This window comes from Scyliorhinus torazame, chromosome 9, assembly GCF_047496885.1.
Source record: "Scyliorhinus torazame isolate Kashiwa2021f chromosome 9, sScyTor2.1, whole genome shotgun sequence".
NCBI lineage: Eukaryota > Metazoa > Chordata > Chondrichthyes > Carcharhiniformes > Scyliorhinidae > Scyliorhinus > Scyliorhinus torazame.
Genome location: NC_092715.1, coordinates 19,911,162 through 20,052,830, shown reverse-complemented (window position 1 = coordinate 20,052,830; position 141,669 = coordinate 19,911,162). Strand labels below are relative to the sequence as shown.

At 52.1% G+C, this 141,669-nt stretch overlaps 1 protein-coding gene across 1 annotated transcript; it reads left to right on the top strand.

Annotated features, from left to right (window-relative positions):
* Positions 1 to 48,527: 48,527 nt before the first annotated feature.
* slc5a6a (solute carrier family 5 member 6a) lies at positions 48,528 to 141,381 on the top strand. Its single transcript, XM_072515658.1, has 16 exons — positions 48,528 to 48,674; positions 61,452 to 62,286; positions 88,880 to 88,945; positions 94,573 to 94,624; positions 99,886 to 99,953; positions 101,113 to 101,267; positions 101,547 to 101,687; positions 105,463 to 105,592; positions 110,759 to 110,847; positions 114,545 to 114,657; positions 120,084 to 120,151; positions 120,240 to 120,326; positions 121,930 to 122,111; positions 125,513 to 125,616; positions 130,109 to 130,230; positions 131,121 to 141,381. The coding sequence occupies exons 2-16, from the start codon at positions 61,939 to 61,941 to the stop codon at positions 131,322 to 131,324; spliced, it is 1,929 nt and encodes a 642-aa protein (XP_072371759.1). The 5' UTR covers positions 48,528 to 48,674; positions 61,452 to 61,938; the 3' UTR covers positions 131,325 to 141,381.
* Positions 141,382 to 141,669: the final 288 nt, after the last annotated feature.

Below are 141,669 nucleotides of genomic sequence, written 5' to 3'. Positions count from 1 at the left end.
GATCCCTATAGAAAGCTTCAAATGCTGCATTGACTTCCTTCGGTGTGGTCACCAGCCTGCCGCTCGAATCCCTGATCTGTGCAATCTCCCGGGAAGCCGCCTGCTGCCTCAGCTGCTGCGCCAGTAGACGGCCTGCATTCTCCCCGTGTCCGAGGGCCGTAGCTGGCCCACCACCTTCCCCGTGGATAATAATAATAATAATCACTTATTGTCACAAGTAGGCTTCAATGAAGTTACTGTGAAAAGCCCCCACTCGCCACGTTCCGGCGCCTGTTCGGGGAGGCCGGTACGGGGATTGAACCCGTGCTGTTGGCCTTGTTCTGCATTACAAGCCAGCTATTTATCCCACTGTGCTAAACCAGTCCCAGTGTGTCGTGAAAACATATTAGGGAAATCCAATGTTAATGGGCCTCGCAAGATTGCAAACAGCTGGAAACCTACAGCAATTTAGTAAGAATGGGTAAAGAACAAGAATAGATCTAGGGGCAGCATGGTGGCGCAGTGGTTAGCATTGCTGCCTCACTGCGCCGAGGTCCCAGGTTCGAATCCCGGTCCTGGGTCACTGTCCGTGTGGAGTTTGCACGTTCTCCCCATGTTTGCGTGGGTTTCACCCCTCACAACCCAAAGATGTGCAGGGTAGGTGGATTGGCCACGCTAAATTGCCCCTTAATTGGAAAAAAGAACAAGAATAGATCTGAGTCCGTCATTAGGATTCAAGGGTTAAGATGTGCAACGTGTGAAAGGAAGGTGTCATAGGGAGAGGGATGAAATGTATGTTGGGACTCTTGTTTGATCTTCTAATGAGAGTATCATAGAATTTACAATGCAGAAGGAGGCCATTCAGCCCATCGAGTCTGCACCGGCTCTTTTGAAAGAACACCCGACCCGATCTCACACCTCCACCCTATCCCCATAACCCAGTAACCCGACCCAACACTAGCCAATTTTGGCCACTAAGGGCAATTTTAGCATGACCAATCCACCTTACCTGCACATCTTTGGGCTGTGGGAGGAAACCGGAGCACCCGGAGGAAACCCACGCACACACGGGGAGAACGTGCAGACTCCGCACAGACAGTGAACCAAGCCGGGAATCGAACCTGGGACCCTGGAGCTGTGAAGCAATTGTGCTAACCACCATGCTACCGTGCTGCCTTTGTAGATAGTCCGGTTGGTTGGAGGTGTCAGAAATATGAATTTATTGCTTATTATTCACTTGAATACACTTGGATAAGAACTGAATCAAAACTTAGAAACTAAATATCAAACAATACAGAAAAGGGGTCAAACACATGACAAAAAAGGGGCTGTTTAGCACAGGGCTAAATCGCTGGCTTTGAAAGCAGACCAAGGCAGGCCAGCAGCACGGTTCAATTCCTGTACCAGCCTCCCCAAACAGGCGCCAGAATGTGGCGACCAGGGGCTTTTCACAGTAACTTCATTTGAAGCCTATTTGTGACAATAAGCAATTTTATTTCATTTTCATTTCAGCCACATAGAAGATAAGAACATAAGAACTCGGAGCAGGAGTAGGCCATCTGGCCCCTCGGGCCTGCTCCACCATTCAATGAGATCATGGCTGATCTTTTGTGGACTGAGCTCCACTTTCCGGCCCGAACACCATAACCCTTAATCCCTTTATTCTTCAAAAAACTATCTATCTTTATCTTAAAAACATTTAATGAAGGAGCCTCTACTGCCTCACTGGGTAAGGAATCCCATAGATTCACAACCCTTTGGGTGAAGATGTTCCTCCTAAACTTAGTCCTAATTCTACTTCCCCTTATTTTGAGGCTATGCCCCCTAGTTCTGCTTTCACCCGCCAGTGGAAACAACCTGCCCGCATCTATCCTATCTATTCCCTTCATAATCTTATATGTTTCTATAAGATCCCCCTCATCCTTCTAAATTCCAATGAGTACAGTCCCAGTCTACTCAACCTCTCCTCATAATCCAACCCCTTCAGCTCTGGGATTAACCTAGTGAATCTCCTCTGCGCACCCTCCAGTTCCAGTATGTCCTTTCTCGAGTAAGGAGACAAAAACTGAACACAATACTCCAGGTGTGGCCTCACTAACACCTTGTACAATTGCAGCATAACCTCCCTAGTCTTAAACTCCATCCCTCTAGCAATGAAGGACAAAATTCCATTTGCCTTCTTAATCACCTGTTGCACCTGTAAACCAACTTTTTGTGACTCATGCACTAGCACACCCAAGTCTCTCTGCACAGCAGCATGTTTTAATATTTTATCATTTAAATAATAATCCCTTTGGCTGTTATTCCTACCAAAATGGATAACCTCAAATTTGTCAACATTGTATTCCATCTGCCAGACCCTAGCCCATTCACGTAGCCTATCCAAATCCCTCTGCAGACTTCCAGTATCCTCTGCACTTTTTGCTTTCCCACTTATCTAAGTGTTGTCTGCAAACTTGGACACATTGCCCTTGGTCCCCAACTCCAAATCATCTATGTAAATTATGAACAGTTGTGGGCCCAACACTGATCCCTGAGGGACACCACTAGCTACTGATTGCCAATCAGAGAAACACCCATTAATCCTCACTCTTTGCTTTCTATTAATTAACCAATCCTCTATCCATGCTACTACTGTCCCCTTAATGCCATGCATCTTTATCTTATGCAGCAACCTTTTGTGTGGCACCTTGTCAAAAGCTTTCTGGAAATCCAGATATACCACATCCATTGGCTCCCCGTTATCTATCGCACTGTTAATGTCCTCATAAATTTCCACTAAATTAGTTGGGCACGACCTGCGCTTTATGAACCCATGCTGCGTCTGCCCAATGGGACAATTTCCATCCAGATAGAACCTTAATTCGGCCACACTTGGAATATAGTGTTCAATTCTGATCACCACACTTGTGGGCGGAAACTGGAGCACCCGGAGAAAAGCAACACACACACGTGTGTAGTGATCTGTATATCTGTGCATATGTAAAGGGTTAACATCCATAAGCAAGTGCTAGATAACCACTAGTTGGCAGCACCAGATGTAGGTATAAAAGTTAAACTCAAAGTTCCCACCTCTTGGTGTTAGGAGTGACTAGTGAAGAGTGAGAGAGAGATAGTTTAGTGTGCAAGTGTAGTTAATCATCATTATAGGGGCTGGTTTAGCACACTGGGCTAAATCACTGGCTTTTAAAGCAGACCAAGCAGGCCAGCAGCACGGTTCAATTCCCGTACCAGCCTCCCCGAACAGGCGCCAGAATGTGGTGACTAGGGGCTTTTCACAGTAACTTCATTGAAGCCTACTTGTGACAATAAGCGATTTTCATTTTTTTTCTTCAAAAGCATTAAACATAAAAGCGGGAAGAAATCACTTTAAAAACAAACAAACGGATAGATGATTCAGGAATTCAAGATTGAAACCTTGACCACGAGGTCTTACTTTTAAGGGAATCGTTTATTGATGGTCTAATCCCTCATTTACTCTCATTGGTTTCTAATTATCAGCCGCGACCTCCTGATTTGTTCAGATGGATATCTGTTATTTAGAGGATGATTTATGAATCAAACATTGGCCGTTACTTAAGCTTGACTGATGTCCATCAAAGTTAATTCAGTGTTGACGTGCACAGCCTCAAGAGAATAGGCTTCTCACGCCACTGCTAGCCATAGCCCTTGCTGTAACTAACTAGTTATTACATTTTTATTGCGAAATGCACTGAAATACAATAGTCTATTCATTATATGAAACATTCATGGAAACAGTGTCTAAATTTCCACACACAAGATAGCAGAGTTCAATAGTTGATTCATTATCTAAAACAATGACTTTATTTTCACAGTCAAGGCACCTTTAATAATTTCACTCTTTAGCTATGCATTCAATTAGCATTTAAAACCATGAATAAATTAATGAATCAATAAATAAATAATTTATCAGTGAGTTTACTTTTCTTTTAAACTCTAAAAATTAAAATAAAGAGATGAAGGACTTCCTGTGACGGCAATGAGTGAGTGAGCCGCACATTCGGTGGCTCCCACTCCGGCGGGATTTGAGGACCTGGTTCCCCGGTTTTGCGGGACTGCGGAGCGCTGGAAAGACGGCCACGGAGGTGCTGAGGAACGGGCAGAGCTGCATGGAACCGCGGAGAGCAGAAAGCAGCGCAAACGGGAGAGGAAGGGACAAAGGCAAGGTGCAGGGGAAGCTGACCCGGGAGCAAAGATGGCGGACCTACGGGTCTTGGACCCGGCGATCCAGCAGGCACTGGAAAACATGGTGCAGGTAATAAAAAGCAGTTTTGAATCGTTGAAGCGGGATAACTTGGACCCACTTCAGAAGGCAGTGGATCAGCTGAACCAGAGACTGGATGCCCAGGACAAAAAAGTTAAGGAGCTGGGGGAGGCAATGGAGGAGCAGGCGGACGCGCAGACGATTGCTGCGCTAGAAGTCGACGGGTTGAAGGAGAGACAGAGAAGACTGCTGGACAGAGTAGAGGAGCAGGAAAATAGAGCCCGCAGACAAAATCTGAGGATCATCGGCCTCCCGGAGGGGGCTGAGGGAGCAGATGCCACAGCGTTTGTGGCTGACCTGTTGATGCAACTGATGGGGGCTGATGCATTTCCGCGACCGCTGGAGCTGGAGGGATATACAGAGCACAGGCGAGACAGGTGTGTCCGGGGGGCCCCCCCCCCCCCGTCCGATGGTGATCAGGTTCCACAGGTTTGTGGAGAAGGAGCGGGTGCTGCAGTGGGCAAAGGGCGCTAAGAGCAGCACGGGGAATAACAGTGTCCTTCGCATTCATCAGGACCTAAGCCAGGAGGTGGCCAGGCGGCGAGCAGCCTTTAAACAAGTTAAGGAGGTGTTGTTCAAAAAGCATGTGAAGTTTGGTCTGCTCTTCCCGGCCCGTCTTTGGGTCACGCTTCAGGGCCAACACCACTACTTCTCCGAGCCCGAAGAAGCAACGGACTTTGCGAGGGATCAGGGGCTGGTCCCTGAAAAAAGGACCCACGGACGCAAGCTAGGGTCTGAGAGTTACCGCTTGGGGGGATGCCTACTGTGCCTGGCCTGACGGTCGACTGTTTACTGCTTTAAAGGTGCCATGTGTTGTATTTTGGGGGCAGCTTTTGCCTACGGGGGGTGCGTGGGGGAGGGGTCCCCCTCTTGTATACTCTTTTGTTTTGTTTTCTCTTTTTTCTGCTGTTGTTGGTACCTTTCGTGGTGGTGCGCTGGAGCCTTCAGTGTAACATTAAGGTGGCCGGTCAGCAATGGGGATTAAAGATGTCGGTTGTTTTTTTTTAAAATGTCTATGGTTTTTGTGTTTGTTTCGGGTGGGTGATATACGGGTACTGTGTTACTGTGTTGCTATTTTGTTAATGCTCAGAAAGGGACGTGGGTTAACACTTACCTGTGTACACAGCTGGAACGGTATTGTACCCGGAGCAGCCTCGCGGTGCTGTTTGATGTTTCCATCCTGTTTGATCTTTCCCATTTTAGTGAGACTGCCCCAGTGGGTCGGAGTGGGGGATGGTGTGCTGGGGAGACGAGGTCGTGGAAACAATGGGAGTGAGACAAGTGGGCGCCGGAGCGATGAGTTACCAGGTTAGCAGATTGGCTAGTCAAGGGAGTCAGGTGGGGGGGGGGGGGGGGGTGAATGCAGCCTGTAGATGGCAGGGGTGGGTCTATCGGGGGATGTTGCTCGGGGGGGAAGGGGGGGGAGGGGGGGAAGTTATTCTTCTGACGTGGGAGAGGTCTGAGGTAGGTAATGGAGAGGGGGTTGGGGGTGGAGGCAGCCAAGAGGCGAGCCAAGAGGGGCCGGGGGGGGGGGGGGGGGGGGGTCCCAAGAAAGGTTATGGGGGGTGCATGTCCCAGAACAGGCAGACTCCCAGCAACGGCAAGGGAGCTGAAAGGGTTCATGGAGCAAATGGGGGAAGTGGACCCATGGAGAGGCAGACAGCCGACGGGAAGGGGCTACTCGTCCTACTCGCATGTTCATAAAGTATATTCTAGGATTGATTTCTTTATCTTGAGCAGGGACTGTGTAGGGGAGGTAAAGAATACGGAATACTCGGCAATCACTATCTCGGACCATGCCCCGCATTGGGTGGACCTGCAGGTCGGGGGGGGGGGGAATTACCCGCAATGGAGGTTAGACGTAGGACTGTTGTCGGAGGGAGGGGATATGTGAGAGACTGCGGAAGTGTCTGCAAAATTACTTGCAGGTGAACGATACGGGGGAGGTTTCAGCAGCGACCCTGTGGGAGACGCTTAAGGCAGTAGTGAGGGGGGAGCTGATCTCAATTCGGCTCACAGGGATAGGGCGGACAGAGCAGAAATGGATAGATTGGTTAAGGAGATTCACCGGATAGACGAAGAGCATGCGGGGTCCCTGGGGGAGGACCTACTCGGGGAGAGACGGAGATTGCAGGCGAAACTGGGGGTGCTATCCACGAGTAGGTCCGTGGTACAACTTAGGAAGGCGAGGGGAGTGGTGTATGAGCATGGGGAGAAGGCCAGCAGATTGCTAGCGCAGAAAACTCAGGAAGAGGGAGGCGGTCAGGGAAATAAGTAGAGTGGTTGATGGGGAGGGGAGCAGAGTGGAGGCCCCGTCAGGACTGAATAAGGTATTTCTGGACTTCTATCGTAAGCTGTACACTTCAGAACCCCCGGAGGAGCCGGAGGAGATGAAACAGTTCCTGGATGGACTAACCTTCCCAAAAGTAGGCAGGGGACTAGTGGACAGGCTGGGGCCCCGATTAGAGTGGAGGAGGTATTGGGGGGCCATGCAGTCGGGGAAAGCCCCGGGGCCGGATGGAGATAGTGGGACCGGTCCTGACAAGCGTTTATAATGAGGCGAGGGACAGAGGGACCCTGCCGCTGACGATGTCACAAGCCACTATCTCGCTGATATTGAAGCGGGACAAGGACCCGGAATCCTGCGGGTCATACAGGCCAATCTCCCTGATCAATGTGGACGCCAAGCTCCTGGCCAAGGTCCTGCCGATTAGAATTGAGGACTGCGTACCGGAGGTGACTGGGGACGATCAGACAGGGTTTGTGAAAGGCAGGCAGCTGACAGCCAACTTGAGAAAATTGCTTCATGTGATCATGAAGGGTGTAGCAGGTTACAGAGGGATATAGATAAGCTGCAGAGCTGGGCTGAGAGGTGGCAAATGGAGTTTAATGTAGAGAAGTGTGAGGTGATTCACTTTGGAAGGAATAACAGGAATGCGGAATATTTGGCTAATGGTAAAGTTCTTGAAAGTGTGGATGAGCAGAGAGATCTAGGTGTCCATGTACATAGATCCCTGAAAGTTGCCACCCAGGCTGATAGGGTTGTGAAGAAGGCCTATGGAGTGTTGGCCTTTATTGGTAGAGGGATTGAGTTCCGGAGTCAGGAGGTCATGTTGCAGCTGTACAGAACTCTGGTACGGCCGCATTTGGAGTATTGCGTACAGTTCTGGTCACCGCATTATAGGAAGGACGTGGAGGCTTTGGAGCGGGTGCAGAGGAGATTTACCAGGATGTTGCCTGGTATGGAGGGAAAATCTTATGAGGAAAGGCTGATGGACTTGAGGTTGTTTTCGTTGGAGAGAAGAAGGTTAAGAGGAGACTTAATAGAGGCATACAAAATGATCAGGGGGTTAGATAGGGTGGACAGTGAGAGCCTTCTCCCGCGGATGGAAATGGCTGGCACGAGGGGACATAACTTTAAACTGAGGGGTAATAGATATAGGACAGAGGTCAGAGGTAGGTTCTTTACGCAAAGAGTAGTGAGGCCGTGGAATGCCCTACCTGCTACAGTAGTGAACTCGCCAACATTGAGGGCATTTAAAAGTTTATTGGATAAACATATGGATGATAATGGCATAGTGTAGGTTAGATGGCTTTTGTTTCGGTGCAACATCGTGGGCCGAGGGGCCTGTACTGCGCTGTATTGTTCTATGTTCTATGTTCTATGATGCCCCCGACGGGCAAGGAGGTGGAGGTAGTAGTGGCAATGGACGCTGAGAAGGCCTTCAACCGGGTGGAGTGGGACTATTTGTGGGAGATACTTGGACGGTTTGGGTTCGGGGAGGGACTGGTTAATTGGATCAGACTATTGTACCAGGCCCCAAAGCTAGCGTAAGGATGAACAGGATAATGTCAGATTATTTCAGACTACACCGCGGGACCAGACAGGGGTGCCCACTCTCCCCGTTGCTGTTCGCGCTGGCCATAGAGCCGTTGGCGATTGCGTTAAGAGCTGCAAACGGGTGGAAGGGAATGACTAGTGGGGGGGGGGAGCACAGGGTCTCTCTCTATGCGGACGACCTGCTCCTGTACGTGTCGGACCCACTGGCCGGGATGGAAGATATACTGGAAACATTGAGGAAGTTCGGCCGGTTTTCAGGGTACAAATTAAATATGGCCAAGAGTGAGATGTTTGTGGTGCAGGCAAGGGGCCAGGAGAATAGACTGAAGGGGCTGCCATTTAGGCTGGTGGAGGAAAGTTTCCGGTACTTGGGGATACAGGTGGCACGAGACTGGGGCAGGTTGCAGAAGTTAACTTTGACTAGAGTGGTGGAACAAATGGAGAGGGAGTTTCGGAGATGGGATGCACTCCCGCTGTCACTTGCGGGGAGGGTGCAGACTGTAAAGATGACAATCCTCCCTAGATTCCTGTTCATCTTACAATGCCTCCTGATCTTTATCCCACGTCCTTCTTCAAAAGGACCGGCAAAATCATCATGAGCTTTGTCTGGGTGGGAAAATCCCCGCGGGTGAGGAAGGCGATGCATGAAAGGAGCCGCAGCGAGGGGGGACTGGCATTGCTGAATCTGATCAATTACTACTGGGCGGCTAACATAGCCATGATAAGGAAGTGGATTGTGGGTCTATCTAGGAGCGGGTGGAGGCGGCTTCGTGCAGGGGCATCAGTTTGGCAGCCCTGGTCACGGCTCCCCTACCGCTTGCGCCGGCCAGGTACTCCACCAGCCCGGTAGTGGGGGCGGCCCTGCGGATTTGGGGCCAGTGGAGAAAGCATGCAGGAGAGGTTGGTCTGGGCTCCAATTTGTGATAACCATCGATTCGCCCCCAGGAACATGGATGGAGGGTTTCGGAACATGGCGGCGGGCGGGGGTGAGGAGGGTGGGCGATATGTTCCTGGAGGGGAACTTTGCGAGTTTGAGGGGCTTGGAGGAGTATTTGGGCTGGAAAGGGGAAATGACTTTAGGTACTTCCAGATGCGGGATTTTGTACGCAGACAGGTCCCATCCTTCCCACGCCTCCCGCCAATAGAGGTCCAGGACAGAATAGTCTCTAGAGGAGAAGGAGGAGAGGGTAGAGTCTCGGCTATTTACAAGGTGCTCATGAAGGGGGAAGAGTCCCAGGCGGAGGAACTGAAACTCAAATGGGAGGAGGAGCTCGGCGGGGAGATGGAGGACGGGCTGTGGGTGGAAGCTCTGAGTAGGGTAAACTCAACCGCAACATGTGCCAGGCTCGGCCTGATTCAATTTAAGGTCGTTCACCGGGCCCACATGATGGTGGCTCGGATGAGCAAATTCTTTGGGGTGGAGGACAAGTGCGTTAAATGCGCGGGAGGAACAGCGAACCAGAGTAGAGTAGGAGGGATAAATAGGCGGGTAGTGTCTATGGGAGAGGAGCGGGTATGTGCAGTATGGTTTGGTTGAAGTGTTGATTTTCCGTTGATGTTTGCATATTTCTGTAATCTGTAACTGTTTACAATGCCAAAAATTAGCTCAAGAAAATTGTTTGTTAAAAAAAAAATAAAGAGATGAATTAGTTTACTTTTCTTTTGAACTCTAAAAGTTAAAATAAAGAGAGAAGTCTGGGAGAGAACTGTTCTAAAGGAATTGAGTAAGATGAGGAAGAGATCAAAGGGAAAAACATATAATAATAATCTTTATTGTCACAAGTAGGCTTACATTAACACTGCAATGAAGTTACTGTGAAAAGCCCCTAGTCGCCACACTCCGGCACCTGTTCGGGTACACAGAGGGAGAATTCAGAATGTCCAATTCACCTAACAGCACGTCTTTCGGGACTTGTGGGCGGAAACCGGAGCACCTGGAGGAAACCCACGCAGACACGGGGAGAACGTGCAGACTCCGCACAGACAGTGACCCAAGCTGTCCTGGACGTTATCGGTGTGGTTCGGTGTCAAATGTTTTGTCTGATAACCATCTTGCCTCAGGATTTAGTAATATGTTAAAGGCGTTATATAAATGCACATTCTTATTGTTGTCAGGCTCACGTTCCGGTTTATTTTTCCTGAGATTCTTCTCTCTGAGCACGGTGTTCTGACTGAATCGGTTCCCCGGGTTGGGAAGTCAGTATCTGACAGGGGGGCGAGGTGAAGCTGTGGGCTGTATATTCCTATTGACCTTCAGGTTCTCATTCAGCATCTGAGCTCGCAGCTACCTCACCTGGCATTTCTGCCAATAAAAAATCACCTTGCTTATTTTTAAATTGAGCCTGCCTGCAGAGAAGGAGCAGATATTAAGCCCCTTGAACTTTTTAAAAAACATTCGTTGGTGGAATGTGTGCGTCGCTGGTGAGGCCAGCAATTGTTTTCCATCCCAATTGCCCCCTTGAGAAGGTGATGGTAAGGCGCCTTCTTGAACCGCTGCAGTCCACGAGGTGTAGGTATACCCACTGTGCTGTTAGGGCAGGCGTGCCAGGATTTTGACCCAACGACAGTGAAACAAAAGAACGAAGAAAAGTACAGCACAGGAACAGGTCCTTCGCCCCTCAAACCTGCTCCACCATTCAATAAGATCATGGTTGATCAGATAGTGACCGAAACTCCACTTTCCTGGTGGTAACTGTGAAACTATCTCGACTGTTGTCAAAACCCATCTGGTTCGCAAATGTCCTTTAGGAAATCCACCATCCTTACCCGGTCTGGCCTACATGTGACTCCAGGCCCACAGCAATGGGGTTGACATTGAAATGGACGAACAAACTGCTCGGTTCAAGGACAATTAATGGTAAGAAATGAATGCTGGCCTCACCAGTGGTGCCTACATCTCATGAAGGAATGAAGAAACAAAACATTTTTAGCTCCAGGGATTGTGAGGAGGATGTCACTATTGGGTGCTGACTCTGTGCCAAGATACACTCCCATGGCATTGCTCCATGTTGAAAATCTCTCTCTGTCTCCCCACCTCTCCCAGTCCTATTTTAGACACTCGTTAAAACCACTCTCTTTGCCATATGTTTAATAAGCCCTGTTATAAACAATTTTAAGTCAAATGTGTATATAATGGGGGCGATTCTCCAATATGGAGCCCAAGTGTTCGCACCGTCGTGAACGCCGTCGCGTTTCACCGCGGCGCGACCCGGGCCCGAGTACGACCGAGCACGGCGCTGGAGTGGTTCACGCCGCCCCAGCCTCCTTTCGCGGCGCCCGTTTGGGCCGCGCCAACCTGCGCATGTGCGGGGGACTTCTATAGCGCACCAGCCCCGACTCAACATGGGGTCGGCGTTCAGGGGCCGGCCGCGCCAGAAAGCAGGCCCGAGGGGGGAGAGGCCGGCCCGCCGATCGGTGGGCCCCGATCGCGGGCCAGACCCCATCGGAGGCCCCCCCCCCCCCCCGGTGAAGGAGCCCCCCTCCCCCGCCCCCACAGGCCGCCCCCCGACCATTCCCGCAGAGTTCCCACCGGCAGCGACCAGGGGTGAACGGCGCAGGCGGGACTCTGTCGTATCGGCGCGGCCGCTCGGCCCATGCCGGCGCCAACGGAGGATCCACGGGTGACTCACGGCAGGAAAATCGGCACGAACCCCTCACCGATTCCGGTACCGGCGAGGGGCTAGCACCGCGTGAGCCGCCCATGGATCGTGCGGAAAACGGCCGGAGAATGGATGGGACCCGGGCTGCGCAAGCGCAGGGCTGACGGCCTGCACCAGTCGCGCAGGAAAACATGGCGTCGGCCGTGCTCGAACCCGAAACCACCCACCCCAACCCCACAGCCCACCCCTGGCACCCCCCCCCAGCCCGAGCAGAAGCCCCCCCCCGGCACGGATCCCAGACGGGTGTGCGACGCTCGGCGCCGTCCGCAGCCGGGGCGCCGGGGTTCCCGGCCGCTGAGACCACACGTGGCCCGCGCCGTAGGGAACACGGCCCATCGGGGAAGGAGCGTCGTGAGTGGGCCAGCCGATGGCCCACCAACGGCTTGCAGCTGCACGAGGCGCGCGCCCCGATGATGCAGGGGGGGCGGAGCATTGCAAACCGCCGTCAAACCGGCGGCCCACCCCAGATCCAGCGTCGGAGTCCAGTCTCCACCCGGTCGCCGATCCCCATTTCGGCATCGGGCTACGGAGAATCCCGCCCATGGGCTTTCAGCTCTCTGAGAAGCAACCATTACAAGGCTATTGGAACAGTAATTGACTGAATAGTCCGTTATGGAACTCAGTGAAGTGATCAGTTTAGCAGGAGGTGCTACAGAAAGACTGAGTTTAGAGAATGATTTTGGTTGTCTTGTGGAGAGGTACACGTTGGCTGAAAAGTGTTCAGGAATTCACTGTAAGAAAGCTGTTTGCAACTATGCCACTCACAAATAAGAAGTCTTTGTGTGTCAAGCTCGGGATAACTCTTCACAAGTTTGTGTGTCTGTAAATATATTGCTGGGGTAAAGGAATAGTGTGAATTTGAATCATCTTCTTGTGTTTGTATTGAAATCTTTCCAAACTTTTTGTCTGGTTTAGGATTGTTCATTTTGGCAAATGTTAGTTATGATTCTACAATTGGGCAGCACTTGCTGAACAATTCTGAGCGCACGAACAACGATCAGCCGGGCTCCTAATGTGGCTCATTTATGCCTGCGACAAGCGACATATATTCATAGAAGGAACCCATTCTCTGCAAACAAAAAGAATATGGCCAAGCCTTGTGCCTTTTCTTGAATTACCTGGGAACTTAGGGAACCTCTAGTTTCCTGTTGCTTTCTCCACAGCAACACTTGGGCCAATCAGGGTCGACTTGTCAACTAACCTTTTCTCCTTTACTGTTCTTAATTTTTTTTTGCCCTTTATATTCGATGCCCCGATCTTTTATAACTTAAGTTGCTGGGGGCCTGACAGCATGATTTCGTGAGTCCCGCCCGTTTTTCTTTCCAAGTCCCTAAAAATACGGGAGAGGAAGCCATCATCGGAGTCGGAAGGCTTCCATGCTGTTTTCCCTGCTCGCCGTCACACTCTCAAACATCCACCCATTGAAACATAGGAAATAGGAGCAGGAGTAGGCCTCTATCTCTATACCCCCTAATAGTACTCGGAGTGCCTTGGAATGTTTTCCACAGTAAAGGTTGCTATGTAAATGCAGGTTGTTGTTGAGTCAGGAGGCAGGTTCAGCAGTATAATTGGATGTAATTATTGCAGGTTGGGGGGGGGGGTGCTCACTGTTGCCAGTTTATATCATGCAAGAGGTCAGGTCTTTGTCTGCATTAGCTGCAAGTGGCAGGTAACAGGGGGAAGTCCGTCACATCTCCCCATGTATTGAGAAGACTTAGGCCGGTCGGTCCTCTTTGCTAAGACCATAAGACGCAGGAGCAGAATTACGCCACTCGGCCCATCGAGTCTGCTCGAAAGTGCTGGAAAAGCTCAGGCCAGGCAGCTTGTGCGAAGGGAGCAACAGAGTTAATGGCGAACGTTTTCCCAGCTCACGTGAGGTGAGAACAAGATGGAGTTGGGGGTAAATTCGTGGGGAGGCGCATCAGGTTGGCTCCCCGACCATGTTGGGCCATCGGGGAATTTTACTGATGACGGGAAAGGGTCCAGGCAGTCTTCCCCGATGCAAGGAAGCCAATTTAAGTATGCAAAGGCTATATTTAGCAGTTCAAACGGTACGACAAGGCTGGCACCATTTTACTGGAGGAAACACTGACTTGTACTGGAAAAACACATTGTTGTGAACATTTTAAAATGACCGGCTGCCTCCATTAAGCCCATCCCACGCAGTGATGGCCAATGCTTCATGATTAAACTGCCCTCTGATTCATTGCTCAGGACAGTACCTTGACCAATCAGAGACAAGCTGTCTGGTTTTAAAATTTCAAACAATGTTTGGCAGCTAACCGGTTCACCGTCAACTGGGGTTACTGGGTTGCGGGGATAGGGTGGAGGGGTGGGCTTAAATGGGTGGCTCTTCCATGGGCCGGAGCAGGCTTAATGGGCCGAATGGCCCCCCTCTGCACTGTAAGTTCTATCATAGAATTTACAGTGCAGAAGGAGGCCATTCGGCCCATCGAGTCTGCACCGGCTCTTGGAAAGAGCACCCTACCCAAGCCCACACCTCCACCGTATCCCCATAACCCAGTTACCCCACCCAACACTAAGGGCAATTTTGGACACTAAGGGCAATTTAGCATAGCCAATCCACCTAACCTGCACATCTTTGGACTGTGGGAAGAAACCGGAGCACCCGGAGGAAACCCACGCACACACGGGGAGAACGTGCAGACTCCGCACAGACAGTGACCCAAGCCGGGAATCGAACCTGGGACCCTTTAGCTGTGAAGCAATTGTGCTAACCACAAGGCTACCGTGCTGCCTTGATTCTATGATAACTGGTGCATTCTGCATGGCAATGCCTCTACCAATCTGAGGTCACTTGCCAACCAATCGGCACGTTCCTCTCATACAGTACAAAGTTGTAGTTTCCCCTGACGTTGTTATAGCAATTGTCCTGATGGGTGCAAGAGGAAAAGTTTTGACAAAATGTGTTTTTCAGCAATACTCAAGTTCTGTACTGTCCAATGACTATTCCAAATAAAAATAACAGAAAAGAAAGCCCTCCGAGGTGATCACATGGGCCCTTCCCATGGCCCCCTCTTTGGTTAGAAAACCAGTCCTTGCCCCCCGCTCCCCCCCCCCCCCCCCTCCCCACCCTCCCCAGGCTGTCGCTGGGAGGCCGCCTGCATTTGAGGCCTCCTAACTTGACAGCTCGTGGATTGCTAAACTATCTCATGGTAAACAGAAGGTTAATGTTCTGGCTTCCCCTGGGTTTAGCACATCCATTCCTCCGCAATTTTATCACTCCGTAAAATTCAATCATATTCCTTTTGCAGCCCAGATTGTAAAAGGTGCTGGATTTTGTTGGAGGAAAGAAGTGTAAGACCCACTCCAACATCATTAATGTGTTACAGGGACATTAGGCCGTTGGCCGTGGACTGTGGGAGCTGCAGTCTGACACCGAGAGGACTCTCATTTAAACTAACCCACCCATCAGAGGTCCGACTGCATTGGATTAACCCCAAAGTAAAATGCAAATGACGCCCCAGCCCCTGAGGACCACAGGCTGGTCGCCCCTTTGTGAGCTGATTCAACCTGAGGGTTGTAGCCACCTGGGTTGGCCAATTCCTGACGTAAAATGGAGAACAGCAAAGGCTGAAGGGAAATTCAGCCAACACAGGCAGAAACCAGCAGGCGCAAGTTTACTGTGTATTAGACTCTGCAAAAGCCCAGACAGCATCGATACCAGCAACCATCGGCATAATAATGTAGCAGCCATCTACACACTAATGAGCGATCCCCGGGAACAATCGAAACATTTAAGGTAAACAAGGCCAAGCCAGACTCCTCGGCGCCAGCAGGAGCCAACACAAAAGAGGTTAACGGACACTTAAAGACTGCCCAACGATCAGGGAACCGCTCCAGCATTGGAGAAATCAAACCAAGCGATTGGAACAAAGTCCAATCACTTGAAACCAGGTACGGGGTCCGCCCCGAAGGGCGGGAAGCCCCTGGGGACTATAAAGTAAAGCCCCCAAGTTCAAATCGTCCTTCTTGACAGAGTCACTCAGCAACACGAACCAACCCTTGACAGTGACCTGTCCAGCTGCCTCCAAAGAACGTAAGTCTCAAGTCAACGCTCGCTACGAGATAGGCGCTCCTAGCTACCAGTCCGTACCAGCTTTGAATCCCGCAGACTCAGAACCCGAACGAAAGGCCATTTGTTCCCCTGACCTGGTGGCCCAGTCCGAAGCTAAGTATAGGCCTGTTAGTGATAGAAATAGCCTAGAAAGTAGAGTTTATGCATGAGTAGCGATTTACTGTGTATACTAAATGTGCTTTGATTTGAATCTTACTAATTGGTGTATTGAGTTATTGATCATTACTTGAACTTGAACCTCGTGGCAGTATCATAAAGATACCTGGCGACTCGAGAGCAAAGGTTATAAAACAGAGCCAATTGAACCAACCAAAAGTTAGCAAAAGGGTCACCACACCTCAGGCCCAGGGGCAAGGTGGAGAAGGCGCGGCCTTCAGGAATGACCTCAGCCGATACGGGAATTGAACCAGCTGTCGAGCCAAACACCCCAATATTTCAGGAGTGAGTAAGTTGTCAATCGAGGGGCCGGGCTCCCTCGAGAGAATGTAAAGAGGTCATTCAGTCCATTGGGTCTCTTCAATATCCCTTCAAATACTTATCCAGTTCCCTTTAGATTTACCCCACCCGAGAGGCGGCACGGTGGCGTAGTTAGCACTGCTGCCTCACGGCACCGAGGTCCCAGGTTCGATCCCGGCCCCGGGTCACAGTCCGTGTGAAGTTTGCACATTCTTCCCGTGTTTGCATGGGTTTCGCCCCCACAACTTAAAGATGTGCAGGGTAGGAGGATTGGCCACGTTAAATTGCCCTTTAATTGGAAAAATAAATAATTGGATACTCTAAATTTATTTGAATAAAAAGAGTTACTCCACCCTTCAGGAGCATTTCAGATCACAACAACTCGCTATGTAAAAAAAATCCCTCTGGTTCTTTTGCCAATCAACTTAAATCCATGTCCTTCGGTTATCGACTCTCCTGTCAGTGGCTGTGACATACTTTGTAACATCCTGAGGTTATATAAGCTGCTACAGAAACGCAATTACCTTCCTTTCTAACCAGGCAATGAACCAAAAGGATCTTGGGTCTTTCTTCGTCAAGCAGTTCCTACCAGTCCCTGTGCTCGCTCCCTGAACCTGAGGGGCTAACAGAAGGACTCTGAAAAAAGTTAATGACTTTTCATTCTGCAAACTCAACCGGAACCTGCTCGACAGGAAGATCAGGTTTGGTTTTTTTGGAAGTGCGTTGCTAGGCCAACTGTCTGATTGGTCACCCGTCTGGTTTACTGTCAGGTACTGGCCAGCTGGGAGAGAATCAAGAATTGAGAGGGTCAGCCCATCGTGTGAAACATCCCTGGGTGAGTGGGCACACAGCGGAGGAAGTGAGGAACCCGAAATTTGCAAAATAGTACACAGTGCGTTTGGAGATTTAGCTTTTGAACAGCAGAACTCAGTCTCTTTGGCACCTGAGAGATTAGAGGGGTTCAGTTCGATTGGTTGGCTGGTGGCCAATGAATTGGTAAAGGCCGTATCCTGCTGGGTGACAAGCAGTGATTGGATCCTCCCCGAGCGGGATGGCTTTCACAGGATGCAGGAAGTGACAATCGGATCCCGGACACTCCCTCTCTCCCACTCACTCTCTCGCTCTTTTTCGCTCTCACTCTCTTACTCTCTCGCTTGCACTCTCTCACTCTCTTTCCATAAATGATGCCCACTGCTGATCTCTGAACCGGCGGAGGAGCTCTTGAGACCTGGATGAATCTACAGTACCATTACAGACAGAAAGTAAAAATCTCGAACTGAAGGCGTGGATTGAAGAAAGGGCTACTGAAAGATGTCCACCTGAAACAAAAACCCTTATCCTTTTACTTTCATCACTATTTTACACCCCTCTTTCCCCTCTGTGTTTGTCTGTCTTGTGTGTGTGTAGAGGGTGGGGTAAGTTAAAGAGTGGGAGTGTTAGGAAGTAGATAATAGCGAACCAATTGTATTTGCTGCATATTTACACTTTTTGATATTGATAATTAATTGTGTTTACATTTACAAACCTATTGACTGTACTTATTGGGCAGTCATAGACCAAAGACTTTGGGTATTTTCTAAGAATTAATTTGTTAACTTCAGTTGTGTTGTGACTCTAGGTCAAGTGGGGCTTGAATTGACCGCGCGCCAGCCCAGGGTGTTGTGACATAATTTGGGGGCTTGGTTTCACAATCTTTGGAATGATAAGACAGCAATTTCTGTGTTACAGTATCATTTAAAAGAGGCACCAGGTTTGGAGTAATATAACAGGATGGCTGTGGAGGCTGCTAAGCTTTTTCTTCAGGTGGACGACTTGTCTTTGGTTTATTTAAACGGGCTCCGAGGGAACGGCACGGTGGCACAGTGCCTCACAGCGCCGAGGACCTGGCTTCGATCCTGGCCCCGGGTCACTGTCCGTGTGGAGTTTGCACCTTCTCCCCGTGTTTGCATGGGTCTCACCCCCACAACTTAAAGATATGCAATGTAGGTGAATTGGCCACGTTAAATTGCCCCTTGAGTGGAAAAAAGAATTGGGGGCACTACATTTAAAAAAAAAATTAAATAAAGGGACATTGAAAAGACAAACTAATCGCACTGGAAAGTGAATTAAAAATAGCGTTGCTGGCCAAAGTTTGGAAGCAGAGATAATTGAAGTGATCTCTCAGCATTTAAATTTGAAAGAAATGCCAGATACACAGCTTGGGTCATGGCAAGAATCAGTAGAATTAGCTAAAATCCAGTTACAAATGAAACAACTGGGGAGACAGCAAAAAGAAAAAGATTTTCAAATGGAAATTGAAATGCGGAGGTTGGAATTAGAGAGAAAGGAAAACGCATTAGAGAGAGAGAAAGTTTCAGCTTAAAGTACAGGAAATTAAAAGGGGAGTTCGAGGGGAGCTTAATCCTAAAACAGAACCCAGTGGCGATACGTTCACGTTTATATAGACCCTCCCAAAATTTGAAGAAAAGGAAGTAGGGCATTTGAGAAAATAGCAACCCAGATGGAGTGACTGAAAGAAAAGCGGACATTATCCCTGCAAAGTAAATTGACGGGGTTTATGGGCGGGATTCTTCGGCCCCCCACCGGGTCGGAGAATCGCCGGGGGGGGCGGCGTGAATCCCGCCCCCGCCGGCTGCCGAACTCTCCGGCGCCAGGGTTTTGGCGGGGGCGGGAATCGCGGCGCACCGGTCGGCGGTTGCTGGCAGCGCGCCCCCCCCCCCCCCCCCCCCCCCCGGCGATTCTCCGGCCCGCGATGAGCTGAGTGGCCACCCGTTTTCGGCGGCTCCCGCCGGCGTAAATCACAACAGGTCCTTATCGGTGGGACCGGGCTCCACGGGCGGCCTGCTGAGTCCTCGGGCCGGGGGGGATCTGGCCACGGGGGGGGTGCCGCCACGATGGCCTGGCCCGCGATCGGGGCCCACCGATCCGCGGGCGGGCCTGTGCCGTGGGGGCACTCTTTCCCTCCGTACCGGCCGCTGTCAACCTCCGCCATGGCCGGTGCGGAGAAGAACCCCCCTGCGCATGGGCTGGGATGACGCCAGCACATGCTGGCGCTCCCGCGTATCCGCCAACTCACGTCAGCTGGCGGACGCCCTTCGGCGCCGGTTGGCGTGGCACCAAGACCTTCCGTGCCAGCTGGCACAGCGCCAAACACTCTGGTGCCAGCCTAGCACCTGAAGGTGTGGAGGATTCCGCACCTTCGGGGCGGCCCGACGCCGGAGTGGTTCACGCCACTCCGCGGTGCTGGAGTTGCCCGCCCCGCCGGTTCGCCGAGCTCCCCGCCCTATGTTTCCCTGTAGAAGGGGGTGTCTGAGAATTACAATGAGGTAAAAATGGCCACTCTGGGTGCAGGTGAATTAGTTCTCGAGGCTCATCGGCAAAAATTTCTGAATTTAAGGAGACAGCAACGACAGACTTACGTTGAATTTGAAAGGGTTAAGCAGAACAATTGTAAACAGATGTGTACTAACATTGGGAGTTGAAACTACCTATTATGCTGCAAGAGAAGCCATTCTCTTGGAAGAATTTAAGAAGTCGCTATCTTCTGTGATAAGAACCCTTGTTGAAGTCCAAAGGGTGAGCGAGGGCCGCTGGACAAGCAGCAATAATGGCCGACGATCATAAGCTGATCCATAAATTAAAACTTTTGTTCCGTCATCCCCATAGTTTCGAAAAGGATAAGAAGCGGGAGAGTGAAAGGAAGGTGGGTAGCCAAGGTAAGGGATGGATAGCTGGGAATTTTCCGAGGTCTCCTTCTCAGACCAGGAAGGAAGGTACTGAGGGTGGAAGTGAGATTCGAAGGCCTAGGTGTTACCATGGTAATAAGATGGGACACGTTCCATCAGCGTGTTGGAAGTTGCGAGGAAAACCCATTGGATTTGTTGCAGTTCACAAGGAGGATTCTGAAAAAGGAACGCAGGTGGAGAAGACTACAGAGCCGACTAGCTCTAACTGGACTTAGGAGGACTGAGGTAAACACTGCTGTGGGAGCAGGTGTGACGAATGAGGTAGAGGAGTGAAATGCCGGGTTTCTGTCCAAGGGGAAGATTGCCTCATTATCATCAACTGGTGCGGCCAAACGCATAACTATTTTATTGGACACAGGTGCTATGCAAACTCTCTTACTGGAGAGAGGGGGATTTGGATTCCCCTCCAGAGAGATCAGTGAAAGTTAAGATATTAGTGAATGGGGCTGTTTAGCACACTGGGCTAAATCGCTGGCTTTAAAAGCAAACCAAGGCAGGCCAGCAGCACGGTTCGATTCCCGTAACAGCCTCCCCAAACAGGCGCCGGAATGTGGCGACTAGGGGCTTTTCACAGTAACTTCATTTCAAGCCTACTTGTGACAATAAGTGATTTTCATTTCATTACAATGGAATTGAACATAGAATATACAGTGCAGAAGGAAGTCATTTGGCCCATCGAGTCTGCACCAACCCACTTAAGCCCTCAATTCCACCCTATCCCTGTAACCCAATAACCCCTCCTAACCTTTTTGGTCACAAAGGGCAATTTATCATGGCCAATCCACCTGACCTACACGTCTTTGGACTGTGGGGGGAAACCGGAGCACCCGGAGGAAACCCCCGCAGACACGGGGAGGACGTGCAGACACCGCACAGACAGTGACCCAGCGCGGAATCGAACCTGGGACCCTGGCGCTGTGAAGCCACAGTGCTAACAACTGTGCTGCCCTTAGTGGAGATTATATCCCAGTTCCATTGACCGGTAACTCTTGAAGATTTATTTTGCTGTCCCTGACGGTGGAAATGGCTGATTCCAGAAGGAGACCTCCAATTTGGTTGGTCAGCTGGAACGTAAAGGGATTGGGCAGCCCAGTGAAGAGGTCGAGAGTTTTCTTTCTCACCTGATATGGTGTTTTTGAAGGAGATCCATTCGTGGGTGAGGGATCGGGACCAGACTCCGGAGGGGGGTGGGTGGGGCATGTGTTTCACACGGGTTTCGATGAAAGAACCCGAGATGCAGCAATTTTGGTGAATAAGCAGGTTGACCCTGTCAATAATCAGGATTGTGGCGGATCCTAATGGTAGGTACTGTAGCCACCTGGGGTGGCCACTTCCACAATACAAAATGGATGATTGCAAAGACTGCAGGGAAGTATGGACAATGCTAAGAAAGCAAGCAGGCACAGAGCCTGTATGCATATTGGAACCGCAGCTCCCAGACGAGACTGAAACTGTAGGGCCATTAACATATTGATGGCCCATCTCCGGGAACAAAGGAAAGACACTCAAGCAACCGATCTGGCCCCAGACCTCGCGGCGCCAGTTCCCCAAACCGAAAGCACAAACAAAGCAAGGCCAACGGCCACATAGGACCCGCCCAACCATCAGGGCACCCACGCTTTATTGGTCGAGATCAATACGAGTGCTCAAGAAACGGCCCAATTGATTGGGGCCAAGTTCAAGGCCCGCCCAAAAGAGCGCGAAACCCCTTCAGGTATAAGAAGGCGGCCCCAAGAGAGAATCGCTCTCTTGGACTCGGCTCTCAAAGCGGAGAGACCCTTCCACCAGCTACACCAGAAGCAAGTAAGTCCAAGGTCAACGCTCGCTACCAGACGGACGACTTAGCTGTTCCCCTCTACCACTTCAACCCCAGCAGCCTCAGATCCGAACAACGGCCATTGTTCCTCTGACTGAGTGGGCGCCCAAAGCTAAGTATAGGCGTTAGGTGCTAGTATTGACTGGGACTCACTTAGTGCCAGGGGCTTAGACGGGGCGGAGTTTGTAAGGAGCATCCAGGCGGGCTTCTTAAAACAATATGTGGACAGTCCAACTAGGGAAGGGGCGGTACTGGACCTGGTATTGGGGAATGAGCCCGGCCAGGTGGTAGATGTTTCAGTAGGGGAGCATTTCGGTAACAGTGACCACAATTCAGTAAGTTTTAAAGTACTGGTGGACAAGGATAAGAGTGGTCCGAGGATGAATGTGCTAAATTGGGGGAAGGCTAATTATAACAATATTAGGCGGGAACTGAAGAACCTAGATTGGGGGCGGATGTTTGAGGGCAAATCAACATCTGACATGTGGGAGGCTTTCAAGTGTCAGTTGAAAGGAATTCAGGACCGGCATGTTCCTGTGAGGAAGAAGGATAAATACGGCAATTTTCGGGAACCTTGGATAACGAGAGATAGTGTAGGCCTCGTCAAAAGTAAAAGGAGGCATTTGTCAGGGCTAAAAGGCTGGGAACAGACGAAGCCTGCGTGGAATATAAGGAAAGTAGGAAGGAACGTAAGCAAGGAGTCAGGAGGGCTAGAAGGGGTCACGAAAAGTCATTGGGAAATAGGGTTAAGGAAAATCCCAAGGCTTTTTACACATACATAAAAAGCAAGAGGGTAGCCAGGGAAAGGGTTGGCCCACTGAAGGATAGGCAAGGGAATCTATGTGTGGAGCCAGAGGAAATGGGCGAGGTACTAAATGAATACTTTGCATCAGTATTCACCAAAGAGAAGAAATTGGTAGATATTGAGTCTGGAGAAGGTCATTGACAAATACATGAATAGGATGGGAATAGAGGGATATGGACCCAGGAAGTGTAGAAGCTTGTAGTTTAGTCGGGCAGCATGGTCGGCACGGGCTTGGAGGGCCGAAGGGCCTGTTCCTGTGCTGTACATTTCTTTGTTGTTCTTTGTTAGCATTAGAGATAGTTTAGTTTGTAGTACTTTGTGCATGAGTAGATATTACTGTGTGTGTAAATAAATAGGATTGACTTTGAACTAACTAATTGGTGTATTGGCTCTTTGATCAGTATTCGGGTTTGAACCTTGTGGCGGTATTGAAAGATACAAAGAACAACAAAGAACAAAGAAATGTACGAAGTCTTACAACACCAGGTTAAAGTCCAACAGGTTTGTTTCTATGTCACTAGCTTTCGGAGCACTGCTCCTTCCTCAAGTGAATGAAGAGGTATGTTCCAGAAACACATAGATAGACAAATTCAAAGATGCCAAACAATGCTTGGAATGCGAGCATTAGCAGGTGATTAAATCTTTACAGATCCAGAGATGGGGTAACCCCAGGTTAAAGAGGTGTGAATTGTACCAAGCCAGGACAGTTGGTAGGATTTCGCAGGCCAGATGGCGGGGGATGAATGTAATGCGACATGAATCCCAGGTCCCGGTTGAGGCCGCACTCATGTGTGCGGAACTTGGCTAAAAGTTTCTGCTCGGCGATTCTGCGTTGTCGCGGGTCCTGAAGGCCGCCTTGGAGAACGCTTACCCAGAGATCAGAGGCTGAATGCCCTTGACTGCTGAAGTGTTCCCCGACTGGAAGGGAACATTCCTGCCTGGTGATTGTTGCGCGATGTCCGTTCATTCGTTGTCGCAGCGTCTGCATGGTCTCGCCAATGTACCACGCTTCGGGACATCCTTTCCTGCAGCGTATGAGGTAGACAACGTTGGCCGAGTCGCACGAGTATGTACCGCGTACCTGGTGGGTGGTGTTCTCACGTGTAATAGTGGTATCCAGGTCGATGATCTGGCACGTCTCCCAACTGTCCTGGCTTGGTACAATTCACCTCTTTAACTTGGGGTTACCCCATCTCTGGATCTGTAAAGATTTAATCACCTGCTAATGCTCGCATTCCAAGCATTGTTTGGCATCTTTGAATTTGTCTATATATGTGTTTCTGGAACAGACCTCTTCATTCACCTGAGGAAGGAGCAGCGCTCCGAAAGCTAGTGACATCGAAACAAACCTGTTGGACTTTAACCTGGTGTTGTAAGACTTCGTACTGTGCTCACCCCAGTCCAACGCCGGCATCTCCACATCAAAGAAATGTACAGCACAGGAACAGGCCCTTCGGCCCTCCAAGCCCGTGCCGACCATGTTGCCCGACTAAACTACAATCTTCTACACTTCCTGGGTCCGTATCTCTCTATTCCCATCCTATTCATGTATTTGTCAAGATGCCCCTAAAATGTCAATATCGTCCCTGCTTCCACCACCTCCTCCGGTAGCGAGTTCCAGGCACCCACTACCCTCTGCGTAAAAAACTTGCCTCGTACATCTACTCTAAACCTTGCCCCTTTCACCTTAAACCTATGCCCCCTAGTAATTGACCCCTCTACCCCGGGGAAAAGCCTCTGACTATCCACTCTGTCTATACCCCTCATAATTTTGTAGACCTCTATCAGGTCGCCCCTCAACCTCCTTCGTTCCAGTGAGAACAGACCAAGTTTATTCAACCGCTCCTCATAGCTAATGCCCTCCATACCAGGCAACATTCTGGTAAATCTCTTCTGCACCCTCTCTAAAGCCTCCACATCCTTCTGGTAGTGTGGCGACCAGAATTGAACACTATACTCCAAGTGTGGCCTAACTAAGGTTCTATACAGCTGCAACATGACTTGCCAATTCTATTACTCAATGCCCCAGCCAATGAAGGCAAGCATGCCGTATGCCTTCTTGACTACCTTCTCCACCTGTGTTGCCCCTTTCAGTGACCTGTGGACCTGTACTCCTAGATCTCTTTGACTTTCAATACTCTTGAGGGTTCTACCATTCACTGTATATTCCCTACCTGCATTAGACCTTCCAAAATGCATTACCTCACATTTGTCCGGATTAAACTCCATCTGCCATCTCTCCGCCCAAGTCTCCAAACAATCTAAATCCTGCTGTATCCTCTGACAGTCCTCATCGCTATCCGCAATTCCACCAACCTTTGTGTCGTCTGCAAACTTACTAATCAGACCAGTTACATTTTCCTCCAAATCATTTATATATACTACAAAGAGCAAAGGTCCCAGCACTGATCCCTGTGGAACACCACTGGTCACAGCCCTCCAATTAGAAAAGCATCCTTCCATTGCTACTCTCTACCTTCTATGACCTAGCCAGTTCTGTATCCACCTTGCCAGCTCACCCCTGATCCCGTGTGACTTCACCTTTTGTACTAGTCTACCATGAGGGACCTTGTCAAAGGCCTTACTGAAGTCCATATAGACAACATCCACTGCCCTACCTGCATCAATCATCTTAGTGACCTCCTCGAAAAACTCTTATCAAGTTAGTGAGACACGACCTCCCCTTCACAGAACCATGCTGCCTCTCACTAATACGTCCATTTGCTTCCAAATGGGAGTAGATCCTGTCTCGAAGAATTCTCTCCAGTAATTTCCCTACCACTGAAGTAAGGCTCACCGGCCTGTAGTTCCCGGGATTATCCTTGCTACCCTTCTTAAGCAGAGGAACAACATTGGCTATTCTCCAGTCCTCCGGGACATCCCCTGAAGACAGTGAGGATCCAAAGATTTCTGTCAAGGCCTCAGCAATTTCCTCTCCAGCCTCCTTCAGTATTCTGGGGTAGATCCCATCAGGCCCTGGGGACTTATCTACCGTAATATTTTTTAAGACACCCAACACCTCGTCTTTTTGGATCTCAATGTGACCCAGGCTATCTACACACCCTTCTCCAGACTCAACATCTACCAATTTCTTCTCTTTGGTGAATACTGATGCAAAGTATTCATTTAGTACCTCGCCCATTTCTTCTGGCTCCACACATAGATTCCCTTGCCTATCCTTCAGTGGGCCAACCCTTTCCCTGGCTACCCTCTTGCTTTTTATGTCCGTGTAAAAAGCCTTGGGATTTTCCTTAACCCTATTTGCCAATGACTTTTCGTGACCCCTTCTAGCCCTCCTGACTCCTTGCTTAAGTTCCTTCCTTCTTTCCTTATAATACTATATATACCTGGCGACTCTAAAGGAAACATAATTAGAATTAAGGAAGGCGACCATATTGACCGCCATATTTATAACCAAATGAAGAGAGCAACAGTACGTGATGGTTAGTCAGTCTCTGGGAGGCACCTTGGTAGTGATGGTAAATGTACGTGCTCCCAACTGGGATTTATTAGGAGTCTGCTGGCCTCTCTCACTGATATCAATGCACACCAGCTGGTGTTGGGAGGGGACTTCAATTGTGTGCTGGAACCTAATGCATCATTCTGGGCCTAAGTCTCTGGCTCTCTTGCGGATGGTGAAGGTTCTTTGGGCCCCCATGGAGCAGGTGGGGGGAGCGGACCAGAGGAGATTTCTCCATCCGCACAATAAGGAGTTTTCATTTTATTCACGTGTGCATGAGATCTATTCAAGGATAGACTTTTTGTCTTTGGGTATGTCCCTGCTTCCTGGGGCAAAAGGGCGGAATATTCGGTGATAGTAACCTCTGACCGTGCTCCACATTTTGTGGATCTGGAGCAGGAAACTGATCCCATCCAACGGGCACCATGGAGGTTAGATGTGGCAGTACTAGCGGCGAAGGGGTTCTGAGAGCGCAAGTCTGTGGCCAATGAGGAATATCTCTGGTTTAATAGGAATGGATTGGTCTCTCCCTCCGCACTATGGGAGGCAAGAGGAGAGGTAATCTCTGATCAAGCGCACTTAGACAGGTCACTGAGGGCAGATCGGTAGCGGCTGGTGGGGGTGATCTTGGAAATGGATCGTTGCTATTCGGAGGACCCTAACTTGGAGTTCCTGGCAATCAGGAAGCAGCTGCAAATGCAGTTCGACCTGGTAAACCAGGAGCTGGTTTAGCACGGGCCTGGTTTAGCATAGTGGGCTAAACAGCTGGCTTGTAATGCAGAACAAGGCCAGCAGCACGGTTCAATTCCCGTTCCGGCCTCCCCTGAACAGGCGCCGGAATGTGGCGACTAGGGGCTTTTCACAGTACCTTCATTGAAGCCTACTTGTGACAATAAGCGATTATTATTATTGTCTACGGGGAAGGTGGTGGGCCAGCTACGGCCCTCGGACACGGGGAGAATGCGGGCCGTCTACTGGCGCAGCAACTGAGGCAGCAGGCGGCTTCCCGGGAGATTGCACAGATCAGGGATTCGAGCGGCAGGCTGGTGACCACACCGAAGGAAGTCAATGCAGCATTTGAAGCTTTCTATAGGGATCTCTATAGGTCAGAGCCCCCGGAGAGGGCGTCGGACTTGGCGGAGTTCTTGGGGGCGGGGTTGCCTTTCCTGATGGTAGAGGGGGAGAGTAGGAAGGAGTTGGAGGCCCCGTTAAGCTCAGAGGAGGTGCTGAGGGTGATTGGGCTGATGCAAATGGGTAAGGCTCCTGGCCCAGATGTGTTTCCCATTGAGTTTTGTAAGGAGTTTGCGGACACGCTGATGCCATTGATGGTAGATATGTTTAATGACGCTTTTGCATGGAGAAGATGCTGGGTTGGTAAAGGGAGTCGGATACCATTTGGGAGAGGATGGACGCACGTTTGTGTAAGGGTTCGAGCTTATGGGCTCTGGTGACAGTGTCACTCTCGTTCTCCCCAACAAAATATACCTCAAACCCGGTGGTGAAGATATGGAGGCAGTTCTGGCAACATTAGCAGCTGAGTGCCATGTTATTGTATATGTGGTATACCCCGATATGTGGTAACCATGTGTTTGCACCATCGGGTCTGGATGCACCTTTAAGGTATGGGAAGGCACGGGGCCAGAATACTTTAGCAACCTGGAGGGATGGTTTTCCAGTTGGGAGGCGTTATCGGCGAATTCGCAATTATCAGAGGTACCCCTGTTCCGATACCTTCAGTTGCGTGACCTAGTTTGTGGAGTTTGTCCTATTTTTACAGTAGGACCACACCCCACGCTGCTGGTGGGGGGCATCTTACTGTTGCTGGGATCTGGAGGGGGGCAGGGGGGAATCTGTCAAATATTCTTGGATGGATCATCTCTTTTGGGAATTCCTGAAGTTGTGAAAGGCGCTATAGCAATGTCAGTCTTTCTTTTCCGTGAACTGTTGGGGGGGGGGGAGTGACAGGTTCGCTGAAGGACATTAGTGAACAAATTAGTTTTTATGAAAATCTAATAGCTTTTCATGACTATGTTAACAGCCAACACTTTATTACACTCCTTCATTTAATTAGCAACAATAAATACCAAATGCGATTACCACCAGTTTATAGCACCTTTCAGCAGACTGGCATCTTTTCACAACTGGGTTTGCAGTTTTAAAGAGGCTGTTAGCTCATTATGTGTAATTACAAACTCTGCTGTATAGTGCAAAGGAACATCAAATTTGGAGCACTTTACTGTAGCGATCAACCTTCAGTGAGATGTCAAGGACATCTTAGACGGCAACAAACTTTACCGAAGCCTCCTTCTAATCGACCTCTTATCCCCCAGGTAGAGGTTTTCTCTTTGAGTCGGGCTGCTAGACTGAGCTCAGTCCAAAGATGTGCAGGTTAGGTGGATTGGCCATGCTAAATTGCCCCTTAGTGTCCAAAAAAGGTTGGGTGGGGTTACTGGATTACAGGGATGGAGTGGAGGTGTGGTCTTGAGTATGGTGCTCTTTCGAAGGGCCGGTGCAGACTCGATGGGACGAATGGCCTCCTTCTACACTCTAAATTATCTAATTCTGTGATTCTATTTCAATGCTTCAGAAGGTAGAATGAAGGTACAATGATACCTGGACTTCAAGGGTTAAATTACGGTGCGAGATTACACAAATGATGGTGTATTCCCTGGAATCGAAAAGGTTAAGAAGTGATTTGATCAAAGTTTCCCAAGTTATTGGGGGAACCAGCAAGGGGAGATACTATAAAAGCTCAGAGTGATAAAGGACAAGATTATTTTGTAAATGTTTTTCACAATCAGTTACTTGTTAGGAAAGATCTTGAATATTGCTGGAAAGAGAGATCTATTGCTAAAGCTTTTTGTGTTGCACTCATCAGGACAAACACAGAATACCAAATTTCAAACAATCACAACAATTTATGCTACAGGAGAAATGGGTACTGATTGGTTGGCAAGTGAACTCTGACTGGATGAGCCGTTGCCACAGAGAAAGCCAGGGGGAGCTACAGGATCCTCAAATTCCTGGGTAATTCAGAAAAGGTGCAAGCAAGACTTGAATATATTTCTTTTGTTTTCTGAGAATGTGTCACTGTATGAATATACATTGCTTCAGCTTGGTCTGACAAGTGACAAGTTACATTTGTGCCACACAAGTGCCAGGCAATGACCATCTCCTACAAGAGAGGATCTAACCATCGCCCCTTGACATTCAATGGCATTACCATCGCTGAATCTCCCACAATCAACATCCGGGCAGTTGCCATTGATCAGAAACTGAACTGGACTAGCCACATTAGTACTGTGGCTACAAGAGAAGGTCAAAGGCTTGGAATCCTATGGGAGTAACTCATGTCCTGATCACCCCAAAGCCTGTCCACCATCTACAAGGCACAAGTCAGGAGTGTAATGGAATACCACACACGTGCCTGGGTGAGTGCAACATTCAAGAAGGTCGACACCATCCAGGACTAAGCAACCCGCTTGATTGTTACCCCCTTCCACAAACAATCCCTACACCACTGACGAACAGTGGCAGCCGTGTGTACCATCTACAAGACGCACTGCAGGAACTCGCCAAGGTTCCTTAGGCAGCCCCTTCCAAACCCACAGCCACTACCATCTAGAAGGACAAGAGCAGCAGATACCTGGGAACCCCATCACCTGGAGGTTCCCCTCCAATCACTCACCATCCTGACTTGGAAATACATCGGCCATTCCTTCACTGGCGCCGGGGCAAAATCCTGGAACTCCCTTCCTGACTGCACAGTGGGTGTACCTACGCCACAGGGACTGCAGCCATTCAAGAAGGCACCTCACCACCACCTTCTGAAGGGAAACTAGGGATGGGCAATAAATGCTGGGCCTAACCAACGACGTGCCCACATCCTGTAAATGAATTTTTGAAAAGCTTGGAAAAGCTCAAAGTAAAATTACCTGTTACAAGACTTCAGTTTGGAGATGAGTGAAGCTGGGGTTGTTCTCCGTGGACCAAAGATGTTTCAGCGGAGATTTGGTCAAGGTGCTCAAAACCATGAAAGGTTTCGATGGAGTAAATTGAGAAGAAATTGTTTCCAGTGGCAGAAGGTCTGGGAGCCAAAGGGCACAGATGGTAAATTGGTAAAAGATTAAGAAAATTATCGAGTGATTTAAATTTCCAGAAGAGAGAAATGTCAATCGACCCCCTGCGTCTGTGTTGGCTGAATAAGAGGTATCTAACCTAATCGAGCAGGCCGATGAGGAGAATATTTTTATGCAGTGAATTGCTGTGATCTGTAATGCGCTGTCTGTAAGGATAGTGGAAGTAGATCCAAGAACAACATTCAAAAGTGAATTGGATGAGGCAGCACGGTGGCACAGTGGTTAGCACTGCAGCTTCACGGCGCCGAGGTCCCAGGTTCGATCCTGGCTCTGGGTCACTGTCCGTGTGGAGTTTGCACATTCTCCCCGTGTTTGCATGGGTTTCACCCCTGTGGTAATGCCAGGTATTGCAGTACCTGAGAGGTGGATGCCCATTGGCTAGACCTAGGCGTCTACCATTGGCTAACTTACATAGCTCCGCCCTGAGAGGCGGGGTATAAGAACCTATGCCGTCCCAGCAGCCTTCACTTTCTGTATCGAAGCTGCTGGGTACAGTTCTAGCTGATTAAAGCCTCTTAGTTATGACTCACCTTGTCTCGAGAGTAATTGATTGTGCATCAACTCCCACAACCCAAAGATGTGCAGGATAGGTCAATTGGTCACGCTAAATTTCCCCTTAATTGGCAAAAAATTAATTGGGTACTCTAAATTTATAAAAAAGAAACAAAAAAAAAAAGTGATTGGATACACTTGAAAGGGGAAGAAGTTGCCGGGCTCTGGGGAACGAGCACGGAGAGTGGGACTATTGGATAGCTCTTTCAAATAGCTCGCATGGAATTGATTGGCTGAATGGCTTCCTACTCTGATATATCACTCTCTAATTCTATGAAGAAGAAGCCATTACAACTGGGCGGCACGGTAGCACGGTGGTTAGCACAGTTGCTCACAGCTCCAGGGTCCCAGGTTCGATTCCCGGCTCGGGTCACTGTCTGTGCGGAGTCTGCACGTTCTCCCCGTGTCTGCGTGGGTTTCCTCCGGGTGCTCCGGTTTCCTCCCACAGTCCAAAGATGTGCAGGTTAAGTGGATTGGCCATGCTAAATTGCCCTTAGTATCCAAAAAGGTTAGGTGGGGTAACTGGGTTACGGGGACAGGGTGGAGGCGTGGGCTGAAGTGGGGTTCTGTTTCCAAGGGCCGGTGCTGACTCGATGGGCCGAATGGCCTCCTCCTGCACTGTAAATTCTATGATTCTACAACCCTGATCATTCATTTGTTAAATTCATCCTACCTAGAAAAGGCTCATCTACTTAGTTTATAGATATAGCTGACCGTGATTTTAAAGTTAATTAGCAAGTCATTATCTGGAAAGGAAATATTTGCAGGGCGACAGAAAAAAGGCAAGGGGTTGGCACTCGGTGAATTGCTCCTCTGAATTGTGGGGCTGGTCTATTCAGTCAGAAAACAAGGTAAGTATCGGTACCATTCACCCCTCTGCATTGACCAGCTGACAAATCCCAGGAGCAGGTCCTGTGGTGCAGTGGGCATAATCCCCGTCTCTGAGTCAGAACCTGTGGATTTGAATCCCACTCCAGGACTCGATGGCCAAGAAAGGTTCATTCACAACACAGCCAAACTCACAAGACCTTCCAAGATGTATAGGGCAAGGCTACGAGCAAGAGGGTATCCTGGTTAGCCATGCTTGAAGTGGACTGGTGCCTCCAAAGCCTTTTCCAAGGTTAAAAACAAGTCATGGAAAGAGATTTAACCATGAGTTTTATTTATCTCAATTGCCTCTAGACAGGCAAACCTTTCTAAGGTCTATACCTGTCTTTGGTTCCTTGAAAATTATTTGCTGGGACATCAGCAGTGAGTTAGACGACACACCGTCTGACTCTGGGGCATGAACATTGACAAGTTTCATTTCAGAAAGAATCATGGTACAATGTTTCTTTGGAAGGACACTGATTCTTTGTCCTCATTCATTCCTGAGCTACGGGTGGCCCTGGATTTTGTTGTCCAGCCCATACATAGAATCTACACAGCGCAGACGGCGGCCATTCAGCCCATCGCGTCTGTGCCACCCCTCTGAAAGAGCACCCTACCTAGGCCCTCTCCCCCGCCCCATCCCTGGAGCCCCATTGAATCTTTATGACAATAAGGAGCAGCTTTAGCATGGCCAGTCAACCTAACCTGCACATCTTTGGACTATGGGAGGAAACCGGAGCACCCGGAGGAAACCCACGCAGACACGGGCAGAACGTGCAGGCTCCACACAGACAGTCACCCGAGGCCGAAATCGCACCGTGGTCCCTGCCGCTGTGAGGCAGCAGTGCTAATCACTGTACCACCGTTACTCTGGGTAGATGGTGATGGACAGAGTTAAGAGTAATTAGGAAATATAAGAATTCTTGTAATTTTATTACCTTGCCACTAGATTGCAGTATCACACTCACTCAACACACCAGGAGTGAAAGTGTCAAGGAGCTGGAATCTGTAGAGCATTCACGCGTCCCAAGTAGACTCTGAGTTATTAACCATTATGTCACTGCTTTTATCTATGAATGTTTGAAAATGTATTGTAAATTCTGGCCTTTCTAAGAAGGCCGGCTTCCTGAGAATTAATTACATAGCTGAGTGACGATTGACATGTTTTATCATTGATAGCACAGTGGTTAGCACTGTTGCTTCACAGCTCCAGGGTCCCAGGTTCAATTCCCGGCTTGGGTCACTGTCTGTGTGGAGTCTGCACGTTCTCCCCGTGTCTGCGTGGGTTTCCTCCGGTTTCCTCCTACAGTCCAAAGATGTGCAGGTTAGGTGGATTGGCCGTGCTAAATTGCCCTTAGTGTCCAAAAACGTTAGGTGGGATTACTGGGATAGGGTAGAGGTGTGGGCTTGGGTCGGGTGCTCTTTCCAAGGGCCGGTGCAGACTCGATGGGCCGAATGGCCTCCTTCTGCACTGTACATTCTATCATTCTATGAATGAAAGATACAAATTTATATTGTGCTTTTCACTCTCAATCGGACATTTCAAAGCATTTTCCACAGTGCAATTTAAGAAACACAGAAGGCAATTTGTGCACAGCAAGCTCCCATAAACAGCAATGTGGTAATGAGCGGATAATCTGTTTTTGTCATGTTGATGGAGGGATAAATATTGGATTGGACACTGGGGAAAACTCCCTGTTCCTCTTCAGAACAGTGCCATTGGAGCTCTCACATCAGGCAGATATAGCCTTAGAACATAGAATTTACAGTGCAGAAGGAGGCCATTCGGCCCATCGAGTCTGCACCGGCCCTTGGAAAGAGCACCGTACTTAAGCCCACACCTCCACCCTGTCCCCGTAACCCTATCTAACCTTTTGGACACTAAGGGGCAATTTAGCATGGCCAATCCACCTAACCTACACATCTTTGGACTGTGGGAGGAAACCGGAGCACCCGGAGGAAACCCACGCAGATACGGGGAGAACAAAGAACAAAGAAATGTACAGCACAGGAACAGGCCCTTCGGCCCTCCAAGCCCGTGCCGAACATGCTGCCTGGCTAAACTACAATCTTCTACACTTCCTGGGTCCGTATCCCTCTATTCCCATCCTATTCATATATTTGTCAAGATGCCCCTTAAATGTCACTATTGTCCCTGCTTCCACCACCTCCTCCGGTAGCGAGTTCCAGGCACCCACTACCCTCTGCGTAAAAAACTTGCCTCGTACATCTACTCTAAACCTTGCCCCTCTCACCTTAAACCTATGCCCCCTAGTAATTGACCCCTCTACCCCGGGAAAAAGCCTCTGACTATCCACTCTGTCTATGCCCCTCATAATTTTGTAGACCTCTATCAGGTCGCCCCTCAACCTCCTTCGTTCCAGTGAGAACAAACCGAGTTTACTCAACCGCTCCTCATAGCTAATGCCCTCCATACCAGGCAATATTCTGGTAAATCTCTTCTGCACCCTCTCTAAAGCCTCCACATCCTTCTGGTAGTGTGGCGACCAGAATTGAACACTATACTCCAAGTGTGGCCTAACTAAGATTCTATACAGCTGCAACATGACTTGCCAATTCTTATACTCAATGCCCCGGCCAATGAAGGCAAGCATGCCGTATGCCTTCTTGACTACCTTCTCCACCTGTGTTGCCCCTTTCAATGACCTATGGACCTGTACTCCTAAATCTCTTTGACTTTCAATACTCTTGAGGGTTCTACCATTCACTGTATATTCCCTACCTGCATTAGACCTTCCAAAATGCATTACCTCACATTTGTCCGGATTAAACTCCATCTGCCATCTCTCCGCCCAAGTCTCCAAACAATCTAAATCCTGCTGTATCCTCTGACAGTCCTCATCGCTATCCGCAATTCCACCAACCTTTGTGTCGTCTGCAAACTTACTAATCAGACCAGTTACATTTTCCTCCAAATCATTTATATATACTACAAAGAGCAAAGGTCCCAGCACTGATCCCTGTGGAACACCACTGGTCACAGCCCTCCAATTAGAAAAGCATCCTTCCATTGCTACTCTCTGCCTTCTATGACCTAGCCAGTTCTGTATCCACCTTGCCAGCTCACCCCTGATCCCGTGTGACTTCACCTTTTGTACTAGTCTACCATGAGGGACCTTGTCAAAGGCCTTACTGAAGTCCATATAGACAACATCCACTGCCCCACCTGCATCAATCATCTTAGTGACCTCATCGAAAAACTCTATCAAGTTAGTGAGACACGACCTTCCCTTCACAAAACCGTGCTGCCTCTCACTAATATGTCCATTTGCTTCCAAATGGGAGTAGATCCTGTCTCGAAGAATTCTCTCCAGTAATTTCCCTACCACTGAAGTAAGGCTCACCGGCCTGTAGTTCCCGGGATTATCCTTGCTACCCTTCTTAAACAGAGGAACAACATTGGCTATTCTCCAGTCCTCCGGGACATCCCCTGAAGACAGTGAGGATCCAAAGATTTCTGTCAAGGCCTCAGCAATTTCCTCTCCAGCCTCCTTCAGTATTCTGGGGTAGATCCCATCAAGCCCTGGGGACTTATCTACCTTAATATTTTTTAAGACACCCAACACCTCGTCTTTTTGGATCTCAATGTGACCCAGGCTATCTACACACCCTTCTCCAGACTCAATATCTACCAATTTCTTCTCTTTGGTGAATACTGATGCAAAGTATTCATTTAGTACCTCGCCCATTTCCTCTGGCTCCACACATAGATTCCCTTGCCTATTCTTCAGTGGGCCAACCCTTTCCCTGGCTACCCTCTTGCATTTTATGTACGTGTAAAAAGCCTTGGGATTTTCCTTAACCCTATTTGCCAATGACTTTTCGTGACCCCTTCTAGCCCTCTTGACTCCTTGCTTAAGTTCCTTCCCACTTTCCTTATATTCCACGCAGGCTTCGTCTGTTCCCAGCCTTTTAGCCCTGACAAATGCCTCCTTTTTCTTTTTGACGAGGGCTACAATATCTCTCGTTATCCAAGGTTCCCGAAACTTGCTGTATTTATCCTTCTTCCTCACAGGAACATGCCGGTCCTGAATTCCTTTTAACTGACACTTGAAAGCCTCCCACATGTCAGATGTTGATTTGCCCTCAAACATCTGCCCCAAATCTATGTTCTTCAGTTCCCGCCTAATATTGTTATAATTAGCCTCCCCCCAATTTAGCACAGTCATCCTAGGACCACTCTTATCCTTGTCCACCAGTACTTTAAAACTTACTGAATTGTGGTCACGGTTACCGAATTGCTCCCCTACTGAAACATCTACCACCTGGCCGGGCTCATTCCCCAATACCAGGTCCAGTACCGCCCCTTCCCTAGTTGGACTGTCTACATATTGTTTTAAGAAGCCCTCCTGGATGCTCCTTACAAACTCCGCCCCGTCTAAGCCCCTGGCACTAAGTGAGTCCCAGTCAATATTGGGGAAGTTGAAGTCTCCCATCACCACAACCCTGTTGTTTTTACTCTTTTCCAAAATCTGTCTACCTATCTGCTCCTCTATCTCCCGCTGGCTGTTGGGAGGCCTGTAGTAAACCCCCAACATTGTGACTGCACCCTTCTTATTCCTGATCTCTACACATATAGCCTCACTGCCCTCTGAGGTGTCCTCCCGCAGACCAGCTGTGATATTCTCCTGAACCAGTAGCGCAACTCCGCCTCCCCTTTTACATCCCCCTCTATCCCGCCTGAAACATCTAAATCCTGGAATGTTTAGCTGCCAATCCTGCCCTTCCCTCAACCAGGTCTCTGTAATGGCAACAACATCATAGTTCCAAGTATTAATCCAAGCTCTAAGTTCATCTGCCTTACCCGTAATGCTCCTTGCATTAAAACATATGCACTTCAGGCCACCAGACCCGCTGTGTTCAGCAACTTCTCCCCGTCTGCTCTGCCTCAGAGCCCCACTGTCCCTATTCCCTAGTTCTCCCTCAATGCTCTCACCTTCTGACCTATTGCTCCCGTGCCCACCCCCCTGCCATACTACTTTAAACCCTCCCGTGTGACACTAGCAAACCTCGCGGCCAGGATATTTATTCCTCTCCGGTTTAGATGCAACCCGTCCTTCTTATATAGGTCACACCTGCCCCGGAAGAGCTCCCAGTGGTCCAGATAACGGAAACCCTCCCTCCTACACCAGCTGTTTAGCCACGTGTTTAGCTGCTCTATCTTCCTATTTCTAACCTCACTGGCACGTGGCACAGGGAGTAATCCCGAGATTACAACCCTAGAGGTCCTGTCTTTTAACTTTCTGCCTAGCTCCCTGAACTCGTGCTGCAGGACCTCATGCCCCTTCCTGCCTATGTCGTTAGTACCAATATGTACAAAGACCTCTGCCTGTTTGCCCTCCCCCTTCAGGATGCCCTCTACCCGTTCGGAGACATCCTGGACCCTGGCACCAGGGAGGCAACATACCATCCTGGAGTCTTTTTCACGACCACAGAAGCGCCTATCTGTGCCCCTGACTATAGAGTCCCCTATTACTATTGCTCTTTGACCCTCCCTTCTGAACATCAGAGCCAGCCGTGGTGCCACTGCTCTGGCTGCAGCTGTTTTCCCCTGATAGGCTATCCCCCCCGACAGTATCCAAAGGGGTATACCTGTTCGAGAGGGGGACAACCACAGGGGATTCCTGCACTGACTGCCTGCCCTTTCTGGTGGTCACCCATTTCTCTGCCTGCACCTTGGGTGTGACCACATTTACATAACTGCGATATATGGCGCTTTCCGCCACCTGCATGCTCCTAAGTGCATCCAATTGCTGCTCCAACCGAACCATGCGGTCTGTGAGGAGCTCCAGTTGGGTGCACTTTCTGCAGATGAAGCCATCCGGGACGCTGGAAGCCTCCCGGACCTGCCACATCTCACAGTCAGAGCACTGCACCCCTCTAACTGACATTGCGTCAATTAATTAAAATTAAAATTAAATTATTAAAAAATATATATATTTTTAAAATGTTTTCAAAGTTACTGTCAACTATCTGTTTCCTAGCACTAGATTTCTAATAGAAATGCGAAAGCTAAATATAGTACTCTCCGATCTCTGGCTTAGATACCCCTCTAAATTATAATTAAGTAATTATGTTTAATTAGTGACCAATGCTTAATTTTTTAAATTTATTGTAGATTCCCAACCAGCCACTCAGGTCACAGCTTTTCTGTGATGTCACTTCAGTTTCCCCCCGACACACACAATTTGAAAAAGGTATAAAAGTAAAAATGAGTAAAAATCACTTCCTTACTGTCTTACCTTCTGAGTGTCTTAGATGTTCTCAGGTTCTCTCCCTGACAGAGACTGCTCCTCCACCTCCGAACGGCTCCCGAAACTAGGCCGCGATCTTTTAAAATCTCCGCTCCGACTCGCAGCTCCCGCGCTTTTTAAATCTCCCGCGCTGTTTTCACTGTCCCGGCTCACTCACCTCTCGCGCTGTTTTCAATGTCCCGGCTCACTCACCTCTTGCGCTGTTTTCACTGTCCCGGCTCACTCACCTCCCGCGCTGTTTTCACTGTTTCAACGTGCAGACTCCGCACAAACAGTGACCCAAGCCGGGAATCGAACTTGAGACCCTGGGGTGCGAAGAAACTGTACTAACCACTGTGCTAACGTGCTGCCCACTATTACCTTAGAGAGAAAGCCTGAGTGCTTATCCAGACTTTTACTGAGAAAGCTCAAATTCATATTGCATTCCGAGAATTGGGGTCATATGGATTTAATGCGATGGTGTAAAATGGTCAATCCACAGCTAGTTTTATCTCTTTCCCCATAATATAATCTTTATTGTCACAAGTAGGCCCACATCAACACTGCAACGAAGCCACTGTGAAATGCCCCCAGCCGCCACACCCTGCGCCTGCCCGGGCACCTTATAGTTTATCATCTCACCGAAAAAATACCCCACTTCAGACAGTGCAGTACTCCCTCAGTGCTGCCCTGGAGTGTCAGGTGTGATGTTTACTCAAGCCCTGGAGTGGGACTTGAATCGCAGAATAGCTCCAGCACTAAGGGAGGCTATTCAGCTGTACATGTGCAAGAACTCTCCGCTCTCTCACTGCCCCACCTTTTCCCCACAGCCCAGCAAATCTTTCCTCAGATAATAATCCCATTCTCTTGTCAAAGCCTCGATTGAATCTGCCTCCACCACACTAAACACTCACTGTGTAAAATAGTCTTTCCTCATGTCACCAGTCTCAATCCTTCCACCAATGGGAACAGTTTCTCAATCGATTCCATCCAGGCCCCTCATGATTGATGTGCCTCTATCAAATCTCCTCTCACACTTCTCTTCCTCCAAGAACAGCCACAGCTCATTCAACCTATCCAAGTCACTGAAATTCATCATCCCTCGAACCATTCCCGTGACTCTTTCCTGCACCCTCTTCAATGCCTTCACATTGTTCCAATCCAGACCACTGAGACTGAGATTTGATTGTGCTAACCACTGTACCACAGTAAAGTCGCCACAGTCCCAGATGACCATAGGCTGCTTTCCCCTTTGAGGGGGAGAGCTGGCTGGGCTGATTTAACCTGAGGATCACCACACCTCAGATGAGGGGCAGAGTTGAGAAGGCAGGGCCTTCATGGATAACCTCAGCTGGTACGGGAATTGAACCCGCGCTGCTGGCTTTGTTCTGCATCACGAAGCAGGATTTAGGGTGATACTGCCCCCCCCCCCCACCTGGTTCCATGCTATCCCCACTTCATGCTGAGGGGAGAGATGGCGGCAGAGTGGTGATATCTGGTGATATCTGATGCGACCACCAATTCACACGTGACGATGAGTAGAAGTGAACAGTGGTTTTAATCAGCTAGATCTGTGCCTGCCTGCGACTACTCTGTACTGAGTGCCGCCTACAGGCTGCAGATCCATATACCTCCCCTGAGGGGGCGGAGCCCTCAAGGGCATCAACATAATACAATACAATGTAATGCAATACAATGGTGAATGGTAGCAATAATACATTCACCACAATGTCACTGGGCCAGCAGTCCAGAGGCCCAAGGTAGTGCTCTGGGGACACGGAACATGTGTTCAAATCCCACTGCAGCAGCTGGTTGGATTTCGATTCAATTAATAAAATCCGGGATTGAGAGCTAATGAAAAATTAAATGAAATGAAAATCGCTTATTGTCACAAGTAGGCTTCAAATGAAGCTACTGTGAAAAGCCCCTAGTCGCCACATTCCGGCGCCTGTTCAGGGAGGCTGGTACGGTGCTAGTATGCTAATTACAGTGACCATGAAACAATTGTTGAAAGAATCCATCTGGTTCGCGAATGTCCTTTCGGGAAGGAAATCTGCCATCCTTACCTGGTCTGGCCTACATATGGCTCCAGACCCACAGCAATGTGGTTGACTTTTAACCGCCTCTCTGAAATGGCCTCACAAGCCCTCAGCTCAATGGCAATCAGAGATGGGCAACAAATGCCGGCCCAGCCCAGGGACATCCACGTCCCATCGAAGAATAAATAATCTATCCAGATTCAGCTGGAGGATCACCAGCGATGGCTTCTCTCACCCGACCACCTCGGTGTCCCCCGAGGATCTAACCTTGCCCCGCTCACACTTCTCATCGATATGTTGCCCCTCGGTGATATATCCAAAAACAGAACGCCTGGTTCCACGTGAACACTGAGTAAGTTGGTGTTTGTTGCTTCAGTTCTGAACGAACCTCACCAATTCAGAGTATCTATCATTAAGGAGGAAATAGCAGGGCACCTGGAAGGAAATTGTCCCATTGGGCAGACGCAGCATGGGTTCATAAAGGGTAGGTCGTGTCTGTCTAATTTGGTAGAATTGAGGACGTTACCAGTGCAGTAGATAACGGGGAGCCAATGGATGTGGTATATCTGGATTTCCAGAAAACTTTTGACAAGGTGCCACACAAAAGGTTGCTGCATAAACTAAAGATGCATGGCATTGAGGGTAAAGTAGTAGCATGGGTAGAGGATTGGTTAACTAACAGAAAGCAGAGAGTGGGGATAAATGGGTGTTTCTCTGGTTGGCAACCTGTAACTAGTGGGGTCCCTTAAGGATCAGTGTTGGGCCCGCAGTTGTTCACAATTTACATAGACGATTTGGAGTTGGGGACCAAGTGCAATGTGGCAAAGTTTGCAGACGACACTAAGATGAGTGGTAAAGCAAAAAGTGCAGAGGATACCGGAAGTCTGCAGAAGGAATTGGATAGGTTAGGTGAATGGGCTAGGGTCTGGCAGATGGAATACAATGTTGCCAAGTGTGAGGCTATCCACTTTGGGAGGAATAACAGCAGAATGGATTATTATTTAAACGGTAAGATGTTAAAACATGCTGCTGTGCAGAGGGACCTGGGTGTGCTGGTGCACGAGTCGTAAAAGGTTGGTGTGCAGGTGCAACAGGTGATTAAGAAGGCTAATCGAGTTTAGTCTTTCATTGCTAGAGGGATGGAGTTCAAGACTCGGGAGGTTATGCTGCAATTGTATAAGGTGTTGGTGAGGCCACATCTGGAGTATTGTGTTCAGTTTTGGTCTCCTTACCTGAGAAAGGACATATTGGCACTGGAGGGAGTGCAGAGGAGATTCACTAGGTTGATCCCAGAGTTGAGGGGATTAGATTATGATGAGAGGTTGAGTAGACTGGGACTGTACTCATTGGAGTTTAGAAGGATGCGGGGGGATCTTATTGAAACATATAAAATTATGAAGGCAATAGATAGGATAGATGCGGGCAGGTTGTTTCCACTGGTCGGGGAAAGCAGAACTAGGGGGCATAGCCTCAAAATAAGGGGGAAGTAGATTTAGGACCGGGTTTAGGAGGAACTTCTTCACCCAAAGGGTTGTGAATCTCTGGAATTCCTTGCCCAGTGAAGCAGTTGAGGCTCCTTCTTTAAACGTTTTTAAGAAAAGGATACCTTTCTGAAGAATAAAAGGATTCGGGGATATGGTGTACGGGCCGGAGAGTGGAGCTGAGTCCACAAAGATCAGCCATGATCTCATTGAATGGCGGAGCAGGCTCGAGGGGCCAGATGGCCGACTCCTGTTCCTAGTTCTTATGTAAAATGCTGATTGCAAGAATCGGTTGCGATTAAGCAAACCAGTTAATGAACTGTGGTGTATGAATTTCAGCGCCAGTGTGGTGTCAGGTACATGGGCTGTATGGCCCAATGACTGGCAGATCACATCAAACAGCATGCCCCTTCTGCTGCCCGCAGCTCTACTCAACTAGCATGTGCTTGCAAAAGTCAGAGCATAATGTCCAACATTAGGTGTGATTCTGCGGTTGGGCAGCACCTGCAGAACAATCCTGTTTGCGCCAATTCTGCTAACATCCAATTTAACATTATCAGTTAGGGGCGCAATGTGGCTCACCTATGTTGCTCGAAGCTACATATGATCACACATAGGGACCTGTCCACTGTAGGCGAAAGGAACATGCTCAGGCATTTCACCATCTTGAACTAAAAAGAGTGGGGGAGAATAATTCCCTGGTGCATTCTCTATGGCAACAACCGAACCAGAGTTGACTTGACAACCAATTGGCACCCTTTCCAAAGGCAGTATAAATTGTTGCTCACTTTGAAATTTGACATTATTGCATCCGTCCTGCTCAGTGCAAGTTGAAAAGCTTCAACAGCATGTCTCTTTGTTCAGCAATAACATTTGCTTCAGCCTCTGTCATCTATTTGTTAAATTAACTGTCTACTGATGATTTATATACTTTGTAAGTATTGTGATTTAAAGTTAATAATCAATTGCTGGGGCTCAATCTTGAAGATTTGACTCCGCACTCACGTGTCTTAAGGAGATGATCAAATGAACTGGAAGCGAGTGGTGTAACACAGTTGAGCAGGTCACTCCTGGGTTTACACTGGGTTATAAATCTCAGACTGTTCCTGTTGAAGTGAAGAGGTTCAGGATTTTTTGCGGTTCCTCAAACAACCTCTCTCTAAATGTCGGAAAGACCAAGGAACTGATCATCGACTTCAGGAAGTGCAGCACGACACACACTCCCGTCTGCATCAATGGCTCCGAAGTGGTCGATAGCTTTAAGTTCCTGGGGGGTGACCATCACCAACAGTCTGTCCTGGTCCACTCCACAACAGTCAAGAAAGCCCAACAACGTCTCTACTTCCTATGGAAGCTAAAGAAGTTTGGCATGTCTGCATCAAATCTCACAAACGTCTACAGATGTGCGATAGAGAGCATCTTATCCGGCTGCATCACAGCCTGGTATGGCAACTGCTCGGCCCAAGATCGTAAGAAACTGCAGAGTGTGGTGAACTCAGCCCAGCGCATCACACAAGCTTGTACCCCCACATTGATTCTGTCTACACCTCCCGCTGCCTCAGGAAGGCAGACAGCATTATCAGAGACCCCTCCCACCCTGGCATTGCCTTCTTCCAGACCCATCCATCAGGCAGAAGGTACAGAAGTCTGAAGACCTGTACATCCAGACATAGGAACAGCTTCTTCCCCACAGCTATAAGACTCCTCAACGACTCCCCCTCGGACTGATCTGTTTCCTGTAAGAACAATATTCACAGCGCCCTATGCTGCTCAGGCTCATGTATTTGCTTTGTTTGGCCCCTTGTTCCGCACTTTAACCAATCACTGTTTGTCGATGTACCATTTGTCAATGTTCTCTGTCGATTATTCTTGTGTCTACTGTGTACGTACTGTGTACGTTCCCTCAGCCGCAGAAAAATACTTTTCACTGTACTTCGGTACATGTGACAATAAATCAAATCAAATCAATAAGTATTTGTTTGGACACTGATTCCAGTGCTCTTACAAACTTTTGGCTTAAGCAGGAAGACTACCGACATTAATTTTAGACAGAAACAGACTAGAATGTTTCCTTTATTTCAAACACTGATTCCTTTCTTTCACTCTTTGGATCTTGGCATCGCTTGCAAAGTTAACAACTCAGGTTGAGAGCATTTTAATGCAAGAAGATGCACCAAGGATCCTGACAGACTAGAAACATAACAAAATTTGACACTGATCCACACAAACAGAAACAAGGCACACAAAAACACTCTCTCACTCCTGAAGTCACAACCCCCTCACCCCTTCCCTCCTGCAACCACACCCCCTCCCTCCTAAAGCCATAGATACACAGAAGATAGGAGCAGGAGGAGGCCATTCAGCCCTTCGAGCCCGCTCTGCCATTCATCACGATCATGGCGGATCATCCAACTCAATAGCCTAATCCTGCTTTCTCCCATAGCCTTTGATCCAATTCACCCCAAGTACTATATCCAGCCGCCTCTTGAGTATATTCAATGTTTTAGCATCAACTACTTCCTGTGGTAATGGATTCCACAGGCCCACCACTCTTTGGGTGAAGAAATGTCTCCTTATCTCTGTCCGAAATGGTTCACCCTGAATCCTCAGACTGTGACCACTGGCTCCGGACACACTCACCATTGGGAACATCTTCCCTGCATCTATCCTGTCTAGTCCTGTTAGAATTTTATAAGTCACTACGAGATCCCCCCTCATTCTTCTGAACTCCAGCGAGAACAATCCCAACCTAGTCAATCTCTCCTCATATGACAGTCCCGGCATCTCTGGAATCAGTCTGATAAACATTCGCTGCACTCCCTCGAGAGCAAGAACATCCTTCCTCAGAGAAGGAGACCAAAACTGCACACAATATTCAGTGACCTCCTGCACTGGAAAATTCTCGCAATCAAGGCCAACATACCATTAGCCTTCTTTACCGCCTGCTGTATCTGCATGCTTACCTTCAGCGAATGGTGCACAAGGACACCCAGGTCCCGCTGCGCACTCCCCTCTAATTTACAACCATTGAGGTAGTAGAACAAAGAACAAAGAAATGAACAGCACAAGAATAGGCCCTTCGGCCCTCCAAGACCGTGCCGACCATGCTGCCCGACTAAACTACAATCTTCTACACTTCCTGGGTCCGTATCCCTCTATTCCCATCCTATTCATGTATTTGTCAAGATGCCCCTTAAATGTCACTGTCGTCCCTGCTTCCACCACCCCCTCCGGCAGCGAGTTCCAGGCACCCACTACCCTCTGCGTAAAAAACTTGCCTCGTACATCTACTCTAAACATTGCCCCTCTCACCTTAAACCTATGCCCCCTAGTAATTGACCCCTCTACCCCGGGGAAAACCCTCTGACCATCCACTCTCTCTATGCCCCTCATAATTTTGTAGACCTCTATCAGGTCGCCCCTCAACCTCCTTCGTTCCAGTGAGAACAAACCGAGTTTATTCAACCGCTCCTCATAGCTTATGCCCTCCATACCAGGCAACATTCTGGTAAATCTCTTCTGCACCCTCTCTAAAGCCTCCACATCCTTCTGGTAGTGTGGCGACCAGAATTGAACACTATACTCCAAGTGTGGCCTAACTAAGGTTCTATACAGCTGCAACATGACTTGCCAATTCTTATACTCAATGCCCCGGCCAATGAAGGCAAGCATGCCATATGCCTTCTTGACTACCTTCTCCACCTGTGTTGCCCCTTTCAGTGACCTGTGGACCTGTACTCCTAGATCTCTTTGACTTTCAATACTCTTGAGGGTTCTACCATTCACTGTATATTCCCTACCTGCATTAGACCTTCCAAAATGCATTACCTCACATTTGTCCGGATTAAACTCCATCTGCCATCTCTCCGCCCAAGTCTCCAAACAATCTAAATCCTGCTGTATCCTCTGACAGTCCTCATCGCTATCCACAATTCCACCAACCTTTGTGTCATCTGCAAACTTACTAATCAGACCAGTTACATTTTCCTCCAAATCATTTATATATACTACAAACAGCAAAGGTCCCAGCAAAGATCCCTGTGGAACACCACTGGTCACAGCCCTCCAATTAGAAAAGCATCCTTCCATTGCTACTCTCTGCCTTCTATGACCTAGCCAGTTCTGTATCCACCTTGCCAGCTCACCCCTGATCCCGTGTGACTTCACCTTTTGTACTAGTCTACCATGAGGGACCTTGTCAAAGGCCTTACTGAAGTCCATATAGACAACATCCACTGCCCTACCTGCATCAATCATCTTAGTGACCTCCTCGAAAAACTCTATCAAGGTAGTGAGACACGACCTCCCCTTCACAAAACCATGCTGCCTCTCACTAATACGTCCATTTGCTTCCAAATGGGAGTAGATCCTGTCCCGAAGAATTCTCTCCAGTAATTTCCCTACCACTGAAGTAAGGCTCACCGGCCTGTAGTTCCCTGGATTATCCTTGCTACCTTTCTTAAACAGAGGAACAACATTGGTAATCTGCCTTCCTGTTTTTGCTTCCAAAGTGAATAACCTCACACTTATCCAAATTATACTGCATCTGCCATTGGTTTGCCCACTCGCCCAACCTGTCCAAATCATGCTATAGGATCTCTGCATCCTCATCACAATTCACCCTCCCACCTAATTTGGTATCATCAGCAAACTTTGAAATGTTACATTTTGTTCCTTCATCCAAATCATTAATATATATTGTGAATAGCTGGGGTCCCAGCACCGATCCCTGTGGTACCCCACGAGTTACTGCCTGCCAATTCGAAAAGGACCCATCCATTTATTCCTACTCTGCCAACCAGTTTTCTATCCACCTCAATACACTTCTCCCAATCCCATGTGCTTTAATTTTGCACAATAATCTCTTAAATCACACCCCTCCCTCCTGAAGCCACGCCCCCTCCCTCCTGAAGCCACACCCTCTCCCGAAGCTGCACCCCTCCCTCCTGAAGCCACACATCCTCCCTCCTGAAGCCACATCCCTCACTGCTGAAGTCACACACCCTCCCTCTTGAGGACACCCCCCCCTCCCTCCTGAAACCACACCCCCTTCCTCCTGAGGCCACGCCCCCTCCCCCTGATGCCATGCCCCTCCCTCCTGGGGCCACGCCCCTCCCCTCCCGAAGCCACGCCCCCTCACTCCCGAGGCCACACCCCCTCCCTCCCTTGGCCAGGCCCCCTCCCTCGGCCAGGCCCCCTCCCTCCCTCGGCCTCGCCCCTCCCTCCCGAGGCCACGCCCCCTCCCTCCCAGGGCCACGCCCCCTCCCTCCTGAGGCCACGCCACCTCCCTCCGAGGCCACGCCCCCTCCCTCAGGGGCCTGCAGCCACAATCACTCCCTCCCGCCTGAAGCCCCACCCCCTCCCTCCCGCCTGAAGCCCCACCCCCTCCCTCCCGCCTGAAGCCCCACCCCCTCCCTCCCGCCTGAAGCCCCACCCCCTCCCTCCCGCCTGAAGCCCCACCCCCTCCCTCCCGCCCGCCTGAAGCCACAACCCCTCCCTCCTGAAGCCACAACCACTACCTCCCTCCCTCCTGAAGCCACAACCCCTCCCTCCCTCCTGAAGCACCACCCCCTCCCTCCTGAAGCCACAACCCCTCCCGAAGCCACAACCCCTCCCTCCCTCCCGAAGCCACAACCCCTCCCGCCTGCCTGAAGCCACAACCCCTCCCTCCCACCTGAAGCCCCACCCCTCCCTCCTGCCTGAAGCCCCACCCCTCCTGCCTGAAGCCCCACACCCTCCCTCCCGAGGCCACGCCCCCTCCCTCCCTCCTGAGGCCACGCCCCCTCCCACCCTCCTGAGGCCACTCCCCCTCCCTCCTGAGGCCACGACCCCTCCCTCCCTCCTGAGGCCACGCCCCCTCCCTCCTGAAGCCACGCCCCCTCCCTCCTGAGGCCACGCCCCCTCCCTCCTGAGGCCACGCCCCCTCCCTCCTGAGGCCACGCCCCCTCCCTCCCTCCCTCCTGAAGCCACAACCCCTCCCTCCCGAAGCCACAACCCCTCCCTCCCTCCCTCCTGAAGCCACAACCCCTCCCTCTCCCTAAGCCACAACCCCTCCCTCCCTCCCGCCTGAAGGCCCACCCCCTCCCTCCAGCCCGCCTGAAGCCCCACCCCCTCCCTCCCGCCCGCCTGAAGCCCCACCCCCTCCCTCCCGCCCGCCTGAAGCCCCACCCCCTCCCTCCCGCCTGAAGCCCCTGCCCCCTCCCTCCCGTCCGCCTGAAGCCCCACCCCCTCCCTCCTGAAGCCCCACCCCCTCCCTCCTGAAAGCCCGCCCCTCCCTCCTGAAGCCCCGCCCCTCCCTCCTGAAGCCCCGCCCCTCCCTCCTGAAGCCCCGCCCCTCTGTCCTGAAGCCCCACCCCTCTGTCCTGAAGCTCCGCCCCCTCCCTACTGAAGCCCCGCCCCTCCCTCCTGAAGCCCCGCCCCCTCCCTCCTGAAGCCCCGCCCCCTCCCTCCTGAAGCCCCGCCCCCTCCCTCCTGAAGCCCCGCCCCCTCCCTCCTGAAGCCCCGCCCCCTCCCTCCTGAAGCCCCGCCCCCTCCCTCCTGAAGCCCCGCCCCCTCCCTCCTGAAGCCCCGCCCCCTCCCTCCTGAAGCCCCGCCCCCTCCCTCCTGAAGCCCCGCCCCCTCCCTCCTGAAGCCCTGCCCCCTCCCTCCTGAAGCCCTGCCCCCTCCCTCCTGAAGCCCTGCCCCCTCCCTCCTGAAGCCCTGCCCCCTCCCTCCTGAAGCCCTGCCCCCTCCCTCCTGAAGCCCTGCCCCCTCCCTCCTGAAGCCCTGCCCCCTCCCTCCTGAAGCCCTGCCCCCTCCCTCCTGAAGCCCTGCCCCCTCCCTCCTGAAGCCCTGCCCCCTCCCTCCTGAAGCCCTGCCCCCTCCCTCCTGAAGCCCTGCCTCTTTCCCCACTGATGGCCCGCCACGTTGCTGGATCTGGGACGAAGGGGTCCGTTTTCACACATTAATCAGCCCCGTCGCCGAGGGCGATGGAGCTCTCTGTCCTCCCAGCCGTTATGGATGTGCCGCCATGGTTGTGGGATGCAGTTGTACCGCCATGGCTGTGCGGGGCGGATGTGCCGCCATCTCATTGCAGGGCGGATATGACGAATTTGTCCATGCTGCGGGGCATCCACCCACTCCTGCCGGGCTTCCCAATTGGGGGAGCGGCAGAGTGTGTCCTTCATTGAGCTGGAAGACGGAGGGGAGAGAGGGTAAGAGACAGCGAGAGACCGGGGACTGGGGCGCGGGACCGGGGCGCGGGGGGGGGGGGGAACCGGGGTTGGGGAGGGGGGAGGGGACCGGGAGGGAGGGTCGGTACCGGTGCGCTGTCCAGATTCTGACACGTGACTGGGAGAACCGGCAGTCCCGGGGGCACAGTCCGATCCCACAGACCCGGGGGCACAGTCCGATCCCACAGTCCCGGGGGCACAGTCCGATCCCACAGACCCGGGGGCACAGTCCGATCCCACAGACTGGGCACAGTCCGATCCCACAGTCCCGGGGGCACAGTCCGATCCCACAGACCCGGGGGCACAGTCCGATCCCACAGTCCCGGGGGCACAGTCCGATCCCACAGACTGGGCACAGTCCGATCCCACAGACTGGGCACAGTCCGATCCCACAGACCCGGGGGCACAGTCCGATCCCACAGACCCGGGGGGCACAGTCCGATCCCACAGACCCGGGGGCACAGTCCGATCCCACAGACTGGGCACAGTCCGATCCCACAGACCCGGGGGCACAGTCCGATCCCACAGACTGGGCACAGTCCGATCCCACAGACCCGGGGGCACAGTCCGATCCCACAGACCCGGGGGCACAGTCCGATCCCACAGACCCGGGGGCACAGTCCGATCCCACAGACTGGGCTCAGTCCGATCCCACAGACTGGGCACAGTCCGATCCCACAGACCCGGGGGCACAGTCCGATCCCACAGTCCCGGGGGCACAGTCCGATCCCACAGACCCGGGGGCACAGTCCGATCCCACAGACTGGGCACAGTCCTATCCCACAGTCCCGGGGGCACAGTCCGATCCCACAGTCCCGGGGGCACAGTCCGATCCCACAGACTGGGCACAGTCCGATCCCACAGTCCCGGGGGCACAGTCCGATCCCACAGACTGGGCACAGTCCGATCCCACAGACTGGGCACAGTCCGATCCCACAGTCCCGGGGGCACAGTCCGATCCCGCAGACTGGGCACAGTCCGATCCCACAGACTGGGCACAGTCCGATCCCACAGTCCCGGGGGCACAGTCCGATCCCACAGACTGGGCACAGTCCGATCCCACAGACCCGGGGGGCACAGTCCGATCCCACAGACCCGGGGGGCACAGTCCGATCCCACAGTCCCGGGGGGCACAGTCCGATCCCACAGACTGGGCACAGTCCGATCCCACAGTCCCGGGGGCACAGTCCGATCCCACAGACTGGGCACAGTCCGATCCCACAGACCCGGGGGGCACAGTCCGATCCCACAGACCCGGGGGGCACAGTCCGATCCCACAGTCCCGGGGGCACAGTCCGATCCCACAGACTGGGCACAGTCCGATCCCACAGTCCCGGGGGCACAGTCCGATCCCACAGACCCGGGGGCACAGTCCGATCCCACAGACTGGGCACAGTCCGATCCCACAGTCCCGGGGGCACAGTCCGATCCCACAGTCCCGGGGGCACAGTCCGATCCCACAGACCCGGGGGCACAGTCCGATCCCACAGACTGGGCACAGTCCGATCCCACAGTCCCGGGGGCACAGTCCGATCCCACAGTCCCGGGGGCACAGTCCGATCCCACAGTCCCGGGGGCACAGTCCGATCCCACAGACCCGGGGGCACAGTCCGATCCCACAGACCCGGGGGCACAGTCCGATCCCACAGACCCGGGGGCACAGTCCGATCCCACAGACCCGGGGGCACAGTCCGATCCCACAGACCCGGGGGCACAGTCCGATCCCACAGACCCGGGGGCACAGTCCGATCCCACAGTCCCGGGGGCACAGTCCGATCCCACAGTTCCGGGGGCACAGTCCGATCCCACAGACTGGGCACAGTCCGATCCCACAGTCCCGGGGGCACAGTCCGATCCCACAGACTGGGCACAGTCCGATCCCACAGACCCGGGGGCACAGTCCGATCCCACAGACCCGGGGGCACAGTCCGATCCCACAGTCCCGGGGGCACAGTCCGATCCCACAGTCCCGGGGGCACAGTCCGATCCCACAGTCCCGGGGGCACAGTCCGATCCCACAGAATGGGCACAGTCCGATCCCACAGTCCCGGGGGCACAGTCCGATCCCACAGACTGGGCACAGTCCAATCCCACAGACCCGGGGGCACAGTCCGATCCCACAGACCCGGGGGCACAGTCCGATCCCACAGACCCGGGGGCACAGTCCGATCCCACAGACCCGGGGGCACAGTCCGATCCCACAGACTGGGCACAGTCCGATCCCACAGACCCGGGGGCACAGTCCGATCCCACAGTCCCGGGGGCACAGTCCGATCCCACAGTCCCGGGGGCACAGTCCGATCCCACAGTCCCGGGGGCACAGTCCGATCCCACAGACTGGGCACAGTCCGATCCCACAGTCCCGGGGGCACAGTCCGATCCCACAGACCCGGGGGCACAGTCCGATCCCACAGTCCCGGGGGCACAGTCCGATCCCACAGTCCCGGGGGCACAGTCCGATCCCACAGTCCCGGGGGCACAGTCCGATCCCACAGTCCCGGGGGCACAGTCCGATCCCACAGACTGGGCACAGTCCGATCCCACAGTCCCGGGGGCACAGTCCGATCCCACAGACTGGGCACAGTCCAATCCCACAGACCCGGGGGCACAGTCCGATCCCACAGACCCGGGGGCAGAGTCCAATCCCACAGACCCGGGGGCACAGTCCGATCCCACAGACTGGGCACAGTCCAATCCCACAGACCCGGGAGCACAGTCCGATCCCACAGACCCGGGGGCAGAGTCCAATCCCACAGACCCGGGGGCACAGTCCAATCCCACAGACCCGGGGGCACAGTCCGATCCCACAGACCCGGGAGCACAGTCCGAACCCACAGACTGGGCACTGTCCGATCCCACAGACTGGGCACAGTCCGACCCCACAGACCCGGGGGCACAGTCCGATCCCACAGACCCGGGGGCACAGTCCGATCCCACAGACCCGGGGGCACAGTCCGATCCCACAGACCCGGGGGCACAGTCCGATCCCACAGACTGGGCACAGTCCGATCCCACAGACCCGGGGGCACAGTCCGATCCCACAGACCCGGGGGCACAGTCCGATCCCACAGTCCCGGGGGCACAGTCCGATCCCACAGTCCCGGGGGCACAGTCCGATCCCACAGTCCCGGGGGCACAGTCCGATCCCACAGTCCCGGGGGCACAGTCCGATCCCACAGTCCCGGGGGCACAGTCCGATCCCACAGACTGGGCACAGTCCGATCCCACAGACTGGGCACAGTCCGATCCCACAGACCCGGGGGCACAGTCCGATCCCACAGACCCGGGGGCACAGTCCGATCCCACAGACTGGGCACAGTCCGATCCCACAAACCCGGGGGCACAGTCCGATCCCACAGACCCGGGGGCACAGTCCGATCCCACAGACCCGGGGGCACAGTCCGATCCCACAGACCCGGGGGCACAGTCCGTTCCCACAGACCCAGGGGCACAGTCCGATCCCACAGTCCCGGGGGCACAGTCCGATCCCACAGACTGGGCACAGTCCGATCCCACAGACCCGGGGGCACAGTCCGATCCCACAGACCCGGGGGCACAGTCCGATCCCACAGACCCGGGGGGCACAGTCCGATCCCACAGTCCCGGGGGCACAGTCCGATCCCACAGACTGGGCACAGTCCGATCCCACAGACCCGGGGGCACAGTCCGATCCCACAGTCCCGGGGGCACAGTCCGATCCCACAGTCCCGGGGGCACAGTCCGATCCCACAGACCCGGGGGCACAGTCCGATCCCACAGACCCGGGGGCACAGTCCGATCCCACAGACCCGGGGGCACAGTCCGATCCCACAGACCCGGGGGCACAGTCCGATCCCACAGACCCGGGGGCACAGTCCGATCCCACAGACCCGGGGGCACAGTCCGATCCCACAGACCCGGGGGCACAGTCCGATCCCACAGACTGGGCACAGTCCGATCCCACAGACCCGGGGGCACAGTCCGATCCCACAGTCCCGGGGGCACAGTCCGATCCCACAGACTGGGCACAGTCCGATCCCACAGACCCGGGGGCACAGTCCGATCCCACAGACCCGGGGGCACAGTCCGATCCCACAGACTGGGCACAGTCCGATCCCACAGACCCGAGGGCACAGTCCGATCCCACAGACTGGGCACAGTCCGATCCCACAGACCCGGGGGCACAGTCCGATCCCACAGTCCCGGGGGCACAGTCCGATCCCACAGACTGGGCACAGTCCGATCCCACAGACCCGGGGGCACAGTCCGATCCCACAGTCCCGGGGGCACAGTCCGATCCCACAGACTGGGCGCCGTCCGATCCCACAGTCCCGGGGGCACAGTCCGATCCCACAGACCCGGGGGCACAGTCCTATCCCACAGACCCGGGGGCACAGTCCGATCCCACAGACCCGGGTGCACAGTCCGATCCCACAGACCCGGGGGCACAGTATGATCCCACAGACCCGGGGGCACAGTCCGATCCCACAGACTGGGCACAGTCCGATCCCACAGACTGGGCACAGTCCGATCCCACAGACCCGGGGGCACAGTCCGATCCCACAGACCCAAGGGCACAGTCCGATCCCACAGCTTCGGGGGCACAGTCCGATCCCACAGACTGGGCACAGTCCGATCCCACAGACTGGGCACACTCCGATCCCACAGACCCGGGGGCACAGTCCGGTCCCACAGACCCGGGGGCACAGTCCGATCCCACAGTCCCGGGGGCACAGTCCGATCCCACAGTCCCGGGGGCACAGTCCGATCCCACAGACTGGGCACAGTTCCGATCCCACGGACCCGGGGGCACAGTCCGATCCCACAGACTGGGCACAGTCCGATCCCACAGACCCGGGGGCACAGTCCGATCCCACAGACTGGGCACAGTCCGATCCCACAGACCCGGGGGCACAGTCCGATCCCACAGACTGGGCACAGTCCGATCCCACAGACCCGGGGGCACAGTCCGATCCCACAGAATGAGCACAGTCCGATCCCACAGACTGGGCACAGTCCGATCCCACAGACCCGGGGGCACAGCCCGATCCCACAGACCCGGGGGCACAGCCCGATCCCACAGACCCGGGGGCACAGTCCGATCCCACAGACCCGGGGGCACAGTCCGATCCCACAGACTGGGCACAGTCCGATCCCACAGACCCGGGGGCACAGTCCGATCCCACAGACCCGGGGGCACAGTCCGATCCCACAGACCCGGGGGCACAGTCCGATCCCACAGACTGGGCACAGTCCGATCCCACAGACCCGGGGGCACAGTCCGATCCCACAGACCCGGGGGCACAGTCCGATCGCACAGACCCGGGGGCACAGTCCGATCGCACAGACCCGGGGGCACAGTCTGATCCCACAGACTGGGCACAGTCTGATCCCACAGACTGGGCACAGTCCGATCCCACAGACCCGGGGGCACAGTCCGATCCCACAGACCCGGGGGCTCAGTCCGGTCCCACAGACCCGGGGGCACAGTCCGATCCCACAGACTGGGCACAGTCCGATCCCACAGACTGGGCACTGTCCGATCCCACAGACTGGGCACCGTCCGATCCCACAGACCCGGGGGCATAGTCCGATCCCACAGACCCCGGGGCACAGTCCGATCCCACAGACTGGGCACAGTCCGATCCCACAGACTGGGCACAGTCCGATCCCACAGTCCCGGGGGCACAGTCCGATCCCACAGTCCCGGGGGCACAGTCCGATCCCACAGACTGGGCACTGTCCGATCCCACAGACTGGGCACAGTCCGATCCCACAGACCCGGGGGCACAGTCCGATCCCACATTCCCGGGGGCACAGACCGATCCCACAGTCCCGGGGGCACAGTCCGATCCCACAGACTGGGCACAGTCCGATCCCACAGACTGGGCACAGTCCGATCCCACAGACCCGGGGGCACAGTCCGATCCCACAGTCCCGGGGGCACAGTCCGATCCCACAGTCCCGGGGGCACAGTCCGATCCCACAGACTGGGCACAGTCCGATCCCACAGACTGAGCACAGTCCGATCCCACAGACTGGGCACAGTCCGATCCCACAGACCCGGGGGCACAGTCCGATCCCACAGACTGGGCACAGTCCGATCCCACAGACTGGGCACAGTCCGATCCCGCAGACTGGGCACAGTCCGATCCCACAGACTGGGCACAGTCCGATCCCACAGTCCCGGGGGCACAGTCCGATCCCACAGTCACGGGGGCACAGTCCGATCCAACAGACTGGGCACAGTCCGATCCCACAGTCCCGGGGGCACAGTCCGATCCCGCAGACTGGGCACAGTCCGATCCCGCAGACTGGGCACAGTCCGATCCCGCAGACTGGCACAGTCCAATCCTACAGTCCCGGGGGCACAGTGCGATCCCACAGACTGGGCACAGTCCGATCCCGCAGACTGGCACAGTCCAATCCTACAGTCCCGGGGGCACAGTGCGATCCCACAGACTGGGCACAGTGCGATCCCACAGACTGGGCGCAGTGCGATCCCACAGACTGGGCACAGTCCGATCCCACAGACTGGGCACAGTCCGATCCCACAGTCCCGGGGGCACAGTCCGATCCCACAGACCCGGGGGCACAGTGCGATTCCACAGACTGGGCACAGTCCGATCCCACAGTCCCGGGGGCACAGTCCGATCCCACAGACCCGGGGGCACAGTCCGATCCCACAGACTGGGCACAGTCCGATCCCACAGACTGGGCACAGTCCGATCCCACAGACTGGGCACAGTCCGAACCCACAGACTGGGCACAGTCCGATCCCACAGACTGGGCACAGTCCGATCCCACAGACTGGGCACAGTCCGATCCCACAGACTAGGCTCAGTCCGATCCCACAGACTGGGCACAGTCCGATCCCACAGACTGGGCTCAGTCCGATCCCACAGACTGGGCACAGTCCGATCCCACAGCTCCGCGGTCACAGTCCGATCCCACAGCTGCGGGGCACAGTTCGATCCCACAGACTGGGCACAGTCCGATCCCACAGACTGGGCACAGTCCGATCCCACAGACTGGTCACAGTCCGATCCCACAGACTGGGCACAGTCCGATCCCACAGACTGGGCACAGTCCGATCCCACAGACTGGGCACAGTCCGATCCCACAGACTGGGCACAGTCCGATCCCACAGACTGGGCACAGTCCGATCCCACAGTCCCGGGGGCACAGTCCGATCCCACAGTCCCGGGGGCACAGTCCGATCCCACAGTCCCGGGGGCACAGTCCGATCCCACAGACTGGGCACAGTCCGATCCCACAGACTGGGCACAGTCCGATCCCACAGACTGGGCACAGTCCGATCCCACAGACTGCGCACAGTCCGATCCCACAGCTGCGGGGTACAGTCCGATCCCACAGACTGAGCTCAGTCCGATCCCACAGACTGAGCTCAGTCCGATCCCACAGACTGAGCACAGTCCGATCCCACAGACTGGGCACAGTCCGATCCCACAGACTGGGCACAGTCTGATCCCACAGCTCCGGGGGCACAGTCCGATCCCACAGTCCCGGGGGCACAGTCCGATCCCACAGTCCCGGGGGCACAGTCCGATCCCACAGACTGGGCACAGTCCGATCCCACAGACTGGGCACAGTCCGATCCCACAGACTGGGCACAGTCCGATCCCACAGACTGCGCACAGTCCGATCCCACAGCTGCGGGGTACAGTCCGATCCCACAGACTGAGCTCAGTCCGATCCCACAGACTGAGCTCAGTCCGATCCCACAGACTGGGCACAGTCCGATCCCACAGACTGGGCACAGTCTGATCCCACAGCTCCGGGGGCACAGTCCGATCCCACAGCTCCGGGGGCACAGTCCGATCCCACAGACTGGGCACAGTCCGATCCCACAGACTGAGCACAGTCCGATCCCACAGACTGGGCACAGTCCGATCCCACAGACTGGGCTCAGTCCGATCCCACAGACTGGGCACAGTCCGATCCCACAGACTGGGCACAGTCCGATCCCACAGACTGGGCTCAGTCCGATCCCACAGACTGGGCACAGTCCGATCCCACAGACTGGGCACAGTCCGATCCCACAGACTGGGCACAGTCCGATCCCACAGACTGGGCACAGTCCGATCCCACAGACTGAGCACAGTCCGATCCCACAGACTGAGCACAGTCCGATCCCACAGACTGGGCACAGTCCGATCCCACAGACTGGGCACAGTCCGATCCCACAGACTGGGCACAGTCCGATCCCACAGACTGGGCACAGTCCGATCCCACAGACTGAGCACAGTCCGATCCCACAGACTGAGCACAGTCCGATCCCACAGACTGGGCACAGTCCGATCCCACAGACTGGGCACAGTCCGATCCCACAGACTGAGCACAGTCCGATCCCACAGACTGGGCACAGTCCGATCCCACAGACTGGGCACAGTCCGATCCCACAGACTGAGCACAGTCCGATCCCACAGACTGGGCACAGTCCGATCCCACAGACTGTGCACAGTCCGATCCCACAGACTGGGCACAGTCCGATCCCACAGACTGAGCACAGTCCGATCCCACAGACTGGGCACAGTCCGATCCCACAGACTGGGCTCAGTCCGATCCCACAGACTGGGCACAGTCCGATCCCACAGACTGGGCACAGTCCGATCCCACAGACTGGGCTCAGTCCGATCCCACAGACTGGGCACAGTCCGATCCCACAGACTGGGCACAGTCCGATCCCACAGACTGGGCACAGTCCGATCCCACAGACTGGGCACAGTCCGATCCCACAGACTGAGCACAGTCCGATCCCACAGACTGAGCACAGTCCCATCCCACAGACTGAGCACAGTCCAATCCCACAGACTGAGCACAGTCCGATCCCACAGACTGGGCACAGTCCGATCCCACAGACTGGGCACAGTCCGATCCCACAGACTGAGCACAGTCCGATCCCACAGACTGGGCACAGTCCGATCCCACAGACTGGGCACAGTCCGATCCCACAGACTGAGCACAGTCCGATCCCACAGACTGGGCACAGTCCGAATCCACAGCCCCGGGGACAGAGTTAACGGGTGCGATGTAAGCTAGTGAACGGGATTCACCGGGTGTTTCCCGACAGCTGACCCAGCGAGGCTGTCACCGGTATCTAACGTTAATTATGCCGCTTAATGGAGCCCCAGGCTTCACGCCCAAATGAATGCCCCACCGGCCGATTCGCCAGGACCATGCTCGGCAGCTCTCCGCTAGCTAGCAGAACCTACGCCGATCCTGCAGAGCAAACCCCAGACAGCTCACAGCCATGAACCGTGCAGACCAGCTCCACCATTGGGGGATGCCAGACTCATGGACCCTTTTCCCCCGAGGGAGTCGGAGGGTCAGCCAACAGGGCAGCCGGTGCTGCCTGGGAGGAAGTGGCAGGGGCCGTGAGCTCGGGGAGTTTGACCAGGAGGATCGCCACCCACTGCCGCAAGAAGCTCAACAACCTCCACCCCGCACGCTGGCACTGGTCCAAGCCCGCCAGAGGGCGCCCACCAAGGGCATCGAAGGCCACGGGGCACTGTAAGCAGCAGGCTGCCTGCAGCTGATGTGCATCCTGGGCAGACACCAAGTCAAACCAGTAGAGTTAGGAGCGCCAGGAAGATTGAGGATCACCGAGAGGGCACTTGGGGCAGAGACTTGGGCCATCCCCTGCCAACCCACAGGGTCTATCCAACCTGCCCTGTACACGCACCCAAGCTGCAGCAGGGTCTCCTCAGCTGGAGCTGCGCCCATTAGGGGTATACACAATCCGGGGAGTGGCATGCCAGACCCACAGGTGCACTGCCCTCCCCCCAGCGCAGGGGCCAACCTCCACCAACGATGCTGGGGGGGGGGGGAATGTGGGAGGGGAGTAAAGAGACGATGGGGAGGGATAGACGGGGCTGTGGGACGAGGCAGGCGGAGGGGGCAAATAGAGGATGTGTGGAGGGAGGAGAATGACTGGGGAGAGAGACAGTGGTGTGCGGAAAGAGAAGAGGGGAGGATGTGGAGGGAGCATGTGGGGATGAGCGGGTGTGTGTGTGGGGAGAGGGGGGGTTTGGGGGGTGGGTGGTAAGGGGCTGGGGAGAGAGATGGGGTGGGGAAGGTGGCGATGGGGTAGGGGAGGGTCAGAGCTGGGGTGGGAAAGGGGAGTGGAGTAGGTTGGGGGGTGGAGGGGAGCAAGGGGAGAGAGAAAGAGGTGGGGAGAGAGGGAGGGACTGAGTGGAGATGGATCAGGATTGGGTAGTGGGGTTAGAGAGACAGAGAGAGGTTAATGGAGGGTGAGAAAGGGAGGGAGAAATGTCCTGTCTGGCAGACAGACAAGGAAGCCAGACAGAGCCCCGAGGGAGCCAGACTGAGCCCCCAGGCAGCCGGACCGAGCCCCGAGGCAGCCGGACCGAGCCCCGAGGCAGCCGGACCGAGCCCCGAGGCAGCCAGACAGAGCCCCGAGGCAGCCAGACTGAGCCCCCAGGCAGCCGGACCGAGCCCCGAGGCAGCCGGACCGAGCCCCGAGGCAGCCGGACCGAGCCCCGAGGCAGCCGGACCGAGCCCCGAGGCAGCCGGACCGAGCCCCGAGGCAGCCAGACAGAGCCCCGAGGCAGCCAGACGGAGCCCCGAGGCAGCCAGACGGAGCCCCGAGGGAGCCAGACTGAGCCCCCAGGCAGCCGGACCGAGCCCCGAGGCAGCCGGACCGAGCCCCGAGGGAGCCAGACTGAGCCCCCAGGCAGCCGGACCGAGCCCCCAGGCAGCCGGACCGAGCCCCGAGGCAGCCGGACCGAGCCCCGAGGCAGCCAGACAGAGCCCCGAGGCAGCCAGACGGAGCCCCGAGGCAGCCAGACGGAGCCCCGAGGCAGGCAGACGGAGCCCCGAGGCAGGCAGACGGAGTACCGAGCCAGCCAGACAGAGCCCCGAGGGAGCCGGACCGAGCCCCGAGGCAGCCGGACCGAGCCCCGAGGCAGCCGGACCGAGCCCCGAGGCAGCCGGACCGAGCCCCGGGGCAGCCAGACAGAGCCCCCAGGCAGCCAGACAGAGCCCCGAGGCAGCCAGACAGAGCCCGAGGCAGCCAGACAGAGCCCCGAGGCAGCCAGACAGAGCCCGGGACAGCCAGACAGAGCCCGGGACAGCCAGACAGAGCCCGGGACAGCCAGACAGAGCCCCGAGGCAGCCAGACAGAGCCCGGGACAGCCAGACAGAGCCCGGGACAGCCAGACGGAGCCCCGAGCCAGCTAGACGGAGCCGCGAGCCAGCCAGACAGAGCCCCGAGGCAGCCAGACAGAGCCCCGAGGCAGCCAGACAGAGCCCGGGACAGCCAGACAGAGCTCCGAGCCAGCTAGACGGAGCCCCGAGGCAGCCGGACCGAGCCCCGAGGCAGCCGGACCGAGCCCGAGCCAGCCAGACAGAGCCCCGAGGCAGCCAGACAGAGCCCCGAGCCAGCCAGACAGAGCCCCGAGGCAGCCGGACCGAGCCCAATCTAATGCAGTTAACAAGAACACAACTGGAGACAGATGAACAGACTGAAGAAGATTGTGGAAACCACACGCTGAGTGGGAGTACACCACACCCTCTGGTTGACTCCCACAGGCTTCCATAATGTTCCAAGGCTCTGGGCAATGATCCACAGCGTTACTGTAACACCCAGAACTGAGGGCACAAAGACACGATTGTCACCAATCTTCCCCAGGAAGTGATGGGAATGTGAAACCTGTTACCACAGGGAGTGGTTGAGGGGGAAGAGATGCATTCAAGACGAAGCTCGATAACTGACAGGAGGGAGGAATGTTGAGAAGGGGAGAGGTTAGAGAAGGTTTGTGTGGAGCATAAACATGAGCATCGACCAGTTGGGACGAAGGGCCTGTTTTTTCCTGTGATGTTCCATCCAATGGGCCAGTGTGACAGACATGAGGGGAACTTGGCAATTGCCCAAGGGCCATCAGTTTCACTGCTGCCATCCCAGTAACACATCGGACAGCAGTGCTTTGTCAGAGCTATCAATCTCCTTTAGTTAGTCTCCAATCGAGCCAGAGGTGAGGGAAATACCCCAGAACTGGAGAGTTCAACGATCCGTAGTCAAAGTCACACCTGGACTGCGGCGGTTCAAGGAGGCAGCTCACCACCGCCAGTTCCTCGAGGGCAATTAGGGACTGGGCAATTAATGCTGGACACGCCAGCGAAGCCCACATCCCACAAAAGAATAAAAGCAAAACTTGTTCCCCCCTCAAATTCGTACGTCCCTATCTGGAAGGAGAATGTTTGTACCTCTGTCAGTTGTAATCAGTGTGTAGGGTTTACACTACCTGGTGTGCCTGAACATTTCTGCGATCTGTTGTGTGGGGACAGGGTTGGTTCTGTTCTGCTGTGTCGGATTCGATGGCCAGCAGGTGGACACACAGCTTGACCAGGATCAAGACTGTTGCTGTCTCTGGCAGCCACTTAGTGCATAGCAAGCTCCCACAAACAGCAATGCCCCCCCCCCGCCCCCAGCGCGAATGGAGTTAGGAGGAAGCTAAAGGGCATAAACATTAACAGAAATGTGCTAGAACTGGCTTTCACTCCAGGAAAGTCAAATTCCTGACAGGATTACAAACTGCTTCATTTTTGCTCCAACTCATTGAAGCTTTGCACTATCCCGCTGACTTATTTACACAGAATTTCAATCAGTTGCTGTACTGTTGTGGAGCGCAGTGGGTGATAGCCAAGATTGTAGACGGCGGGGGGGGGGGGGGTGGGGGGGGGGGGCGACGTTTTGTCTGTGAGAGATTAAATGATCCCTTCTCTTCTCTCCAATAGGCTGGACGGAAAGTGTGCTTCCCCTCCTCCTGGCTTATCTCACCAGCCTTGGACAGTGTGTTCCCTTCGACCGCCGGTCGTTCCACCTGTTTAAATCCCGATGCTCTCTGCCTCGACAGTCCGTGGAGTTGTGTGCGTGCACAGACACTGTGTTGGCGAGTTGATAGAAGAACCGTCCAGGGAGAGGCGGCGCTCAGATTAACGGACGGCGGCGCGCGCACACCCGGGGCAGTGGTGGGGGGGGGGGGGGGGGGGGCAGATTCTGGCTGTGCCACTTTGTCCCAGCCTCGTGTGGTGTGTGTCTGCGCACTAAAGACTTCTCGCTCTCTCAATGAGAATGAGTCAGACTATGCTGTGATGTGCTGAGCTCCTCTCTCTCCCCCCCCCCCCCCCACGTCTCTCTGAACAGAGTGGCGCTCACCCCCACCCCCCCGCCCCCCTTGGAGATTGCGACGAGGGGGGTCCGGGGCCCAGCCACCCGGTCGGGATGGCTACGTCGGCGCTGATGCGCTTCTCCGTGGCCGACTATGTCATCTTCGCTCTGCTGCTGGTCTTCTCCTCCGTCATCGGCCTCTTCTACGCCCTGAGCGGCGGGCGTCAGCGCACCACGCAGGAGTTCCTGTTGGCGGGACGCAGCATGACCTTCCTGCCGGTGGCACTCTCCCTCCTGGCCACCTTCCAGTCCGCCGTGGCTATCCTGGGGGTGCCGGCCGAGATCTACACCTCCGGCACCGAGTACTGGTTCCTGGGCTGCTCCTACTTCCTCGGGCTCCTCATTCCCGCCCACGTCTTTGTGCCCATGTTCTACCGGCTGGGACTCACCAGCACATATGAGGTAAGTGCACGACTCGACAGAGAGAGATCGGAGCAGGGATTTGAAACGAGAAATTGTTCCATTGACGCGGGGGTCGGGAGCCAGGGGACACAGATTGGTCAAACTTTCAGAGGTGAAGAGTCCGCCTTTTGCACAGAGTTGCGATCTGCAAAGGGCTGCCGGAAAGAGCGCTGGAAGCAGGTTCGGGAGGAATTTTCCGAATGGAATTGGAGCAATAGCGGAAGCGATACAGTTGTAGGTTTGAGTGGGAATGAGCACGGGCAGGGCGGGGCAGGTTAAATGGATTGAGCCACCAAAGAACTGGCACAGGAGGACGGGCCGAATGGCTTCCAGCACTATTCAGAAATGACTTAGCAGGAAAAATCTGACAAGCGGGGAACTCTGTCCCGAGGAAAGGAGGCTGAGAGGTGATCATTAGAAAATACTGAAATAGTCACAGAGAGGTTACTGAAAGGGTCACGGCGAGGATATCGAAAGGGTCACGGGGAGGATACCGAAAGGGTCACAGGGAGGATACTGAAAAGGTCACAGAGCGGATACTGAAAGGGTCACAGAGAGGTTACTGAAAGGGTCACAGAGCAGATACTGAAAGGGTCACAGAGAGGTTACTGAAAGGGTCACATAAGGGATAACGAAAGGGTCACAGGGAGGATACTGAAAGGGTCACAGGGAGGATACTGAAAGGGTCACAGAGAGGTTACTGAAAGGGTCACAGAGCGGATACTGAAAGGGTCACAGAGAGGTTACTGAAAGGGTCACAGAGCAGATTCTGAAAGGGTCACAGAGAGGATACTGAAAGGGTCACCGAGAGGTTACTGAAAGGGTCACCGAGAGGTTACTGAAAGGGTCACAGGGAGGATACTGAAAGGGTCACAGAGAGGATACCGAAAGGGTCACAGAGCAGATACTGAAAGGGTCACAGAGAGGATACTGAAAGGATCACAGGGAGGATACTGAAAGGGTCACCGAGAGGTTACTGAAAGGGTCACCGGGAGGTTACTGAAAGGGTCACAGGGAGGTTACTGAAAGGGTCACAGAGAGGTTACTGAAAGGGTCACAGAGAGGATACTGAAAGGGTCACAGGGAGGATACTGAAAGGGTCACAGAGAGGTTACTGAAAGGGTCACAGAGCAGATACCGAAAGAGTCAAAGAGCGGATACTGAAAGGGTCACAGAGAGGATACAGAAAGGTTCAAAGAGCGGATACTGAAAGGGTCACAGAGCAGATACTGAAAGGGTCACAGAGAGGGTACTGAAAGGGTCACAGAGCGGATACTGAAAGGGTCACAGGGAGGATACTGAAAGGGTCAAAGAGCGGATACTGAAAGGGTCACAGAGAGGATACTGAAAGGGTCACAGAGCGGATACTGAAAGGGTTACAGGGAGGATACTGAAAGGGTCACAGAGAGGTTACTGAAAGGGTCACAGGGAGGTTACTGAAAGGGTCACAGGGAGGTTACTGAAAGGGTCACAGAGCGGATACTGAAAGGGTCACAGAGAGGTTACTGAAAGGGTTACAGGGAGGATACTGAAAGGGTCACAGAGAGGTTACTGAAAGGGTCACAGAGCGGATACTGAAAGGGTCAAAGAGCGGATACTGAAAGGGTCACAGAGAGGTTACTGAAAGGGTTACAGGGAGGATACTGAAAGGGTCACAGAGAGGTTACTGAAAGGGTCACAGGGAGGTTACTGAAAGGGTCACAGGGAGGTTACTGAAAGGGTCACAGAGCGGATACTGAAAGGGTCACAGAGAGGTTACTGAAAGGGTTACAGGGAGGATACTGAAAGGGTCACAGAGAGGTTACTGAAAGGGTCACAGAGCGGATACTGAAAGGGTCAAAGAGCGGATACTGAAAGGGTCACAGAGAGGATACTGAAAGGGTCACAGAGAGGATACTGAAAGGGTCACAGAGAGGATACTGAAAGGGTCACGGAGGTTACTGAAAGGGTCACAGAGAGGATACTGAAAGGGTCAAAGAGAGGTTACTGAAAGGGTCACAGAGAGGATACTGAAAGGGTCACAGAGAGGATACTGAAAGGGTCACGGAGGTTACTGAAAGGGTCACAGGGAGGATACTGAAAGGGTCACAGAGAGGTTACTGAAAGGGTCACAGGGAGGATACTGAAAGGGTCACAGGGAGGATACTGAAAGGGTCACAGAGAGGTTACTGAAAGGGTCACAGAGAGGATACTGAAAGGGTCACAGGGAGGTTACTGAAAGGGTCACAGGGAGGATACTGAAAGGGTCACAGAGCAGATACTGAAAGGGTCACAGGGAGGATACCGAAAGAGTCAAAGAGCGGATACTGAAAGGGTCACAGAGAGGATACTGAAAGGGTCACAGAGCAGATACTGAAAGGGTCACAGGGAGGATACTGAAAGGGTCAAAGAGCGGATACTGAAAGGGTTACAGGGAGGATACTGAAAGGGTCACAGAGCGGATACTGAAAGGGTCACAGAGAGGATACTGAAAGGGTCACAGAGAGGTTACTGAAAGGGTTACAGGGAGGATACTGAAAGGGTCACAGAGAGGTTACTGAAAGGGTCACAGGGAGGTTACTGAAAGGGTCACAGGGAGGTTACTGAAAGGGTCACAGAGCGGATACTGAAAGGGTCACAGAGAGGTTACTGAAAGGGTCACAGGGAGGTTACTGAAAGGGTCACAGAGCGGATACTGAAAGGGTCACAGAGAGGTTACTGAAAGGGTTACAGGGAGGTTACTGAAAGGGTCACAGAGAGGTTACTGAAAGGGTCACAGAGCGGATACTGAAAGGGTCAAAGAGCGGATACTGAAAGGGTCACAGAGAGGATACTGAAAGGGTCACAGAGAGGATACTGAAAGGGTCAAAGAGAGGTTACTGAAAGGGTCACAGAGAGGATACTGAAAGGGTCACGGAGGTTACTGAAAGGGTCACAGGGAGGATACTGAAAGGGTCACAGAGAGGATACTGAAAGGGTCACAGAGAGGATACTGAAAGGGTCACAGGGAGGATACTGAAAGGGTCACAGGGAGGATACTGAAAGGGTCACAGAGAGGTTACTGAAAGGGTCACAGAGAGGTTACTGAAAGGGTCAAAGAGCGGATACTGAAAGGGTCACAGGGAGGATACTGAAAGGGTCACAGAGAGGTTACTGAAAGGGTCACAGAGAGATTACTGAAAGGGTTACAGGGAGGATACTGAAAGGGTCACAGAGAGGTTACTGAAAGGGTCACAGAGCGGATACTGAAAGGGTCACAGAGAGGTTACTGAAAGGGTTACAGGGAGGATACTGAAAGGGTCACAGAGAGGTTACTGAAAGGGTCACAGAGCGGATACTGAAAGGGTCAAAGAGCGGATACTGAAAGGGTCACAGAGAGGTTACTGAAAGGGTCACAGAGAGGATACTGAAAGGGTCACAGGGAGGTTACTGAAAGGGTCACAGAGCGGATACTGAAAGGGTCACAGGGAGGTTACTGAAAGGGTCACAGAGAGGATACTGAAAGGGTCACAGGGAGGTTACTGAAAGGGTCACAGGGAGGTTACTGAAAGGGTCACAGAGAGGTTACTGAAAGGGTCACAGAGCGGATACTGAAAGGGTCACAGGGAGGTTACTGAAAGGGTCACAGAGAGGATACTGAAAGGGTCACAGGGAGGTTACTGAAAGGGTCACAGGGAGGTTACTGAAAGGGTCACAGGGAGGATACTGAAAGGGTCACAGAGAGGATACTGAAAGGGTCAAAGAGCGGATACTGAAAGGGTCAGAGAGAGGTTACTGAAAGGGTCACAGGGAGGATATTGAAAGGTCACAGGGAGGATACCGAAAGGGTCACAGGGAGGATACTGAAAAGGTCACAGAGCGGATACTGAAAGGGTCACAGAGAGGTTACTGAAAGGGTCACAGAGCAGATACTGAAAGGGTCACAGAGAGGTTACTGAAAGGGTCACATAAGGGATAACGAAAGGGTCACAGGGAGGATACTGAAAGGGTCACAGGGAGGATACTGAAAGGGTCACAGAGAGGTTACTGAAAGGGTCACAGAGAGGATACTGAAAGGGTCACAGAGAGGTTACTGAAAGGGTCACAGAGAGGTTACTGAAAGTGTCAAAGAGCGGATACTGAAAGGGTCACAGGGAGGATACTGAAAGGGTCACAGGGAGGATACTGAAAGGGTCACAGAGAGGTTACTGAAAGGGTCACAGAGAGGTTACTGAAAGTGTCAAAGAGCGGATACTGAAAGGGTCACAGAGATGTTACTGAAAGGGTTACAGGGAGGATACTGAAAGGGTCACAGAGAGGTTACTGAAAGAGTCACAGAGAGGTTACTGAAAGGGTCACAGAGAGGTTACTGAAAGGGTCACAGAGCGGATACTGAAAGGGTCACAGAGCGGATACTGAAAGGGTCAAAGAGCGGATACTGAAAGGGTCACAGAGAGGATACTGAAAGGGTCAAAGAGAGGTTACTGAAAGGGTCACAGAGAGGATACTGAAAGGGTCACAGAGAGGTTACTGAAAGGGTTACAGGGAGGATACTGAAAGGGTCACAGAGAGGTTACTGAAAGGGTCACAGAGCGGATACTGAAAGGGTCACAGAGAGGATACTGAAAGGTCAAAGAGAGGTTACTGAAAGGGTCACAGAGAGGATACTGAAAGGGTCACAGAGAGGTTACTGAAAGGGTTACAGGGAGGATACTGAAAGGGTCACAGAGAGGTTACTGAAAGGGTCACAGAGCGGATACTGAAAGGGTCAAAGAGCGGATACTGAAAGGGTCACAGAGAGGATACTGAAAGGGTCAAAGAGAGGTTACTGAAAGGGTCACAGAGAGGATACTGAAAGGGTCACAGAGAGGTTACTGAAAGGGTCAAAGAGCGGATACCGAAAGGGTCACAGAGAGGTTACTGAAAGGGTCAAAGAGCGGATACCGAAAGGGTCACATAGAGGATACTGAAAGGGTCACAGAGAGGTGACTGAAAGGGTCAAAGAGCGGATACCGAAAGGGTCACATAGAGGATACTGAAAGGGTCACAGAGAGGATACCGAAAGGGTCACAGAGAGGTTACTGAAAGGGTCAAAGAGCGGATACCGAAAGGGTCACATAGAGGATACTGAAAGGGTCACAGAGAGGTTACTGAAAGGGTCAAAGAGCGGATACCGAAAGGGTCACATAGAGGATACTGAAAGGGTCACAGAGCGGATACTGAAAGGGTCACAGAGAGGATACCGAAAGGGTCACAGAGAGGTTACTGAAAGGGTCAAAGAGCGGATACCGAAAGGGTCACATAGAGGATACTGAAGCGGTCACAGAGAGGTTACTGAAAGGGTCACAGGGAGGATACTGAAAGGGTCACAGAGCGGTTACTGAAAGGGTCACAGGGAGGTTACTGAAAGGGTCACAGAGAGGATACTGAAAGGGTCACAGGGAGGTTACTGAAAGGGTCACAGGGAGGATACTGAAAGGGTCACAGGGAGGATACTGAAAGGGTCACAGAGAGGATACTGAAAGGGTCAAAGAGCGGATACTGAAAGGGTCACAGAGAGGTTACTGAAAGGGTCACAGGGAGGATACTGAAAGGGTCACAGAGAGGATACTGAAAGGGTCACAGGGAGGTTACTGAAAGGGTCACAGAGAGGATACTGAAAGGGTCACAGGGAGGTTACTGAAAGGGTCACAGGGAGGATACTGAAAGGGTCACAGGGAGGATACTGAAAGGGTCACAGAGAGGATACTGAAAGGGTCAAAGAGCGGATACTGAAAGGGTCACAGAGAGGTTACTGAAAGGGTCACAGGGAGGATACTGAAAGGGTCACAGGGAGGATACTGAAAGGGACACAGAGCGGATACTGAAAGGGTCACAGAGAGGTTACTGAAAGGGTCACAGAGAGGTTACTGAAAGGGTCAAAGAGCGGATACTGAAAGGGTCACAGAGCGGATACTGAAAGTTTCACAGATGTTACTGAAAGGGTTACAGGGAGGATACTGAAAGGGTCACAGAGAGGTTACTGAAAGGGTCACAGAGCGGATACTGAAAGGGTCACAGAGCAGATACTGAAAGGGTCAAAGAGCGGATACTGAAAGCGTCACAGAGAGGATACTGAAAGGGTCACAGAGCGGATACTGAAAGGGTCACAGAGAGGATACTGAAAGGGTCAAAGAGAGGTTACCGAAAGGGTCACAGAGAGGTTACCGAAAGGGTCACAGAGAGGATACCGAAAGGGTCAAAGAGCGGATACTGAAAGGGTCACAGGGAGGATACTGAAAGGGTCACAGAGAGGTTACTGAAAGGGTCACAGGGAGGATACTGAAAGGGTCAAAGAGCGGATACTGAAAGGGTCACAGAGCGGATACTGAAAGGGTCACAGAGCGGATACTGAAAGGGTCACAGAGAGGTTACTGAAAGGGTCAAAGAGTGGATACTGAAAGGGTCACAGGGAGGATACTGAAAGGGTCACAGAGAGGTTACTGAAAGGGTCAAAGAGCGGATACTGAAAGGGTCACAGAGCGGATACTGAAAGGGTCACAGAGCGGATACTGAAAGTTTCACAGATGTTACTGAAAGGGTTACAGGGAGGATACTGAAAGGGTCACAGAGAGGTTACTGAAAGGGTCACAGAGCGGATACTGAAAGGGTCACAGAGCAGATACTGAAAGGGTCAAAGAGCGGATACTGAAAGGGTCACAGAGAGGATACTGAAAGGGTCACAGAGCGGATACTGAAAGGGTCACAGAGAGGATACTGAAAGGGTCAAAGAGAGGTTACCGAAAGGGTCACAGAGAGGTTACCGAAAGGGTCACAGAGAGGATACCGAAAGGGTCAAAGAGCGGATACTGAAAGGGTCACAGGGAGGATACTGAAAGGGTCACAGAGAGGTTACTGAAAGGGTCACAGGGAGGATACTGAAAGGGTCACAGAGAGGTTGCTGAAAGGGTCACAGAGAGGATACTGAAAGGGTCACAGAGAGGTTACTGAAAGGGTCACAGGGAGGATACTGAAAGGGTCACAGAGAGGATACTGAAAGGGTCACAGAGAGGTTACTGAAAGGGTCACAGGGAGGTTACTGAAAGGGTCACAGAGAGGATACTGAAAGGGTCACAGAGAGGTTACTGAAAGGGTCACAGGGAGGATACTGAAAGGGTCACAGAGAGGATACTGAAAGGGTCACAGAGAGGTTACTGAAAGGGTCACAGGGAGGTTACTGAAAGGGTCACAGAGAGGATACTGAAAGGGTCACAGAGAGGTTACTAAAAGGGTCACAGAGAGGTTACTGAAAGGGTCACAGGGAGGATACTGAAAGGGTCACAGGGAGGTTACTGAAAGGGTCACAGAGAGGATACTGAAAGGGTCACAGAGAGGTTACTGAAAGGGTCACAGGGAGGTTACTGAAAGGGTCACAGAGAGGTTACTGCAAGGGTCACAGGGAGGTTACTGAAAGGGTCACAGAGAGGTTGCTGAAAGGGTCACAGGGAGGATACTGAAAGGGTCACAGAGAGGTTACTGAAAGGGTCACAGAGAGGATACTGAAAGGGTCACAGAGAGGTTACTGAAAGGGTCACAGGGAGGATACTGAAAGGGTCACAGAGAGGTTACTGAAAGGGTCACAGAGAGGTTACTGCAAGGGTCAAAGGGAGGTTACTGAAAGGGTCACAGAGAGGTTGCTGAAAGGGTCACAGGGAGGTTACTGAAAGGGTCACAGGGAGGTTACTGAAAGGGTCACAGGGAGGTTACTGAAAGGGTCACAGGGAGGATACTGAAAGGGTCACAGAGAGGTTACTGAAAGGGTCAAAGAGCGGATACTGAAAGGGTCACAGAGCGGATACTGAAAGGGTCACAGAGCGGATACTGAAAGTTTCACAGATGTTACTGAAAGGGTTACAGGGAGGATACTGAAAGGGTCACAGAGAGGTTACTGAAAGGGTCACAGAGCGGATACTGAAAGGGTCACAGAGAGGTTACTGAAAGGGTCACAGAGCGGATACTGAAAGGGTCACAGAGAGGATACTGAAAGGTCAAAGAGAGGTTACTGAAAGGGTCACAGAGAGGATACTGAAAGGGTCACAGAGAGGTTACTGAAAGGGTCACAGAGAGGATACTGAAAGGGTCAAAGAGAGGTTACTGAAAGGGTCACAGAGAGGATACTGAAAGGGTCACAGAGAGGTTACTGAAAGGGTTACAGGGAGGATACTGAAAGGGTCACAGAGAGGTTACTGAAAGGGTCACAGAGCGGATACTGAAAGGGTCACAGAGAGGATACTGAAAGGTCAAAGAGAGGTTACTGAAAGGGTCACAGAGAGGATACTGAAAGGGTCACAGAGAGGTTACTGAAAGGGTTACAGGGAGGATACTGAAAGGGTCACAGAGAGGTTACTGAAAGGGTCACAGAGCGGATACTGAAAGGGTCAATGAGCGGATACTGAAAGGGTCACAGAGAGGATACTGAAAGGGTCAAAGAGAGGTTACTGAAAGGGTCACAGAGAGGATACTGAAAGGGTCACAGAGAGGTTACTGAAAGGGTCAAAGAGCGGATACCGAAAGGGTCACAGAGAGGTTACTGAAAGGGTCAAAGAGCGGATACCGAAAGGGTCACATAGAGGATACTGAAAGGGTCACAGAGAGGTTACTGAAAGGGTCAAAGAGCGGATACCGAAAGGGTCACATAGAGGATACTGAAAGGGTCACAGAGAGGATACCGAAAGGGTCACAGAGAGGTTACTGAAAGGGTCAAAGCGCGGATACCGAAAGGGTCACATAGAGGATACTGAAAGGGTCACAGAGAGGTTACTGAAAGGGTCAAAGAGCGGATACCGAAAGGGTCACATAGAGGATACTGAAAGGGTCACAGAGCGGATACTGAAAGGGTCACAGAGAGGATACCGAAAGGGTCACAGAGAGGTTACTGAAAGGGTCAAAGAGCGGATACCGAAAGGGTCACATAGAGGATACTGAAGCGGTCACAGAGAGGTTACTGAAAGGGTCACAGGGAGGATACTGAAAGGGTCACAGAGCGGTTACTGAAAGGGTCACAGGGAGGTTACTGAAAGGGTCACAGAGAGGATACTGAAAGGGTCACAGGGAGGTTACTGAAAGGGTCACAGGGAGGATACTGAAAGGGTCACAGGGAGGATACTGAAAGGGTCACAGAGAGGATACTGAAAGGGTCAAAGAGCGGATACTGAAAGGGTCACAGAGAGGTTACTGAAAGGGTCACAGGGAGGATACTGAAAGGGTCACAGAGAGGATACTGAAAGGGTCACAGGGAGGTTACTGAAAGGGTCACAGAGAGGATACTGAAAGGGTCACAGGGAGGTTACTGAAAGGGTCACAGGGAGGATACTGAAAGGGTCACAGGGAGGATACTGAAAGGGTCACAGAGAGGATACTGAAAGGGTCAAAGAGCGGATACTGAAAGGGTCACAGAGAGGTTACTGAAAGGGTCACAGGGAGGATACTGAAAGGGTCACAGGGAGGATACTGAAAGGGACACAGAGCGGATACTGAAAGGGTCACAGAGAGGTTACTGAAAGGGTCACAGAGAGGTTACTGAAAGGGTCAAAGAGCGGATACTGAAAGGGTCACAGAGCGGATACTGAAAGTTTCACAGATGTTACTGAAAGGGTTACAGGGAGGATACTGAAAGGGTCACAGAGAGGTTACTGAAAGGGTCACAGAGCGGATACTGAAAGGGTCACAGAGCAGATACTGAAAGGGTCAAAGAGCGGATACTGAAAGGGTCACACAGAGGATACTGAAAGGGTCACAGAGCGGATACTGAAAGGGTCACAGAGAGGATACTGAAAGGGTCAAAGAGAGGTTACCGAAAGGGTCACAGAGAGGTTACCGAAAGGGTCACAGAGAGGATACCGAAAGGGTCAAAGAGCGGATACTGAAAGGGTCACAGGGAGGATACTGAAAGGGTCACAGAGAGGTTACTGAAAGGGTCACAGGGAGGATACTGAAAGGGTCAAAGAGCGGATACTGAAAGGGTCACAGAGCGGATACTGAAAGGGTCACAGAGCGGATACTGAAAGGGTCACAGAGAGGTTACTGAAAGGGTCAAAGAGTGGATACTGAAAGGGTCACAGGGAGGATACTGAAAGGGTCACAGAGAGGTTACTGAAAGGGTCAAAGAGCGGATACTGAAAGGGTCACAGAGCGGATACTGAAAGGGTCACAGAGCGGATACTGAAAGTTTCACAGATGTTACTGAAAGGGTTACAGGGAGGATACTGAAAGGGTCACAGAGAGGTTACTGGAAGGGTCACAGAGCGGATACTGAAAGGGTCACAGAGCAGATACTGAAAGGGTCAAAGAGCGGATACTGAAAGGGTCACAGAGAGGATTCTGAAAGGGTCACAGAGCGGATACTGAAAGGGTCACAGAGAGGATACTGAAAGGGTCAAAGAGAGGTTACCGAAAGGGTCACAGAGAGGTTACCGAAAGGGTCACAGAGAGGATACCGAAAGGGTCAAAGAGCGGATACTGAAAGGGTCACAGGGAGGATACTGAAAGGGTTACAGGGAGGATACTGAAAGGGTCACAGAGAGGTTACTGAAAGGGTCACAGAGCGGATACTGAAAGGGTCAAAGAGCGGATACTGAAAGGGTCACAGAGAGGTTACTGAAAGGGTCACAGAGAGGATACTGAAAGGGTCACAGGGAGGTTACTGAAAGGGTCACAGAGCGGATACTGAAAGGGTCACAGGGAGGTTACTGAAAGGGTCACAGAGAGGATACTGAAAGGGTCACAGAGAGGTTACTGAAAGGGTCACAGAGCGGATACTGAAAGGGTCAAAGAGCGGATACTGAAAGGGTCACAGAGAGGTTACTGAAAGGGTCACAGAGAGGATACTGAAAGGGTCACAGGGAGGTTACTGAAAGGGTCACAGAGCGGATACTGAAAGGGTCACAGGGAGGTTACTGAAAGGGTCACAGAGAGGATACTGAAAGGGTCACAGGGAGGTTACTGAAAGGGTCACAGGGAGGTTACTGAAAGGGTCACAGAGAGGTTACTGAAAGGGTCACAGAGCGGATACTGAAAGGGTCACAGGGAGGTTACTGAAAGGGTCACAGAGAGGATACTGAAAGGGTCACAGGGAGGTTACTGAAAGGGTCACAGGGAGGTTACTGAAAGGGTCACAGGGAGGATACTGAAAGGGTCACAGAGAGGATACTGAAAGGGTCAAAGAGCGGATACTGAAAGGGTCAGAGAGAGGTTACTGAAAGGGTCACAGGGAGGATATTGAAAGGTCACAGGGAGGATACCGAAAGGGTCACAGGGAGGATACTGAAAAGGTCACAGAGCGGATACTGAAAGGGTCACAGAGAGGTTACTGAAAGGGTCACAGAGCAGATACTGAAAGGGTCACAGAGAGGTTACTGAAAGGGTCACATAAGGGATAACGAAAGGGTCACAGGGAGGATACTGAAAGGGTCACAGGGAGGATACTGAAAGGGTCACAGAGAGGTTACTGAAAGGGTCACAGAGAGGATACTGAAAGGGTCACAGAGAGGTTACTGAAAGGGTCACAGAGAGGTTACTGAAAGTGTCAAAGAGCGGATACTGAAAGGGTCACAGGGAGGATACTGAAAGGGTCACAGGGAGGATACTGAAAGGGTCACAGAGAGGTTACTGAAAGGGTCACAGAGAGGTTACTGAAAGTGTCAAAGAGCGGATACTGAAAGGGTCACAGAGATGTTACTGAAAGGGTTACAGGGAGGATACTGAAAGGGTCACAGAGAGGTTACTGAAAGGGTCAAAGAGCGGATACCGAAAGGGTCACATAGAGGATACTGAAAGGGTCACAGAGAGGATACCGAAAGGGTCACAGAGAGGTTACTGAAAGGGTCAAAGCGCGGATACCGAAAGGGTCACATAGAGGATACTGAAAGGGTCACAGAGAGGTTACTGAAAGGGTCAAAGAGCGGATACCGAAAGGGTCACATAGAGGATACTGAAAGGGTCACAGAGCGGATACTGAAAGGGTCACAGAGAGGATACCGAAAGGGTCACAGAGAGGTTACTGAAAGGGTCAAAGAGCGGATACCGAAAGGGTCACATAGAGGATACTGAAGCGGTCACAGAGAGGTTACTGAAAGGGTCACAGGGAGGATACTGAAAGGGTCACAGAGCGGTTACTGAAAGGGTCACAGGGAGGTTACTGAAAGGGTCACAGAGAGGATACTGAAAGGGTCACAGGGAGGTTACTGAAAGGGTCACAGGGAGGATACTGAAAGGGTCACAGGGAGGATACTGAAAGGGTCACAGAGAGGATACTGAAAGGGTCAAAGAGCGGATACTGAAAGGGTCACAGAGAGGTTACTGAAAGGGTCACAGGGAGGATACTGAAAGGGTCACAGAGAGGATACTGAAAGGGTCACAGGGAGGTTACTGAAAGGGTCACAGAGAGGATACTGAAAGGGTCACAGGGAGGTTACTGAAAGGGTCACAGGGAGGATACTGAAAGGGTCACAGGGAGGATACTGAAAGGGTCACAGAGAGGATACTGAAAGGGTCAAAGAGCGGATACTGAAAGGGTCACAGAGAGGTTACTGAAAGGGTCACAGGGAGGATACTGAAAGGGTCACAGGGAGGATACTGAAAGGGACACAGAGCGGATACTGAAAGGGTCACAGAGAGGTTACTGAAAGGGTCACAGAGAGGTTACTGAAAGGGTCAAAGAGCGGATACTGAAAGGGTCACAGAGCGGATACTGAAAGTTTCACAGATGTTACTGAAAGGGTTACAGGGAGGATACTGAAAGGGTCACAGAGAGGTTACTGAAAGGGTCACAGAGCGGATACTGAAAGGGTCACAGAGCAGATACTGAAAGGGTCAAAGAGCGGATACTGAAAGGGTCACAGAGAGGATACTGAAAGGGTCACAGAGCGGATACTGAAAGGGTCACAGAGAGGATACTGAAAGGGTCAAAGAGAGGTTACCGAAAGGGTCACAGAGAGGTTACCGAAAGGGTCACAGAGAGGATACCGAAAGGGTCAAAGAGCGGATACTGAAAGGGTCACAGGGAGGATACTGAAAGGGTCACAGAGAGGTTACTGAAAGGGTCACAGGGAGGATACTGAAAGGGTCAAAGAGCGGATACTGAAAGGGTCACAGAGCGGATACTGAAAGGGTCACAGAGCGGATACTGAAAGGGTCACAGAGAGGTTACTGAAAGGGTCAAAGAGTGGATACTGAAAGGGTCACAGGGAGGATACTGAAAGGGTCACAGAGAGGTTACTGAAAGGGTCAAAGAGCGGATACTGAAAGGGTCACAGAGCGGATACTGAAAGGGTCACAGAGCGGATACTGAAAGTTTCACAGATGTTACTGAAAGGGTTACAGGGAGGATACTGAAAGGGTCACAGAGAGGTTACTGAAAGGGTCACAGAGCGGATACTGAAAGGGTCACAGAGCAGATACTGAAAGGGTCAAAGAGCGGATACTGAAAGGGTCACAGAGAGGATTCTGAAAGGGTCACAGAGCGGATACTGAAAGGGTCACAGAGAGGATACTGAAAGGGTCAAAGAGAGGTTATCAAAGGGTCACAGAGAGGTTACCGAAAGGGTCACAGAGAGGATACCGAAAGGGTCAAAGAGCGGATACTGAAAGGGTCACAGGGAGGATACTGAAAGGGTCACAGAGAGGTTACTGAAAGGGTCACAGGGAGGATACTGAAAGGGTCACAGAGAGGTTGCTGAAAGGGTCACAGAGAGGATACTGAAAGGGTCACAGAGAGGTTACTGAAAGGGTCACAGGGAGGATACTGAAAGGGTCACAGAGAGGATACTGAAAGGGTCACAGAGAGGTTACTGAAAGGGTCACAGGGAGGTTACTGAAAGGGTCACAGAGAGGATACTGAAAGGGTCACAGAGAGGTTACTGAAAGGGTCACAGGGAGGATACTGAAAGGGTCACAGAGAGGATACTGAAAGGGTCACAGAGAGGTTACTGAAAGGGTCACAGGGAGGTTACTGAAAGGGTCACAGAGAGGATACTGAAAGGGTCACAGAGAGGTTACTAAAAGGGTCACAGAGAGGTTACTGAAAGGGTCACAGGGAGGATACTGAAAGGGTCACAGGGAGGTTACTGAAAGGGTCACAGAGAGGATACTGAAAGGGTCACAGAGAGGTTACTGAAAGGGTCACAGGGAGGTTATTGAAAGGGTCACAGAGAGGTTACTGCAAGGGTCACAGGGAGGTTACTGAAAGGGTCACAGAGAGGTTGCTGAAAGGGTCACAGGGAGGATACTGAAAGGGTCACAGAGAGGTTACTGAAAGGGTCACAGAGAGGATACTGAAAGGGTCACAGAGAGGTTACTGAAAGGGTCACAGGGAGGATACTGAAAGGGTCACAGAGAGGTTACTGAAAGGGTCACAGATAGGTTACTGCAAGGGTCACAGGGAGGTTACTGAAAGGGTCACAGAGAGGTTGCTGAAAGGGTCACAGGGAGGTTACTGAAAGGGTCACAGGGAGGTTACTGAAAGGGTCACAGGGAGGTTACTGAAAGGGTCACAGGGAGGATACTGAAAGGGTCACAGAGAGGTTACTGAAAGGGTCACAGGGAGGATACTGAAAGGGTCACAGAGAGGTTACTGAAAGGGTCAAAGAGCGGATACTGAAAGGGTCACAGAGCGGATACTGAAAGGGTCACAGAGCGGATACTGAAAGTTTCACAGATGTTACTGAAAGGGTTACAGGGAGGATACTGAAAGGGTCACAGAGAGGTTACTGAAAGGGTCACAGAGCGGATACTGAAAGGGTCACAGAGCAGATACTGAAAGGGTCAAAGAGCGGATACTGAAAGGGTCACAGAGAGGATACTGAAAGGGTCACAGAGCGGATACTGAAAGGGTCACAGAGAGGATACTGAAAGGGTCAAAGAGAGGTTACCGAAAGGGTCACAGAGAGGTTACCGAAAGGGTCACAGAGAGGATACCGAAAGGGTCAAAGAGCGGATACTGAAAGGGTCACAGGGAGGATACTGAAAGGGTCACAGAGAGGTTACTGAAAGGGTCACAGGGAGGATACTGAAAGGGTCACAGAGAGGTTACTGAAAGGGTCACAGAGAGGATACTGAAAGGGTCACAGAGAGGTTACTGAAAGGGTCACAGGGAGGATACTGAAAGGGTCACAGAGAGGATACTGAAAGGGTCACAGAGAGGTTACTGAAAGGGTCACAGGGAGGTTACTGAAAGGGTCACAGAGAGGATACTGAAAGGGTCACAGAGAGGTTACTGAAAGGGTCACAGGGAGGATACTGAAAGGGTCACAGAGAGGATACTGAAAGGGTCACAGAGAGGTTACTGAAAGGGTCACAGGGAGGTTACTGAAAGGGTCACAGAGAGGATACTGAAAGGGTCACAGAGAGGTTACTAAAAGGGTCACAGAGAGGTTACTGAAAGGGTCACAGGGAGGATACTGAAAGGGTCACAGGGAGGTTACTGAAAGGGTCACAGAGAGGATACTGAAAGGGTCACAGAGAGGTTACTGAAAGGGTCACAGGGAGGTTACTGAAAGGGTCACAGAGAGGTTACTGCAAGGGTCACAGGGAGGTTACTGAAAGGGTCACAGAGAGGTTGCTGAAAGGGTCACAGGGAGGATACTGAAAGGGTCACAGAGAGGTTACTGAAAGGGTCACAGAGAGGATACTGAAAGGGTCACAGAGAGGTTACTGAAAGGGTCACAGGGAGGATACTGAAAGGGTCACAGAGAGGTTACTGAAAGGGTCACAGAGAGGTTACTGCAAGGGTCACAGAGAGGATACCGAAAGGGTCAAAGAGCGGATACTGAAAGGGTCACAGGGAGGATACTGAAAGGGTCACAGAGAGGTTACTGAAAGGGTCACAGGGAGGATACTGAAAGGGTCAAAGAGCGGATACTGAAAGGGTCACAGAGCGGATACTGAAAGGGTCACAGAGCGGATACTGAAAGGGTCACAGAGAGGTTACTGAAAGGGTCAAAGAGTGGATACTGAAAGGGTCACAGGGAGGATACTGAAAGGGTCACAGAGAGGTTACTGAAAGGGTCAAAGAGCGGATACTGAAAGGGTCACAGAGCGGATACTGAAAGGGTCACAGAGCGGATACTGAAAGTTTCACAGATGTTACTGAAAGGGTTACAGGGAGGATACTGAAAGGGTCACAGAGAGGTTACTGAAAGGGTCACAGAGCGGATACTGAAAGGGTCACAGAGCAGATACTGAAAGGGTCAAAGAGCGGATACTGAAAGGGTCACAGAGAGGATACTGAAAGGGTCACAGAGCGGATACTGAAAGGGTCACAGAGAGGATACTGAAAGGGTCAAAGAGAGGTTACCGAAAGGGTCACAGAGAGGTTACCGAAAGGGTCACAGAGAGGATACCGAAAGGGTCAAAGAGCGGATACTGAAAGGGTCACAGGGAGGATACTGAAAGGGTCACAGAGAGGTTACTGAAAGGGTCACAGGGAGGATACTGAAAGGGTCACAGAGAGGTTGCTGAAAGGGTCACAGAGAGGATACTGAAAGGGTCACAGAGAGGTTACTGAAAGGGTCACAGGGAGGATACTGAAAGGGTCACAGAGAGGATACTGAAAGGGTCACAGAGAGGTTACTGAAAGGGTCACAGGGAGGTTACTGAAAGGGTCACAGAGAGGATACTGAAAGGGTCACAGAGAGGTTACTGAAAGGGTCACAGAGAGGATACTGAAAGGGTCACAGAGAGGTTACTGAAAGGGTCACAGGGAGGTTACTGAAAGGGTCACAGAGAGGATACTGAAAGGGTCACAGAGAGGTTACTGAAAGGGTCACAGAGAGGATACTGAAAGGGTCACAGAGAGGTTACTGAAAGGGTCACAGGGAGGTTACTGAAAGGGTCACAGAGAGGATACTGAAAGGGTCACAGAGAGGTTACTAAAAGGGTCACAGAGAGGTTACTGAAAGGGTCACAGGGAGGATACTGAAAGGGTCACAGGGAGGTTACTGAAAGGGTCACAGAGAGGATACTGAAAGGGTCACAGAGAGGTTACTGAAAGGGTCACAGGGAGGTTACTGAAAGGGTCACAGAGAGGTTACTGCAAGGGTCACAGGGAGGTTACTGAAAGGGTCACAGAGAGGTTGCTGAAAGGGTCACAGGGAGGATACTGAAAGGGTCACAGAGAGGTTACTGAAAGGGTCACAGAGAGGATACTGAAAGGGTCACAGAGAGGTTACTGAAAGGGTCACAGGGAGGATACTGAAAGGGTCACAGAGAGGTTACTGAAAGGGTCACAGAGAGGTTACTGCAAGGGTCACAGGGAGGTTACTGAAAGGGTCACAGAGAGGTTGCTGAAAGGGTCACAGGGAGGTTACTGAAAGGGTCACAGGGAGGTTACTGAAAGGGTCACAGGGAGGTTACTGAAAGGGTCACAGGGAGGATACTGAAAGGGTCACAGAGAGGTTACTGAAAGGGTCACAGGGAGGATACTGAAAGGGTCACAGAGAGGTTACTGAAAGGGTCAAAGAGCGGATACTGAAAGGGTCACAGAGCGGATACTGAAAGGGTCACAGAGCGGATACTGAAAGTTTCACAGATGTTACTGAAAGGGTTACAGGGAGGATACTGAAAGGGTCACAGAGAGGTTACTGAAAGGGTCACAGAGCGGATACTGAAAGGGTCACAGAGCAGATACTGAAAGGGTCAAAGAGCGGATACTGAAAGGGTCACAGAGAGGATACTGAAAGGGTCACAGAGCGGATACTGAAAGGGTCACAGAGAGGATACTGAAAGGGTCAAAGAGAGGTTACCGAAAGGGTCACAGAGAGGTTACCGAAAGGGTCACAGAGAGGATACCGAAAGGGTCAAAGAGCGGATACTGAAAGGGTCACAGGGAGGATACTGAAAGGGTCACAGAGAGGTTACTGAAAGGGTCACAGGGAGGATACTGAAAGGGTCACAGAGAGGTTACTGAAAGGGTCACAGAGAGGATACTGAAAGGGTCACAGAGAGGTTACTGAAAGGGTCACAGGGAGGATACTGAAAGGGTCACAGAGAGGATACTGAAAGGGTCACAGAGAGGTTACTGAAAGGGTCACAGGGAGGTTACTGAAAGGGTCACAGAGAGGATACTGAAAGGGTCACAGAGAGGTTACTGAAAGGGTCACAGGGAGGATACTGAAAGGGTCACAGAGAGGATACTGAAAGGGTCACAGAGAGGTTACTGAAAGGGTCACAGGGAGGTTACTGAAAGGGTCACAGAGAGGATACTGAAAGGGTCACAGAGAGGTTACTAAAAGGGTCACAGAGAGGTTACTGAAAGGGTCACAGGGAGGATACTGAAAGGGTCACAGGGAGGTTACTGAAAGGGTCACAGAGAGGATACTGAAAGGGTCACAGAGAGGTTACTGAAAGGGTCACAGGGAGGTTACTGAAAGGGTCACAGAGAGGTTACTGCAAGGGTCACAGGGAGGTTACTGAAAGGGTCACAGAGAGGTTGCTGAAAGGGTCACAGGGAGGATACTGAAAGGGTCACAGAGAGGTTACTGAAAGGGTCACAGAGAGGATACTGAAAGGGTCACAGAGAGGTTACTGAAAGGGTCACAGGGAGGATACTGAAAGGGTCACAGAGAGGTTACTGAAAGGGTCACAGAGAGGTTACTGCAAGGGTCACAGGGAGGTTACTGAAAGGGTCACAGAGAGGTTGCTGAAAGGGTCACAGGGAGGTTACTGAAAGGGTCACAGGGAGGTTACTGAAAGGGTCACAGGGAGGTTACTGAAAGGGTCACAGGGAGGATACTGAAAGGGTCACAGAGAGGTTACTGAAAGGGTCACAGGGAGGATACTGAAAGGGTCACAGAGAGGTTACTGAAAGGGTCAAAGAGCGGATACTGAAAGGGTCACAGAGCGGATACTGAAAGGGTCACAGAGCGGATACTGAAAGTTTCACAGATGTTACTGAAAGGGTTACAGGGAGGATACTGAAAGGGTCACAGAGAGGTTACTGAAAGGGTCACAGAGCGGATACTGAAAGGGTCACAGAGCAGATACTGAAAGGGTCAAAGAGCGGATACTGAAAGGGTCACAGAGAGGATACTGAAAGGGTCACAGAGCGGATACTGAAAGGGTCACAGAGAGGATACTGAAAGGGTCAAAGAGAGGTTACCGAAAGGGTCACAGAGAGGTTACCGAAAGGGTCACAGAGAGGATACCGAAAGGGTCAAAGAGCGGATACTGAAAGGGTCACAGGGAGGATACTGAAAGGGTCACAGAGAGGTTACTGAAAGGGTCACAGGGAGGATACTGAAAGGGTCACAGAGAGGTTACTGAAAGGGTCACAGAGAGGATACTGAAAGGGTCACAGAGAGGTTACTGAAAGGGTCACAGGGAGGATACTGAAAGGGTCACAGAGAGGATACTGAAAGGGTCACAGAGAGGTTACTGAAAGGGTCACAGGGAGGTTACTGAAAGGGTCACAGAGAGGATACTGAAAGGGTCACAGAGAGGTTACTGAAAGGGTCACAGGGAGGATACTGAAAGGGTCACAGAGAGGATACTGAAAGGGTCACAGGGAGGTTACTGAAAGGGTCACAGAGAGGTTGCTGAAAGGGTCACAGGGAGGATACTGAAAGGGTCACAGAGAGGTTACTGAAAGGGTCACAGAGAGGATACTGAAAGGGTCACAGAGAGGTTACTGAAAGGGTCACAGGGAGGATACTGAAAGGGTCACAGAGAGGTTACTGAAAGGGTCACAGAGAGGTTACTGCAAGGGTCACAGGGAGGTTACTGAAAGGGTCACAGAGAGGTTGCTGAAAGGGTCACAGGGAGGTTACTGAAAGGGTCACAGGGAGGTTACTGAAAGGGTCACAGGGAGGTTACTGAAAGGGTCACAGGGAGGATACTGAAAGGGTCACAGAGAGGTTACTGAAAGGGTCACAGGGAGGATATTGAAAGGGTCACAGCGAGGATACTGAAAGGGTCACAGGGAGGATACTGAAAGGGTCACAGAGAGGTTACTGAAAGGGTCACAGAGAGGATACTGAAAGGGTCACAGAGAGGTTACTGAAAGGGTCACAGAGAGGTTACTGAAAGGGTCACAGAGAGGTTACTGCAAGGGTCACAGGGAGGTTACTGAAAGGGTCACAGAGAGGTTGCTGAAAGGGTCACAGGGAGGATACTGAAAGGGTCACAGAGAGGTTACTGAAAGGGTCACAGAGAGGATACTGAAAGGGTCACAGAGAGGTTACTGAAAGGGTCACAGGGAGGATACTGAAAGGGTCACAGAGAGGTTACTGAAAGGGTCACAGAGAGGTTACTGCAAGGGTCACAGGGAGGTTACTGAAAGGGTCACAGAGAGGTTGCTGAAAGGGTCACAGGGAGGTTACTGAAAGGGTCACAGGGAGGTTACTGAAAGGGTCACAGGGAGGTTACTGAAAGGGTCACAGGGAGGTTACTGAAAGGGTCACAGGGAGGATACTGAAAGGGTCACAGAGAGGTTACTGAAAGGGTCACAGGGAGGATATTGAAAGGGTCACAGGGAGGATACTGAAAGGGTCACAGGGAGGATACTGAAAGGGTCACAGAGAGGTTACTGAAAGGGTCACAGAGGGGATACTGAAAGGGTCACAGGGAGGATACTGAAAGGGTCACAGAGAGGTTACTGAAAGGGTCAGAGAGAGGTTACTGAAAGGGTCACAGAGCGGATACTGAAAGGGTCACAGGGAGGATACTGAAAGGGTCACAGAGAGGTTACTGAAAGGGTCACAGGGACGATACTGAAAGGTTCACAGGGAGGATACTGAAAGGGTCACAGGGAGGTTACTGAAAGGGTCACAGGGAGGATATTAGGGTCACAGAGCGGATACTGAAAGGGTCAAAGAGCGGATACTGAAAGGGTCACAGAGAGGATACTGAAAGGGTTACAGAGAGGATACTGAAAGGGTCACAGAGAGGATACTGAAAGGGTCACAGGGAGGATACTGAAAGGGTCACAGAGAGGTTACTGAAAGGGTCAGAGAGAGGTTACTGAAAGGGTCACAGAGAGGATACTGAAAGGGTCACAGAGAGGTTACTGAAAGGGTCACAGAGAGGATACTGAAAGGGTCACAGGGAGGATACTGAAAGGGTCACAGGGAGGATACTGAAAGGGTCACAGAGAGGTTACTGAAAGGGTCAGAGAGAGGTTACTGAAAGGGTCACAGAGCGGATACTGAAAGGGTCACAGGGAGGATACTGAAAGGGTCACAGAGAGGTTACTGAAAGGGTCAGAGAGAGGTTACTGAAAGGGTCACAGAGCGGATACTGAAAGGGTCACAGAGAGGATACTGAAAGGGTCACAGGGAGGATATTAGGGTCACAGAGCGGATACTGAAAGGGTCAAAGAGCGGATACTGAAAGGGTCACAGAGAGGATACTGAAAGGGTCACAGAGAGGATACTGAAAGGGTCACAGAGAGGATATTGAAAGGGTCACAGAGAGGATATTGAAAGGTCACAGGGAGGATACTGAAAGGGTCACAGGGAGGATATTGAAAGGGTCACAGAGAGGATATTGAAAGGTCACAGGGAGGATATTGAAAGGTCACAGGGAGGATACTGAAAGGGTCACAGGGAGGATATTAGGGTCACAAAGCGGATACTGAAAGGGTCACAGAGAGGATATTGAAAGGTCACAGGGAGGATATTGAAAGGTCACAGAGAGGATACTGAAAGGGTCACAGGGAGGATATTAGGGTCACAGAGCGGATACTGAAAGGGTCACAGAGAGGATATTAGGGTCACAAAGCGGATACTGAAAGGGTCACAGGGAGGATATTGAAAGGGTCACAGGGAGGATATTAGGGTCACAGAGCGGATACTGAAAGGGTCACAGAGAGGATATTAGGGTCACAAAGCGGATACTGAAAGGGTCACAGGGAGGATATTAGGGTCACAGAGCGGATACTGAAAGGGTCACAGGGAAGATACTGAAAGGGTCACAGTGAGGTTGCTGAAAGGGTCAAAGAGAGGTTACTGAAAGGGTCACAGGGAGGATACTGAAAGGGTCACAGGGAAGATACTGAAAGGGTCACAGAGAGGTTGCTGAAAGGGTCAAAGAGCGGATACTGAAAGGGTCACAGGGTCGATACTGAAAGGGTCACAGGGTCGATACTGAAAGGGTCACAGGGAGGAAATTGAAAGGGTCACAGGGAGGATATTGAAAGGGTCACAGAGAGGATACTGAAAGGGTCACAGGGAGGATACTGAAAGGGTCACAGAGAGGATACTGAAAGGGTCACAGGGAGGATATTAGGGTCACAGAGAGGATACTGAAAGGGTCACAGGGAGGATACTGAAAGGGTCACAGGGAGGATATTAGGGTCACAGATCGGATACTGAAAGGGTCACAGGGAGGGTATTGAAAGGGTCACAGGGAGGATATTAGGGTCACAGAGCGGATACTGAAAGGGTCACAGGGAGGATATTAGGGTCACAGAGCGGATACTGAAAGGGTCACAGGGAGGATATTAGGGTCACAGAGCGGATACTGAAAGGGTCACAGGGAGGATATTAGGGTCACAGAGCGGATACTGAAAGGGTCACAGGGAGGATATTAGGGTCACAGAGCGGATACTGAAAGGGTCGTCTCAGATAGGATATTGGGCTCAGATAGATGATATTTTCGCCACTGGGGAAAGTCCAAAGCTGGAGCCAAAAGTATAATTCAACCGCAAAAAAGGAACTTTACCCAGAAAATGGAGAGATTGTGAAACTCCCTGTCATAGAGAATGACTGAGGTTAGAAGCAGAGATTTATTGAAAGGGAAGTTGGTTGTGGATATGAGGCAGAAAGGGTGAAATTTAGAGCAGCAGATTGAGGTACGTCTGGAGTACAGACGTGTAGGGCCCTTGGGTTGTTTGTGTGTTGCGAATACTCTGCACGCGGGCACCTATTTCCTCAATGATCACTTGTTGGTGAAAAGCTGCAACTTTTGTTTAAGCACACTGAGACCCAGTGGAATTTACTGACCAATCACAGGAATGGTTCTGCAGGGGCCACGTGCCCTGACTTTAGTGGAAATATGATGTGGAGATGCCGGCGTTGGACTGGGGTGAGATCAGTAAGAAGTCTTACAACACCAGGTTAAAGTCCAACAGGTTTGTTTCGAATCACTAGCTTTCGGAGCGCTGCTCCTTCCTCAGGTGAATGAAGAGGTATGCTCCAGAAACATACATATAGACAAATTCAAAGATGCCAGACAATGCTAGGAATGCGAGAATTAGCAGGTGATTAAATCTTTACAGATCCAGAGATGGGGTGGAAATAGCTTACGCACACTACAGGCAAGCCCAGCTTATCGTCTGTGTGTGTCTGTCTGTATGTGTGTACCTGTATGTCTCTTCTGTGTTTGTGTGTGTCTGCGTGTGTGCCTGTCTTTGTCTATGTGTGTGTGCCTGTGTGCGTTTTTGTCTGTGTGCGTGTGTGTGTATGTATGTCTGTGTGTGTTTGTGTGTCTGTGTGTCTGTCTATGTGCATGTGTCTGTCTGCCTATGTGTGTGTGTGTGCCTGTCTATGTGTTTGTGTGCGTGTGTGTATGTACGTCTGTGTCTCTGCGCCTATGTGTGTGTGATTGTATGTCTGTGTCTATGTGTGTCTGTGTGCATTTGTGTGCCTGTCTCTGTCTATGTGTCTGCGTGTGAGCCTGTCTCTGTGTGCGTGTGTGTCTGTGTGCGTGTTTGTTTGTGTCTGTGTCTCTGCGTCTATGTATGTGCCTGTGTCTCTGTGTGTGTGGTGTATGTGTGTATGTATGTCTGTGTGTGTGTGCCTGTGTGTGTCTGTGTGTGTGTCGTCTGTGTGTGTATCTGTGTGTGTGTGTCTCTGTGTTTGTGTGTCATCTGTGTGTGTGTGTGTGTGACTCTGTGTGTGTGTGTGTGTGTGTGTGTGGTGTATGTGTGTATGTATGTCTGTGTGTGTGTGTCTCTCTGAGTTTGTGTGTCATCTGTGTATGTGTGTCTGTGTGTGTGTGGTGTGTGTGTGTGTGTGGTATGTAAGCAAACACATGCCTCCAGTCAGTAAAACAAGGAAGTAAAACATTTCCAATGACCAAAGAAATACTCGCTGTTTCAGTCTGATCATTTTTATCAGCAAATGCACAAATCGGGTGAATTTCAAATGTAAAAACAGAAAGTGTTGGAACAATTCAGTCAGCCCCATTCCGCTAATCGATCCCCATATTTCTGCAAGTTTATTTATCTATTTTTACTTTCAAAATAATTGCTTCCCTTTGCTTCCATGACCCTCACAGACAGTGAGTTCCAGATCTGTTAGCAAAATTCTTCCTCTCGTTCCCCTGCATCTCTTACAGGGACCATCACTCTGTGTCCCCCTCGGCCACTGGGAACAGCTTCTGTTCCTCTAGCTGATCTGAACCTGTCATAATGCACATTCACATTCGCTTCTGTTCCAGTGTTTGTTCCTGTTCCTCCCTTTGTGGGATTTGAACCCACAAACTGGGAAAAGGTTGGGAATACAATTAACCACACCTGGACTCCCAATTAGACCCCTACCCACTCCGAGCTGCTCTGGTGAGTTTATGCCGGGAAGATCCTGGGCCGACACTGTCAACCCAATCCCGATCAGATCCCACCCGCCTCCAACCCCTTCCTCACCCCCTTCCTCCTCTCCCCCTCCCCACCCCGCCACCATCCCCCTCCCCACCCTCCTCCTCCTCTCCCCCTCCCCACCCCGCCACCATCCCCTTCCCCACCCTCCTCCTCCTCTCCCCCTCCCCACCCCGCCACCATCCCCTTCCCCACCCTCCTCCTCCTCTCCCCCTCCCCACCCCGCCACCATCCCCTTCCCCACCCTCCTCCTCCTCTCCCCCTCCCCACCCCGACACCATCCCCTTCCCCACCCTCCTCCTCCTCTCCCCCTCCCCACCCCGCCACCATCCCCTTCCCCACCCTCCTCCTCCTCTCCCCCTCCCCACCCCGCCACCATCCCCTTCCCCACCCTCCTCCTCCTCTCCCCCTCCCCACCCCGCCACCATCCCCTTCCCCACCCTCCTCCTCCTCTCCCCCTCCCCACCCCGCCACCATCCCCTTCCCCACCCTCCTCCTCCTCTCCCCCTCCCCACCCCGCCACCATCCCCTTCCCCACCCTCCTCCTCCTCTCCCCCTCCCCACCCCGCCACCATCCCCTTCCCCACCCTCCTCCTCCTCTCCCCCTCCCCACCCCGCCACCATCCCCTTCCCCACCCTCCTCCTCCTCTCCCCCTCCCCACCCCGCCACCATCCCCTTCCCCACCCTCCTCCTCCTCTCCCCCTCCCCACCCCGCCACCATCCCCTTCCCCACCCTCCTCCTCCTCTCCCCCTCCCCACCCCGCCACCATCCCCTTCCCCACCCTCCTCCTCCTCTCCCCCTCCCCACCCCGCCACCATCCCCTTCCCCACCCTCCTCCTCCTCTCCCCCTCCCCACCCCGCCACCATCCCCTTCCCCACCCTCCTCCTCCTCTCCCCCTCCCCACCCCGCCACCATCCCCTTCCCCACCCTCCTCCTCCTCTCCCCCTCCCCACCCCGCCACCATCCCCTTCCCCACCCTCCTCCTCCTCACCCCCTCCCCACCCCGCCACCATCCCCTTCCCCACCCTCCTCCTCCTCTCCCCCTCCCCACCCCGCCACCATCCCCTTCCCCACCCTCCTCCTCCTCTCCCCCTCCCCACCCGCCACCATCCCCTTCCCCACCCTCCTCCTCCTCTCCCCCTCCCCACCCTCCTCCTCCTCTCCCCCTCCCCACCCTGCCACCATCCCCTTCCCCACCCTCCTCCTCCTCTCCCCTTCCCCACCCCGCCACCATCCCCTTCCCCACCCGCCTCCTCTCCCCTCCCCACCCCCTCTTCCCTCCCCGCCATCCGCCACCTCCCCACTCTCTCCGCACCCCCTCCTCTGTCCTCCCCACTCCCATCCTCTCCCTCCCCACCCCCCTCCTCCTACCCCCTCCCCACCCTCCTACCCCTCTCCAGCCCCCCTCCCCACCCCACCTCCTACCCCTTCCCCACCCCCTCCTACCCCCTCCCCACCCCCTCCTACCCCCTCCCCACCCCACCTCCTACCCCGTCCCCACCTCCCTCCCCAACACCCTCCTACCCCCTCCCAAACCCCCTCCCACCCCGCTCCTACCCCCTCCCCACCCCGCTCCTACCCCCTCCCCACCCCGCTCCTACCCCCTCCCCACCCCGCTTCTACCCCCTCCCCACCCCGCTCCTACCCCCTCCCCACCCCGCTCCTACCCCCTCCCCACCCCGCTCCTACCCCCTCCCCACCCCCCTCCTACCCCCTCCCCAAACCCCCTCCTATTTCCCCACCCCCCTCCCCATACCCTTCCTACCCCTCCCCACCCCCCTCCTACCCCTCTCCAGCCCCCTCCCCACCCCCCTCCTACCACCTTCCCACCACCTCCCCACCCTGCTCCTCAACCCCCCTCCCTCCCTCCTGGGTTTCCTGCTCAAGTCTCTGGAGTGAGACTTGAACTCCGAACCATCTCACTCAATCGCCACAGCGGACAATCGGACAGGAATTCAGGAGCCGCACTTTCACCGTCGCTCTGGCTCATTGCACCTGCTTACATTATTTCTCCTCCTGTTGTCTGTAACTTGAATTCTAACATCCCGTTTGTGTTCACCTTTCCAGTACTTGGAGCTGCGGTTTAACAAGGCCACACGATTGTGCGGGACACTGACCTTCATATTCCAGATGGTGAGTGTGGCGTCTGACCGATACCTCTCGTAGCGAAACAGTCGTGACCAATGCCCCCTTCCAATTTGCTACCTGTGTGACCTGTTGATTTCTATCACCGGTCTCTTTTCAACCTCTTTTCACAGTAACTTCATTGCAGTGTTAATGTAAGCCTACTTGTGACAATTATTTTTTTTTTAAATGGATTCCGTGCACAGCCTCTTGAAGGGCATAGCTTGTAAGCGGCCTTTACGGTAACAAAAGTACCTGTGCTGCCCCTCGAGCACATAGCTGAGAGGAAACATTTGCTCCTTTTAACCAGTCAAGAGCAAAACATAAACTCTCACCACCCCCCCCCCCCCCAAAAAAAACAAAAGTTTCCATAGCTGTTGAGACTCTGCCGCTCTGGATAACGTGTGACCCACTAAAACTTGTCATTCTTGGGTATGTCACATTACCATTCATGACCACTGATGGGCATTTTGCATTTCAAGAAAAACATGGTCCTGTTAAGTAGCCTGCTCTGAAACTCCGCATCGGGGCAACGTCTACTATCTTTGTTCTGTTGTGAGTTCTGCTGGTGAGGCCAGCGTTTGTTACCCATCACTCATTTCCCCTGAACTGAGTGGCTTACTAGACCATTTCGGAAGGCAGCTCTCCAAGGCTCCTTCGACGAGCACCTTCCAAACCTGCAGCCTCTGCAACCTACGAGGATGAGGGCAGCAGATACACGGGGAAAGCAGCAACTGCAAGCTCCCCTCCGAGCCACTCCCCACCCCGACCTAGAAACATATCGGCCGTTCCTTCACTGTCCATTCGGTCGAAATCATGGAACGCCCTCCCTAACAGCACGGCGGGTGTACCTGCATCACTTGGACTGCAGCAGCTCACCACCACCCTCTCAAGGGTAATTAGGAATTGACAATAAATACTTGCCTAGCCCAGTGGCACCCACACCCCTTGAATAAGGTTTTAAAAATCATTACAGTGGATCTGGCATTGCATTTGGCCAGACCGCGTAAAGATGACAGATTTCTTTTCTTCATAAGGGTGGGCATCAATCAGAGTTTTTGTGACAATCGGTAGTTTCATGACCACAATTGCTTTTTTTAGAATTTAGAGTGGCCAATCCACCTACCCTGCACATTCAGGCAGCACGGCAGCACAGTGGTTAGCACTGTTGCTTCACAGCTCCAGGGACCCAGTTTCTATTCCCGGCTTGGCTCACTGTCTGTGCGGAGTCTGCACATTCTCCCTGTATCTGCGTGGGTTTCCTCCGGGTGCTCCGGTTTCCTCCCACAGCCCACAGATGTGCAGGTTAGGTGGATTGGCTACGCTCAATTGCCCTTAGTGTTCAAAAAAGGTTCAGTGGGATTACAGGGATAGGGTGGAGATGTGGGGATAGGGTGGTGGTATGGGCTTGGGTAGGTTACTCTTTCCAGGGGCCGGTGCAGACTTGCTGGGCCAAATAGCCTCCTCCTCCACTGTGAATTCTATGATGATCATAGAATTAGAATTTACAGTGCAGAAGGAGGCCATTCGGCCCATCGAGTCTGCGCCGGCTCTTTGAAAGAGCACCCCACCCAAGGTCAACACCTCCACCCTATCCCCATAACCCAGTAACCCCACCCAACACTAAGGGCAATTTTGGACACTAAGGGCAATTTAGCATGACCACTCCACCGAACCTGCACATCTTTGGACTGTGGGAGGAAACCGGAGCACCCGGAGGAAACCCACGCAGACACGGGGAGAACGTGCAGACTCCGCACAGACAGTGACCCAAGCCGGAATCGAACCTGGGACCCTGGTGCTGTGAAGCAATTGTGCTAACCGCTATGCTACCGTGCTGCCCTACCGTGCTGATCTTTGAGTTGTGTGGGGGTGAGACCCACGCAGACACGGGGAGAATGTGCAAACTCCACACAGAGAGTGACCCCCCGGGCCAGGATCGAACCCGGGTCCTCAGCGGCGTGTTTGCCGGCGACGTGGGGTGGCCAGAGTGGGAAATCCCCATTGGCAGGTGGCGGGAACGGAGAATCGGGCTGCTGGTGAGGGCATGCCGCCTAGGAAATATCGGGCTGCCGGTGAGGGCATGCCGCCTAGGAAAACCCGGCTGGCGGCTCAGAGAATCCTGCCCTCTTGTCTTTCTGGAGTAACTGCTTTCAGTCTGGGCACTGAACCTCGGCAAGGAGACATTGGTCATGGAGGGACTACAGACTCACCACAATAATCCCAGGACTAAAAGGGTTAAATTCAGAGCATAGGTTGCAAAGACTAAGCTTGTAATCCCTTGAGCACAGAAGATTAAAGGGTGATATAATGGCAATGATTAAAAGATGTTGATGGGCGGCGGATGGAAAAAAACCTTTTTCCTCTGGTGTGGGCAGTTCCGAACATAAGGACATAATCTCAAACCAGACGGGTTGTTGGGAGACACTTCCTGACATATAAACAGTGGTGGAAATCCGAAACACACACTCACAAAAAGGCTGTTAGTGCTGAGGGCCAGGGCAACATTTAGAAACTGACTGATAGATTTTTTTTCATTAATAATCTTTATTATTGTCACAGTTAGGTTTACATTAACACTGCAATGAAGTTACTGTGAAAAGCCCCTAGTCGCCACACTCCGGCGCCTGTTTGGGTGCACAGGGAGAATTTCAGAATGTCCAAATTCCCTAACAGCACGTCTTTCAGGGCTTGTGGGAGGAAACCGGGGCACCCGGAGGAAACCGACGCAGACACGGGGAGAACGCGCAGACTCCGCACAGACAGTGACCCAAGCCCGGAATCGACCCCGAGTCCGTGGTGCTGTGAAGCAACAGTGCTAACCACTGTGCTACCGTGCCCCCCTCGGCAATGAACGGAAGGGTTATGGAGCCAAGGTGGGTGGATGAAGTTGAGGTGCAGGTTAGCTATTCGGCGGGGTGAGTTTTCTGCCAGAGTGAGCTCTGAGGCAGGCACTGAGTGAATTTCAGAGGGAATTATGAACGAACCATATTGCTGTGGGAACAGAGTCACATCGACAGCAAACTGGGCAACGATGGCAGATTCCTTCCCCAAAGGGATATTAGTGACCGGGAGGATTCCACAACAGTCTTGACAGATTTGTGATCACACACTGATACCCAGCTTCATATTTCAAGATTGATTAAACCTGAATTCAGAGTCTCAAACTGACCTGATGGGATTTGAAGTTGGATTCCCTGGGTTACTGGAACAAACAAAGAACAATGCAGCACAGGAACAGGCCCTTCGGCCCTCCAAGCCTGTACCGGGCATGCTACCAAACTTGGTCAAAACCCTCCGCACCTCCGAGTGCCGTATCCCTCTATACCCAACCCATCCATGTGTTTGTCGAGATGTCTTTTGAACGCCGTTAATGTATCTCCTTCCACAACCTCCCCTGGCAACGCGTTCCAGGCACTCACCTCCCTCTGTGTAAAAAACCTGCCTCACACATCTCCTCTAAACTTTGCCCCACGTACCTTAAACCTCTGCCCCCTGGAGACTGACCCCTCCACCCTGGGAAAGAGTGCCTGCCCATCCACTCTATCCATGCCCCTCATAATCTTGTAGACCTCTGTCAGGTCACCCCTCGACCCCCGTCGTTCTAATGAAAGCTAGTCCACTGACAGAACTTTTATTCATTCGCGGGATTTGGGCATCCCTGGCTAGGCCCAGCATTTATTGTCCATCCCTAATTGCCCTCGAGAAGGTGGTGAGCTGCCTTCTTGAACTGCTGCAGTCCATATTAGAGCACCATAGGATGTCCTGGATGTGAAATGAAGGTGTTCCGACTGACTGCACCTTTGTGAATCGGGGGCTGGTTTAGCTCAGTGGGCTAGATCGCTGGTTGGTGATGCAGAGCGAAGCCAGCAGCGTGGGTTCAATCCCCGTACCGGCTGAGGTTATTCATGAAAGCCCTGCCTTCTGAACCTCGCCCCTCCCCTGAGGTGTTTAAACCCCCACCAGGCAGCTCTCCCCCTCAAAAGCAGCCCCTGGTCACCTGGGACTGTGGCGACTTTACCTTTATTCACAGTGGATTCAGACTCGCCACGCTCGAATACAAAGCTAATGATGTTCAGTCACCTAGGGAATGTGTTATCGCTGAAACCTGAACCACACCGTGCTAATCCTGTCTCTATTTCGGCAGTGTGCCTGCTGTTCTACCAAAGGTACAATTTAATGATCAGCTCGTGAAACCGCTCCACTTGGAAGGCCCTCCTGTCTGATCATTTGATACATCTTGCTTGGGTTTGAAAGGTCAATATCAGACTCAGTTTGCAATCAGTGTTCAGCTTGCAGAAGTTAATTGTTAAACTAGATTGTTCTCTAGATTCTGAGGAGGTGACCAAAATAGATTTAGATGCTTCTGAAAGTTACCGTTGAATCTGTTTCCGACTGTCTTTTCAGGTAGCCCGTTCCAGATCGTCACAAATTGTTGTTCCTCTCCCCTCTGGTTCTTTGGCTAATTACCTTAAATCTGTGTCCTCTGGTTACTGTCCCGTTCACCAGCGGAAACGTCAAACCAGTTTAAAAAAAAATAAAATAAACGCTCATTGTGTGCTGTAAGTTCTCGATTGAATTTAACAATTCTTCGGGATATAGCAGCACAGTACAGGCCCTTCGGCCCACGATGTTGAGCCGATCTAGTCTGAAACTAAGATCAACCTACAATCATTCTAGTGCACTCCATGTGCCTATCCAATAACCGCTTGAAAGTTCCTAAAGTGTCCGACTCCACTACCATAGCTGGGGGTGCGTTCCATGCCCCAACCACTCTCGGAGTAAAGAACCTACGTCTGACATCCCTCCTATATCTTCCACCATGAACCTTATAGTTATGCCCCCTTGAAACAGTTACATCCACCCGAGGAAAAAGCCTCTGAATGTCCACTCTATCTATCCCCCTCATCATCTTATAAACCTCTATTAAGTCACCTCTCATTCTCCGCTCCAAAGAGAAAAGCCCTAGCTCCCTCAACCTTTCCTCATAAGGCCTATCCTGCAAACCAGGCAGCATCCTGGTAAATCTCCTTTGCACCCTTTCCAATGCTTCCACATTCTTCCGATAATGAGGTGACCAGAACTGCACACAATATGATGGCATATATCGGAAGGCTTGCAATGAAATTGGGGATACAGGTACTGGACTTCTTGACCGGCATCCCGAAAGATCCCAAAACCTGGGTCCTGTGCTGGGTGCTGATGATTGAGAAAAGATGTACGATATCCTGCCTTTGTGTTTTAATACAGTCGGAAAATGCGAGTAAAAGTAGTGTGTGCTGAGAGGGGAACTAACAGATGCACCAACCGTAGAGAGGGAGTAAACATAGAACATACAGTGTAGAAGGAGGCCATTCGGCCAATCGAGTCTGCACTGACCCAATTAAGCGATCGCTTCCACCCTATCGCCTTCTTCGCTGTAAATTCTATGTTCCACCAGCAGCTGTGATGTGGTTTGAACCCATGCCCCCAGAAGCATTAGCCTGGGTCTGTGGATTACTGGTCCACTGACAGTAGCACACTGCACCACTGCCTCTCCCACTAGCACTGACAGTAAGACTGAATTCAGACATCTGCTTGTTGCGAGAGAGGTTTTTGTTCATGGTGTAATACCAGTTTTTCTCTTCCAATTGCAGGTGATTTACATGGGTGTAGTTCTCTACGCACCTGCACTGGCACTCAATGCAGGTATGTTTAATGGAAGTACAGTACAGCGAAATTACCCACAATGCTAACCAAGCCAGGCAGCACGGTAGCATAGTGGTTAGCACAATTGCTTCACAGCTCCAGGGTCCCAGGTTCGATTCCCCCTCTTGGGTCACTGTCTGTGCGTGGGTTTTCTCCGCGTGCTCCGGTATCCTCCCACAGTCCAAAGATGTGCAGGTTATACATAGATACATAGAAGAGAGGAGCAGGAGGAGGCTTTTTGGCCCTTCGAACCTGCTCCGCCATTCATCACGATCATGGCTGATCATCCAACTCAATAGCCTAATCCTGCTTTCTCCCCATAGCCTTTGATCCCATTCACCCCAAGTGCTATATCCAGCCGCCTCTTGAATATATTCAAAGTTTTAGCATCAACTACTTCCTGTGGTAATGAATTCCACAGGCTCACCACTCTAGTGCTGTTAGAATTTTATAATCTCTATGAGATCCCCCTTCATTCTTCTGAACTCCAGCAAGAACAATCCCAACCTAGTCAATCTCTCCTCATATGACAGTCCCGCCATCCCTGGAATCAGCCTGGTAAACCTTCGCTGCGCTCCCTCGAGAGCAAGAACATCCTTCCTCAGAGAAGGAGACCAAAACTGCACACAATACTCCAAGTGTGGCCTCACCAAGGCCCTGTACAATTGCAGCAACACATCCCTGCTTCTGTACTCGAAACCTCACGCAATGAAGCCTTCTTTACCGCCTGCTGCACCTGCATGCTTACCTTCAGCGAATGGTGCACAGGACTCCCAGGTTAGGTGGATTGGCCATGCTAAATTGCCCTTAGTGTCCAAGATTGCCCCTAATGTTGGGTGGGGTTACTGGGTTAAGGGGATAGGGTGGGGGTGTGGGCTTGGGTGCAGTGCTCTTTCCAAGAGCCGGTGCAGACTCGCTGGGCCGAATGGCCTCCTTCTGCCCTGTAAATTCTATGATTCTATGAAACACTTGCTATGATTAACAGCTCCTCACGGCATCAAAAGCAGCTCAGTGCTTTCTGCTTTTAAAAAAGAGGCACTGATACCAAACCACTTAGTCTGTTATTTTGTTCTCCCTTCCAAAATTTCACATTTTCCCGCATTATACTCCATTTGCCAACTTTCTGCCCACTAACATAGCCCATCAATATCTCTTTGCAAGATGTTTGTGTCCCTCTCACAACTTGCCTTTCCACCGATTTTTGTGCCTGCAAATTTAACTACAATTCCTTTGACTTCCTTCCTGCCCAAGCCATTATCTGTTGTAAACAGTTTGCAGTCCCAGCACTGATCCCTGTGGAACCCCACTGGTTACAGGTCGCCAACCTGAAATCGAACCCCTACCCTCACTCGCTGTTTCCTGCCCATTAACAATTCTCTATCCATCCCAATATACCACCTCCAACGCCATGGGCTCTTATGACTTAACCTTTTGTGAGGTACCTTGTGAAAATGAAAATGACAATCGCTTATTGTCACAAGTCGGCTTCAAATGAAGTTACTGGGGAAAGCCCCTAGTCGCCACATTCCGGCGCCTGTTCGGGGAGGCTGGTACGGGAATTGAACCGTGCTGCTGGCCTGCCTTGGTCTGCTTTGAAAGCCAGCGATTTAGCCCTGTGCTAAACCAGTCCCCTTGTCGAAGGCCTTCTGGAAGCTTTGCACGATTAGATTATGATTTTCCAAATGTGCCGCTATTGCTTCTTCCAACAATTTTGAAATATTTTTCCAGCAATAGATCTCAGGCTAATCGGCCTATAGTCACCTGCTTTTTGCCTCCCTCCCTCTTTGACTAGGGGAGCCGCGTTGGCGGTTTTCCAATCCTCTGAAATTCTCTCCAATGGACTTAATTAAAGGACTGTTAAACCACTTTAGAAGGCGCTGGGTCCGTGGCAAGCAATTAAATTAGTTCTGAGCCTAACCAAATCCGACACAATGAACACGCCCAGCGGAAGACCAAAGTAATTAAATGTTTCGAATCGATACCATGGAAATGAAGCAGGAAGAAATTAACAAAATCAAACGACAAAAAATGCCAGAGAAGTGAGGGCAGAAAAAAAACCGAGAAACCAGTTGGCAGGTCAAACAGAAGGGCAGGTTAACCTTCCGTTCCTCACATCAAATTCAATCACTGGGGGATTTATTTTTAACAGAAAATGTTTGATTTCTGGAGAGAAACGAGGGCAACAGACTGAGCTCCTATCAGTTGCTTATTAACAGAGGGAGGAATTGTCCTTGGGAACGCGGTTGAATCACCAAAGCAGCACTCCCCCTTGCTCTTAGCTGTGTCATTATAGGGAGATGTTATTTTATCCCATAACGTAAAGAAATAGGTTTGTGGGGGGAAGAGGGGAAATGGTGGGGCTAGGCATGGGTCTTTTTATTTGCTCCTTTATGGAATAAAGCAAATCTTGTTAAGGACAGTGAAACATGGAACCTTAAAATATAATTTAGATCTTAGTCATCTGGAAATGATTGGAGCAGCCCTGCAGATGTTGCCATTTTAAGTGGTTTACTGATGCCTAAAAGGCCAGGCTCCCTCTGAAATGGGAAGAGGGAGTAGGGGTAGGAAGTGTAACCCGGTGAAGGGGAGGCAGTGGGGTGTTAGCTGAACCCACACTGCATGGTGAGATTAAAACTGAGACACAGCAGCTTGCTTTGCTGGAGGGAGTATATTGACTTCATTACAGTCAATATTAACACACCAGCGTTCCAACAATCCCCATTTCTATTGTTTTGGGTGAAAACACATACCCGTCACCTGTTTAACACTGTATTGATCATTAATAAGACAGGACAGCGGAGCAAGGGGTTGGCAAGGATGGGGGAGCGAGAGAGGGGGTACCAGGGCGGCGAGGGAGGGGGCGCTGGGGCAGCGAAGGAGGGGATGGCGGGGTGGGCGAGGGAGAGGGCGGTGGGGTGGAGGTGCAAGGGAGGGGGCAGAAGTAGGGGCGATGGGGCAGCGAGGGAGGGGGCGATGGGGCAGCGAGGGAGGGGGCGATGGGGCAGCGAGGGAGGGGGCGATGGGGCAGCGAGGGAGGGGGAGATGGGGCAGCGAGGGAGGGGGCAGCGAGGGAGGGGGCAGCGAGGGAGGGGGAGAGGGGCAGCGAGGGAGGGGGTGATGGTGCAGCGAGGGAGGGGGCAGCGAGGGAGGGGGGCAGCGAGGGAGGGGGTGATGGGGCAGCGAGGGAGGGGGCAGCGAGGGAGGGGGTGATGGGGCAGCGAGGGAGGGGGCGATGGGGCAGCGAGGGAGGGGGCAGCGAGGGAGGGGGTGATGGGGCAGCGAGGGAGGGTTTGATGGGGCAGCGAGGGAGGGGGCAGCGAGGGAGGGGGAGATGGGGCAGCGAGGGAGGGGGTGATGGTGCAGCGAGGGAGGGGGCAGCGAGGGAGGGGGCAGCGAGGGAGGGGGAGATGGGGGCAGCGAGGGAGGGGGTGATGGTGCAGCGAGGGAGGGGGCAGCGAGGGAGGGGGCAGCGAGGGGGGGGAGATGGGGCAGCGAGGGAGGGGGCGCCGGGGCAGCGAGGGAGGGGGGATGGGGCAGCGAGGGAGGGGGCAGCGAGGGAGGGGGAGGGGGTGATGGGGCAGCGAGGGAGTGGGAGGGGGTGATGGGGCAGCGAGGGAGGGGGAGGGGGCAGCGAGGGAGGGGGAGGGGGCAGCGAGGGAGGGGTCGCCGGGGCAGCGAGGGAGGGGGCAGTGAGGGAGGGGGAGGGGGCAGTGAGGGAGGGGGCGCCGGGGCAGCGAGGGAGGGGGGATGGGGCAGCGAGGGAGGGGGGGATGGGGCAGCGAGGGAGGGGGCGCTGGGGCAGCGAGGGAGGGGGGGATGGGGCAGCGAGGGAGGGGGGGATGGGGCAGCGAGGGAGGGGGGGATGGGGCAGCGAGGGAGGGGGGGATGGGGCAGCGAGGGAGGGGGGGATGGGGCAGCGAGGGAGGGGGTGATGGGGCAGTGAGGGAGGGGGAGGGGGCAGCGAGGGAGGGGGCAGCGAGGGAGGGGGAGAGGGGACAGCGAGGGAGGGGGAGGGGGCAACGAGGGAGGGGGAGGGGGGGATGGGCCAGCGAGGGGTGGGGCAGCGAGGGAGGGGGCGATGGGGCAGCGAGGGAGGGGGCAACGAGGGAGGGGGTGATGGGGCGAGGAGGCGATGGGGCAGCGAGGGAGGGGGTGATGGGGTAGCGAGGGAGGGGGCGATGGGGCAGTGAGGGAGGGGCCAGCGAGGGAGGGAGATGGGGCAGCGAGGGAGGGGGCAACGAGGGAGGGGGTGATGGGGCAGCGAGGGAGGGGGCGATGGGGCAGCGAGGGAGGGGGCAGCGAAGGAGGGTGATGGGGCAGCGAGGGAGGGGGCAGCGAGTGAGGGGGCGATGGGGCAGCGAGGGAGGGGGCGATGGGGCAGCGTGGGAGGGGGCAGTGAGGGAGGGGGCGATGGGGCAGTGAGGGAGGGGGCGATGGGGCAGCGAGGGAGGGGGCAGCGAAGGAGGGTGATGGGGCAGCGAGGGAGGGGGCAGCGAGTGAGGGGGCGATGGGGCAGCGAGGGAGGGGGCGATGGGGCAGCATGGGAGGGGGCAGTGAGGGAGGGGGCGATGGGGCAGTGAGGGAGGGGGCGATGGGGCAGTGAGGGTGGGGAGATGGGGCAGCGAGGGAGGGGTCGTTGGGGCAGTGAGAGAGCGAGTGCCGGGGCAGCGAGGAAGGGGTGATAGGGCAGAGAAAGGTGGGCACGGCAGGGCAGGGGGAGGGCAAGGGGGTGGATTGCAGGGCAGGAAGCGAAGGAGGGGACAATGGCACCGAGATGGAAGGCACGGATTGGGAGGGAGGGTCAGCGGGAAATGTGGGCCAAGCGAGGGAGGAAATATCAGCAGACGAGAAAGTTACATTTATTTTGGTCACATTCGTAATGGTGGTCAGATCACATTTCCATTATTTTGTTCACTTTTCCCTTAGTTTTGTTCACTTTTCCTTCAGTTTTGTTCACTTTTCCCTTAGTTTTGTTCACTTTTCCTTCAGTTTTGTTCACTTTTCCCTTAGTTTTGTTCACTTTTCCTTCAGTTTTGTTCACTTGTCCCTTAGTTTTGTTCACTTTTCCTTCAGTTTTGTTCACTTTTCCCTTAGTTTTGTTCACTTTTCCCTTAGTTTTGTTCACTTTTCTCTTAATTTTGTTCACTTTTCTCTTAGTTTTGTTCACTTTTCCCGCAGTTTTGTTCACTTTTCATTGTGACTCTTGCTAACTGCTGCTGTGAATTTTACTGTGTAATAAAGGAGCTGTGTGTTTTTCACAGTAACTGGCTTCGATTTATGGGGAGCTGTGCTGACGATGGGACTAGTTTGCACTCTGTACACAGCATTGGTGAGTAATCAGTGGGTCAGACAGCTGGAACTTTCCAATCCGTCCTGCCTTCCCACAATTCCGACCGGAACGTCAGCACGGTCCCTGTAGTCACTGTTATAATGTAGGAACCATGTGGGCCAACTTAGATATGGTAAGATCCCACATCAGCGATGTGAAAAGTGAGCAGAATTTTTGTAACGCTGGGCAGGACGTAGGAAGGTGATAAGGTCCTTCAAGCCCTCAAGCCTCTTCCACTATGCAGTTAGAATCAAGAATGATTTGCATCTTAACTCTTAATTTGCATGCTGTGCCTCCATATCCCTCGATATCCTTGCCTAATCTGTCGTCGGCAGTTTTAAAATTTTCCATTTTCCTCCAGGCGCTCAAATCTTTTGGAAGCGGAGGTTCCTGATTTAAACGCAATGGAGACCATCCCTGCCCCTCTTCACAACAGTGTCCTGGGCTCTTTCACATCCACCTGGGGGGCAGGCGGAGTCTCGGTTTAACATCTCATTGTAAAGACAGCGCAGCAAACCCTCAGCACCACACCCAAACGTCAACCTGGATCATGCTGTTAATTGTCTGGAGCATGATCCTGCACACAGCTAGGTCCAATCAACAGCGATGGAATAGAAGAGTGGATAGATACTCCGTTTTCATGCTTTTGGTTGAGGGATAAGTAGTGACTACGTAGGGACAGGCGGAGGTCATTCAGCCTCTGAAACCTGTTCTACCGTTCAGTTAGATCACCGCTCGTCTGTATCCTAACCCTTGTCTACTCACATTGGATTGGATTTTGTTTATTGTCACGTGTACCGAGGTACAGTGAAAAGTATTTTTCTGCGAGCAGCTCAACAGATCATTAAGTACATGGGAAGAAAAGGGATAAAAGAAAATACATAATAGGGCAACACAACATATACAATGTAACTACATAAGCACTGGCATCGGATGAAGCATACAGGACTGCACTGTTAATGAGGTCAGTCCATAAGAGGGTCGTTTGGGAGTCTGGTATTGGGAGTGTCAGCCGGGATTCTGCACTGGAGTCTCTGGAGTAGCGTCTTGGAATCTCCGACTGCGAGTGGCGGACGGCACCCACCGACGTGTGGGTTTGAGCTGAAGGCCGCCTCTCTGTCTCAGTCCCGTTAACCGCGCCTCTCCATTTGACATCCAGGGAGGACTGAAGGCGGTAATCTGGACGGATGTGTTTCAGACGCTGGTGATGTTTTCTGGTCAGCTGGCTGTAATCATCATCGGAGCGAGGCAGGCGGGGGGGATCGGCGAAGTGTGGCGAATCGCGAAAGAAAACGGCAAGATCTCCGGAATTGAGTAAGTGTCTTTCTTTAAAAAAAAAATACAACCAATCAAAGTAAATCGGGGGGTGACTTAACTGAAGCAATGGCGAGGGGGGTCAGTCACCAGAGGGACAAATTTAAATAATTGACAGAAGGACAAGGCGATGATTAGTTTCAAAGCAAACTTTCAGAAAGGAACTGGATAAATACTTGAGTAAAAGCTTGCAGGGCTCCGGGGAGCGGGACTGATCCGGAGAGCACAGTGTACGGTGGGATGAGTTTGTTTTGCTGACGCGACCCTTGTTCTCCACAGCCTGAACCCTGACCCCTTTGAGCGGCACACCTTCTGGACGCTGAGCTTTGGCGGGGTGTTCATGATGCTGGCGCTGTACGGAGTGAACCAGGCGCAGGTGCAGCGGTACCTGAGCTCACGGACAGAGCAGCAGGCCATATTGTGAGTGACTGAATCGAACCGGACTGGGTGGCCAATTTGGGGTGGCCGTTTGTGTTTGTTTACAGGCTGCATTCCCGAATCTGAGAGGGGGATCGATGGCCGTGAAAAGGGTGTCACTACTGAAAGCTGCTCTTAAACTGCACCATGACTTCACCCCGCATCAGCGATAATGGGAACGGGAGGTGACCTGTTTGGTCATTCAGTTAGACCATGGGTGACCTTTATCTATTAGTCACCTTATACACCCTAAATATCCTTATTGCCCTGATCATACCATAGGGCAACACAAATCTATCAATCTTTGTTTTGAAATTTCCAGTGGACCCACATCTGGGGACAGAATGCCCAGATTTCCACAACCCTTTGTGTGAAAAGGTGCTTATCTAATTGACTAATTTTATGGTTATCACCCATTACTCTGGACTCTTCCCCCACCACAGAAAATGGTTTCTGTCTATCAACCCTAACAAATCCTTTAATCATCTTGCAAACCTCAATTATAATCACTGAGGGCCCTAATAAAACCGTAAGACTTAGGGGCCGAAGTGGGCCATTCGGCCCATCGTATCTGCTCTGCCAATTCAGTGAGGCCTGGACAGAGTGGACGTGGAGAGGATGTTTCCACTTGTAGGAAAAACTAGAAGCAGAGGGCACCACCTCAGATTAAAGGGACGATCCTTTCGATCAGATGAGGAGGAATTTCTTCAGCCAGAGGGGGGTGAATCTGTGGAACTCTTTGCCGCAGAAGGCTGTGGAGGCCAAATCACTGAGTGTCTTTAAGACAGAGATTGATAGGTTCTTGATCAATAATGGGATCAGGGGAGAAGGCAGGAGAATGGGGATGAGAAAAATATCAGCCATGGTTGAATGGCGGAGCAGACTCGATGGGCCGAGTGGCCTAATTCTGCTCCTATGTCTTATGGTCTTATAAGTCATGACTGATCTGAAATAATCCTCAACTTCACTTTCCCGCCTTATCCCCATAACCCTCGATTCCCTCACTGATTAAAAATCTGTCTCTCTCAGCCTTGAACACACTTAACGACCCGGCCTCGACAGCTCTCTGCGGTAAAGAATCCCACAGATTCACTCCCCTCTGAGAGAAGAAATTCCTCCTCATCTCTGTCTGAAATGGGCGACCCCCTTACTCTGAGATTGTGCCCTCTGGGCCTAGACTCTCCCACAAGGGGAAACAACCTCTCAGCATCGACCCTGTCAAACCCCCTGAGAATCCGATATGTCTCAATAAGGTCGCCTCTCACTCTTCTAAACTCCAATGAGTACAGACCCAACCTACTCAACCTCTCCTCAATAGGAAATCCCTCCATACCTTTTTTTTAATAAGTGTTTTTTATTGGGTTTTTGAACATATTTACAGTTATGTACACAGATTAAAATATTTATATATATATATATATATATATATATATAAGAGAAAAAATATATAAAAATAAACTGGTCGGATATTGTGCACTAGCTCAACACAGCAACTCTGTACAGTTAGCAATATTATGTTTAACACATAAGTAGGCACCTGTGTGTGGGGTGGGGGCGGGGGTGGGTGGGTGGGCGGGGTGGTATATATACATTTGGGTGCCGGAGAAACAATTACATTGGTTATGTCTAATACAGAGAGGGCAATACGAGAATGGATCCGGTGTTGGTGTTGTCGCTTGCTTCTCCCGGACGGTTTTCGCTGCCGTTGTCGTCGCGCGTTCACCTCCGCTTCGGCCGTTCGTCCCGTCTTTCGCCCGTATTTTCCTTGCTCTCTGTTACTGTATTTGCCAAATTTGTTGTCGTTTCCCGTGCTCGCCTTCCGGCTATCAATCCCTCGCCTCCACCCCCTCTCGGTCTAAGCTGACCTGCTGCAGGAATGTGGCCAAGTAAACCCCATGATGCCTCTGCAACTTGTTTTCTCCATTTTGGCTGGGATTTAAACATTCTGGGCGGGTTTCTCCCGCAATTGGCGAAATGGCCCGGCACCAAGAACGGCGCAAACCACTCCGGCGTCGGGCCAACCGGAAGTTGCGGAATTCTCCCTGGGAGGGTTGGCGCCGTGCCAACCAGCGCCGAAGGGCCGTCGTGAGTTGGCGCGTGCGCGGTACCGCCGGCATTGTTCCGCGCATGCGCAGGGGCGTTCTTCTCCTTGCCAGCCATGGCGGCGGAGCCCTACAGAGGGCAGCACGGAAAGAAGGAGTGCCCCCACGGCACAGGCCCGCCTGCAGATCTGTGGGCCCCGATCACGGGCCAGGCTACTGTGCCCCCCCTCCTCCCGGGGGCCGGATCTCCCCACGCCTCCCGGAGGACTTCAGTAGCCGGCTTACAAGCCAGGTCCCGCCGTGTGGGACCATGTCCATTTCACACCGGCAGGACCGGCCAGGAACCGACGGCCGCTCAGCCCATCGGGGCCCGGAGAATTGCCCCCGACCGGCGCAGCGTGACCCCCCGCCCGAAAACCGGCGCCGCGGGGCGGAATTCACGTCGCCCCCCCCCCGGGATTCTCCGATCCGGCGGGGGGGTCGGAGAATCCCGCCCCCTGAGTGCAATAGCAAACAGTGTGTATTTAATATAAATATAACATATAACGCAGATGCCTCTGCCCTGGGAACTGACCCCAACATATGCATATAAGGAGCCGGTGTAGGCCATTCAGCCCTTCAAGCCTGCTCTGCCACTTGTTAACATTGCCCACATTATACCTGTGACTACATCTTTAAAGTATTTAATAGGCTGTAAAGCGATTTGAGGCATCGGCGGCACAGTGGTTAGCACTGCTGCCTCATAGCGAAAGAAACCCATGTTCAATTTCGGCCTCGGGTGACTATGTGGAGTTTGCACGTTCTCCCCATCTCTGCGTGGGTTTCCTCCGGGTGCTCCCATTTCCTCCCACAGTCCAAAGAGGTGCAGGGTAGGTGGATTGGCCGCGCTAAAATTGCCCCTTAGCGTCCAGATATGCAGGTTAGGTGATGGGGTTGAGGATATGGCGGGGCAGGTGGACATGGGTGGAGTGCTGATTTGAAGGGTCGGTGCAGACTCGATGAGCCGAATGATTCTATCGGGAAAGATGATTTATAAATGTAGGCATATCTTCTAAACTCGAGGCAACGCACGTCCAGTCTGTGCAACTTGTTCCCATAAATTAACCCTCATAGTCAGGGTATCGTTCTGGTGAAGCTGGACTGGTAGTGTCGAGGTTCGCCCCGAGTTCGCAATAAGTTGGAGTGGATTCTGGTCCTGCCCTCTGCTGCCGATTCTGCCTCTGGGTTTACTCCACTCCACGGGCTGTGAAAGGTGCTACAGAAATGTATGTTTTGATCTGCAGCATCATGAACGCTCACAGTGTGGTCCCTGACGCCGGAGGAGTCACCCGGTCTCACTGGGCGGAGACCACAGCCACAGCGGGTAACAGCCAGGCGATTAGGGGCTGTTTAGCACAGGGCTAAATCGCTGGCTTTGAAAGCAGACCCAGGCAGGCCAGCAGCACGGTTCAATTCCCGGAACAGCCTCCCCGAACAGGCGCCGGAAATGTGGCGACTAGGGGCTTTTCACAGTAACTTCATTTGAAGCCTACTTGTGACAATAAGCGATTTTCATTTCATTTCATTCCGGCACCAGGGACCATTGGAATATCCTCCTCTCTCACCGGGGCATTTTGCAGAGCAGGTGACTTAACCATGTTTTTAAAAGTGGGGGTGAGAAGTGAACCTTTAAGGTGTGGGATATTATTTTTCTTTCTGCCTGTTGACTCTCATTGCCTTTGTTCGCCCCGCCGTAGGTCGTGCTATGTGGTGTTTCCATGTCAACAGCTAGTTCTGGCCATGGGATGCCTGATGGGCCTGGTCATGTACGCTCGCTATGGAGAGAATGGCCCCCTGCAGCAAGGTTACGTCAAAACCTCCGATCAGGTGCGTTTTAAAATCCAAGCCACATGAAAGCAAGAACGAGAGTTACGGAGCTTTGACAAGGAGCCATCCAGACTCGAGGCGTTAGCTCCCTTCTCTCTCCTGCTGGGATTGTCCGGCATTTTCTGTTTTTGTGTCAAGAGTCGCATTCATCGAACTGCCTTTCACGGCCATGGGGCGTCTCAAACTATTTTACTGCCAGCCAACTGCATCAAGTTTACAACACGGAACTGTTACGGTGCAGATGGAGGCTATTCGGCCCATCGTGTCTGCGCCAGCTCTCCGAATGCGCATCATGGCTAAATGCCGTTCCCCTGCCTTTTCCCCGAACCCCTGCACAATGTTTCTATTCCAATAATCATCCAATGCCCTCTTGAACGCCTCGCTTGAACCTGCCTCCACCACACTTCCAGGCCGTGCATTCCAAACCCCAGCCGCTCGCTGTGTGACAAAGATATTTCTCACATCCCATTTGCTCCTTTTGCAAATCACTTTAAATCTGTGCCCTCTCCTCGATTTGTTTTTGAGCAGGACCAGTTTCTCCCCAGTCTACTCTGTCCAGCATTGAACTTCATCTGTCACCTACCTGTCCACTCCACCAGCTCATCTGTTTCCTTTTGAAGTTCTGCACCTTCATCCTGGCAGTTTACAATACTTCCAAGTTTTATGTATCCGCAAACTTTGAAATTGTCCCCTGGCACACCCAAGATCCAGACGTTTGTATATCAGGAAAAGCAAGCATCCTAATACTGACCCCTGCGGGACACCACTGCAAACCTTACTCCAGCCCGAAAAATATCCATTGGCCACTACTTTAGAGTAGATGTACGAGGCAAGTTTTTTACGCAGAGGGTAGTGGGTGCCTGGAACTCACTACCGGAGGAGGTAGTGGAGGCAGGGACGATAGGGACATTTAAGGGGCATCTTGACAAATATATGAATAGGATGGGAATAGAAGGATACGGACCCAGGAAGTGTAGAAGATTGTAGTTTAGTCGGGCAGTATGGTCGGCACGGGCTTGGAGGGCCGAAGGGCCTGTTCCTGTGCTGTACATTTCTTTGTTCTTTGTTGTTCTTTGTACTCTCTGCTTCCTGTTATTCGGCCAATTTCATATCCACGTTGCTACTGTCCCTGTTATATGGATTATAACTTTGTGTGGCATTGTATGGAATGTCTTCCTGTGCTGTACTTTTCTTTGATGTGGAGATGCCGGCGTTGGACTGGGGGTGAGCACAGTAAGGAGTCTTACAACACCAGGTTAAAGTCCAACCGGTTTGTTTCGAATCATTAGCTTTCGGAGCGCTGCTCCTTCCTCAGGTGAATTCAGTAAGGAGCAGCACTCCGAAAGCTAGTGATTCGAAACAAACCGGTTGGACTTTAACCTGGTGTTGTAAGACTCCTTACTGTACTTTTCTTTGTTCTTTGAATGTCCATGAATACCACATCAATGGCATTACCCTCATCAACCCTTTCTGTTATCTCCTCAAAACACTTCACCAAGTTGGTTGAACATGATTTCTCCTTTAGACATCCAGGCTGCCTCTTCCTAATCAACCCACATTTTTCCATGTGACTACTCATTCTATCCTGAATAATTGTTTCTCGAAGCTTCTCCACCAATGATGTTAAACTGACTGGTCTGGAATTGTTGGGGTTATCATTATCCTTTTTAAACACGGGTGTGACATCTGCAACTCTCCAGTTCTCTGGCTCCTCCCCTGAGTCTGGAGAAGACTGGAAGATTATGGCCAGTGCCTCTGCAATTTCCATTCTCGCTTCCTCCAACATCCTGGGATGTGTCTCATCCGATCCTGGTGCCTTGTCGACTATCAGCACCGACAGCCTGTTCAACACTTAGTCCTTATCAATTTGAGCCCATCTCGGGGCAGAGGTTCCTCGTCTGTCACCATATCCTGGGTAGCACCTACCTCCTTGGGAAGGACGGATGAAAAGTATTAATTTAATACCTCAGCCACTCCCCAGCCTCCATGTGTTTCCATTTTAGCTCCCGAATCGGCCCCACTCCTCCCTTCACCCTTTTACTATTTATAATAAGAACCAGGAGCAGGCCATCTGGCCCCTCGAGCCTGCTCCGCCGTTCAATGAGTTTTTTTTACAGTGCAGAAGGAGGCCATTCGTCCCATCGAGTCTGCACCGACTCTTAGAAAGAGCACCCGACACAAGCCCACACCTCCGCCCTATCCCCATAACCCAACCCAACACTATGGGCAATTTAGTACAGCCAATCCACCTAACCTGCACGTCTTTGGACTGTGGGAGGAAACCGGAGCACCCGGAGGAAACCCACGCAGACACGAGGAGGTTGTGCAGACTCCGCACAGACAGTGACCCAAGCCGGGAATCGAACCTGGGACCCTGGAGCTGTGAAGCAATTGTGCTAACCACAATGCTACCGTGCTGCCCATGGCTGATCTTTTGTGGACTCAGCTCCACTTTCCGGCCCGAACACCATAACCCTTTATTCCTTTAATCTTCAAAAAACTATCTATCTTTATCTTGAAAACATTTAATGAAGGAGCCTCTACTGCTTCACTGGGCAAGGAATCCCATAGATTCACAACCCTTTGGGTGAAGAAGTTCCTCCTAAACTCGGTCCTAAATCTGCTCCCCCTTATTTTGAGGCTATGCCCACTAGTTCTGCTTTCACTTGCCAGTAGAAACAACCTGCCCGCATCTATCTTATCTATTCCCTTCATAATTTGATATGTTTCTATAAACAATGGACAAGTGGCTGAATTGTCTGTTTTCTTAGTACTGTTAGTTAATGAGTGAATGATATTGTGGGAGCTTGCTGTGCTTTTATTTGCCACACTCCTGATGATGCACCTGCGACTACATCAAAAGCACTTGTGTGGATGGGTCGGGGGGGGGGGGGGGGGGGGCTTTGTTTTTTTTATTGACTCCTCTCACAGGGGAATGTAAAATACCCCGTGGGACAGTTTTCACAGAGGGCAGGAGGAGGCCATTCAGCCTTTTCATGTCTGTACCAGCATTTCAGCCGGTGCCTTTCTCGTGCCTTCTCTCTCTCCCCTGCACGTAACTATCTCATTCCCTCTTGGATGCTTTGCTCGAGCCTGCCCCCACTGTTCCCTGTACTCTGCAGTCCAGATCCTAAACGCTTGCTGCGTGAAGTTACTTTCTCTCAGAATCGCATTTGTGTGTTTTTGCGATCACCTTCAATTTGTGTCCCCTGCTCCTTTACCCTCTGTGATGGGGCAGCAGCCCCTCCCTATTGACTCTCTCCCCACCCCTCATGATTTTGAATACTTCTATCAAAGCTCCACTCAGGCTATTTTTGAATAACATAAGGGGGTTCTGGCCCATATTTGCCTTCAATGTACATCAACACCAGGATGTACTGCTCTTCAAGCTTCTTTTCGACGTACAAACCCACAACCTTTACCAGCCGAGTGCAGCAGGTACATGGAAACGTCACCACCGTCTGCAAGTTCCTCTCCAAGCCACTCGCCTCTCGCTGTTCCTGAACTCCAACCCAGCAACCTACCCCCTAACAGCCCCGTAGGAGTAGCTGCACCACAAGGACTGCAGCAGTCCAGGAAGGCAGCTCACCACCACCTTCTCAAGAGCAACTAGGGATGGGCATCAAATACTGGGCCAGCCCAGCCATGTCTGCATCCTGTGCAAGAGCATTATCACATTGCTGTTTTCGGGAGCTTGCTGTGCACAAAATGGCTGCTATATTTCTTACTTACAACAGAGGCTATACTTCAGAAGATACTTAATGGCTGTGAAGCTCTTTGGGACGTCCTAAGGTTGTGAGACGCACTGCATAAATCATAGCAATTACATATGGGAAGAGGCCATTCAATGTATCAAGTCTGTGCCAATTCTTTTGTCGAGCCAATCCGATTAGCCCCATTCCTCCCCGCTCCCTATTCCTCCCCCCGCTCCCCATTCCTCCCCCCGCAGCCCATTCCTCCCCCCGCTCCCCATTCCTCCCCCCGCTCCCCATTCCTCCCCCGCTCCCCATTCCTCCCCCCGCTCCCCATTCCTCCCCCGCTCCCCATTCCTCCCCCGCTCCCCATTCCTCCCCCGCTCCCCATTCCTCCCCGCGCCCCATTCCTCCCCGCGCCCCATTCCTCCCCCGCGCCCCATTCCTCCCCCGCTCCCCATTCCTCCCCCGCTCCCCATTCCTCCCCCGCTCCCCATTCCTCCCCGCGCTCCCCCCTCCCCATTCCTCCCCCCGCTCCCCATTCCTCCCCCGCTCCCCATTCCTCCCCACGCTCCCCCTCCCCATTCCTACCTCCCCATTCCGCCCCCCGCTCCCCATTCCTCCCCCGCTCCCCATTCCTCCCCCCGCTCCCCATTCCTCCCCCCGCTCCCCATTCCTCCCCCCGCTCCCCATTCCTCCCCCCGCTCCCCATTCCTCCCCCGCTCCCCATTCCTCCCCCCGCTCCCCATTCCTCCCCCCGCTCCCCATTCCTCCCCCGCTCTCCATTCCTCCCCCCCGCTCCCCATTCCTCCCCCCCCGCTCCCCATTCCTCCCCCCGCTCCCTGCAAGTACCTGTTAAGTGTCAGTGTTTGATTTTCTTTCCTTTATGTTCGCAGTGTTGTGAACTATTGCTGTTTAGACCGAGAAAATCTGACCTGGCCCTGATTAAATTGACAGGTTTAAGGAATGGGTCCCTTATGTTGGAAGTGACGAATAGCCCCAATATTTGGATGTTGAGCATTAACAGTGCAGGTGGAAGGGAGTTAACAGAAGGCTGGGATGAGAAGGGAGCACGTGTGTTACCGGGAGCAGCAGGAAGGAATAACTGGATTCGGGAGTATGTGTAGCACCAAGCGGATTGAAGGGCCCTGCCTCCTGGGGGCTGAGTGGATGAGGGATCCCTGGGGGATGAGAGAGCGGGATGAGTGTGCGGCAGACCTCCAGAGGGCAAGCAGTGCACCCATCAGCGCCCCACTGTAAGACTTGGGGATGCCTGCAGGAGTGGCAGAAGCCAGAGGCAATTAGTAATTGGGTGGGATCTTGAGCTCAGTAAGTGGGCGGGGCCTGCATCGAGCCTTGTGGGGGTCAGTGAGGAATGGACAGGGCTAGCATTTGGCCTCATGCCTGTGAGTCTTACCGTACAGTCATGTGCATTTATCTGATACAGCAATGTTAAATCTGGTTTGAATTACAGATGGTTCTTTATTTTGTCATGGATGTTCTTCAGCATTACCCTGGTTTACCTGGACTATACATCGCCTGCCTGTTCAGTGGAGCACTCAGGTAATTCCACACATACAGAAATAAGCCTTTATGAATTAACGGGTTCTGTACAACGCCCAGGTTAGGATCAATTCCCAAAGTTTAAAAAAATCTACAAATTGATGGTAAAATTAATAGAATATTTGGAAAAGCAACATAAATAAGTGAAGAATATAATTAATAAATATAATCCTGTTAAGGATGGCAGGACAGGTAATGTGTCAGGACTGCAGCGTGAGCGAGCTCCTGAATCCTGTGTTACCCAGGGCAAGTAGGTCTGCTATAAATGTCTGTGGCTTCATTAACTTGGAGTCATTGAGCTGGAGCCTGAGCTGTAGACACCGCAACACATCCGGGAGAGAGAGAGCTTCCTGGATGCTTTTCAACAGGAGACAGTCACACCTCTTGGGATAGGGTCTTCTGATTTGGTCTGGGACAGGAGGGTGTGACTGCGAGCGAGGCTCAAAAGGGGCCCAGGGTGCAGGGGTGGCAACCTCTGCAGTTATCCAACAGCTCACCCCAGCTCGTTTGGACCAGGCGGGATAGATGAGCCAGGCGACCAAGGCAAAATGGTGCAGGAAGCCATTCCAGTGGAGGGAAGCAAAAGGAATGTATGGGGACAGAGTGGGGGTTCAAAATTGTTCCCTGCGGCGAGAGTCCAGAGGTCGGTGTTGCCTGCCTGGTGTCAGGGCTCGGGACATGTGGCTCGGAGATAGACAACTACTCCGGGCTGGAGAGGAGCTTGCAGTGGGAGCGGGGAGGATCCCGTTGTCGTGGTCCATGGAGGTGCCAGCGACATGGGTAGAACGAGGGAAGAGGTTCCACATAGACAGTATGAGGAGCTACGCACTTCATTAAGCAGCCAAATCGCAAAGTTTATAATCTCTGGGTGATTACCTGATCCACGTGCAAATTGGCACGTGGTGGATGAGGTTAGATAAGATTAACACATAGCTCAAAGACTGGTGTGGGTGAAGTAGGTTAAAGGTTGTGGGTCACTGGTAGAAATACTGGGGAAATGGGGGCTGTATCATTGGGGTGGTCTACACCTGAACTGTGCTGGGTGCAGTGTCCCGATAAATCGCATAACCAGGAAGGTAGAAGAGGGCTTTAAACAAAATAGTAGCGGAAAGGGATCAAATGCAGAAGATGTGATATCCAAGATGTGCAAGTTAGGTGGATTGGCCATGATAAATTGCCCTTAGTGTCCAAAATTGCCCTTAGTGTTGGGTGGGGTTACTGGGTAATGGGGATAGGGTGGAGGTGTTGACCTTGGGTAGGGTGCTCTTTCCAAGAGCCGGTGCAGACTCGATGGGCCGAATGGCCTCCTTCTGCACTGTAAATTCTATGCTAATCTATGTTAAAAAAGAGTAACGTAAAAGTTGCCATACTCCCAGATGACCAGAGGCTGTTTTCCCCTTTGAGGGGGAGAGCTGACTGGTGGCGATTTAATAGTAAAAATAATAATCTTTAATAGTGTTTGTTTATTGTCACTCGTACCCAGGTACAGTGAAAAGTATTTTTCTGCGAGCAGCTCAAACAGATCATCTAGTACATGAAAAGAAAAGAAAATACATAATAGGGCAACACAATGTAAATACATAGACACCAGCAGGTGCCAGAAGTAGGCCTACATTAACACTGCAATGAATTTACTGTGAAAAGCCCCTAGTCGCCACACTCCGGCGCCTGTTCGGGTACACTGAGGGAGAATTCAGAATGTCCAATTCACCTAACAGCACGTCTTCCGGGACTTGTGGGAGAAAACCGGATCCCGTTCCCTAAATATCCCCCACTGACCCTGAGTCACTTGACCTACTTGGCCCTCCTCATTTCCAAGGACCATGTCCAGCAGTACCTCCTTTCCTGCGGGATCGGAAACACACTGCAGCAGGAAACTTTCTTAAGCACACTCTGAGAACTCTGCCCTTTGCACGGTAGCATTGTGGATAGCACAAATGCTTCACAGCTCCAGGGTCCCAGGTTCGATTCCGGCTTGAGTCACTGTCTGTGCGGAGTCTGCAAATCCTCCCCGTGTGTGCGTGGGTTTCCTCCGGGTGCTCCGGTTTCCTCCCACAGTCCAAAGATGTGCGGGTTAGGTGGATTGGCCATGCTAAATTGTCCATAGTGTCCAAAATTGCCCTTAGTGTTGGGTGGGGTTACTGGGTTATGGGGATAGGGTGGAGGTGTGGACCTTGGGTAGGGTGCTCTTTCCAAGAGCCGGTGCAGACACGATGGGCCGAATGGCCTCCTTCTGCACTGTAAATTCTATGATTCTACTATCCCGGTCTATGTTTGGGTAATTAAAGTTGCCCCATGATAACATTTTCGCACCTGTCTGTAAATTCTTGACAAATTTATTCCTCTGCATCCTTCTCACGAGCTTCTAGCCCACATGCAGCAACGTCATTTTTGTTCCTTCGATCCGGCCAAATCAATTCTCTCCTCGCCCCATCTAGGACGTCCTCTTTCTCCAGCACTGCAACGCTCTCCTTAATCCATGCTGCCAACCTTCCCCGTTTTTCTTCCTTTCCTATCTTCCCTGAACACCTTGTCTACAGGAATATTTATCCTGCCCTTCTTTGAGCCAGGTCTCCGTGATAGTCACAACATCGTATTTCCACATGGCAATCTGTGCCTGTCACTCACCAATCTTATTCAGCACATTCCATGAATTCACAACCTGATTTAGACTCTCTCTTTCTCCTTTACTGTGACCCCTGTCTATTAACGTACCAGTGTATTTCTTAACCTAGTGCTATGCACCTCCCTGAAACACACTGTGCACTCCTGGTCCGCACATCCCTGCAAAGATGATTTAAACCCTGGTGTATCTTTTAAGCTTATCTTTAGGCACAGCAGTAAGGTGAGAATTAGTTTAGACTACATACATGCTGCTAGCATTTTCAGATCACTGTGTTCCTGAGATAGCACAGAGTGTTGACGGCAATGGGAACCTTGGTGAATCCAGCAGATTTGTTGAATTGTTTAGGGGGCCATAAAACGCCCAACAAAAGAGGAATTGAAATGGAGAAAAAAAAGAGGGTTTGACAGCCTATCACTCAATTCAGATCTTTAGTTACATTCAGTGTGAGGCGTTAGAAACCACCCGGACATGAATCGCTGCTGTAGAGTTCTTGATTCAGGCATTTCTATTTATGTCTCCGCATATACTGCTCTGCACCTACCCCAACGTTGATGCTAATTGTTAGATTTAAAACTTATTGCCTCTTGCTTTCATGTATCTGTTACTAAAAGGGTGAGAATTATTCCACAATAGCTCTCGATACTGGCAGCACGGTAGCACAGTGGTTAGCCCTGCTGCTTCACAGCTCCAGGTTCCCAGGTTCGATTCCCGGCTTGCGTCACTGTCTGTGTGGAGTCTGCACGTTCTCCCCGTGGGTGCGTTGGTTTCCTCCGGGTGCTCCGGTTTCCTCCCACAGTCCAAAGATGCACAGGTTAGGTGGATTGGCCATGCTAAATTGCCCTTAGTGTCCAAAATTGCCCTTCGTGTGCAAAAGGGTTGGGTGGGGTTACTGGGTTACGGGCATAAAGGGGGATAGGGTGGAGGCGTGGGGCTTACGTAGGGTGCTCTCGCCAAGGGCCGGTGCAGACCCGATGGGCTGAATGACCTCCTTCTGCACTGTAAATTTTATGATTCTATGAAGCCTTGTTGGGCTCTCTGTTTAATGCTGAATCATTGTTTGTGTCTCTTCAGTACAATATCTTCAGCGTTCAATTCACTGGCCGCCGTCACCATGACAGACCTGATTAGACCTCACTATCCGCATATGACTGAGGCTCGAGCCACACTGCTATCCAAGAGTCTCGGTAAGGCACCGTGGAAAATAACAGCAATAACTTGGTGTGTCCAGAGTGTGTGTGTCCAGGGGGAGTGTGTGTCTCCAGGGAGAGTGGGGGTGGCCAGGGTGTGTGTGTGTTTAGTACGGGTGTTTGTCTGTGGCCGGGGGGGGGGTTGGTCTAGAGGAGATTACAGTGATAGGGAGGGCTGAGTCATGGGGGGCTGGGTGATTGGTGAACACGACTTGGTGCAAGTCAGGGTGCAGAGCAGTCGGGCTGGGAATTTGCTAACCTCAAAATTAAGATCTGTTTGAAGTTGAATGTGGCATTGTTCAATCCCCATCAGTGAGGCTTTAAATAACACGAATGCAGCAGTTTCTATCTCAAGCTTAGTATTCGGGCAGTGAGCCTGGCTTAATTAGTTTTTTTTTAAAATCAGCTTCTGCCTTGTGATGTGTTTCTTTTGATGTGATTTTCCCAGTCTGGAATTCAGCTCCTTAGCGTGTTGGCAGTCGTCACCACCCAGTGACTGATTCTGAACATTCAGGGGAAGGGCCGCCAACACCTGAGAGAATCTTAGAAGCAAGAAAGACTTTGGATTTCATAGATTAACATAGAATTTACAGTGCAGAAGGAGGCCATTCGGCCCATCAAGTCTGCACCGGCTCTTGGAAAGAGCACCCCACCCAAGGTCAACACCTCCACCCTATCCCCAGAACCCAGTAACCCCACCCAACACTAAGGGCAATTTTGGACACTAAGGGCAATTGAGCATGGCCAATCCACCTAACCTGCACATCTTTGGACTGTGGGAGGAAACCGGAGCACCCGGAGGAAACCCACGCAGACACGGGGAGGACGTGCAGACTCCGCACAGACAGTGACCCAAGCCGGAATCGAACCTGGGACCCTGGAGCTGTGAAGCAATTGTGCTATCCACAATGCTACCGTGCTGCCCTGCGGTGCACTGAATTGATTTGTGCGATGCTTTTAACGAAGGCAGTGCTCAGGCGATTAGCGGAGTTGTTCACGCAGAGAGCTGGCACAAGCACGATGATCTGGTGGGCCCGTTTCTGTTCTGTCATTCCATGAATCCGCAAAAGTGCAGGAATGGAGATGACGAGAAATTGATTTTGCACACAGCAAGCTCCCACAGACAGCAGTACACAATGACAAGAAAAACCTGTTTTTACTTTTGTTTGTTGAAGGGTAAATATTGGTAAGAACAAAGAAAAGTACAGCACAGGAACAGGCCCTTCGGCCCCCCAAGCCTGTGCCGACCACGCTGCCCATCTAAACTAAAATCTTCCCTTCCTGGGTCCGTATCCCTCTATTCCCATCCTATTCATGTATTTGTCAAGACACCCCTTAAATGTCACTATTGTCTCTGCTTCCACCACCTCCTCCGGCAGCGAGTTCCAGGCACCCACTACCCTCCGTGTAAAAAACTTGCCTCGTACAGCTCATCTAAACCTTGCCCCTCGCACCTTAAACTTATGCCCCCCAGTAATCTACCCTGGGAAAAAGCCTCTGACTATCCACTCTGTCTATGCCCCTCATAATTTTGTATACCTCTATCAGGTCGCCCCTCAACCTCCGTCATTCCAGTGAGAACAAACCGAGTTTATTCAACCGCTCCTCATACCTAATGCCCTCCATACCAGGCAACATCCTGGTAAATCTCTTCTGCACCCTCTCTAAAGCCTCCACATCCTTCTGGTAGTGTGGCGACCAGAATTGAACACTATACTCCAAGTGTGGCCTAACTAAGGTTCTATACAGCTGCAACATGACTTGCCAATTCTTATACTCAATGCCCCGGCAAATGAAGGCAAGCATGCCGTGTGCCTTCTTGACAACCTTCTTCACCCGTGTTGTCTCTTTCAGTGACCTGTGGACCTGTACACATAGATCTCTCTGACTTTCAATACTCTTGAGTGTTCTACCATTCACTGTATATTCCCTCCCTGCATTAGACCTTCCAAAATGCATTACCTCACATTTGTCCGGGTTAAACTCCATCTGCCATCTCTCCGTCCAAGTCTCCAAATGATCTAAATCCTGCTGTATCCTCTGACAGTCCTCATCGCTATCCGCAATTCCACCAACCTTTGTGTCGTCTGCAAACTTACTAATCAGACCAGTTACATTTTCCTCCAAATCATCTATATATACTATGAACAGCAAAGGTCCCAGCACTGACCCCTGCGGAACACCACTAGTCACAGCCCTCCAATCAGAAAAGCACCCTTCCATTGCTACTCTCTGCCTTCCATGACCTAGCCAGTTCTGTTTCCATCTTGCCAGCTCACCCCTGATCCCGTGTGACTTCACCTTTTGTACCAGTCTGTCATGAGGGACCTTGTCAAAGGCCTCACTGAAGTCCATATAGACAACATCCACTGCCCTACCTGCATCAATCATCTTAGTGACCTCCTCGAAAAACTCTACCAAGTTAGTGAGACACGACCTCCCCTTCACAAAACCGTGCTGCCAGGAGAGAACTTCCCCGGTTGCCCTCCCAATAGTGCGCGGAATCTTGTACATTCACCGAGATTGCAGATGGGGTCTGAGTTTAATGTCTCATCCATAGGAACAAGGCCTAATTTCAACCAGCATGTCCAGCCCCTGTGCCCCCTACGGAACTCTTCCCACTTCCCCATCACCGGGACGACTTTCAGGTCATCGTGTTTCTGAGCTCTGGAATTTGCTTTCTTTCCCCACCTCTTACCCTGCAAACTCCTGCTTCTCTCCTCGCCTTCTAATCCTACCTGGCCACCCCTTTAGTCATCTCTCCTTATTCTATCCTGAAATCCAGTAAGAAGTCTTCCAACACCAGGTTAATGTCCAACAGGTTTGTTTGGAATCGCTAGCTTTCGGAGCGCTGCTCCTTCCTCGGGTGAATGAAGAGGTGGGTTCCAGAAACATATATATAGAGAAAGCCAATGATGCAAGATGAAACTTTGAATGCAAATCTTTGCAGGTAATTAAGTCTTTATAGGTCCAGACGCTGCGACCTGTGATTACCCCTCTCTCCAGTTGCACTGTCTGGACCTGTAAAGTCTTAATTACCTGCAAAGACTCGCAATCATCTTGCATCATTGGCTTTGTCTATATATGTGGTTGTGGAACCCACCTCTTCATTCACCCGAGGAAGGAGCTGCGTTCCGAAAACTAGTGACTCCAAACAAACCTGTTGGACTTTAACCTGGTGTTGTAAGACTTCTTACTGTGCCCACCCCAGTCCAACGCCGGCATCGCCACATCATATCCTGAACTAGAGATTCCGTATATCTGCCATTTAAGGGTGGGTGTTGGAAAGATGCCTGATTACAATAGTGATAGGATATGGGGTAGGGAGGCATAGGTCTTTGCCGAATTTGGACTTGTTTCGGAGGCGAGGCATCGCGGTGTGGGATCTTCCCTTGAGTGCTCAGTGGCTAGAATCATGGTTGTCTTCGATGTCTTGCGATAGCTCGATGGGACTGTGTACGATTTCGAGTTGAGGAACAGGCCATTTGTCCCAACTGGCCCAAGCTGCTGTTTACACTCCACACCAGCCTCCTGCTATCTCTCTCCATCTCACCCCATCAACATATCGTCGGCGTTATAGAGCGGTCGCAGCATAGAGAGAGGCCATTCGGCCCATCGTATTGGCAAGAGCAAGTCACCTTATCTCATTCCCCTGCTTTTACCCTGTGGTCTTGCAATTTCCTTTCTTTTCAGGCAATCATCCAACTCCCTCTTGGATTGCCCCGACTGAATCTGCCTCCACTAGACTCTCGGGTGGAACATTCCCGATCCTGCCCACTCGCTGGGTTTAAAAGCTGGGGGTTTTTTTTGCGTTGACGTTTGCTTCTTTTGCCAACTGCCTTCACTCTGTGTCCCTCTGGCCCGCGATCTTCCACCAGTGAGAACTATTTCTCCCTATCGACTTTGTCCGGACCCCTCATGATTTTGATCACCTCCATTAAATCTCCTTTCAACTTTCTCTTCTCCAATCCGTCCTCGGGACCCAAATTCCTCATCCCTGGAACCGTCCTCGTGAATCTTTTCTGCACCCTCTCCAATGCCTTCATATCCTTCCTAAAGTATCCGGAACTGGACACAATTCTTCACTTGATACCAAAACAGCGTTTTATGCATATTTGTCATAACTTCCTTGATTTTGTATTCTGGCCCTGTTTCATAAGCCCAGGATATTGTATGCTTTACTAACCGCTCCTGTCCGACCATCTTCAACCAAGTCAAGGTTATTAATATATATCTGGAAAAGCGAGGGCCCGAACACCGAGCACTGGGAAACTCCAGTATGAAATGCAAACGTTCACAACTATTTCATTCCTCAGGGGCTAGGGCCAACCATCAATGATCTCCCTTCCATCATAAGGATCAGAAATGGGGTTCGCTGATGACTGCACAATGTTCACCATTCGCGACTCCTCAGAGAGCGAAACAGTCTGTGGCCGAATGCAGCAAGACCTGGACAATATCCAGACTTAGGCTGACAAGTGGCAAGTAACATCCATGCCAGGCAATGGCCAGGTAACATCCAGGCAATGACCATCCCCTACAAGAGAGAATCTAATCATCGCCCCTTGACATTCAATGGCATCACCATCGCTGAATCCCCCACAATCAACATTCTGGGGGATTATCCGTGAACTGGACTAGCCATATTAATACTGTGGCTACCAGGGCAGGTCAGAGGCTAGGAATCCTGCAGTAAATGACTCACCTCCTGACCCTCCAAAGCCTGTCCACCATCTACAAGGTACAAGTCAGGAGTGTGATGGAATACTCCCCATTTGCCCGGATGAGCACAGCTCCAACAACACTCAAGAAGCTTAACGTCATCCAGGACAAAATCTGCTTGAGAACACCCTGTCCCCAAACAGTCACTCCCTCCACCACTGGTGAAAAATAACAGCCACCTGCTGTGTGTACCATCTACAAGATGCACTGCAGGAACTCACCAAGGTTCCTTAGCCAGCACCTTCCAAACCCACGGCCACTACCATCTAGAAGTTCAAGGGCAGCAGATACCTGGGAGCCCCACCGCCTGGAGGTTCCCCTCCAAGTCACTCATCTTGGAAATATATCGGGCGTTCCTTCACTGTCGCTGGGGCAAAATCCTGGAACTCCCTCCCTAACAGCACCGTGGGTGTACCTACACCACATGGACCGCAGTGGCTCACCGCCACCTTCTCAAGGGGCAATTAGGGATGGAGGTTAAATGCTTCCCCAGCCAGCGAAGCCCACCTCCCATGAATAGATTTTTAAAAAAATCTCCTTTGTGTTTGACTAGTTTCTCCTGAAATGCATCTGTGATATTTTCCGCAATCACTTTATGTGGCAGTGAGCTCCACCCTCTGGCCACTCTCTGATTAAAGACGTTTTTACCTGTGCCTCTTGCCTGTAGTGTACAGTAAATGAGAGTTCCTGTGTTTTTGCAGCTCTGGGCTATGGCTTGCTGTGTCTGGGAATGGCATACATCGCGTCGCTGATGGGCTCGGTGCTACAGGTGCTGTATCAAACGCCTCTCTTTCAATGTATTTGTACTGTTCCCAACTGCTTGGAATTTCTGACCTGCTCCCTTCCTTCAAACTCAGGCGGCGCTGAGTATCTTCGGGATGATTGGTGGTCCCCTGCTTGGGGTCTTCTGCCTCGGAATGTTCTTCCCCATGGCTAATTCCACGGTGAGTTTCGCTTTTGAACATCTCTTTCTGCTTAGGCAGCATGTTTGCGTTGGGGTGGGTTCGTCACCTCACTTGGCACCAGTCTGAAGGCTTTCCTGGGGGTGGGGGGGGCGGGGGTAACGTTGAGAGAGACAATGTAGAGGCACCAGGTACTGTTAGCAGCCTTTACCTTCCAAAGAGCTCCTACAATGAAGTAGTAGAGCTCGGTGTTTCAGAAAGTGTCCACTGCCTCTTGTCCGGGGCTATGATCGGAACAGGTGAGGGAAATGATCGCTTCCCTCCTCTGCTATATATCGCTACCTCTTTCACCTGCTCCAGTCGTTCCCCAGGTAACAAAACAGTACGCTGTTCAAAACTGTGAGGTCCACCAGTTTGTCCAAGGAACTCTTTCAAGATAACAACTGCTCTTTCAGAGCAGATTTAATTTACCGGTGTAAATGTTAATTAAGCGCCGTTAAAAGCATTCAGCCGGGAAGGGGGCTGTGTGTATACAGATAGAATCATAGAATTTACAGTACAGAAGGAGGCCATTCGGCCTATCAAGTCTGCACCAGCCCTTGGAAAGAGCACCCCACTTAAGCCCACACCTCCACCCTATCCCCGTAACCCAGTAACGCCACCCAACCCAACCTTTTGTTTTTGGACACGAAGGGGCAATTTATCACGGCCAATCCACCTAACCTGCACATCTTCGGACCTGTGGGAGGAAACCGGAGCACCCCGGAGGAAACCCACGCAGACACGGGGAGGACGTGCAGACTCCGCACAGACAGTGGCCCGAGCCGGGAATCGAACCTGGGACCCTGGAGCTAACCACTGTGCTACCGTGCTGCCCATACCCTTACGGTGGTGTACTTGTGATATTACTAGATTAATATTCTGGAGAACGCGAGTTCGAAGCCCACCACCTCACCTTTGGGATTTTGAATCCCATTTTTAATTTAAAAAATCTGTAAATAAAAGGCCTGTGTCCGTAAAGGTGACCAATAAACTGTCAGATTATTGTGAAAATCCAACTGGTTCATTCCGGACGGTTAAAGATTCATGGAATTGCCACAGAAAGAGGCTGTTCAGCCTGCCGTGCCTGTGCTGGCCCCCTGAACGAGCAGTTCACCTAGTGACACTCCACAGCCCTGCACCCTCTTCCTTTTCAGATAACAACCCACTCCCCCTCCGAACGTCTGGACTGAACCTGCCTCCGCCACACTCTCAGAGAGCGCATTCTAAACCCTAACTGCGGGCTACTGGAGAAAGATTTTCCTCAGGTCGCCATGGCTTCTTTTACCAATAATCTTCTGAAACCTGTCATCCTCATGCGTTCTGAAGTCTGTATGGCTCCAGTCCCACCCCAATGTGATTCATGTTTAATTCAAACACCAAACTCAGCGTTGTTAGCTCGTCACCTCCCTCTCAAATGGCACAGCAAGTCACTAAGGCTGGGAACCTAGTGCAATAAATACTCGCCTTGTCAGCAACGCGCATATGCTGGGGACCTCTTAAATCCAGTGAAATTGGGGAGTGGGGAATGGTATATTTATATCTCCCACATGGAGATTTTGCTTTCTCTCAGTCTTTTACTCCCTTTCTGTCTAATCTGCAACAGGGCGCAATCTCTGGCCTGATGGCGGGTTTGATAATGGCATTCTGGATCGGAATCGGCAATTTCATTTCCAGGCGAGCGCCTCTTTCATTCGTAAATGCGACCGCCATCCAAAATGTTACCGCTGCCTTGGCAACCACCGCCATGGCAACAGTCAACCTGACGACAGTGGCATCGAGTGCAAGGTATGTGCAGGGTCTGTCACTGTATCTCGCGGGTGGGTGCTGGGTTTTGGGAAGGGTGGGTGCAAGAACAAAGTGGTAAGAACTGGAGTATGAAAAACGTCAGTCTCCCTCATCCAGGTGTTATGGGCCAGGGTTTAGAGAACCCCAAAGTGTATCATGGAGGTCACCTGACCCACAACTTTTAATAGACTGTGGTATGGGGAGCACACGGCCCACTCTACAGGTATGGTACAGCCGAAATGGAAAAGTATTTTTTAAAACAAAACAATGTTTATTCTATGAACTCAAGTTAACCTTTCTAAAACATACAGTGAACATCTTAGCAACCATTAATTCAAATACGACCCCCAAAGAATACAACACAAAGTAAACCTTTAAGCTTTCCTTTTAACATCCATGCGACTTAAAACACCTTTTACCAGAAGCACATCAGGTTAAAGTCACTCCTGTTATTAGTTTTAAATCACCAGGATCGATTTACAGTCTTTAGATTACAGAGAGAGATTCATACACCTTCTGGCTGTGACTGCAGCTATCCAGCTCTGAAAACGAAACTAAAACACACCCTGCAGCAAACAGCCTAAAACGAAAGTAAAAAGCTGACAGACAGCCCAGCTCCACCCACTCTCTGACATCACTGCAGTAATAAACACCCATTTCTTAAAGATACTCCCACTACAGATACTTATATACACACCCATTTCTTAAAGGTACTCTCGCATGACACAGGTAACTTGGTTACGGTTTGCATCAATCAGTATTACCTGTCTTGTCCCACAAGATAAACCAGCAGTGGGTAGGAATCACAGTGGGGTTTTTGGATGCTGATCATCACAAACATGTACCTCAAAGAACCATAGAAAGGTTAGAGCACAGAAAGAGGCTATTTGGCCTGTGGTACCTGTGCAGGTTCTCTCTAAGAATAACTCAGCTAATTCCATTCCCCTGCCCTTTCCTCAGCCCTGCACAATTTTCCTTTTCAGACAAGGTGAGGTGAGAGTAACTGCCGTTGACATTAAGGCAGCATTTGACCGAGTGTGACATCAAGGAGCCCGAGCTAAACTGGAGTCAATGGGAATCAGGGGGAAAACTCTCCGCTGGTTGGAGTCACACCCGGCACAAAGGTTGTGGTGGTTGGAGGTCAATCATCTCCGCTCCAGGACATTACAGCGGGAGTTCCTCCTGGTAGTATCCTCGGCCCAACCATCTTCAGCTGCTTCATTAATGACTTTCCTTCCATCATAAGGTCAGAAGTGGGATATTCGCTGATGACTGCATAATGTTCAGCACCATTCGCGATTCCCCAGCCGGCAGAGGTGAGGAATCCTGCAGCAAGCAACTCACCTCCTGACTCCCCAAAGCTTGACAATGATCTACAGGCACAAGTCAAGAGTGTAATGGAATACTCGCCTGGATGAGCGCAGCTCCAACAGCACTCAAGAAGCTCGACACCATCTAGGACAAAGCAGTTGGCTTTATTGGCACCCCCTTCCACAAACATTCCACCCCTCCACCACCGACGCACAGTAGCAGTGGTGTGTACCATCTACAAGGTGACTTTCCCCAAGGCTCCTTGGGCAGCACCTTCCAAAACCCACGACCGCTACCATCTAGAAGGACAAGGGCAGCAGATAGCTGGGAATACCACCAACTGGAAGTTCCCATCCAAGCCACACCACCCTGACATGGAAATATATCGGCCGTTCCTTCACTGTCGCTGGGGCAAAATCCTGGAACTCCCTCCCTAACAGCACAGTGGGTGTACCTACACCACATGGTTCAAGCAGGCAGCTCAGCACCACCTTCTCGAGGGAAATTACAGATGGGCAATAATCACTGGTCTCACTAACAATGTCCACATCCCATTCATGATTTTCTTTCAATTCTCCAATTTCCTTTTGAAAACCCCAGATTTATCTGCCTGCACCACACTCTTGGGCCGACTCTAAACATTCACTCTGTAAAAATAAAAACTGAAGAGTTTATTTCATTTCTCTTTTGCCAATCACCTTAGTCCTCTGGTTCTCAATCCCTCCACCAATGGAAACAGTTTCTCCCTATCGACTCTGCCCAGACCCCTCATTATTTTGAATACTTCTAACAAATCTCTTCTCAACTTTCTGTTCTCCAAGGAGAACAGTCCCAATTTCCCCGGTCTGACCTCCTCAGTGAATCGCCTCACCCCGGGAACCATTGTTGGTGCATCTTTTCAGCGTTCCCATCAGCGTCTTCCCACCCTTACTAAATTGTTTTGCTCGGAAATTCCCACAAGGTGCTCCATCTGTTGTTGGCCATAGAAGCACTCTCGTAATGGAAACATCGATGAGTCTCCCAGCCAGTAGGTACTGGGAAGGTGATGGAAATGAAGAGCAGTGGAACAAACAAAAAGAGAAAATGCTGGACAGCCTCAGCAGCTTTGGCAGTATGTGCGGAGAGAGAGAGAAGGGAACTGACGTTCGGGTCTGGGTGACTCTTTACTGAGGGAGTGTTGCACGGTCGGAGATACGGTGCTAGATTCTCCGATTCTGCGGCTATGTCCACAGGATCCGTCCATAAAGTCATCGGCGCCCCCGCAATGATCCTCCGTCCATGGGGGGGGCTAGCAGCCACTGCGGCGGTTGTGCCGTGCATGCGGTTGCTGGCCGCATGCAAACGCGGCCTGCCAAACAGTGACCCCCTGCAAGCAGCTTCGCCGCCCCCGGGCCAACCCCCACCAGTTCCCCCAGCCTCCAACGAAGCCTGCAGAATGGCACCCTCCCCAGACTGGCGGCGCTGGACTCGGGTCCCCGAACGGTGAGAGCACACGTGTCGTCCCCCCGCCGTCGGGGACTCCGCCCATCAGGGGCGGAGCATCGGGCGAGGGCCTCGGGTGACGTCCTGAGGCCGTCCATTCGGCATGCGACGTAGTCGGCAGGATGCTGTTTTTTAGGGAGCGGAGCATCACAAAAACGGCGCCACCCCCCCGATTTTGGCGTAAACGGAGATTCTCCGGCCAATTGTCGGACGCGATGTCGGCGATCGGAGAATCCAGTCTGCCGTCTTTAATTTGAGATGTTACAGTGAGGCCCAATCTGACTGCTCGGGGGTGTCAAAGATCTCAGCCCTCTACTTAGAAGAAGAGCAGTGGGCATTCTCCCCGGTGTCCTGGCCAATGTTTATGCCTTAGGAAAGAAAAGCGTCATTTGATCGGTATCACATTGCCATTTGTGGGATCTTGCTGTGCGTAAATTGGCTGCTGCGTCACAAGAGCGGCTGCACTTTAAAAAAAAAAAAAGGACCTCATTGGTCGTGGAGCGCTTTGAGTTGTCCGGAGGCAGTGAGAAGCGCTAGGTAAATGCAGGTCTTTGCATTCTTGCGCAACTGATCCAAGTCACTGGTCTAATCTTCCTTCTGTTGTGTAGCCCCACAGGGCTGAAGAAGTTCTACTCCCTCTCCTACCTGTGGTACAGTGGGCACAACGCAGCCACCGTGGTCATCGTGGGACTGCTGATCAGCTTCCTTACAGGTAATGTACCAGATTGTTCGGTTTGTCGATTGCCCCGTCAACTTCCTGATTCAGCTTCCCCGTCCCGAGCACGGTTGTGTTACTGGGCAAGTCATTCACAGAGTGGGAGTTCAAATTGTGGTTTGTGATGTTGAATTCAGTTCCAGTAGCACAAAGATTATCATGACTGGCTCCCTAATATTTTGTCGTGAAGGGAGTGCGCGGCCTGTAAGTGACTCAGCCCCAAATCTGACCCTAGACAGGGGCGAAATTCTCCGGTATCGGCGCGATGTCCGCCGACCGGCGCCCAAAACGGCGCAAATCAGTCGGGCATCGCGCCGCCCCAAAGGTGCGGAATGCTCCGCATCTTGGGGGGGCCGAACCCCAACCTTAACGGGCTAGGCCCGCGCCGGACGAATTTCCGCCCCACCAGCTGGCGGAAAAGGCCTTTGGTGCCCCGCCAGCTGGCACGGAAATGACATCTCCGGGCGGCGCATGCGCGGGAGCGTTAGCGGCCGCTGACGGCATTCCCGTGCATGCGCAGTGGAGGGAGTCTCTTCCGCCTCCGCCATGGTGGAGGCCGTGGTGAAGGTGGAAGGAAAAGAGTGCCCCCACGGCACAGGCCCACCCGCGGATCGGTGGGCCCCGATCGCGGGCCGGGCCATCGTGGGGGCACCCCCCTGGGGCCAGATCGTCCCGCGCCCCCCCACAGGACCCCGGAGCCCGCCCGCGCTGCCTTGTCCCGCCGGTAAGGTAGGTGGTTTAATCTACGCCGGTGGGACAGGCATTTTAGCGGCGGGACTTCGGCCCAAACGGGCCGGAGAATCGCGGGGGGGGGGGCCCGCCAACCGGCGCGGCGCGATACCCACCCCTGCCGAATATCCGGTGCCGGAGAATTCAGCAACCGGCGGGGGCGGGATTCACGCCACCCCCTGGCGATTCTCCGACCCAGCGGGGGTTCGGAGAATCTCGCCCCAGATCTCTGACTTGACCTCATCAGTGTAAGTTGTAGAAGACCCACCACCAGCTCCTGAACAGCAATGGCAGATGGGCAATGAATGGGTAGAACCCAAGGCTGCACGTTTGAAAAGGTTTCCGAAGTGGCGCAGGCAGAATCTCCGGAGCTCTGTGACAAGAGCAGACACTGCTGAGAGAGCGAGAGGGAGCGAGAGCCAGAGGGAGCGAGGACGAGAGAGAGCGAGAGGGAGCGAGGACGAGAGAGAGCCAGAGGGAGCGAGGGCGAGAGAGAGGGAGAGGGAGCGAGGACGAGAGAGAGCGAGAGGGAGCGAGAGCCAGCGGGAGCGAGGACGAGAGAGAGCGAGAGGGAGCGAGGACGAGAGAGAGCCAGAGGGAGCGAGGACGAGAGAGAGGGAGAGGGAGCGAGGACGAGAGAGAGCCAGAGGGAGCGAGGATGAGAGAGAGCGCGAGGGAGCGAGGACGAGAGAGAGCGAGAGGGAGCGAGAGCCAGAGAGAGCGCGAGGGAGCGAGGACGAGAGAGAGCGAGAGGGAGCGAGGACGAGAGAGAGCGCGAGGGAGCGAGGACGAGAGAGAGCGAGAGGGAGCGAGGACGAGAGAGAGCGCGAGGGAGCGAGGACGAGAGAGAGCGAGAGGGAGCGAGGACGAGAGAGAGCGAGAGGGAGCGAGGACGAGAGAGAGCGAGAGCCAGAGAGAGCGAGAGGGAGCGAGGACGAGAGGGAGCGAGGACGAGAGGGAGCGAGGACGAGAGGGAGCGAGGACGAGAGGGAGCGAGGACGAGAGGGAGCGAGGACGAGAGGGAGCGAGGACGAGAGGGAGCGAGGACGAGAGGGAGCGAGAGCCAGAGAGAGCGAGAGGGAGCGAGGACGAGAGGGAGCGAGGACGAGAGGGAGCCAGAGAGAGCGAGAGGGAGCGAGGACGAGAGAGAGGGAGCGAGGACGAGAGAGAGCCAGAGAGAGCGAGGACGAGAGAGAGCCAGAGGGAGCAAGGACGAGAGAGAGCCAGAGGGAGCGAGGACGAGAGGGAGCGAGGACGAGAGAGAGCCAGAGAGAGCGATAGAGAGCGAGAGGGAGCGAGAGAGAGCGAGGACGAGAGAGAGCCAGAGCCAGAGAGAGCCAGAGCCAGAGCCAGAGAGAGCCAGAGCCAGAGAGAGCGAGAACGAGAGAGAGCCAGAGAGAGCGAGAGCCAGAGAGAGCGAGAGCCAGAGAGAGCGAGAGGGAGCGAGGACGAGAGAGAGCCAGAGAGAGCGAGAGGGAGCGAGAGGGAGCGAGGACGAGAGAGAGCCAGAGCCAGAGAGAGCGAGAACGAGAGAGAGCCAGAGAGAGCCAGAGAGAGCGAGAGCCAGAGAGAGCGAGAGCCAGAGAGAGCGAGAGGGAGCGAGAACGAGAGAGAGCCAGAGAGAGCGAGAGGGAGCGAGGACGAGAGAGAGCGAGAGGGAGCGAGGACGAGAGAGAGCGAGAACGAGAGAGAGCGAGAACGAGAGAAAGCGAGAGGGAGCGAGGACGAGAGAGAGCGAGAGGGAGCGAGAACGAGAGAGAGCGAGAACGAGAGAGAGCCAGAGCCAGAGAGAGCGAGAACGAGAGAGAGCCAGAGCCAGGGAGAGCGAGAGCCGGAGAGGGAGAGCGAGAGCCGGAGAGGGAGAGCGAGAACCGGAGAGGGAGAGCGAGAACCGGAGAGGGAGAGCGAGAACCGGAGAGGGAGAGCGAGAGCCTGAGAGGGAGAGCCTGAGAGGGAGAGCCAGAGAGGGAGAGGGAGAGCCAGGGAGGGAGAGGGAGAGCCGGAGAGGGAGAGCCGGAGAGGGAGAGCCGGAGAGGGAGAGCCGGAGAGGGAGAGCCGGAGAGGGAGAGCCGGAGACGGAGCGCCGGAGACGGAGCGCCGGAGACGGAGAGCCGGAGAGGGAGAGCCGGAGAGGGAGAGCCGGAGAGGGAGAGCCGGAGAGGGAGAGCCGGAGAGGGAGAGCCGGAGAGGGAGAGTGAGAGCCGGAGAGGGAGAGCGAGAACCGGAGAGGGAGAGGGAGAGCCTGAGAGGGAGAGGGAGAGCCTGAGAGGGAGAGGGAGAGCCAGAGAGGGAGAGGGAGAGCCAGAGAGGGAGAGGGAGAGCCAGAGAGGGAGAGGGAGAGCCAGAGAGGGAGAGGGAGAGCCAGAGAGGGAGGGAGAGGGAGAGGGAGAGCCAGAGAGGGAGAGGGAGAGCCAGAGAGGGAGAGGGAGAGCCAGAGAGGGAGAGGGAGAGCCAGAGAGGGAGAGGGAGAGCCAGAGAGGGAGAGGGTGAGCCAGAGAGGGAGAGGGAGAGCCAGAGAGGGAGAGGGAGAGCCAGAGAGGGAGAGGGAGAGCCAGAGAGGGAGAGGGAGAGCCAGAGAGGGAGAGCCAGAGAGGGAGAGGGAGAGCCAGAGAGGGAGAGGGAGGTCCAGAGAGGGAGAGGGAGGTCCAGAGAGGGAGAGGGAGAGCGAGAGCCAGAGAGGGCGGGCGCGAGCCTGAGAGGGAGAGCCAGAGAGGGAGAGCCAGAGAGGGAGAGCCAGAGAGGGAGAGCCAGAGAGGGAGAGCCAGAGAGGGAGAGCCAGAGAGGGAGAGCCAGAGAGGGAGAGCCAGAGAGGGAGAGCCAGAGAGGGAGAGCCGGAGAGGGAGAGACAGAGAGGGAGAGCCAGAGAGGGAGAGGGCGAGCCGGAGAGGGAGAGGGCGAGCCGGAGAGGGCGAGCCGGAGAGGGCGAGGGCGAGCCGGAGAGGGCGAGGGAGAGCCGGAGAGGGAGAGCCAGAGCCAGAGACGGAGAGGGAGAGGGAGAGCCGGAGAGGGAGAGCCAGAGCCGGAGAGGGAGAGCCAGAGCCGGAGAGGGAGAGCCAGAGAGGGAGAGGGAGAGCCAGAGAGGGAGAGGGCGAGCCAGAGAGGGAGAGGGCGAGCCAGAGAGGGAGAGGGCGAGCCAGAGAGGGAGAGGGCGAGCCAGAGAGGGAGAGGGCGAGCCAGAGAGGGAGAGGGCGAGCCAGAGAGGGAGAGGGCGAGCCAGAGAGGGTGAGGGACACACACACTACTTCCTATGTGCTGTCGGTGTCCAGGACAAAGGGGCAAAACCTTAAAATTGGAGCCAGGCTGCCTGGAGTTGTGTCAGGAAGCATGTCACACACCGGTTAGTGGAAATGCTGAACTCTCTCGCCAAAAAGCTGCTGCTGCGCATCATAGTACATATGTCCACGCTGAGATTCCTGTCAGCCATGGAATGTTAAAGCTTCTGGTGTCAAGCCGGTTAAATGAGTTCAGCTAAAGACCAGCCATAATCTAATTTAATGAAGGGACAGGTTTGGAATTCCTGTTGCCTTTCTTTGCAACTCGGTCTTGATCATGTGACTACCTTTATCGCAGATGGTCACATTTTGTTCCTAAACAATCTGTTTTATGTCTGTGTGTGTGTGTCTGCATACGTTACCCATGGCTAGGTAGTATTTGCTTTTGTGTGTGTGTACCTGTCTGTATTAGTGTGTGCGTCCGTGTGTACAAACGCTTCTTATAGAGAGACATTGAATTTGGTGCCTGATCTCTGTGCACATTCCAGGCCCAATGAAAGGGGAGGACGTGAATCCGTCGACTGTTGTTCCAGTTCTGCGTTACCTGCTCTTCTTCCTGCCTGGGCGATGCAAGGAGAAGCTGAGCTGTGGGGTTCGGTATCAGCCAGCGGTACGTACGCAACCATTTGATCAGATTTCACTCTCTCCTTCCTTGTGTTAGCCAATTGCTTTAATCCCATTTCATGGAATTTACAGTGCAGAAGGAGGCCATTCGGCCCATCGAGTCTACCCCAGCCCCTGAAAGAACACTAACCCCACCTACCCTTTTGGAAACTAAGGGGCAATTTATCGTGGCCAATCTGCCTAACAGCATGTCTTTCGGGACTTGTGGGAGGAAACCGGAGCACCCGGAGGAAACCCCCGCAGACACGGGGAGAACGTGCAGACTCCGCACAGACAGTGACCCGAGGCCGGAATTCAACCCAGGACCGTCAGGCAGACAGTACAGCCTGCGGCTCGCTCACCGTCAGACAGACGGTACAGTCTGCGGCTGGCCGTCAGACAGACGGTACAGTCTACAATTCACCGTCAGACAGACGATACAGTCTGCGGCTCGCTCACCGTCAGACAGACGGTACAGTCTGCGGCTGGCCGTCAGACAGACGGTACAGTCTACAATTCACCGTCAGACGATACAGTCTGCGGCTCACTCGCCATCAGACAGACGGTACCGTCTGCGACTCACCATCGAACAGATAGTATCGTCTGCGACAAGCCGTCAGGCAGACGGTACAGTCTGCGGCTTGCTCACCGTCAGGCAGACGGTTCTGTCTGCGGCTCGCCGTCAGGTAAGTTGAACCTTGCAGATGTGGGCTCCAGCCTGTGTGAAGGTCTCGATGACTGGCCAGTACTGAGGCTCCATTGCATTAGTTATCATCATTTCCTGGGAAGAACCTTGAAGCATTTCCCCAATTGTGTGCAAGCGTATAGTTCAAATGGCCGTTTGTTGCGAAGCCTGATTAACCGTCTTTTCTTTTCCCATATTTCTCACTGACGCAGAATGACGAACCCGCCTTCCAGCATTCCCTCATGCCAACCAAAGAGCCGAATGGGGTGATAAGCAAAGAGGTTGCGGCCGGAGGAGAGGAGAAGCAGGAATTTGGAGCTCAGCCACCGATGGAGGTGGTAATGGGGAAGGAAGAGAAGGTGGTAATGGGGAAGGAAGACGAGGTGGCAGTGGCCCTGCAAGAGACGTCGCTGTGAGAATGGATCTTGAATGGTTCCTTAGTTCGTGTGTAGACGTTACAGGGAGAGTATTTACCATCGTTTAACAAAGGAAAGCTTGCAGGATAGCAACAGAGTCTCTCTTCGCTGGTTGTTGGAGGTCTCTCGTACAATGCTTTGCCTTTGCTGGATGACTGATAAAGAGGACGTGAGTTGGGGAGGGATGAAAGGACCTTTGGTAACTAAATGTAGTTGAGCCAAGATATGTCTGGATTTGACAGGCGGTGCTGTGGCAGTCACAGCTTTCCTACCCAGGCAGGTAAATGTTGCGACTGTCCCCTGTTTTTTTTATTTGGCAAGTTGCTGTTCATCTGCTTGGGGGAACCAGGTATTTATTTGTGACCTTTCATCGCTCAGAAGTTCCTTAAAAGCTGACAGTCGACCAAATTCGGTTTTGGAGCGAGAGGGGAAGTTCAGCTGCTTTATTTCCCCAGGCTTTTAGGCTGCTTGTTGGGCGAGCAGTTTGTCTCCTTTCTAATTTGAAATGTTAATCCTGAGTCGAGACGCACGAACGCCAGCAGGTTTCGTAGTGACAGGCGGGATCTGTCCTCAACTCTGCTGGCAGGACACCATCTCTTGTGGTTTCAGGATTCTTGCTGTGCCAAACTAAGGCCGAAGCTCACTGTTTCTTGGTGTCCGTTAACCCAGTCGAGAGGCCCGCACCGCCCCGGGACTTCCGGTTGCTTCTTTGTAACCTACCAAGATGAGCCACCTGGTAGAGACGCACAGGAACAACGTGAGGAATGTCCTACCCCTCATGATTTATTTTCCCCTATCTGTCCTCTTCTGACTTAAATGAGATTGAGACTATGCGGCATCTCCCAACTTCTTTCAATCTACAGTGGAGCAAGTCCGAAGCTCCCATTTGTGGTATCAATATATTTTAAACGTTAGATGTCAGTCGTGACTCTGTGGGTAGCAGTCTGGCCTCTCAGTAGGAAAGCCATGGGTTCAATTCCCACCCCAGCGACCCAAGCACAAGTAGCAGCGCGGTAGCGCAAGTGGATAGCACTGTGGCTTCACAGCGCCAGGGTCCCAGGTTCGATTCCCCGCTGGGTCACTGTCTGAGCGGAGTCTGCACGCTCTCCCCGTGTCTGCGTGGGTTTCCTCCGGGTGCTCCGGTTTCCTCCCACAGTCCAAAGACGTGCAGGTGAGGTGGATTGGCCGTGATAAATTGCCCTTAGTGACCGAAAAAGGATAGGAGGGGTTATTGGGTTACGGGGATAGGGTGGAAGTGAGGGCTTAAGTGGGTCGGTGGAGACTCGATGGGCCGAATGGCCTCCTTCTGCACTGTATGTTCTATGTTAAGAATCTAGACTGACACTGCCACTGTTCTCTGAGGGATCTGCTGCACTGTGGACTGTGCCTTCTTTCAGATCAAACTGATAACACCTCACAGATGGCTAGGGAGGGCCTTGTACGATGTGTGCTGATGAAGAATGGGGGTGCTCTCCCCGTTGGGGTTGTTCCTCCAGCTTCATTGGAACACTGTAGCAGGCCAAGGACAGAGAGGTCAGAGTTGAGAACAAGGTGGAGAATTAAAATAATTTTTACACGAATATAATTATCGCAGTACAGGAGGAAGCCATTAGGCTGATTGAGTCCAAAGCAGCTCTCTGTAGCGCAATCCTGTCAGCCCCATTTTCCCGCTCTATCTCAGTTGCCCTAACCTTTCCCAGTTCTGGTCATTGCCCTAAAAGGCTAAATTCTTCTTCTCCCTCCATTGACGCTACCAGACCTGCTGAGTGTTTCCAGCATTTTGGGTATCCATTTCCGATTTTCGACATCCCGAGTACTTTGCCTTTTGTGTTTGGGGGGGAAAAGCAGGGATTCCGTCAAAGCAGCCTGCTTCATTGCAGGTGTCCCAGCCCGAAGCCACGGCCTCTCCCAACTCTGCAGATCCGTCACACCAATCATCCTCCAGGTACAGATCACATCGAGGGCCTCGGAGGCATTCTAGATTTCTGTGCAGGCCATAAAAGTGTTGCAAGACCGGGTCTGTATTGCGTACGATTCATAGAATTCCTATAGTGCAGAAAGGGGTAATTCAGCCCATTGGGTTTGGACCGACCCTCCGAAAGAACACCCTACCCATGGTCCCTGGCGCAGTGAGGCAGCAGTGCTAACCACTGCGCCACCATGTCGGCCTGTCACCAGTGTGATCATTTTCCCCCTTCCAGTGGTCTGATGGAAGGTTTATTCCCGTGCGCACTGAGCCCAGCAGTGCAAATTTGATGGGAGAATTCCTGTTTTAAAAAAAAAAAGATTCATTTTTGCAGTGTCAGCTTGCGTTCGCTTTATGAAGTAAATAGCCAGCTTACTAAACATGAAAGCTCAAACTCTCCCAAAGCACAAACTCTCCCGAACCAGAGAATAATGTCCTCCCCTGCCCGCCAGGCTGATTTCTCCTCCCTAATTCTGATCCATAGACATAGGAGCAGAATTAGGCCACTCGGCCCATCGAGTCTGCTCCGCCATTCAATCATGGCTGATATTTTTTTCATCCCCATTGTCCTGCCTTCTCCCCATAACCCCTGATCCCTTTATCGATCAAGAACCTATCTATCTCTGCCTTAAAGACGCTCAGTGATTTGGCCTCCACATCCCTGCCTGACTCCTTGAGGTGAAAGAATCGTTCGCTGCTAAACATGGCGTAAATGGCCAGCTGCTGCCTGTGAATTGGTCATTGCCCAGAATCCGCCCCACATTTAATCCACCTCTCGCCTTTCTGTGCCCCAGTGCGAGGCCGGCTGGAGAAATTAACCCACATTCTAGCACTTTCTGTGTGAAGAAACCTCTCGTGGGGGAATGACCACAGAATCGCAAATGGCGAAGGATGGCCGGTCACGTTTAATTTCGCGAGAGTTCAATGGGCCACCGTAATTATACTTCGAGGCTGCAGGTCGTAGTGTCAGAGGTTAATAACATCTCTGATATTCTTATTCGTTTTTTTTTTAATTGGGGGAATGGTGGCCTTGTTGACATTCCTGTCACACCCGTGTCCAGGAGACGCTGGAATTTAAGCGGGAACGTTCGCTACAACATTCTCCCCTCAGCGTTTGGCATTGAATCACAACACAGTACTCTGAATGGAGTCCTTGTTTGTCACTCCCATCGCCTCTAATGTGAATTCCTCACTGCCCTGTCTTGTACACTTCATCTAGACCCCTCCTCTGTGTGTGCAAGGGGGGGACATCACGTGTCGGAACAATGAACCACTCAATACCAGACAGAGGTCCCACCTTTCACTCTCTTCTGGTCACTCTGATCTTTGGCAAAGTGGGAATTCATTTTCTTACAGTGGGAATCTTAATTTCTGTTTTGTAGATCTGTCTCACCCCGAGACATGAATGCGGTTGTGACCGGAGTAACAATCCGGGAAAAGTGAATTGAAATCCCGCCGTGAGGTTTGGGAAATTTGAGAAAGTGAGTCCGGGAATATAAAGCTTGAGTCAGTAAAAATGATCGGGGGAAACCCAACCGGTTCACTGAGGCGAGGGAACCGATTCTCCTTACCCAGTCTAGGTTCATACCTGACAACCTCACAGCAACGTGCCGATTCGTAACAGGCCCGAGATGGCTTTAGGGAGCCACCCAGTTGTCATTGTCCTTGAAGGAGGCCCGCCAGCTCTGAAGGTCACTAGAGATGAGTCGGGAATAGCAAACATTGCAAGTCACACCCATCACCCAGGGAGCAAGGCTCCGCTTTAAAACCGAGATGCTGCCAGACGTTCAAACCCAGCCCCAGGCCTCTTTGTCTGTTTCAGCCGAGGAGGCCCTTTCACACTTGCCCAACATCTGCTGAGGGGAAGCCAAAGGGGCGTTTGGTCCTCGGCCACATCTTGTCCACATCCTGGGCTGAGGAGCCAAACCCCCCGAACCCATTGCTGGGCCAGGTTTGAACCAGACATACACTAAAGAGAACCATTTTTCTCACAGAGGCGCCGGTAATTTAATCTTAATTTATGGTAGATTTAAATTATTGCTTACCTGCAAGATTTTGGAAAAATAAGCTGTCGTTTACGGATATTATTTCTTTTTAATTCTGTGCAAATTTTAAAATTTGTCTTTGGCAAGAGCCCAATTGAGTTTTTTAAGTAATGTGGTACAACTGTTGAAGAAAACTAATTTGTGCATAATGTATGGATGTATCATGCCAACGTATCATTTTTATATATGGACTTGTAGACAGCGTACCGTGTGCGCGCGCACAGCATGGTGTACTGTGTACGCACAGCATGGTGTACCGCATGTGTGCTGCATTCTGCGTGCGCACAGCACTGCACACTGTGCGCGCGCACACAGCACGGCGTACCCTGTGTGGCACACAGCACGGCGTACCCTGTGTGGCACACAGCACGGCGTACCCTGTGTGGCACACAGCACGGCGTACCCTGTGTGGCACACAGCACGGCGTACCCTGTGTGGCACACAGCACGGCGTACCCTGTGTGGCACACAGCACGGCGTACCCTGTGTGGCACACAGCACAGCGTACCCTGTGTGGCACACAGCACGGCGTACCATGTTCATGTGGCATACATTGCGCGCGCACAGTGTGCCGTTCTGTGTGCACAAAGTATATCACAATGTATGTTTGTGTTCAAAGTATATTGTTTGGTCTAAGCGAGTTGTTAAATGTCAGTGTGTATATGCAGTGTTTCTAATTCCATGTGACTGTGCTGCTGGCTCCAGCATTTGGTGCATTTTACTGTTTGTTGTGCTGCATCGTTGGGAACGTTTTGTAACGATGTCTGATTTCTCAGCAAGGACATGTTAAACACAGTCATTACTCATACCATCGAAAGGCAAGCACGGTGGCGCAGTGGTTAGCACTGTGGAGTCCGTGTGGAGTTTGCACATTCTCCCCGTGCCTGCGTGGGTCTCACCCCCACAACCCAAAGATGGGCAGGGTAGGTGGATTGGCCGTGCTAAATTGCCCTTTAATTGGAAAAAAAGAGAATCGGGCACTCTAAATTTAAATAAATAAATATACCATCGCAAGAATCTGTTGCACGGTGGATAATCAACCAGCACGGTAATTGGGCTGGCCCCGGAGTGAACAAAAATGGCCTTGAAAGCTGTCAGTTTGCTCCAAAAGGCCAGGAGATTGGTTAAGAGAGTAGTTATGTGGAGGTTAAGAGTACGGTAGTGTGGCTGTTAAGTGTACGGTCGTGCGGAGGTTACGCATTAAGTAGTGAGGAGGTTAAGAGTACAGTAGTGCGGAGGTTAAGCGTACAGTAGTGTGGAGGTTAAGCGTACAGTAGTGTGGATGTTAAGTGTACAGTAGTGCGGCGGTTACGCATTAAGTAGTGTGGATGTTAAGAGTACAGTAGTGCGGCGGTTAAACGTACAGCAGTGCGGAGGTTAAGCGAACAGCAGCGTGGACGTTAAGCGTACAGTACTGTGGAGGTTAAGCGTACAGCAGTGCGACGGTTACGCATTAAGTAGTGTGGATGTTAAGAGTACAGTAGTGCGGCGGTTAAACGTACAGCAGTGCGGAGGTTAAGCGTACAGTAGTGTGGAAGTTAAGCGTACAGTAGTGTGGAAGTTAAGCGTACAGTAGTGTGGAGGTTAAGCATACAGTAGTGTGGAAGTTAAGCATACAGTAGTGTGGAGGTTAAGTGTATAGTAGTGTGGGGGTTAAGCGTACAGTAGTGTGGAGGTTAAGCATATAGTAGTGTGGGGGTTAAGCGTACAGTAGTGTGGAAGTTAAACGTACAGTAGTGTGGAAGTTAAGCGTACAGTAGTGTGGAGGTTAAGCGTACAGTAGTGTGGAAGTTAAGCGTACAGTAGTGTGGAAGTTAAGCGTACAGTAGTGTGGGGGTTAAGCATACAGTAGTGTGGGGGTTAAGTGTACAGTAGTGTGGAAGTTAAGTGTACAGTAGTGTGGAAGTTAAGCGTACAGTAGTGTGGAAGTTAAGCGTACAGTAGTGTGGAGGTTAAGCGCACAGTAGTGTGGAGGTTAAGCGACGATAGTGCGGAGGTTATGTTAACGCACAGCAATCTAGAAGTTTGAACTGATGAGTTTAAATCCAAACACTGCAGCTGAAAATTTAAACTGGGTTGATAAGTAAATCAGGAATACAGAACCAGTCTCAATAATAATGGTGGCCACAAAACTGCCAGATTGTTGTGTGGAAATCCATGTGGTACACGCATAAGCTTGGTTTGCCATTCCTAAAGGGCATTAGTGAACAGCCGGGTTTTTACAGCAAATCATAGTTTTGTGGCCACCGATTCCATATTTTTAAAACATGAATTGAATTTATTAATTTAATTCAAATTCCACCAGCTACCATGGTGGGGTTTGAACTCTGAGTTAGCCTGGGTCTCTGGATTACCCGTCCAGTGACATTACCACTGCACCAATCTCCCCCGACATCAGCGGGGGTAGTCAGTAAATGCTGGCCTTGCCACCGATATCCACGTCCCAAAGAACAAATTAAATTAAACACCGGGGAGCGGTTTTGCGAGCCCACTTCTGATTTGTTACCATCTGCCGCACTTCAAACTGGAGAAACGTGGCTTGGCTTTCTTTGAGATTGAGGGGCTGATGTGACTGCAGATACAGAGAAACTGTTTCCTCTGGCGGTGGAATTGAAAGCGAGGGGGCACAACCTTCGAGTGTTTTGGGAAGAAATAATTTTTCCACACACAGGCCGCTGGCGATCTGCAGCACACTCTCCCCAAAAGACTATCAGTTGGAGCTTTCCAAACTGAGACACAGAATCCTTTTAGCCGAACCTGTTTTAATTCTGTTCATACTGTTTTCCACTCAGTTCCAGGAAGTGTTTATTTTAGTTTTTTATATTTTATAGCATGCAAACAGGTTGTAATTCTACTGCAGTACGTGTCTGAGCGTGTACAATTTATATTGGTATTTATTCATAACGTGTGGATGTTACTGGCAAGGCCATCATTTAATGTCTGCCCCTTTGTATGATTTGCCTGCGCTCACTGAAAGGTCGATTCAACGATAAACTCTGTGTCCTAAGAGACAACATGAGTTTTGACCCCAGATCATGGAAGGCACAAGAAGGCTATCATCATCCATCCACGACCCTTGAGAAGATGGTGGTGTGATGCCGCCTTGAACCGCTACAGCCCACGTGTAGGTACACCCACTGTGCAGTTAGAGGGAGCGGGGGGTGGGGGGGGGAGATCCAGAATTTTGACCCAGTGACAGTGAAGGAACGGTGATTGAGTTGCAAGTTAGGGTGGTGAGTGACTTGGCAGGGAGCTTGCAGGCAGTGGGGTTCCCAGGTATCTGCTGCCCTTGTCCTTCTAAGGGGTAGAGGTCGTAGGTTTGGGAGGTGCTGCCTAAGGAGCCTTGGCGATTTGCTGCAGTGCATCTTGTATTTGGTGTACGTTGCAAATATGTGTATAATATATCCATGTATATTGTCAATTCTACACCTAGAGATGTAATAACAATCTAGAGGTGTCATCCTCTCCAACATGGGGTGGGACGTAGGAAACTTATTCCACACAAATGCTACTGAGATATATGCAGAGTTTTCAGTTTCATTCCAGCTGTCCATCGCCTGCAGAATCTGTTCTGTGTTTATTGTGATCCCTCAAGGCCTGCACTTGGTGATATCTGTAAACTGGGCTAATCAGGGAGCAGGCATTAAGCCGTACCCAATTCCAGCTCATTTTCGCCCACCGCTCAGACTAAATGATTGACTGGTTTGGTGCACCATCTGCTGTGTTGGCCCATTGCTCTCTCAGATAATCACCACCAGAGGGGTTAACATTGGCCTCTGCGCCCATGAGGCTGCGGACAGTATTCCTGCGGCTCGTGCTGAAAATGGCTGGGAAAGGAGCCTGTTGTGAGGAAGGAGTAAACTCAGCTGGGCAACCTTGGCAACCAAATAAAACGTGGCTCAACTTGAAGGAAACTAGTTCACCACATCTGAGAGTTACAAAGGAGCATCGGGGCTGTTCTGGACCAATGGGAGTGCGGGGGGAAGAAAACTTGCAGCCAAAAATGAACTTTAAAACCGGGAAGCTCCCGTCTCCAAATCGCCATCAAACACCCGTTGTTGGAAATCCGTGTCGAAGGACCCTGAGTCTGGGAAGCGTCTCGGCTTCCCAACCCGGGGCATGTTTTCTGTGAGGTGACATCACCTCCTCTACCCCTCCCATCATTGGTCATTATCAGTGGCTGGGTACCCTGTTACCTGTTTGGGTGATTTAGTGACCGTCAGTCAAACAGCCGTCTCCTCCCCCATCCCGATATTATAGTTAGTAAATAAAATCGCTCGTGGAAAATGTAAACTTTTTTTTTAATGCCCCGATGATTTTTTTTCTCCTGGGTCTGTTCACAGCAGTGACCCGCAGACTAAATTCCCAATTCCTGGGGACTCAGCAACTCTGGGAGTAATGCGTCATTGACAAATAGAAAAAGGATTATGTTCAAATAGCACCTTGCTCATCCTCCCGGACATCCCGAAAGCACTTCGCGGCCACCGGGTTTCGTTCTCGCGGAGTGTATCACTTGTAGGCACAGCAGGATCCCGATCCCACAGCCAGCACTGAAATGAAAAGCTTTTTAAAGATCCAGCGAGAGGTTTGCGAGTAGCGCGCGCACTTCTGAGTCAGAACGTTTGGGTTTCACGTTCCCCCTCCTGGGCTCGAGCACGGCTATCAAAGATCGTCACTCCAGGGCAGCCGTGAGGGAGTGCTGCACCTTCGGAGGTGCTGTCTTTTGGGCGATACATTAAACTGAGGCCCAGACTGACCCCTCGTAAAAGGACCTACAGCAATATTTTGAAGAAAAGCAGAGGAGTTCCCTCCTGTGACCTGGTCAATATTTACCTCAATCAACATCAAATAGATTATTTAGTTTTGGATTGTGTACCGAGGTACAGTGAAAAGTATTTGTCTGCGAGCAGCTCAACCGATCAATAAGTACATGAAAAGAAAAGGAAATAAAAGAAAATATATAATAGGGCAACACAAGGTACACAATGTAACTACATAAGCACTGGCATCGGATGAAGCATACAGGGTGTAGTGTTAATCAGGTCAGTCCACAACAGGGTCGTTTAGGAGTCTGGTGACAGTGGGGAAGAAGCTGTTTTGGAGTCTGTTCGTGCGTGTTCTCAGACTTCTGTATCTCCTGCCCGATGGAAGAAGTTGGAAGAGTGAGTAAGCCGGGTGGGAGGGGTCTTTGATTATGCTGCCCGCTTTCCCCAGGCAGCGGGAGGTGTAGATGGAGTCAATGGATGGGAGGCAGGTTCGTGTGATGGACTGGGCTGTGTTCACGACTCTGAAGTTTCTTGCGGGCCTGGTCATTATCACATTGCTGTTTGTGGGGGCCTTGCTGTGTTCAAATTGGTGGCCGTGTTTCCGACATTACAACAGTGACTACACTTCAAACAGGACTTAATTTAGTTGTAAAGCACTTTGGGACGTTTGGCGGTCGAGGGAGCCACTCTGCAGGTATTTTCCTTTTTAGACAAAGTTGGTTAATAATGTGACGTTGCTCAGCCTGGTTCCGGGCGATTAATCTGGCTCGTTGGAGTCCAAGACGAGCTGAAAGGTTTTCCCGATCAAACCCAGGTTCTAACCAGTTGTTGAGGTGCTCTCGGGGGTGGGGTGGGGGGGGGGGGGGGGGAGTCAGAGAAGGAAAAAGATCACAAAATGTTGTAACGCATAAATCCAGTCTGATGTTGCAAAAGTGGCCTTGGGATGTTTGATGGAGGTTTGTTATTCCTTGCCCAGTGATATCCAAGGAACCATTTTATCAGCATTTGCTGATTGTCAAAGAATTGTGTCTAACATTTTTAGTCTAAGATTACAATAATTGTATAACCTAGTAACAATTTCAAGTGGGGAGTTGCTTTATATTGTGTGTAATGAAATCTTCAGTGTAAACTGTTGGTCTGGTCCCAATGAGTGTACTGATGAGAATTCTTGTCTTTATATTTTGATTATTGTTTCAACAAATTTGCCTTAATATAAAATGAGATTACTGCCATTCCATTATCTACACCAAGGAAAAATTAAAAGACTATCTTTGGAGAACACACCAACTTTTTCTATACTGTTGCTGCTGTGTCTTGATGTTGAGTTTTGTAGTGTTAGCATGTACCATGAAGCAGTGGCCTACTGGTATCATAGGAAACATAGAACATACAGTGCAGAAGGAGGCCATTCGGCCCATCGGGTCTGCACCGACCCCCTTAAGCCCTCACTTCCAACCTATCCCCATAACCCAAAGCCCCTCCTAACCTTTTTGGTCACTAAGGGCAATTCATCATGGCCAATCCACCTAACCTGCACGTCTTTGGACTGTGGGAGGAAACCGGAGCACC

Coding starts and splice junctions, on each gene's coding strand:
- slc5a6a (XM_072515658.1), top strand. CDS start 61,939: ATGGCTACGTCGGCGCTGATGCGCTTCTCCGTGGCCGACTATGTCATC. Junction 120,327..121,929: donor TCCCCATGGCTAATTCCACG/GTGAGTTTCGCT, acceptor AATCTGCAACAG/GGCGCAATCTCTGGCCTGAT. Junction 122,112..125,512: donor ACAGTGGCATCGAGTGCAAG/GTATGTGCAGGG, acceptor TCTGTTGTGTAG/CCCCACAGGGCTGAAGAAGT.